Source organism: Balaenoptera ricei, chromosome 11 (assembly GCF_028023285.1).
Source record: "Balaenoptera ricei isolate mBalRic1 chromosome 11, mBalRic1.hap2, whole genome shotgun sequence".
NCBI lineage: Eukaryota > Metazoa > Chordata > Mammalia > Artiodactyla > Balaenopteridae > Balaenoptera > Balaenoptera ricei.
The window spans coordinates 25512986-25634881 of NC_082649.1; the positions used below are offsets into that span (position 1 = coordinate 25512986).

Consider the following 121896-nt stretch of genomic DNA (forward strand, 5'->3'; position numbering starts at 1 on the left):
TATATTACAAAATACATTTATTTTTTGTTTGTTTGTTTGGCTGTACTGCATGGCTTGCAGGATCTTAGTCCCCCAACCAGGGATCAAACCCTTGCCCCCTGCAGTGGAAGCATGGAGTCCTAACCATTGAACTACCAGGGAATTCCCTATTACAGAATACGTTTTGATGTTATTACATTCTTTTCCAAATAATTATCCATTTGTCCATACTCCTATATGTGTACATAAGCTGAAAGTGTATTTGCTAAAATGTTATTATCTTTAGTTGGTGGTGCTGTGTGTGTTTTTTCTCTTTGTACTTTATGATTTCCAGATTGGTGGACTATTTTAATAAATATCACATATTTCCCTAACATATTATTATAAAAAGTTTTAAACGTGCAGAAAAGTTTAAAGATGTATAAAATGAACTCATATGAACCCACCACGTGGATACCAAAAAGCTTTGTTTTCCATTATCATATGTCACTATCTCTCCATTCTTGTTCTGTCAATCAAACGTATTATTTTGGATATATTACAAAGTGACTTTAAGTCATCAGGGAAGTTCATTTCCAGACATTACAGCATGTGGATCATACCATGCTGCAAGTTAGGAGTGCAAGCATGGAGTGCAAGTTAGGAGTCAGGGAGATGGGAGTTCAAGTTGATCCAGGTTTATTTCAGGTCCCAGAGAGAGAAACCAGGAAATCAGGAAGCAGAAAAGAGGAGAAATGTAGACTCTGAAATAGTTTTCTCAGGGTTCAAGAAGACTGTCAAGAAGTTGGAGTCACCGCCCAAGGGAGAAAGATGAGAGAGATATGAAGGGCCATGTCATGAAGCCCAGGGCTGCACACTTTAGGGTGTGGGGCATCAGAAACACGGTGCAGACGGTGCTAAGCCCTTGGCCCAGGGGAAGAAGCAAGTAAGGCAGCCAGAGTGAGGTGGGCCCAGACAAGGAAATGGTGGTCGGGCTTCCAGTGAGGATGAGGAGGGAACACCAGGGACCCACTTGGCCCGTCTTACTGATTCAGGGGGAGCAGAAGATTTCTTTATTGAGAAGCCTCCTCAATGAAAAGCCCAAGTAGCCCCCACTCGCCACAACTAGAGAAAGCCCACCCACAGCAACGAAGACCCAACACAGCAAAAAAAAAAAAAAGTACATGTCTCGTTTATGGCAACACTATTTAAAATAGCAAAGACATGGTAGCAACCTAAATGTCCATCAACAGATGAATGGATAAAGAAGATGTGGTACATATACACGACAGAATATTACTCAGCCATAAAAATGAACAAGATGGGGCCATTTGTAGAGACATGGATGGACCTATAGACCATCATACAGAGTGAAGTAGGTCAGAAAGAGAAAAACAAATATCATATATTAACGCATATATGTGGAATCTAGAAAAATGGTACAGATGAACCTGTTTGCAAGGCAGAAATAGAGACACAGATGTAGAGAACAAACGTATGGACACCAAGGGGGAAAAGGGAGGGTGGGATGAATTGGGAGATTGGGATTGACATATATACACTAATATGTATAAAATAGGTAACTAATGAGAACCTGCTGCAGAGCACAGTGAACTCCACTTCGCTGTACAGTAGAAACTAACACAACATTGTAAAACAACTATACCCCAATAAAAAAATAATAATAAAATAAAATAAAATTTATTATGTAAAAAAAAAATGAAATAATGCCATTTGCAGCAACATGGATGGACCCAGAGAATATCATATTAAGTGAAGTAAGTCAGAGAAAGACAAATGTCATATGATAATATATTGCTTATATGTGGAATCTAAAAAAAAAAAAAATGATACAAATGAACATATTTACAAAACAGAAATAGACCCACAGACCTAGAAAAAAAAAAAAAACTTATGGTTACCAAAGGGGAAATGTTGGGGAGGAATAAATTAGGAGTTTGGGAGTAACATATACACACTACTATATATAAAATAGATAACCAACAAGGATGTACTGTATAGCACAGGGAACTCTTCTCAATATTTTGTAGTAACTTATAAGGGAAAAGAATCTGAGAAAGAATATATGTATATATATGTAAATATGTATAACTGAATCACTTTGCTGTACACCTGAAACCAATACAACATTGTAAATTAACTTCAATTTTTAAAAAAAAAGGTTTAAAAAAAAACTGAAGGAAAAAAAAGCCATACTTCAATACTTCACTCACTGGCAGAAAGGGTCCAATCAACCTGAAATTTTGTATTTAATTTTTAATTGCCGACCTTGAAAGATATTAACCAGTTGTATCATGATAAGGGAATGACTCATCATTTTTCTTTTTTTAAATCTAGCACGGAACCAGTGGCCCTGAATGCTGTGGGAGGGGCTTTTCCCTAACCCGACTCTCCCTGCTTCAGAGAGGAGTTCAGTCAACTGTAACAACAGCTTATAAACACATGTGGACTTGGCATTGAGGTGCTGAGCCAAGTGGGAGACAGACTTTCATAAGGTACGTACTGATTTTATACGTCTGTATAGTGTGCTCACAGCACAAGAAAAACTGTTTTATACTCACATTGTGCTTTCTTGATGTGCTTAGGGGACAATTTTAGTTCATTGCTGTCGGATACATCGTTACAGAAATGTAAAAATGAAGAATTTAGAAACCTAGGCATGAGAATTTAGATCTGAGAAAAATTAATGATATGAGGAGAAAAAAGAATGATAGCATTTTAGACAATCGGCGAATATGACCAGTGTGTGAGAGAGTGTAGGTGTTTATGCTGGAGTAACTTTCTCTGTAGAAGTAGTCAGTTCACAACAAGTGCAAATTGTGATGCTGTAATACTGTGTGGGCTGTGAAAAATCAAAATTAAGATTCACTAAAATGGGAATAAGTCTGAATGTCAACAGAAAATCAGAGTGGGCTGTGGCAATTCCCCTTCTCTCTCTGGGATTCAAGCAACTCATGGCAAACCTCCAAAGGAAGTCTTGATGGGAAAACTAGATAATACGGGAGCAGAGAATTAGCTTTTAAAAAGTACAGAAATCCACCTGGCTAGAAGGTACAAGTCATTCAAATTGGAATGTAGGCGTGAACAATGCACTGTTATAAGTATTAATGTTGGGGGGAAAAAACAAAGGCCTTAGACAGGAGAGGTTCAGTGAGATCCCGTGAAAGTCCTAGAGCTGTCCAGGGCAGGATGAATTCACGGGAGAATTATAGTACCTGAGACTGAACAGAGAAGATATGGATGCAGCAACGAGGAGAAGCACTTTGCAAGATGCTACGGACAGCAGCATTTGGATCCCATGACACGTGGGGTAGAGTCATTAACTTGGAGGCTGAGACGCAGTGGAGCTGGGGCCACCTGGGCAGGTGGGCAGCAACCTCTGCTTTCTCAGCCTGCAGCCGTTCCCCTTGCTCTGCGCTGCTTGGCTAAGAGAATCATGGCTCTTGGGTAGAGCCAATTAAAGTGAAGTCACTGACGGGCCCTTTATGCGCTGTCAGTTGTCTACAAACCTGTTTTTCTGACTAGATTTAAACCCCTTTAGGGCATCCACCACATCAGGCTCCAATCGTGTTCCCCAGCAACCATCATTTCTTAGCACAGGAACTGCCCAACGAGTCTTAGCTGAGGAAGTTGAAGGAAACTTGTTAAGAGAAGGAAATACAGTTACACGTCAAGCAGAAACGAGGTGTTCAAGAAGGATCAGTGAAACGTCTGCACTTCCAGGGAAGAAACAGGAGGTAGGAGACAAGGGATCTTTTCCATCAAGTGTTGACAGTGAGACCCTGAGCTCCTGCTATAAAAAGCAGTGGGTGGAACCCACTGCCATGGCTGGAACCCATGCAAAGGGGCTGGGGGACCAGAAGATTCCGGAGTTGTCCAGATCAGGGAGTAAGTGGGGCTGGGGCCAGGCCTGAGGGGAAAGGCAGGTAAGGTGCATGGTTCAGGGGCAGAACCAGGGGTTAGCTGCGGTCCTGGGGTTTCGAAAGGTTGTGTTCACTGCTGTGCCAGACTGCACTGAATCTTTGCCAAAAACTTCCTGCATTCCAGGTTAACTAATCAGTGAACAGCACTCATCTTTCACACAAGCCAAATAAAAAGGGAGCCATTATAAGACTTGGCTGAAAAAGAGTCTGGATATGTACAAAATCTCATTCCTACTGGAGCTATGGGTCAAGAGGTAGGTAGGTAGATAGATAGATGTAGATAGACAGACAGACAGATACAGACAGAAGAAAGAAGACGCGTGGGCTATCCTGTGTGCTCAGAGACTTGCCTGTCTCCCAGGAACTGGGAGCAGAAGGGAAATTGGATTTCCTGGTCCCTATTATGAATTTTTTATACCTTATCTAGTTTTCTCAACCATCCTCACTAATAGATATAACTATATTTTAAAAGAGAACATTGAGGTACAGAGATAAGACACCCCCCCCCCCCGGGTTTATGTACCTTATAAAGGAAAGGAGTTGGGCTTTGTCTCTAAGCCTCCCTTCTCTTTGCTAAGAAACGCTGTCCTTAGGAGCCCCCCCAGAGACACAGATCCTTTAGTTCACACTGGAATTATCCCAGGATACATTCCTTTTAGGGAAGATGAGCCTACTTCCTTATGAAGGTCAAGTATAGTTATACTAGTGCTCAATTTACTCACAGTAAATTTTTAGGATGTCAGAGTAAAACAAGGCACAATTTGGCCATTTTTCCTCATATCAAGCCCTTAAGAATCAGCTAACAAAAAGGAACTCGTGAATTTCATGTTTCCTTCTCTTCTTCCCATTTAACTGTTAGTTGGCTAACGGATTCCGAATGGGGAAAAAATTAATAAACGACAGTCTCAGAGAGCAGCAGAGAGACTGCTTAAGTGTTACTTGGTTGGGCGGTGGCAGCCCGGGACCAGAAGTCAGAAGATGCTTTCCAAACGACCCAATGCTCACAAAACGTGTGAGCGAGGAAAGTAGCTTTATCTCTTTGAATGTCAGTTTCCTTCTCTTGACAATAGGGTATTAGAAGCTGTTTCCTGGGGTTGTCCTGAGGGTGGACACAGTTGCTAGATATTGAGTGTGAATCAGGAACACACGTGTGTGACTGATGGCAAATCATTGAATCTCTCTAGTTCCTCATTTTCTGGGGACCAGGAAGTTTACGTCACCTTTGCCCCAGCCTTGAACAGGCCTTCGGAGACCTCTTATTTGAAAGGTGAAGAAAGTTGCTTACAAGGAACATACAATAAAATATTACATAAGTGAAAAATTCATTTCCTTTTGTAAGGTGATCCTCAGTCACTGGATAAGGGAGCTTAGTGTGAGGGGGACCTGTGACCTCTGGTTCACAACAGCACCCTTCACAGAATTCTGCTGAATCACAGCACCTCCATTTCCCATGACAAGAAAGTACACAATCTCCAATTACAAGACAGATGAGTTAAGTATGTTTCCAGAGAATTCTTTACTTTCTAAAGGTTAGGCCATTGAGTCCTTACATTAAAAATGTGGACGTTGGGACTTCCCTGGTGACGCAGTGGTTAAGAATCTGCCTGCCAACTCAGAGGGCACGGGTTCGAGCCCTGGTCCAGGAAGATCCCACATGCCGCGGAGAAACTAAGCCCGTGCGCCACAAGTGCTGAGCCTGCGCTCTAGAGCCCGAGAGCCACAACTGCTGAGCCCATGTGCCACAACTACTGAAGCCTGAGAGCCACAACTGCTGAGCCCACGTGCCACAACTACTGAAGCCCGAGAGCCACAACTGCTGAGCCCACGTGCCACAACTACTGAAGCCCGAGAACCACAACTGCTGAGCCCACGTGCCACAACTACTGAAGCCCAGGCGACTTGTGTATATGTTTGTTTAATTTAGAAATAAGGCATCTGCGAGATGCCATTATTTTCTGTGTTTTAATTGTTGTGCCTTTGAGTTAAACTACATTTTTGTCTTTTGGTTGAAATATGAAATGTACTCTCCCAATATTAAATAGTAATTATTTGAAATAAAAAACACAGCCTGGGATTTGGATAGAAAATGCAACTGTTTCTCCCTAAGTCCTGGCTTTGGGACTCCTGCTTTTAATGAGTCCTGTGTGTTTCCCATTCACACCCATGATGCAACTAGTTCTGTCCATTGTCGAAGCCTTTGAGTTTAATTCTCTGGTTCCCTGCTATGTCCACTCCTCATGCAGGCTGCTGTAGACCAAGGGCTTTCAAACTGCACTCACCCGACAAGACCCAAGTATCTCTTACCATTACAGTGAACAAATGAGTGTGCACACGTGCTTTCTTTCGCCCATACACGCAACAAAACTAAAAACTCATAGAACGATGCTTACCTCTTCAACATGAAAGGCACTCTGATATTTTCTATTTTCTTCTACTTTATTTAAAAAATTGGTCTATTTCACAATCCACTGAAGGATTGTCATGCATATTTTGAAAAACATGAATATGGAAAAATGAGGCCTAGACTTGGGTTCATATAGAAGTGGATTTGAATCCCAGGTCTGCCACCTACTTTGAGCAAGTTACCCTAGAAACCTCAGTACCCCCAACTGTAAAATGAGAGCAATGACAAACTTCACTGCAGTTGATTTTTGTAGGGGTAAATGAAAATAAATTTGTGAGAATGCCCAGTGTATGACAGACATTGAACAAATCTTAGTTCCATCCCATGCTGTAAAATTAATGCAGCAACATCCCTTGTCCTAGGTATGAGATGTACCAAGAGACGTAATGTAGAATTCCAAAAAAAATAGGAAGGAATTAGCATCCTGTGTTTGTAGAAAGAACTAGGAACTTTTGAGCGACAGTTAAGCAAATCTGAGCCCCGTCTCAGCTTTTGAACAGAGGCAGCATAACAGCCAAGGAGCTGAAGGCAGACTCTGCAGCCTCCTCCTCACTGTCGGCGAAGTCCTCTGGCTCCAAGGCCCCTCCCTCCCAGCCTCCCAGGGCCTGCATCTGTGTGGGTTCCAGCCCTGCCCTCTTTTTAATCCTGGGTGTGGATTTCCATGAATGTCATTTAAGCTCTGAGCGTCTGTTTCATTAATGGAAAAATGGAGATAATAACTATTTCATGAGACTGTTGTGATGATTAAAGATATAATGCATCCAAAGGGGGGCTTCCCTGATGGCACAGTGGTTAAGAATCCGCCTGCCAATGCAGGGGACACGGGTTCGAACCCTGATCTGGGAAATCCCACATGCCGCGGAGCAACGAAGCCCATGCACCACAACTACCGAGCCTGCGCTCTAGAGCCCGCGAGCCACAACTACTGAGCCCACGTGCCACAACTACTGAAGCCCGCGTGCCTAGATCCCATGTTCCACAACAAGAGAAGCCACCGCAATGAGAAGCCCGTGCACCACAACGAAGAGTAGACCCCGCCCAGCGCAACTAGAGAAAGCCCGCGCGCAGCAACAAAGACCCAGTGCAGCCAAAAATAAATAAATAAAATAAATAAATTTATTTAAAAAAAAATGCATCCAAAGGGGTTAGTGTTGGGTCAGGACCATTAGGAGGTTTTTAATAAATACTAGTTCTCTAGTCGTTCTGCCCCCTAACCACCCCCCATGCATCCTCACCACAGGCTCACCTCTTAGCCTGCCAAGACAATCAGATTTTACCCAATGGAGACTGGACAATGGTTTGGTGCAATTTCCCGCGGTTGGCTATCGGGGGTGGGAATTTGCGCCAAGGCAGACATTCCAGGGACTCTTCCGACTCTGCGACAAAGGGAGCCAATACTTCTTCAGCACTGTTGGTGCTGTTCAGCCATACATCATAAAGTACATTTTGCGTCTGTGGTTTTATTCTTTGTTCATTCATTTACTCATTCATTCATTCATCCACTAAGGTTTAGAGAAACCAGGAGACTGCCATCATGGCGGGGAAACCCAAGCTTCACTACTTCAATGGACGGGGCAGAATGGAGGCCATCCGGTGGCTCCTGGCTGCAGCTGGAGTAGAGGTGGGCCCTGAGTTCGTTCATCTGAAGTTGAATCTAAATGAACTGTATCAAAGTACTTTTCTCACATAAGCTAGGGGACTTTTCTTACTAACTGACCTGTTAAGAGTTTTGCATTAAAACAGATTTGTCAGTTATTAAGAGATAAACAGATTTGTCCTAATATGTTATTAAAATGTCTTCTTATTAGAGAGAATAAACAGTAAATTTAAGAAACTAATCACATCGTGTGGGCCTAATTTGGATTTTGATTTTTAAAATTGTAAAATATTATTTATGGCATTTATACAGCTATTAAAAACATGAACATTAAATATCAGTTGATATTTAGTAAACTTTGCTAATGTGTTAGGTGTTATAATGTATTGTGGTTATTTTTAATAGTTTTAATGTTTTAGAAATATACACTGAACTATTTAAGGATGAAATACAATGTATCAGGGATTTCTTTCAAATTATTACGAAGGGGAGAGGGGGTAGGCATATAGATAACTCACAACTGGGTTGAGCTGATAATTATTGAAGCTGGTTGATGGGTACAAGGAGGATTATCATAATTTGCTGTTCATTTTTCTGTATGCTACAAATGTCCATAATAAAAAGACAAAACTATACACATTAGAAAATAAATGTAATTAAAGTTAAAACATAAACCAGAAATACAGAGAGGGGTGGATTGTAACAAACTGCCTGTTAGATTTAATGCATTCACTCAGCAATGAATTTGTTGGGCACCTTGAAGTGCTAGGTTCCCTGCCAGGTCCTGGAGATACAGGGGTGAACTAGACAGACACAGTCCCTTCCCTCAGGCAGCTTACACTCTAGTGAGGATGCAGACAAGTAAATATGTGATTAAAAGAGGAGTGGGAGCACCTAGGAGGACACCCAAGCACTTTAAAGTGTTAAAATGACATATTCTCAGGAGCAAGTGTGGGACTCTGTTGAGTGCTTCCCTCTAGAGGTGTCTCTGAGAAAAGCACTTCTCAGCCCAGGTCAGAGGGACACAGCAACTCTGTGCAGGTTTCCTGGGGAGGGAGTCATGGACAGACTCTGGAGATCTGGTCCCTCAGGGGGGAGCAAGCAGTAAAGGAGGGTTTCAGGTGAGGTGGCGTCCTGCAAAGGGAACCTCTAGTGTGCTCGCTTAGCTTCCTAACAGCATGTTTACCTAGCCCCTGTGTTCAGAGCCCCTGGGCAGGATGAGTTCACCACCAGAAGGTGAAGTAGGGGGAGATGCTGAGAGGATCCCAGGCCTCCTCTTGTCCAGCCCAGCCTGACTGAGGAGGGTGTGGGGCAAGGCTTACCAGAGGCTCTTGGTCAGGACTTCTGAGTTCTCTGGGTGATCCTCACAACCCCACCTCCGTCAGCCTCACAAGCAACAGCCCACCAGCAAGTCCCATCCTACCTCGGCCACCCTCCCACACTAACCACCCACCACCCCCTATGTTGTCTAGGACTGGGTGCTTTATAAATTGTTGCCCACACACCTCACTCTCTGTATAGTCTGACCCTATGGGATCATGTAGAGCCACAATAAACTGTTTAGCAAGTTAGAAACTCCCAATTCCCAAACTTTTCACCATCAAGACCCCTTTTTAAACTATAAAGTTGAATGGAGGGAGGTAATATACAGCAGAGGCCCCTGGTGGCAGCATCTTGGGGGTCACTGGCCCCATGGGTACTGCATGCTGGGGGACACCCAATACCTTGTCCTGATCTCACAAGGAGAGAAGGGCTTTCCAGAGATATTAAAACTCCATAACTAGAAGAACTTCCCAGTCCCTTCCTCCAGTGATTTCCCCCTCCCAAATCACAACCTAATGATTGACAGAGGTAGAGACGGTGTGGAGGTGAATTGAAGCTGCAAAATAAGCAGTTATGTGCTGCAACCCATGCTTTTATCTTGGTGGCTCTAATCTAAATTTCCAGGTGGCCATGACACTGTCCTCTGTGTACCCTGCCAAACTCCATAGTATGCACCAGACATTGGTCATTCAAGTTCAATAATGTTATGGAATGAAATAACAAAAACTCATTGACTGTTTCTGCTTTCCAGTTTGAAGAGATATTTATAAAAACTCCAGAAGACTTGGATAAGTTAAGAAATGGTAAGACCAAGAAACTGAATTCCTCTGATGGGAGGATCTAGTAGAAATCTTAAGTTGAGACTTCAACCCCAGCAATGCCATGTGTGTGCATGGTGGGAGTGGGGTCAGTGGAGAGGGAGAAGCATGGTTAAAGGTAAGGGGTGGGGCTCCTTGAGACGGTCTTGCAGCTCACTCAGGACTAGGAAGGGCTGGAACTCTGAGTATTTGCTAAAGGAAGCGGCCCCGGTGCCCTGTGAGTGCCCTCTCTGTACACTCCCTGCCTTTCTGCACCGTGAGTGACTGTAGCAGTTCAGGATGCCACACAGCCCTCCCACCCAAGGAAAACAAATGCATTAGAAAGAAGAGGGGAGAAACACGCCCAGCAGTTGCCTTGAATTCTTTTCTCTGACAGGTTTGACAAGGTAATATCATAGCAATATTGCAGACTCAAATAACCAAGTGGTGTTGAATGAGTTCGAAGTCCAGGTGAGCGTGTGAGGAGGGAGATAAAGAGCAAGGGCCAGCAGCAGTGGAGTTGGGAAAACAGGCCTGCCCTGCGCACTATCCAGTGGTGGGATTTGAAGAGCATACAAAACACTCTATGTAGGAGTCTCTCTTAGAACTGGCCTTAATGCCATGAACCCCATGAGACTTACTTTGAGAATTTCCCTTTTGACTTGGCAACTGGCTGGTGGAACTTCTCCTATATTCTTCTTAAAAATCCATGAAGACAAACACATAAAATAAAGGGACATACCATGCTCTGAAAGAGAAATAAAAAGTTAACTGAAATAATAGATTGAAAAGTAAAAGGCAAATTGATAAGAAAAAGGATTACAGGAAGCTAAAAGCAAAATGCTATTTCCACTGAAATTTTACCAGGTAAAATTTTTGTTTCCTTTTATGTCTTCAGTCATTTCAACAAAAATTTTGATACATAAAATGTTTCAGTTTACCTTAACAGTATGATTCATCCAACATTTCACTCTATTTCTTTTCTTCTTTCAAAAGAAGGGAGTTTGATGTTCCAGCAAGTGCCCATGGTTGAAATTGATGGGATGAAGCTGGTGCAGACCAGAGCCATTCTCAACTACATTGCCACCAAATACAACCTCTATGGGAAAGACATGAAAGAGAGAGCCCTGTACGGTATTTTTTCTGTTCTTTCATTAATGATTAATAAGAGCGATCTAGGTCCTTCCCTGAGTGAGCAGGATGTGCTCACAGGGATTGAGACAAGGGGCAAAGTGTCTGAGTGTCTAGAGGATAAAACCTCAGAAGGTAAGTATCTAGACGAGTTGATTCTTCCGTTTCAGAAATTATAAGAAGGATAACCAGGAACCTAGTTTATCAGCCCTTTATATGGACTGGCCACTTGACAAGGGTTTGCAGAGACTGAGCCCACAATGCTAGGGTTATCTGGAACATTTTAATATCAGTTTGTAGCAGGCAGATTTATTCAATACAGCCATAGTTGGGGGGTCTCCTCTGTGTTGTGATGGGACCACATGATTGAATCATGGAATGTGGCAGTTACTCAAAAAGTTAAACATAGAGTTACCATACAACTCAGCAATCCACTACTAGGAATATACTCAAGAGAATTAAAAATACAACCACACTAAAACTTGTACACAAAAGTTCATAGCACTATTGTTCATAATATTCAAAAAGTGGAAACAACACAAATGTCCATGAATGGATGAACAAAGGCAGGCACATCCATATGGTGGAATGCTATTTGGCCATGAAAAGGAATGAAGTCCTGATCCGTGTTACAACATGGATGAACCTTGAAAACATTCTCTTACAGAAAGAAACCAGACACAAATGATGCATATTGTATGATTCCATTTGTTTGGCATGTGCAGAACATTGCTACCCATAAAACCAAAAGTAGTTTAGTGTTTGCCAGAAGCTGGAGGGAGGGAAGAATACTGAATGCCTGAAAACACACTCAGCATCTCTTTTGCAAGTGATGAAAATATTTTGGAATTAGAGTATGATGATGGTACAGGATTCTGTGACTTTACAAAGAAAAATCACACAATTTTACACTTGAAGAGGGTGACATTCTGGTATGTGAATTATACTTCAATAAAGCTTTTATTTGAAAAGACTATTGTAGGAAACCATGTTTCGAAGAAAAACAGCAAAATTACCTGGAATATGCACTGCAGGAATGAAATGAAGAAACGCATTATTTCAGGGGATATTTTGGGTGGAGTCTTGAGAAATGCAAACAAGGCCAGAGTTGGGCAACAATATGTGGAGAGGGTTGTGGAACCATATTCTATGGGAAATAACTGGAGGAAGTACTGGTTGGGCATCTAAATGGTCCTGGTAGTGTGACAGGATGGGACAGGGAGAGGGACATGACTAAGTCCGTGGTGCCAGGGCTCTCTCTGGACATGACTGAGGTGGTACTAATTCATCACACTAACTGTGCACAGAACACACCACAGCAGAGATGGCAAACCCTAGGCGTGGTCTCAGTGGTTACCTGCAGTGATTCCACCCGTTTCTCTCATGCCTGTGACTCTGGACAGGTCACTGATATGCTCTGTCCCTACATTTGGTCATGTATATAACAAAAATATTAGACATATATCTTCCTCAATGGCTTGCTCTAGAATGAAATGTTAAAATTAAGAAAAGTCATAACTAAATGACTGACATAGAAAAGTGCACCCAATGGGGGTGATTTACTCTGCCACCTCTTGATGCCCCATTCTTACCCATTCTAAGCTGTAAAATCTAACGCAGGAGACATTTGACAATTTGGTCATTTTGTCTTTCAGGATTGATATGTATGCAGAGGGTGTGGTAGATCTGGGTGAAATGATCATGCATTTGCCACTGTGCCCACCTGATCAAAAAGATGCCAAGATGACCCAGATCAAAGAGAGTGTAACAAACCGTTATCTTCCTGCATTTGAAAAAGTGAGTGGACTGTTCAGCATTTTTGGCACTGAGATCAAAGAACAAAGAAAAATAGTGCTTGGCATTGCAGGGGCATTGACCTTCACCTCTGTGAGCCTTTCTGAATACTAATGTAGCACCCTGACTCTAGGGCATTTTATAAAAATTGACCATGAGGAAGAATTGTACCCAAGTTTTACCCAAGTTATAATTTTTCAGCAAAATTTTGATTTACTCAGACCCAATCTGGAATTCTTATACTTAGAGCTTGGGCTATGGAAACTCTGAGAGCCACACTAGAGCCTGGAGTAGATGGATCCTGCAGAACACAGAGCAGGGGCTTTGATCCAAGAGGAGCACAATGACAGCAATGCATCAGAAAATATTCTGGTACCATGTGTAGGGAGACATGAGACCCTACCCATCAGGAGAATGTGGTACTGTTTTGGGGATGGATGAGATGTATCTAAATAGAGATGGGGGCAGAGTGGTGGAGAGGAAGAGACAGAAGAAAAGTTGTTCAGGAAAAAATAATCTACAAATTTTGGGGACATGGCTCTCAGACTTTCGAAGAAAATCATACAAAACCAAGAAAATAATGTTCCATCATTATATGTAGTATATATCTTAGTTAATGTTTCTCTTTGAAGGTAAGAGGAGAACACCTCAAGATCCAAACTACCTGAAATCATGCTAAACAAGAATCATGAACTGAAAAAAAAAATGATCGTAAGAGATGCAGAAGGCTAACATAAAAATAAAAAGCTTAACCAACACCCTCATCTTTATAAAGTTTAAATCATTCTTTCATTTCACAAGTATTAATTCATTGCTTATGTGTCAGGTCCTAGTCAAGGAGTGAATAATAGCAATCAGAAACTACATTCTTCTGGCTTTAAGGTGCTCATAGTTTAGGCACATTCACATGGTGGAAACCTCTATAGTCACTGCAGTTTAAGTACATCTGTATTTAGAAATCAAAGACCCCCATGATAACATCAATGAAAAATGTGTATTACAAAATAGCATTTGATGTCTTCCTATATTCTTTAATTTTTAGCCATACTTCTATGTTCATACATAGTCTGGTAGGATATTTGCCAAAATGTTATTATCTTTACTTGGTGGTGATATGTGTGTTTTTGCCTCTATGATTTTCATATTGTTGCAATATTTTAAGTAAGCATCATATATTTTTTCCAATATTTTATTATGAAAAATTCAACACATAGAAAAGTTGAAAGAGATGTACAATCAACTCATACATACCCACCACCTAGAATCAAAAATTAGTATTTTATTATTATGTTTGCTTCATCATGTATCTCCCCATCCTTTTCTCCTCTGATCAAACATATTATTTTGGGGGGTATTTCAAAGTAAGTTGAAAACATTAAGTGCAATCACCCCTAGACAGTTCAGCATGCAAATTATAACATATTCCACAGTGTTATTGACAGACACAGGTGGAATAGGAGTCAGAGTCAATGTTGTCAGGGAGATGGAAATTCAGGTTGACCCAGGTTTATTTCAGATCCCAGAGGGAGAGACCAGGAAATGAGGAGAGCAGACAAGAGGAGAGAAGAAATACAGACTCTGCAATAATTTGCTTAGGGTGGTAGAAGGCTGTCATGAAGATGGAATCACCGCCCAAGGTGGGGGAGGGGAGAGAGAGAGATGGATGAAGGGCCTCATCATGAAGTTCAGAGCTGCACGCTTTAGGGTGTGAGGTCAACAGAAACACGGTGCATATGTTGGAAACAAGTAAGGCAGCCACAGCGAGGTGGGACCCACCTGGCCCGTCTCACTGATCCGGGGGCAGCAGAAGGTCTGAAGGTCCACACCCGCCCAGTGAGGCACAGAGGGGGAAATGGGGCAGGGGAGACAGAGGAAGAGCCTTGGGCCCAGCCTGCCAGGGCCTGTGTTCCTGATCTGACCCCTCCATTCGCCAGGTGTTGAAGGGCCATGGACAAGACTATCTTGTGGGCAGCAAGCTGAGCAGGGCTGACATCCACCTGGTTGAACTTCTCTACTATGTGGAAGAGCTGGACCCCAGCCTTTTGGCCAACTTCCCTCTGCTGAAGGTGAGCTCTCTCACAGCCTTTGGGGGCTGCCCACATCTCCCACCTCGGCATCTGCTCTCTGGACCCTGGGACTGTGATGCTAGGGTCCCCGACACTGTCCAGGCCTCACTGCCCCCAGGTCTCCACAGTTCACTCCAAGGCCTTGGTCTGGGGCATGGAAAGAATCTGGTCACGCCAAAGACATTGGAGATGGCCGCTGCCCCAAGGAGAATGACTTGCCTTTTTCCGGGAGAGAGACCCAGGACTTAGCGCCTCTCTCTGCCCCTCTTCCATTTCAGTCTCTTTCCTCATTTCCTCTTTGCTTCCCTCTCTCCCAGGTGTGTCCTCCTCTTTCTTTACGTGAGTCTGTCCGCGCAGGTCTGCCACCATCTCATTTCTTCCCCTCAGCTCCTGTTCCTTCCCTTACAAGTTCATTTCTCTCTCCCCATCTCTCCCTCTCTCTGAGGGCAGATTGGTTCTGACTGGCCTCATTGTCTACCTTTCATGTTTTCTGTCTTCAGTTCCAGCCCAATTCCCCTATACCTTCCTGTCTTGATATCTTGGAGCCTTTACCTGTGTTGTCGTGTGAGACACATTACTCTTCCTCGTATTGCACGACAGGGTGAATCTGCAGAATTTACGTGTAGGAAGAACATGAGGAAGACTCGAGCTGAGTGAAGGCTTAAACTAAGACATCTCTGGGGAAAACGTTATGATGCTGTTATCTTCCTGCCTCACTAGGTGTCTGTGTCCGGCCTCATCCTGGTGCTGATGGAGGGGCCTCGGCTGGCCCTTTTCTGCGAGGGTCTCAGAGTCTCTGGTTTGTGCTCATGACGGGGCTGGTCTTCGGCTGCACTCTGAGCTGTGCTCTTGTGCATTGCAGGCCCTGAAAACCAGAGTCAGCAATCTCCCTGCCGTGAAGAAGTTTTTGCAGCCTGGCAGCCCGAGGAAGCCTCCCATGGATGAGAAAAATTTGGAAGAAGCGAAGAAGATTTTCAGGATGTAATAATGCGGGCATGGCTGCCCAGAGCTTCCGGAGATTGAAGTTTTCCCACAGTGAAGTGCTTTACCTGCATGCAGATCCTGGCTGCTGGGAAGCTAATAAATTTTCCGAAGTGTAAGGGCTAATTTAATTAGAATGCAGATTTAGTTGCAGAACAATCCATTTTGTTTTGAACACATACGAAATCATGATCTCCTCCTAGAATGTGCCTGGGACTTAAACATAAATAAAGGGAGAGAAAGTGTCATGGACTCTGGTCTGTTCAAAAAATGGTCACATACCAACTGTCATAGTCAAAAAGAGTTAAGTGGAAATCGTCATCTGATATTCTTGGTGACACAAAGATAGTCTTTTTTGCATTTTGCTGCCTTTCTGACCCACAACCTAAAAACTTCTCTTTTTTTTTTCAGAGGACCTTTTTCTTTCAGGTAATCAAACTTTTTTCCTATTCTGTTATGGAACTAATATTTATTTTATATCTAATATGGAACATTCTGTGTTCCAGGAGCTCAGTAACTAAGGATAAACAAGCCAGATATAGTCCCTGTCCTCAAGGAGGTTACACTAGTGAGAAAAACAACAAAAGGGCTAATTCTAATCCAGAATCATGCTGGCCTTGTGTATCATGCTCCTACAGATGCTGTAACGAATGACAACAAGTATAGTGGTTAACACAATGGAAATGTATTCCCTCACAGTTCTGTAGGCTCTTCGTGTGAAATCAAGGTGTGACAGGGTCATACTCTCTCTGAAGGCTTTAGAGACAATCCTTCCTTGCCTCTTCCTAGCTTCTTTTTAAAAAATTTATTTATTCATTTATTTAATTTTTGGCTGCACTGGGTCTTTGCTGCTGCACGTGGGCCTCCTCTAGCTGCTGAGAGCGGGGGCCACTCCTTGTTGCGGTCCACGGGCCTCTCATTGGGGTGGCTTCTCCCGCTGCAGAGCATGGGTTCCAGGCGCACAGGCTTCAGTAGTTGTGGCTCGCGGGCTCAGTAGTTGTGGCTCACGGGCTCCAGAGCACAGGCTCAGTAGTTGTGGCGCATGGGCTTAGTTGCTCCGCGGCATGTGGGATCTTCCCAGACCAGGGCTCGAACCCATGTCCCCTGCATTCGCAGGCGGATTCTTAACCACTGCGCCACCACGGAAGCCCTCTCCCTTTTTCTTGGTTTCGTGATTCAAACACCTTTCTTGCCAACATGCTGTCACACTAATCCCATCCAATACTGATTCATTTCAAAAGGTCAGAATTTTCATGAAGTAAATAATGTATTATCAGTGACAGCCCTCCCCACTCTGGAGCTCAGGCTTGTGAAGAAGGCTCTGAAAAGGCTCCAGAGTCTGACGTTGGGCAGAAATGCAGCGTGTGGCAGGGCAACCTGGATGATTCCCAGGAGCGGCATGGTAGGGATACGAAGAAAATTAAACAGGGTCTGTAACAGAGACTAACTGTGGGGGGGAGGCGAGGGGGGAGCTCTGCTCTATTTTTTCCTGCTTTAATGCAGTATAACTGACAAATCGAATTGTACAATATTTAAAGGGTATCATATGCTGTTTGATATACACCGTGAAAGGATTGCCCCAATCGAGTTAATTAACACATCCATCATCGCCTTACATATTTACTTTTTTTAAATACAATATAGCGTTATCAACTAGAGTCACCATGTTATACATTAGATCCTCAGACCTTTTTATCCTATAACTGAAAGTTTGTACCCTTTTCGCAATGAGAGCTGTACTTTATTTTTTTTTTTAATTTTTATTAGAGTATAGTTGCTTTACAATGTTGTGTTAGTTTCTGCTGTACAGCAAAGTGAATCAGCTATACATATTCATGTATCCCCTGAGAGCTCTACTTTAGATGGATGGTACGGGAAGGTCACTCTGGGGAGGTGACGTATAGGGTGAGACACAAAAGTGAGAAAGAACCAGACATACAAGAAGATGGGCAAGAGGGCTCCAGACGGAGGAACCAGAATTTTCAAAGCCTTGCCTTGGAAAGCAGTGTCTTTGGTACACCAAGCCAAAGGAGACATGGCTGGAGAATGGGTGTGCCATGTGGCATGAGAAGGGGCAACAGATGGCAGACGACACATGCCTTCAGTCCTGTCAAGGAATTTGGATTTTATTCTAGATGAAATGGGAATCCAATGTCTGGCTTTCTTCCATAAGGTTTTGCCCAGATGATACAGTATTTTGGAAGGTATAGTTTCACACTATAGCTATTTGAAAGCATAGCTTGAACTGAAGAAGTAAAATTCATCTGCTTCTGCACCAAAAAAGGATGGAGAGAAAACTGAAAAGCAGTCACAGAGTGTGGATTTGCCAAACTAAACTAAATTAGCTTTCTGGAGTTTCATGGATAAGTATGCTGGTATAATTTGTAAAACTTGTAAAATAAATGAATTGTAAATGACATTAAAAGGACAGGGGTTGGGGCTTCCCTGGTGGCGCAGTGGTTGAGAATCTGCCTGCCAATGCAGGGGACACGGGTTCGAGCCCTGGTCTGGGAGGATCCCACATGCCGCGGAGCGATTGGGCCCGTGAGCCACAACTACTGAGGCTGCGCGTCTGGAGCCTGTGCTCCGCAAACAAGAGAGGCCGTGATAGTGAGAGGCCCGCGCACCGCGATGAAGAGTGGCCCCCGCTTGCCACAACTAGAGAAAGCCCTCGCACAGAAACGAGGACCCAACACAGCCATAAATAAATAAATAAATAAATAAAAATTTTAAAAAAATTATAAAAAAAAAAAAAAAAAAGGACAGGGGTTGAGAAATCCCTGGCGGTTCAGTGGTTAAGACTCTGCACTTTCACTGCCAAGGGCCTGGGTTCAGTCCCTCGTCGGGGAACTAAGATCCCACAAGCCGTGCGGCCAAAACATAAGACAAAATTCTTAAAAAAAAAAAAAAAAAAAGGACAGGGGCCAAATAATAACCTTAACTAAGACTACTATATACTATTTGCTGGTATAACTCACTGAGAAGGTAAGTGTGGATCAAAACATTTTAATAGAATCATTTAAATATACTCAGGGAGCTACCTGCTTAACCTCACCAAATCATTTCAAAACCTAAAGCAGCCCTGTAATAGTGGGAATAATTGCCTCTAATATTGTGTTTTATAAATGGATATTTTTTTAGGCCCGTTTGTGTCTACATTACTAAATTTCTGTAAATGTGTGTTTTGGAGCTGTAGTTTTCTGTTTGACCTGTAATATCTTAGCACGTGGAACAAGAATTATTAACCTGCTTTGTGCTATGGACCCTTTGGCAGTATGAGATAGACTCCTAAATCAGGAAAATATTAAAAACAGAGAATAAGATACATAGGATTACCAAGGAAACCAATTATATTAAAATATTTAAAAACACATTTGTAGTAGGTAATATATGTACATTTTTAAATCAATATTTTAAATAACAAGATCTTGTGACAGGTCTAATAACTTCTGTGATTTTGAGGTAGAAAAGAGTACAAACAGTAACAAATAGATATTTTTATGCTAAGCTTTCTTGAAACAAAGCTTCCAGTACAAGAATGTATTTGTGGACTTCCCTGGTGGCGCAGTGGTTAAGAACCCGCCTGCCAATGCAGGGAACACGGGTTTGAGCCCTGGTCTGGGAAGATCCCACATGTGGCGGAGCAACTAAGCCCGTGCGCCACACCTACTGAGCCTGCACTATGGAGCCCGCGAGCCACAACTACTGAGCCCGTGAGCCACAACTACTGAGCCCGTGTGCCATAAATGCTGAAGCCCGTGCACCTAGAGCCCGTGCTCCACAGCAAGAGAAGCCACTGCAATGAGAAGCCTGCGCACCACAATGAAGAGTAGCCCTCACTCGCTGCAGATAGAGAAAGCCTGTGCACAGCAACAAAGACCCAATGCAACTAAAAATAACTAATAAATAAATTAATTTTTTAAAAAAGAATGTACTCGCGCATTCACACAGATGCTCCACGCACACATACATCTGTGAAGACAGCATGTACTAAATGCTGATGGGCTGCATCGCACTGAATTGCGAAGTTCCATATTTTAAAATTCTTTGAGAATTTAAAAACATTAGATTAGGAATAGTTAGGGAGTTTGGGATTGACATCTACACACTGCTATATTTAAAATGGATAACCAACAAGGACCTACTGTATAGCTCAGGGAACTCTGCTCAATGTTATGCGGCAGCCTCGATGGGAGGGGAGTTTGGGGGAGAACGGATACATGTATATGTAGGGCTGAGTCGCTTTGCTGTGCACCTGAAACGATCACAACATTGTTAATCAGCTATACTCCAATATAAAATAAAAAGTTTTAAAAAGTAAATAAAAAAACATTAGATTGATACATAATATGTCATTGGGATTTCTTAAAGAATTGATTTTGCCTAATTTTTTTCCAACATATTTTAAATAAATTAACTGATTTGCTTATCTAGCTATTATCTGATCGATTGGTGGATTTTATATTTTTTTTACAAAGCCTCATTTTCCACTGTCAGAAACAATTTAGTTCCTGGTACCAGTGATCCTTCTGCAAGGAGACTGAAGCACAGACCTTTCCAAATCAAAGCAGCGTGTTCTAGGACAGCATCTTTATGGGAACAAAGCAAACCTCACTTTATGTCATAAGTGGGACATAAAGACTTTCCATAAACCAGAAAATACATATTCAATATCCCTTAAGTGGACACAGGAAAATGTACTGCGTACCAGGTTACTAGAATGACTTTCATAGAAAGGAATATCCTTAGTCTTTCTCTTAAATTACCCAAGAATTCACATTACTAAAACCCAATTTCCATGGACAACGCAGAATGGAGGCATGATGCCAGGACAATTGGAGACAAAGTTCTAGAATGTAGGCTGAGGATAAAAAAAATAAAGGCATGCAGTTACTGGTCTACTTAATTCCTTTTATTCTTACACACTTTAAACAATGGATTATGCCCTTTAATTTTTTGACTTCAAAGTCACATTTGAAAGCTGTGAAATTACCTACTGAGCAGGTTTGCCTACCTGCATAAATTCTTCTGGCTAGAATGAGATAAAGGCACAATAATTGCTTTTAATCCCTCCTTAATCCCAAATAGGTGAAGAGAATTGTGATCAGAGTTCTTAGAGTCTATTGAGCCTTCTTCCTATGATTTCCCTTGACTTCAGTAAAAAACAGATTCAGAAGTAAGTAGTTACAAAAGGAAAGAGAGAGCTGGAAAAAGCTGGTGGAGGACGATATCTATTCATATTTGTTGCTCAAAGCTCTGTTTGGTGTCATTGGTCTGAAGAGGTCAGTACTTTCTCTTAAGCAAACAAGTTCAGTTGTTAAAATCCAGCAATTATTCTAGAATATTTTTACTGTATGCGTAACACTTAAGTCACAGATACTAAAAATATTTCTAATTTTTTCTGTTTATAATAAAGTTATGTTTAATGAAAGCCACAATTATGATTTGAATGGTTTAAAATGAATTAGCCATATTAATTCAGTCATATTTGCCAAATACTATTGTTACTCTCTTGCCTCATATTAATAATATGTAAAATTTGAACGAGTAGACTGGAGATTTACCATTATATGTTACATATATGGATATTTTATTTTAAATATAGGCATGTGAGCATGCAATATCAAGAATATATTTCTAGTGGCACAGTGGTTGAGAATCTGTCTGCTAATGCAGGGGACACGGGTTCGAGCCCTGGTCTGGGAAGATCCCACATGCCGCGGAGCAACTAGGCCTGTGAGCCACAATTACTGAGCTTGCGCGTCTGGAGCCTGTGCTCTGCAACAAGAGAGGCCGCGATAGTGAGAGGCCCGTGCACCGCGATGAAGAGTGGCCCCCGCTTGCCACAACTAGAGAAAGCCCTCGCACAGAAACGAAGACCCAACACAGCCATAAATAAATAAATAAATTCAAAAAAAAAAAAGAATGTATTTCTAAATAAATCATCAACCTGTTTTCCATGTTTGAAATTTTCATTTTGAGTTTATTTAAATTCTTTACATATCTTTTTTGGTTAGTCGTTTAATTGAAATCAAGTTTTATATAAATCATGGTACCTTAGTTTTGATTTGTACTTTCATATCATTGCAAGTTTTTCAAATTATTATAGAATGATGGTACATCTTTTCAGAGGTAACCCACCTTAATCTAATTTCGTTCTCTTTTAGGAGATAAACACCCCAGTAAAATATAAGGTCAAGACATTTTGTCTTGAAATATTTAACCCAGCCAACTAATTTAGACCCTGGCATTCAGAATATGCTTTTGCTTTTAGGAAATATTAAAGCATTTCCAGTCTTGCTATTCAGAATAAATTCTACCCAGGTCATCTATCCGGGATTCTAAAACTTCGAGATGTATTAGAGCCTCAGAAATTATTATGAAGAACTGACCTTGGAGCACAAAACAAAGGTGTCAACAAAGGAAACATGTTGAATGTTCCCTCTATTCGGTGTAATGTAAATGTGTGTGTTTTAGGGTTTATTTTTTTAAATAATTAATATTTTACTGATTGTTAAAATTGATTCTAAGCAGTGTCCACTCTGAAAAGGGAACTTTATGTTATATGTGGAGATAGGGGTGAATCAGTTCAGAAATTCAAGAGTGAATTTCTTTCTATTTTTATAACTGAGTTTAATTTCTATTTTGAGCCCCATTCCACCAAGGGAACAAACTAGCTACATCTCAGACAGTCTCCTCCCCAGCATACACCCCCATGTTTTTCCCAGGGTTGTATCTAAGTCTCCAGGCACAGGGAGAGAACATCCTGTCCTCAATAGACATCCGTCCACCCAGGAGGCTGCCAAGACATCCTCATTCCCACCTAGTCTCAGGGAGACAGTCTTGCAGAAAACTGCTGCACCCTTCATTTGAATTTCATGTGTCTTTTGACTTTGGAACTGTGCATTGGAGACACCCGCTCATCTCGTGCCTTGCTGGAATGCGGAGAACTCTGAGGCGATCGCAAGCCCGTCTGCCTAGACACAGCACCTAGACATTTCTACTCAATGCTTTTGAGTCATTCCGAGTTTGCAAGACGCAAGCAAACATTTCCCGGGTTCTCAGGTACCCTAAGCCACACTGGGATTCTGGCGTTTCTTAGCTTGCTTCCTCCAGCATCTGACCAGGATGAAGTGAGGAAAGAGCAGGGTTTCCTCTCTTGTATACTTCCATGTCTCACTTCCCTTCCGTCCCCTCCAACTCTCTCCCTCAACCTCAGTTCCAGAGGGTAACTGGGCTGCTTCCCAATTCTTCTAAGTCATTTGTTTGTGGCACACGTTAGATCAAAAAAAGAGGCAGGTTCTTTGGCGTTTCTCCCCAGGAGAGGTGAGGTATAATTCCCCTCCCCTTGGGTCTGAGCTGGCCTCAGTGACTCACTTGGAACCTATAGAATATGGTGACAATAATACTGTGCTTAGATTAATCACCAGAAAATGCTCTATATGCCAAGGAACACCTCAAAGACATTCACTGGGCAAAAATTTAAGAACTTCTTTCCTCCATGCCCCAGATTGACCACACGATCTTACACTGACCTGGGGTCTTTACTGAGAACATCACCAAAGCTGATTCATCTTCTGTAATGTTCAAAAACCACAATCAGCTGAGTCAGCATAATCATAAACAAAGAGAGGTAATCACTCTCTTTGTTTGGTACATAAATATCCCTGCAGAGGGAAGCCTTTGTCCCAAATCATAACAATAGCTGCCAGTTATTGGATGCTTACTGTGACTTGATAAGCCCGTTGAGAGCATTACCTCATTTAACGTTCACCTTCATACTACGGGATTAGTGTAATCATTCCTATTTCCCAGATGGAGAAGTGAAGTTCAAAGGTTAAGTAACTTCTTAGCAAATAAAGAGCAAGACTGGGATTCAAACCAGTTCTGTCTGTTGATTCTTTGTGGTGGTTGTTGTTCGTTGGTTTGTTTTATTTTTTTATACAATTTTTAAAGGTTACACTCCATTTTACACTTATTACAAAATATTGGTGTCTGTTGATTCTTGACACACTTGCCTGGAAGCATGCGCCCTTGCCTCTCAGCCCTTCGTCCCCAGCTGACCCAGTGTGCACTTCAACCCACCCCACCCGTCCCCCACACCTCCCTGAAAAAGAAACAGCGGGGAACTTCCCTCTCCATCCTAGTAGCTCCCGCAGGAATTTCAATGTTCCTCCATAGCCCCATTCCTCCCCCTCTTCACAGGTGATGGGGCCCTAAGAAGTAGGCTCTAGACCCCAGCTGAGCTGATCAGATCCTTGTCCTGTATCTTTGGATTGGGAGTCAAGAATTTTCACCAGGTCTCTCTCCAGCTGCTGTAGCTCTAATACATAAAACGTAGGAGCTACCAGTGGTTATGTTTGCCACTGTGTGAAGGGAGTAGAGATGAGAACCAGAGACCGGTAGAGCTCTAGCCTCTGGTCCCCGCTTTTATGATACAATGATGTGACCTCAGACTGACGCACAGTAGGGCCATTAGACTGTCGCCTTCATGAGAGCCAGGGTGTGCCTGGTCTTGCTCACTATTGCACCTTCAGCACCCAGCATGGTGCCTGGCACACAGCAGCACACAATGAACAGCTGTTGGATGATGAATGACACATTCTGATGACATTCTATTCTTTCCTTCCCTCCTTTACTACATATGAAGGGTCTTGACTCAGGAAGGTTAGTAAACTCTATTATTCAAACAGTCTGGTTATTGATGATGTTTTTCATTCTTCCACCCACCCACCATTCCTCTGCCCCATCATCCAACCCATGAACCAGGCGCTTCTAGGAACTGAGGATAAAAGACAGAAAGACCATGGTCATCGAGGGCTTTCTGGTCTTGGTGAGGGGACAGGCTTCTAAGATGTAACCAGTGTTTTCCAGGCCATCCAGCATGGAGGCATGATTGGTTGGCAACAACAATAACCCACAGTATTTCTCTGGCTCTAGCCCCATCTCAGAGATTTCCCACAGATTTGCCCTTCCCTCTGAGAAGCTCCCCAGAGCTCATATTCTGGTCCTGTCATAGCTGCCCACAGCTCCATGCACCCTTTCCGCAGAGGGGAAGGGCAGCTCCCAGCTCTGTGTACCGTCACATGGTTTGGCTGCTCTGCCTGGCCCTACCCAGAGACAGACGCCAACCCCAGGTGGTGTCTAGACCCTCTGTCAAGGCCATCTTCAACCATATCATCCTTGTTGCTTTGAACCTGGCAGTCTCTCCCCAGCCTGTTCCTTGGATCCCAGGAGAACCCCGAGAACTCACACTTCTTTGCTATGAACTCTCTCCCGATCTCCCTCCTGCCCCCCCCACCACCTCTCTGACGACCCCACTGCTAAGATGATTGTTCTTGCTCTTTCTAGTCTTCTCGCTCTTCCAGGGTCTGCTTCCTTCCCCATACATATGGATCACTCATCGTTCACTGAGGGCTAAACACATTTCATGCTTTATCTCTTTTAAAACTCTCAGTAACCCATGAGATTGGTGTTAATATCCCCATTTTACAGATGAAGAAACTGAGGCTCAGAGAGGTTATTTGTGCTAGGTCAAACCCAGACAAAAAAGCTTAATTTTTTCATTGCATTTCTTCTGTAAGTTCTGCAGAAGCAATGAAGTTTTATAGATTCAGTTGAGACGACGTCACTGTTTAGATAGTGCCCGCAGGGCTTGGAATCATTAAACCTGAATTCAGAAGGCTCATCTGGGTGGAGCATTGATCACACCCATTCATCCCTAAAGCTGGAGTGAACACCGTTCCAAATCTCATGATTCAGAAGTCACACCAGGGCCTTTAAAGCTTTAATCCATTATGAATAACATCAGTTTTTGCCGAGCAATTAAAAATATTTTTTATGATGGGAAATTTCATACATTTACAAAAATAGAAAGAAGAGTATAAAAAACCCCATGTATCCATCACCCAGCCACAGCAATTAGCAACAAAATGTCACTCATGTTGCATCTGTATTTCTACCCACCCCCCCTCACAGCTGGGTTAATTTGAAGCAAATCCCAGTATCATATTATTTCATCCATAAGTACTTTGACATGCGTCTCTAAAAGATAAAGATCCTTTAGGAAAAACATTCCATAATATTATTATACTTAAAAAATTAACAGTAATTCCCTTATATAAATGTTCAGTCATGGTTCAAATACTCCCGATTGTATCACATTTAAAAAGAATAACCGCTCTGTTAGAACCAGAAGCTAAAAAAGGTCTGCACATTGCATTCATCTGAAGAATGAATTCATCCTCTTAAATCTCTTTAACCTATAGGCTCCCCTTGCGTCTTTGATTTTCATGCAGTTTACACAATTTCTTACAGAAATATAACAGTAGAGAGTCATTTTAAATGTATTAATCACTCAAGCTAGAGAACAGTGCTTCTCAAACTTGAATGTGCATACAAATTCCCCGGGGGTCTTAAAATACAGATTCTGGGGTGGCGCTTGAGTTGCTACATTCCTAACAACCTCCCAGGTGATCTGTATGTTGCTGGTCTGGGGACCACTCTATGAAGAGCAAGCCTGTTGAGTTCCACATTATAAATGTTGCTGATTTTGTTGATTACATTCCTGAGGTGCTTCTGTTTCCTGTGTTTCCTGTAAATTGATATCTACAGGGTTGACTGAACTCCAGGTCAATTATTTTGGCAAGAATTCTTCATAGGTACCGCTGCATGCTTTCTATTGCTTCACACCAGGAGGACCATCATGTCTGGTTGTCCCACATTTAGTGATGTTAAATATTTAGGGCAGTCAGCCCGATATTTCCACGACAGAGATCCCTATTAGTAATTTTAGCAGCTATTGACATCATCATCATCCTGATGAATGGTTCTCAATACTGGCTACACATTAGAATCAAGAGTCCTATTCCAGATCAATTATATCAGAATCTCTGGGGTGAGGCCCAGGCAGTGTGTGTGTGTGTGTGTGTGTGCATGCTTGCACACTCATGTACCTGAATGTGCTTTAAGCCCCTCACATGATTCTAACAGGTATCATGTAGGGTTGAAAAACCATTGGCCGAGATCACTTTTTTCATTCTGGTTTCCAAATGGTGATACTCTCAATCTATCCTTTTTTCTTCATTTATTTTGCTGAGCTCTTAATGTGTGGAAGTGCTGGCTTAGAAAATAAGCCAGGTAACAGGCTACAAAATAAATCAGCTCCCATTCATACCATGAAGACACTCACTCCTCCTCCTACCAAAGCCACTCCCTCCCCTCCCCACAGCCCTCCTTGCTTTCAGGGACCCCCTCCCCAGGTACCTCAAGCTGTCCAGAGCCTATCACTCCACCAGGTCTCCCCCATCGTGCCCCATCAACCTCTCAAGGCTATCTTGGGGAGGTGGGGATGGGCTTCTAATTTCTATACTATTTTATTTTACCTTCTTTAAAATGAGCATGGGTTATGTTTCTAAAAAACATTTTCATTTTCAGAAGAAAAGGAAAATGTGAAAAGACCCACTTTTTCTAACTCTACACTTTTGCTTTAAATCCCCATGAGTCATTGAAAATCCTCTTGATTGACGTCTTTGGGCTACAGAGGATGCCAGCATTAAAATACAGAGATGACTGTAATTTGGAAAATGAAAAACCTCAGCATCCCCTAATCTCACCCCATTTCACCAGTCAAGGCTTGTCCTGGAAGGAGGATGATCTGCAAGTAGATAAAAAGAAAAAAATCTGGAAAGCTAAAATCTTGCCACCTGTCACGGGAGGAAAGCTGGTCAGAATCTTATTCTTCTATCTTCCTGGCTTCATCACTCTCACCCTCTTTCTCTATTTTAAAAATATATCAGTTATTTAATTAGAACCCCAATTTGTGAGCATAAACTCCATTTGTGAGAAACAACACAGAACACAGGTACCTTGCAGCTGAGGAACAGCTTTGATTTTTAGCATAAGTTTTGAGTCTACAGACTTCTGGTCAACCTTGTGCTGCTCTGTAAGCTTGTATTTCTCTGTGTGTGTGTGTGCAGAAGAGTCTTAGGCTCACTCTTGATTTTCGGGAATCCTTAAGCATGGCAGGGAAGCCCAAGGTTTACTACTTCAATGGAAGGGGAAGAATGGAAACCATTTGGTGGCCCTTGGCCACAGCAGGAGTAGAGGTGAGATGCTGGAGTTATTTAATTTACTTTCATGTCATGGATAGGAAGATGTGTTATATATATACAATGGAATACTACTCAGCCATAAGAAAGAATGAAATTTTGCCATTTGCAGCAATGTGGATGGACTTGGAAGGCATTATGCTTAGTGAAATAAGTCAGACAGAGAAAAACAAATACTGTGTGATATCACTTATATGTAGAATCTAAAAAATACAAGAAACTAGTGAGTATAACAAAAAAGGAGCAGACTCACAGATATAGAGAAAAACTAGTGGTTACCAGCGGGGAGGGGGACAATATAGCGGTGGGAGAAAAGGAGGCACAAACTATTGGGTGTAAGATAGGCTCTAGGATGTATTGTACAAAATGGGGAATATAGCCAATATTTTGTAAAAACTGTAAATGGAAAGTAACCTTTAAAATTTGTATAAAAAACTAAATGCAAATAATTTTAATAAAAATAAAAGCTCAACATAAAAAAAAATGACTTTCATCTCGGGGGTTCATTGAGTACTTACTTAGGGAGCAGTTGTGGAAAACTCTTTATGTGATACCCAAAAGAAAAGCAGTTTTTACCACTTGTTCTTTAAATGTTGATTTGTGAATGAATGAGTTAGTTGTTTTAAATGAGTTAGCTCTTTTAATTACTTGAGTTAGTTAACTCAGATAAAGTGGTAACTGGTTGTTGATACTGAGCTCATCCAAGGTCATGAAAACAATGATAAACAAAGGAAGGAAGGAAGAGAGGGAAGGAAGAAGGGAGGAGGGAGGGGAGGAAGGACGAAGGAAGGGAAGAAGCGACTCATTCCAACACACAATTCTTTTCATTTCATTCATATCAGCCAAGTATTGTGTTTGTTTAAGTACATTTGTCTCAAGAATATTAAGAAACAGGTAACAGGGCACTAAATACTGTTTAGTATAGAAAATTTTTAACTTGAACTTGTCATTTCTTTTTCTGATGACCTAATTTTTTCAAAACAGAAAAAGGCCAGTTCTGAGCCACATGAAGCTCTTCTTGGGTCTTCTGATTCCTCCCAGTTTTGATATTCAGCATGGATACTGTCAGAGATGGCCAGAGTTAGCAGAAAGTTTGATAGTTAATACCTACCTTCTGTGCCCGAATTTTCCTTTTGATGTGAGTCACAGCAAATTTTCAAAAGCTGAATCATCATGCTCTAGTATATACAACTTTGCCAAAATGGCTGTGCTTTGTTTATCTTTGGGGCCCCAGCAGTCATACAGTAAGCCTTCAAGCATATGATAGAACTGAGGAAAACACATCATTTTTGTAAAAATGTTCCCTGGGAAAACTTTTCTGTGTGATCTGGCAAAACTCAATCTAAATCTACCAGAAAATTCCTCAGATGGTATCTACTCAGGAATTTTGAGGCATACCATGCTGTTTCATGGCCCCATCCAGACTGTGCACCCCTGGGCCTGGCGGGGCTCACAGCTGTCCTCTCTCCCCTTCCCCAGTGGCCCGTAGGGCCTAACAAGGTAACAAGAATGCCCTTGTTGCAATTTGAGACTGGGCCCCCTGCTCTCCGAGCTTCTGGAGCCTGGCCATACCAGACAGTAAAAAATTAGCCTGGAGTTCCTGACATGAAAAATTTTAGGAGAAATTGAATTCATGAACATAAGCTTTTTTTTTTTTTCAAGTCACACTTCATAAAAGTCACAAGTAATCTTTAAATTTAGGGGAAAATGCTTTTGGGGGAAGCTTTGTTTTATATTTTGGTTACCCCTATCTGTATTCTCATGTTTGTTATTAACTTTAGAATATGCTTCTTCCTATAAAAAGTAGTTAAATACAAATTAGACATCTGCAAAGATGAGAATATCTATAATGTAGTGGGCTTGGAGAGAAGGGATTCCAGCCCTGGTTCTTCCACCCTTTAGCTGAGGGACTTTAAGCAAGTCACTTAACCTCTCCGGGCTTCCCAAATATCAGATGAAGACTTAGAGAAGAAGAGCATGAAGGTGATCATGTCAGCTCTTGCCTTTTTTTTTTTTTTTTTTTTTGCTGGTGAAAATATGTGAGAGAGAAAGAGAGGGATCCCCACCACCGACTCCCTGAACCAAGAAAGTTTTTGGGCATAGAATAAGAGGAGGTGGAGAAGTATACTTAATATTGGGCATCATTGAGCAGACTCAGAGATAACTTTTTCTGGGTTTTTTTGGTTTGTTTTTTCTTTTTTTAAAAAAATTTTCATTGAAATATAGTTGATTTACAATGTTGTGTTAGTTTCAGGTTTACAGCAAAGTGATTCAGTTTATCTATCTATCCTTTTTTAGACTCTTTTCCATTATAGGTTATTACAAGATATTGAATATAGTTCCCTGTGCTGTACAGTAGGTCCTTGTTGGTCATCTATTTTATATACAGTAGGGTGAGAGATAACTTATTTTGCAAAAACAAAGAGCAGAGGGAAAAAAGAAGAGACGCCCACACAGACACTCCACCCTCACGCAAGGATTCTTTTTAAATATAGTTTAGTGCCCAATTTCTACCTTCTGAATGCTGTGTTTCTACTCATTAAGACATAATCGCAAGGAAAAGTGCACATCTACTAAACACCTGCTCAATCTGAGAGAAAAGGCCAATAAGGAGGACGAATGTTTTTAGCTTAAGCATATTTTCTAATTTTTCTAGAATGAGTTCCTATAACTTGTGCAATAATATTGAAAATATTTTGTAAGTGAATAAGGGGAAGACAGATTTTTTTTTTCCATCTTTGCTGCTGTCTTCTTTGTCTTCTGAAAATGGCAGGATTCCCTGGAAACTGAGATGTTTCTTGCTCTTGAGAATTGTAGTTAATGTTGGTCTTCAAGGTTTAGGGATGAGGGTAATCTGACACCTCCGTGGTTTAACATTATTTAACATAAAGTATTCAAAAATGACAACCAAGGAACCATGCATCAGTATACTTTCTTAATATTTTTTTATTATTCCAAATTGTAAACATTTAAACTTCTAATTATTTTTTGTTGTTATAAAGGGGGTAGAGTAGAATCTTTGGGAAAAATACTATTTTTCAGTTATGTGTTGGTTTTTCCATCTCCAATCATGATAGGAAATAATACAGAAAAACTCATTGTGTTTAAATTTTATATTAAAATTGTACTATGCCAAATGCACACATTCAATTTGTGTTATTTATCTTAATGAGAAAGCATCCAGAAGTTGGTTGGTAACGGTCTAACAATAAAACTGAAAACCAAGTAAAAAAAATCTTGAAAGCAGCAAGAAATAGACTACACCTTGATTCATGTTTCCTTGGGTAATGCAACAGAGGGTCTTTTGAGTTCACTCAGTTCTATTGTTAGATTGTTACCAAGTTATTTCTGAGATTTACTGCCATTTAATTCCTCTGTGTCTAAGCCTCTTGTGTTTAAAAAGAGAATTTATAATGGAATGATCAAACAAACACTTGCGTGTTCTTGAACAATGGAAAGAAGGGACAAAAAATACCATCCACATGAAAATGATGTGGAAAAAGTACAACAATGGTCAATTGCTGAACCAGGCAGGAGAGTTAGTCTTACTTGGTATGATCTCATTTAACCATCATGAGGGCACCATTAATAGATGTTAGTTTCATTTTCACACATTAGGGAACTGACATTAGAAGGGAGTCAGTAACATGTCCATGCTAATTAAGGGGAGAACCCGAATTCAAACCGTGGCCCCAAAAGTGTACCACCGGGCATGTTACATCTGCAAACAGTAGGGATACATATTCCTGGATCGACTAAATTCAGTAAACCCTTTGCTTTGGTTTTATAAAAAAAAAAATTCCTTAGCTGCATGGGACCCAGAAAAAAACAGCATGGGTTTAATAACTACTTGAAACAGTGGTTGAGCTGGTGCTTAGCCCCCTTCTATTTAATTCTTTTTCCATGATATCACCAGTAATAATAATAATAAAAATATAATAGCAACACATTCTTTTTTTAATTAATTTTTATTGGAGTATAGTTGCTTTACAATGTTGTGTTAGTTTCTACTGTACAGCAAAATGAATCAGCTATACATATACATGTATCCCCTCTTTTTTGGATTTCCTTTAACAATGTGTTCTTATATTCTTTCTTTCATTTTTTTAAAAATTAATTAATTTATTTATTTTTGGCTGTGTTGGGTCTTCGTTTCTGTGCGAGGGCTTTCTCTAGTTGTGGCAAGCGGGGGCCACTCTTCATCGCGGTGCGCGGGCCTCTCACCATCGCGCCTCTCCCGTTGCAGAGCACGGGCTCCAGACGCGCAGGGTCAGTAATTGTGGCTCACAGGCCTAGTTGCTCCGCGGCATGTGGGATCCTCCCAGACCAGGGCTCGAACCCCTGTCCCCTGCATTGGCAGGCAGATTCTCAACCACTGCACCACCAGGGAAGCCCCTTTCTTTCATTCTTTAGTGTGAAGAAGAACTTTTTGAAACACGTGAAGAATTTGAGAAATTAATCCAAGGTGAGATAAAAGCCTTGTTACTCATGTCGCATTAGACCAAGGATGAGATGGTCGCTCCGTTACTGTGAAAGACACACACACACACAAATATTCTAAATAAGAGCAGTGAAAATGATGTAGACAGTATCTTTCAATGTCTCTACGTAAGGAAGGCAGCACGGGGAACTTGCAACTTGCTTGTGAGAGATCCGACTCGGAGGAGCCCACCTCCAAGCTCTCAGTTGGAAGGATTCCAGCCCCATCCCTTTGTTAGGGATGATATCTACTCCGCAGTTGTCACCTTCTGAAAACCACACTGTTCCTGTGCTGCCTTTCAGTTCTCCAGGACCTAGTCACTTCTTTATAGCAAAGAAGAATATACAAATATTTATATAAATATAGAAAATATATTCTTTATATTAAATTCTTCTGCTAGAGTAACTAGTATGGTTCTGTCTCCCAGCTGGATCCTGACTGATGTAATTAGGGTGCAGAGAAACCTGGTAGCAAGAGCAGGAAAGCCACGATGCTCTTGCATGAATCTAGTCCTGAGAAATGCAGTGGTCAGGAAAACTGGGTCAGCTGATGGTGTTAAGTGGGAAAAGGGCAGGGCCAGCCTTACTGTGGCCCTCCTGAGGCAAAGAGGGAGACAGAGAAGGAGAGAGAGAAAAGAAGAAGGAAAAGGAGGAGGAGAAAGAGAGGAAGGAGGAAGAAGAGGGGATAGAAGAAAAAAGAGGGGGAGGGGGAGGGGAAGGGGAGGGGAAAGGGGAAAGTGCCAAGTCCTAACCGCTGGACTGCCAGGGAACTCCCTGTCTCTGCATTTTTAACAGCAGGAAAATAATGTTTGAAAAAGCTTGAACTTTAAGCAAATACTCCGTGCCATCCCTAACACACGGGTTGGATGACTGCTTAGTTATCAATGCTCTTGTCCTCCAGGTGCATTCATTATAACATGAGTTAATGTAGGAAAGGATCATGAAAAATGTTAAGAGTTTTCTAAACCCACCTGCAATGCTGGTTTACTCCATCCTTTCTGGGTTGAGTAACATTGGTTCTCATTGGATGATTTAGTATATACATTTAAATATACTTATCATGAGCAACCATTTTAGAGACCACTCATGTGATGTAGATTATTTAATCGATACTTGTGTATTTGACATAGATTACAGGTACTCTAACTTCCTAGATTGTACTTTTCCCTTAATTACAGTTGGTGCGTTTTCAGTCCCCGTGGTCTCAGATGGAAGATGGACCAACTGTGATTATCTTATAACTCAGGCTTTCTCCATAGCATTCTTTCAAAAGTATTTAAAGATAATATATTCTTTTGTAATTAGCATGTAATTTAAGAGATTTTTATCTTATAATTTTACCAACATTGACAACAGAATGGATGTTTAACACCACTATTCCCGATGACTGAAGTTGGATACTATGTGGTACAGAGACTACGTTCATGGCTAAAAACAGTAACATCACCACTACCACCAGTGCTAATCATATAGGTGACTCACCTCCACTCAGTGCTCACTATGTGCCAAGCACTGTGCCATGCATTACATGCACGATCCCATCTAATCTTCACAATAATTCCATGAAAGATGTGCTATTGTTATCCCCATTTTACAGATGAGGCAACCAGACCCTAAAGACGCAATGTCATGCAACTAAAAACACAGGAGCCTGCACTCATGTCTCTAACTCCTGATCCCCCGCCCGAGTATCATAACCTCACAGAGCTTTAGGGATAGAATATTCCTTAGTTTCCTCCTATTCCAATCATTTATTTTGTGTTCAATTGATTTTGACTCAAAATGCCCCATAATCCAGAGCCCTATCATAGGAAATTTTTCTCGTGAAAATGAGGTGTGGGTCCTAGTGAGGATGAGTTGCACCCCTGAAAATCCCACCCTGCTATGGTGCAGGGAGAGTGTATGGTCCCAGACCTAGAGGAGCCACAATCCAGGCTTCGGTGCTCAAATCGTTCTATAAAGGCTCGCAGAGCAGATACAGGGAGATGAGATGAAGACAAAGGCACATGAGATGCAGCTGTTTCCAGGGTTCAGCATCCTCAGGAAGATTTAAGCTCTTTTGCCTCTTTCAGATGAACACACCGAAGCCCTCAGAGAGGTGGGACTTACTCGAACTCACACAGAGAGCTGGTGGCAGAGATCAGGAACTAGGTCTCTGAACTTCTAGGGGACTTTCTGCCAAATCACACTGACTTTAACTCGTATGTCCCTAAATCCTCTACCTTCTCGTTTTCAACTATCACACAGGCGCTAAGAGACCACAGGCAAGATTTTCTGGTGGGCAATCGGCTGAGCTGGGCCGATGTCCAGCTCCTGGAAGTCATCTTCATGGCTGAAGAGTGCAGACCCAGTGTCCTCTAGGGCTTCCGTCTGCTCCAGGTACTGCTCCCCAAACACCTCCCAAGAAAGCAGGGAGGAGGGATTTGTATCACTCATTTAACCTTCCCTTCAGTCGTTCATTATCCTTTAAGAACTTCCTAACTTCTTTATGCCAAGACCTTTGCTAAGGGTGCAAAGGTGCCCTCCAGGAATACTCCCTCTTGGGGGAGACACGCACACAGACAGATAACGCCAACATAATGGAGCAAGTGAAAAATAAAACGATATATGGGAATGCAGATGAGGGTCACCGGGGCCAGGCTTCTTGCAGGAGTTAAGTCTCAAAGGCTTTGCCTGGAATATAGCAGACCCTCAATACCAGTGGCTTCTTCTGTGGATAAGGTGAGGGGATAACACTCAAGATAATCCCATCCTAACAGAGCCACAGTATAACAATAACCATAACCATGGACTATGCACTTACTACACGCCAAGCTTTGTGCCAGCACTGAATGCACTTTATTCCATCCTCTATGTAGACAGGAAACGAGACTCAGGGGGGTTAACTAACTTTTCTTAGGTCACACTGTTAGTAGGTGGCAGGACTGGGACTCACACCTATCTGTCTGATTCCACAGCCTGAGTTCAAAACCACTTTGCTATGTTGGTGGATTCCTTTATATCCTTTTTAAAATACACTGATTTAAAATAGTTGTCATCCAAGTTTGATAATTCTGCAGCCTCAATTTTCCACTTCACATTACATTATAAGCATGTGTTAGTATTGTTATATTTAGTCTGGCTCATTTTTATACAATGTAGTCTGTTATATATATATACATATATTTGACATTTTTCATGATTATATAATATTCTATTTATTGCACTCAGAATAATTTTAAATAGTGAAAATCGTGAACAACCTAAATATTCAATACCTGAGAAATGTCTACACAAATAAGGATACATCCATGAATAGAATTTTACACAACCACTGAAAGCTATGTTTTCAGAGATAACATAACATGAAAAATGCTTATGACATAAGAAAAATGAGAACTTCTAATATAGTTATGCATCAGGATGCTCCAGAATATTTGCTTTTTTTAAAATTATTTATTTATTATGTTTATTTTTGGCTGTGTTGGGTCTTCGTTTCTGTGTGAGGGCTTTCTCCAGTTGCGGCGAGTGGGGGCCACTCTTCATCGCGGTGCGCGGGCCTCTCACCATCGCGGCCTCTCTTGTTGCGGAGCAGAGGCTCCAGACGCTCAGGCTCAGTAGTTGTGGCTCACGGGCCCAGTTGCTCCGCAGCATGTGGGATCTTCCCAGACCAGGGCTCGAACCCGTGTCCCCTGCATTGGCAGGCAGACTCTCAACCACTGCGCCACCAGGGAAGCCCCGGAATATTTGCTTTTATAATTAATGTTGCAACCGCATCTTCACAGATACGAATTTTTCCACATTTAGGATTACATCATTAGGATACAATCTTAAAAATGTGATCTTAAAAATGGGATCACCTGGTTAGAGCCTATAAACATTTTTGGGTTCCTTGAGAAATTTTGCTATCTTGCTTTCTACAAGGCTGACATCACTTTGCAGGACCACACAACGTATGGTATAAAATTCCATTTTATACCTCTCCTCCACCAGCAATGAGAAAGATATAAACACTTTTTCTCATATATAAAAATGTGCCTCGTTTATATTTTGTGCATTTTGCCATATTCTCTTCTCATGGATAGTATACATTTGCGTTTTAGGAATTCAAGGCCAGAAGCAGCTACATTCCCACAATTAACAAGTTTCTCCAGCCTGGAAGCCAGAGGAAATCTCCACTAGATGAAGACTCCATTGAGACTGTGAAGAATATATTCAAATCTGAACGTGGCATGTTTCTTAAAAACGTGGGCACTGTAATAGCTGAGTAGTAACAAATGAAAAAGTCTAAAGAACTCAGAAAATATTTCACTTTACATTTGTAGCACCACCCAGAAAGAAATCATAAGGCCATCTTAATAAAGTAATAAAAAGCATAAAGAAATAAACTAATACCTATCTGTAAGTCAGACGACCCCTTTTCTGTTTCTCATAAAAAGGTAAAACACCAAGTAATCAGAATCATACAAATTAGAATTCTTCTGCATTCTACTGCAAAAGAGTAAAATTGTAAGTAATCTAATGGATACCAAGGATTTCTTTAAAAACAAACAAAAAAACCAACCAACCGTACATCAACCCTCACCCACTTCCACCTCCTTTTGAGAAGTCCAGGACATAGCTTCAAACTAGCTTCTTACACTTCCAATCACTGGAGTACTTTACAGATAGGGTATATATTTCTATGATCAATCTCCCATTTAGTTTCTACCTCAGTACCAGAATCACAATCTGAGTACAAGCTGTTGTCCATTCAGGTCTGGAGGTCTTTCTCCATCATCTTTGACAGTCAGCACGTGCGTGGAGCATCCCAATAACCACCGCCTTCCCAGCCTTGCTTATGGGACCACCTCTTTGGCACCATCAGGACTAGTGGGTTTTGTTTTGTTTTGTTTTTAAAGTATATCAAAGGGTTCTGTCTGGGTTTCCTATTTGGTTAAACTACTAGGCTTTTTTTTTTTTCCTTTTCTTTTCTTTCTACCCTTAATTGAATGGTTTCTGAAAGTTTAACAACCTCCTTGTAGGTCAGTTGGGAAAGGTAACCAAACACAACCGTATCAGCTCTGATGCCATCAGTTGGGACTCTACCCACCATCTCATGTAAAGAAAGGTCTGAGATCTGACACCATTGCACACAGCCAACAGGACCAAAATTGCAGATTTTTAGAGCTTTAAGGAGTCTGGTCTATCACTTAGTCCAAATTCCTCCTCAAGGATGAGAAACTGAGTCCCAGAAAGGGGACATGACCTTCCAAAGGGCACACAGCAGTCATTGGGAGAATTGGGCTGACTCAGGTCTACTGGTAAGCATCTTGGACACGAACAATCATAACCATGCCTAAAAGTGAAGGGGTGATTTGGGACAAATCGCTTTTGTTTCAGAATTATTACTGTTTCAGAGACAGCGAGAGAGAGAGAATGAGAATATCTGCTCCTGAGGAAATCTCTGGCTTAAATAATCCTCCTTCCCAATCTCTTGCATTAATAATTGAACACTTACATGTTAAAGATGATTTGAGTATACAGAGAGGATACTAAAATGAGAGAAACAGGTTTAAAACAGAAGTTCTTTTATTTGAATACTGAATACATTCCGTTGGTACAGAGTGTGCTGAGGATGAAGTATTTTAAAGAAAGAAAAAACACTGGTAGCCATACAATTAAAATGGAAAAAAATAATTTTAAATATAACACAAATGACAAATAGATACACTAGCATTCTGTGAAGCCCACTTAGGGCGTTCCATCGTCTGTAAGTTGTAGTTTAATTTAAGCTTATTTCAGACATGAGTATTTGGAACTGTCAAAAAAAAACCCCAAAAAACAAACAAAAACCACATGACACAGCAAATGAAACAGTGTCTCACGATTTATTAAATATCTTTAATGAAACCAGTACCTGACAATTAGAAAACAGTTGAACCATTTGTTTAAAAAAAAAAAAAAATCCCTCAAACTAGTGTCTGTATTAGAGGTGACAGTGTTTCCTTTGCAGTTTCTACTATATAATAAGACCACGGTGAACATTCCATATTGGAATTTATCTTTTCAATACAAAGAGTAGGCTCTGCCCATTACAGCAGAATGACTCAAATTTAGTTTTCAGTTCCTGCGGATTCTCAGAGCAGCAGTAAGACAAGTCTCAGGATCATCATGAGGCTAGATTAAAATAAAAGACAGGCAAGGGGAGGGTGACTCAGGAGGTGTGAGACGGAAGGGTTGTGCATTCACCTAACCCATGTGGTACTGCTTCTACTCCCTGGGCAGGAGTGATCTCACCATCCCTGGATCCCTGTACTTGAACTTCCAGACATGACTGAATTAGTCACTTAAAAATGTTCACTGAATGAAGGAGAAAAATCAGAACTCACTGTTCTGAAAATCTGGGATGAACCTTTGTAAGAGAAAGGTCTGGAAAGAAACACAAAACTTTCAAACACTAGTAAAGGCCAGCAACTTGAAAAACTAATCAAGGGGTGATTTGGGGATGTCATAATTACTATCTCAGCTTCTTTCCACGTTTGGGGTCTTGTCTTCTTGACCTATAAACCCTACTTCTGACCCCTTCCACCACCAAGTATCATTATTAGAACAGGGCTACCATTAGAAAGTAGTCCTTTATAATCACACTTTCATTCCCAAATCATAAACACTATATCTAGCCACGCTAGAAAATTCTATTGAAAAGTAGAAAGGAGAAAATTACCCATTGCGGTACCACCTAGAGATTACTAACAATTTGAAATATTCCTTCCTATCTTGTTTTTCTATACCCAGACTTTTTAAAAATTGAGATGACACTATATTTGCTTGTTTATTCTGTTTTCATTTCCTATTATGTCAATATTTTTTAACGCCACTAAACAGTTTTTGAAAACATAACATGTAATGCTTGCTCAATATTCCATTAAGTGGACAAAACACCTATTGAACCATTTCCTTACTGGTGAATTTTCAAGTTGTTTCTAATTTTTCAGTTCATCATGTTTTCCACTAGAAATAAACTTGCAATAAACATCAGTCTTTGTATACATCTCATTATTTCTTTGGAATAAATTCCAAAAAGTGAAAACGTACATCAAAGAAAATGAACATGTCGATAGCCGTCAACATATAAAGGCAGCTTCCAAAGAATTTAAAATGTTATGTATAAATTTTTACTTGGTAATGTGCTTAATCTCATGGATTGAATTACTGAGATTAAGAGAAACTTGAAGCTCCCTATTTATCTTTTTAAAAAATATTAAGATTTCTCCCTTAAAATTTCAAAGTAACTGCGACAGACTTTCACTTTGTCCAACTCTCTAAGAGAGATTATCAGATTTAAATGAATACATTTACTGTCTCAGACAGGTAAATCCTGAGAAAAAATGAGGCTGAATTTCTTTCTTTGTCCTGAAAGAGGTAACTGTGTACATGTGATCAGATAGCACAGCAACGCTAAGTGTATTTGATAAAAATGTTCACTCGCACATAAATGTCAACAATTGATTGACAACTGATTGAATGGATGATATTTTAAGGTTTTATAATCATGCTGATTGTAATACAAATTACTTTGACCTTTTAAGTTAAAACTGACTTTTGCCAAAAATTCAGCACTTCAAAATGACGACAGAGGAAAGAATAGATCAAAATAAGTTCTTCTTACCTTAAACCTGCAACCAGCCCAGCTGGCATGATTTTCTTGGATCTCTTAAACCTCACCCCCATTATGGTGGCCAGGAAGAAAGCTGTAACTAAAAACCAAACCAGTGCGTGAACCAGAGTTTCAAACATGTTATCAGTGCTTGCTTGTGGAAAAAATGGATTTCATTTTAGCTTTCTAATATAACAACTATTATGTATTGGTACTGAGCTGCTATTTTCTTGAAAAGATAAAGTGCTCTATTAAAACACTTTATAAAATAGCTTATCAAAATGGTTTCTGAGGAAACAAGCATGTTAAAATCCATTCCTGAAATATCTTCAAAAGAAAAAGTCTTTTTCTAACTTAATTTCTATTTATAGAACACTCCTGGGAAGGTCAGGACTGTGTCTTATTCAAGCTTCCTTAGGAACACTAGGCAGTATACCTGGACCCACAAGAGATAGCCAATAAATGTTTAGTTAGCTGAATGGCAGGAAAAGAATCAGTTTCTAAAGTAAATCTTTAAAGTAAGACCTGATTAATAAAATAATCCTAAGAAAAGGCTGACTGTTTTTATTTTATAGCATTCTATTTTGGAAATTTGATGCCTGAAGAGTAAATAAAAACAGCCTAATAATATTAAATTCAGAAGCATCATACCAGCCTTTTAGAAGCTAAACCAATATGATGAGGGAAGCAGTTTTATGTAAGAGATTAGGGCACTGATGTCACAATTTAAGAACTTAAGGAAAAATCACTTGCTGATATAAAAAACATGACTGACAATAAACATACATTAACTATTTAAGTGCATATGAATAAAAAGCCCTATATATATACACATACATATATACGTGTGTGTGTGTGTGTGTGTGTATATATATATATATATTTTTTTTTTTTTTGCTGATATATTTTTATCTTCTGACATAATTTCATTATTAAAAATATCCCTTGCTCTTACTTAAAATAAGGGGAAAAAATCCCACTTAATCTCTTCCTCTCCCTCAAACAAAGAACTGGTACAATTTGCCTTCCTTTGTATTTTCTTCCACACCCACCAGGGCACTTTGAATAATCATCAAATTAAACAGAGACCATTTCCTTGGTGTAGTTTTCCAAACCTTCCCTGTATTTGTCTTTCAACCCAGACAGAAGAACGCCAAGCATCCTGGGGCTTTAAACACACACAAGTTTTTTCCATTTTCCCTGTGGACATTCTCCTACTATAAGCCCAACAAGGGAAGAAGCTAAAAGAGTCAGCCTTGCTTTTCTAAATCTTAAGGCAAAGTGGGATCTAAAAGCTGTTTGTGAATTAAATAAAATAATGCAAGGCTGTCTCTTTTTAGATATTTTCACAGTAACACAAACTATGCTAATATGCATTTAGGAGCATTAGCAGAAAATCCAGACGTAATTGCTTGCTTTTTCTAATTTTATTTTATTTTTCTAGTAACAAGTTTTATAGAAATATTCTTCTGAGTTGGAAGGCCTGGCAGCAACATCATTATTTTTGATCAGGTCTGTGTAGAAAGGAACAAGAACAGTGTTCTGTCTCCGCACATGCATATGCCCACCTGCCATGTGACCAGTATCTTCTAGTACACCGAGGCTAGGCTATCAAAACATTATCCCCAAGCTTTGATTCTCCGTAACTGGGAAAAACGCCTTACTCACACAGGGACAGTTTTACATCTCGCTTGTCATTGGAGACACGGTAAGCTCCACAGCCAGCCAAAAATCCAACAGAAAGACCAGCAATCAAAGTCAGAACACCACCTGGTGAAAAAAGCACAGGCTCAGAGAGAGAATCCCAAATGAAAGGTATGCCTTCATCACTTCACATGTGGAAAAATGCATTTCTTCTTGGACACTGTAACTATCGGCTATCCATGGACAGCTTCTAAGACATGACTGTTTCATGCTGAACCCCAAATGCGAGGCAGAGGAACCCCAGGTACATAGCCATGGGAGGGGTAGGTATGGTGATAAAGCCTGCCTTGTAGTAGTGCTTCTGACAGCGACTGCGTGGTCCTGGACAATTACCTGACTTCTTTACGCCCCTCTTTTATTCCCCCTATTCTCCTTGCCTCCATTTTTTTTTTCATTGAGGTTGTGATGATAAAAATAAGATGAAATGATATTTTCAGCTCACGGAGGTAGAGAGGGGGGCCTATTCAAACCAAGCGATGGTTCTGTCCTGAATAATTAACCAACCTTCCAGCCTCAACACATCAGGACTCAGGGATGGCCCGTGACCACACTGAGTAACAGGGAGAACCTGGTCACTGACGCAGCCAGCCAGCCGCCCATCCATCCCCTCCCCCACCCAGCGCCCGCCCTGCTCAGCACTGCCTGGGGCACTGTAACAGACACGGAGCACTGCAGGGGGCACGTGCCAGGGACAACGTCACCGACACACACAGTCCCCACTTCAGGGCACTCAATCTATTTGGAATCTTATCGGATTGGAATCCCCAGGGTCAAGGCATCTCTGGTTTTTTTTTGTTTTTCTTTTTAGATTTAAATTTATTTTTTATTTTTATTTTTTTATTGAAGTATAGTTGATTTACAGGGTTGTGTTAAGTTTCTGGTGTACAGCAAAGTGATTCAGTTGTAACGTATCTCTGTTTTTTAAACATCTACAGGAAAGTCAGATTGCAGCAGGGTTAAGAACCATCCTTAAATTCAGATTGCAGCACCTCCCACACCAAAACACACAACCCATCCAGAACAAGAAGTCACATGCACTAGGTTGTAGTCTAATTCTACAGGCAACAAGCGAAGGAAGACACCTTATAACGGAAGTAATCCTCTCCTCCCACACCCTCCAGCAGCCCCAACACACACACACACACACACACACACACACACACACACACACACTCACACTCTCACACTCTCTCTCCCTTTTTCCTACCCTTCGAAAAACCGCTAACGAAGGAAGTAACCCTGATAACCATATAGACCTGAAACTCAAGTCCCCCAAGGTCACCAATATAACACTCTTCGAAATATAACTTCATTTAGTGAATTTCTTAAAAATATAAGAAACAAATATGAGACACCATGACTGCAAATGCTTTTACCTTAAAACAAAGCAAAACAGAAAACTTGATCTTTCATTTTTCTCCATGAAAATCCTTCAATTTATCAACTGGGTGTTTTTTTCCATCTTTGGACAGAGATGCAGAAACCACTTCAGATATGATATCTAAGTAATTTTCCTTTGCAACACACAGTATCAACATAATTCAGTTTTTTGACACTATGAGTATATAAACAAACCAGAAACCTCATTTGATAATAAGTGAGTAGCCCTGAAGAGGGTAAGTCAATTAATTATGCAATTGATATTAACAGGTAAAGGGAGACCCAGATGCCCAGGCTCTGGAATGACAGGCTCTGTCCACCCAGCCCCACGGAACCCCCATCCTTCCGAGAATCCCATCCACCACGTGCTGGTCCTCATTAGCTTCTTGTCTTATTTACAGACCCTCAGACAATCCTAGCACAACCACCAACCTCCCACCAGGTCGCTTATCAGCTTCTTGTCCTGCTTACAGCCCCTCAGATGATCCTAGCACAACAACCAACCTCTCTTTGATGAAAAATCTGGTTTGGGCTCACCTCTCCGCTTATATCCCAAAATGCTTCCAAATGTCACCAGGGCTGCATAACCAAAACCAATCAGGTCCATTGGCAAGGTTCAAGTCTAAAGCAAGGCGGAAGAGACATATTTTACAAGATAAAAGACTCTGGGGGAGCAAATGTGTATAAAAATGATATGCATTCCACAGAGTTACAGAAATTAATTTCTCTAACCTACTAAGAAAAGGGTAGCTAGATCTTCACTTCTCCCAACACTCAGCTGCTGTCCCGCCACCCGCATCACTCTCAAGGACGCTCAGGGCGACACCTGAGGCTGATTCTCCTTCCCTATCTTCAAGACTTGCTGTTCCCTCAGCTGTGTACTCCCTTCCACTTCCCCAGGAGGACTTCTGCTCTGGTTAGCCGGGTCTCGTCACAGGGCCTTGACGCTGCCATCTCCGCTTTGCACTCCCGTGCCTGGAATGTTCCCCCGCTCCCCACCTCCATCCCCAGCTGCCCTCTAGGCCCCATCTCCCTCTGAACCTGCTCCCCTTCTCAGCCACCCCCAAGCTCCTTAACCACTCCTACCTGCACCGTCCACCCGGTCTGGAGCATCTGCTCTTCTTCCTCTAAATTCCCTGATCTCAGCAACTCCACCTTATAATTCTTTCTTTCGTATTTGTACAGATATTTGTCCCCCCTCCTCCTCACGTCGAAAAACAGGAAAGGGGTAATGTGGACGTTCGCTTGTTGACTGAAACAAAGATTTCCTTTCTGTTTTTTTTTTTTTTTTTTTTGGCTGAGCCATGTGGCACGCAGAACCTTAGTTCCCTGACCAGGGATCAAACCCATGCCCCCTGAACTGGGAGCGCAGATGGAGTCTTAACCACTGGACCGCCAGGGAGTCCCCAAAGATTCCCTTTCAACATGTGCTTTGCACTAGCTTGGTTATGAGACAGCTCTCCTGTGGTGGCAGAGATGCCCACGCTTGGTCCATGGTAAACCATTAAAGGGTACAATGCAGCCCTGGCACGAAGTTAACTGAGTGACCGTGACATTCTGCGGGCATCACAGCAGCAGCTGAAACATCCAGGCGTGGGAAGTTCTAAGAAGCTCCACTGAAATCCTGCCTGGGATTCTCTAAGACGTAGGAGAAAGTGCGCTAGCTACAGGCTGGAGACACGGGTTCTGGTCACTAGTGGCTGCTGGGCCCTGGACCACCCCCCATCCCTAATAACAACTCTCCCAAAGTGAGGGAAATAGACAGATAAGCTCTAAGGTTCTTGCAGCTTTTTAAATTCTAAGAATCCTGGTGATGATTGCACATCTTAAATTTTTTACATCTCTATTTCCTCCCTGGAGAAAGTAGTTATCTTTGTATCCACGAGGAATGGTATATGAGAATTCTTTGTATTTTCACAATTTTCTCACTGCTTGCCATTCAGGTTAACCTGGTCTTTAATTCTCTGTAGCAACTGGTAACAAACTGACCCAGAAAAATGGAAAAGGGGTCTTGAGTTGATCTCAGAGAGTAAGCTAGCACTTACCTATGAGGAAAGGTCTGGGGAGGGAGCCCAAGGCACAGGAGGAGGTGATGGCACTGAAAAGGAGGCAACGATGGAAAATCCTCAATGTCTGTGGGACAAAGAATTAAAACAGGATAGTTGTCGATGCCCAAGAAGTTGTCCAGTGGGATTGAACATATAGGAAGGAAGGACCTGTGTTCAAAGACCATTTGTTGACTGAATGATGGATAAACAAATAATGAGGATGATGTTTCTGAGCAATTACCATGTGCCAGGCACCACTCTAACTAAGGCCTTATATGTAACAACTCATTTAATTATCACCACAACCCTACGAGGTAAGTACTATCCCCATTATTATCCCCATTTTCCAGATGAGGTGACTGAAGCACAGAGAAGGCAAGCAGCAGCCCCGAGGTCACACAGCAGAACCAAGATTTCAGACTCAGAGAAGTCTCATTCCTAACCAGTACTACCTCTGAAAACTGAGTTAGCTGCTGAAAGAATGAATGTGAAAGTGAGCCTGAGGTTCCTCAGTTTTGAATTCTGGATTAAGTAATTCTGCTGGGCTTCGTAGCTTAGCCCACGCTGCACCGTCTTCCACCTGGTGACCTACCATCTTCAGCCCTACGAGAGCCTCACGTCCAGTCCTACTTCCTGTCTTTCTCAAAGAGCTCATCACATTCCACAATGCATGCTTGGCTTCACCAGCATGTGATGTTAGGCAAGTTCCTTAATCTCTGTACCTCAGTTTCTCCATCTGTAAAATAGGGATAATAAAAATATCTACCACGCAGAGCTGTTGTGGTGATGAAATGAGTTAATGCTATAAGGCACTCAGAACCGTGCCTGGCACACAATGAACACCCAACAAATACCAGCTGCTCAAATAATGATTCCTCTCTTTCACACTTATACACATTTTTAAGCTTGACATAAACAAGGGCAATACTATTTCAGCACAGCGAGAAATCCACTGAGGTAGGGTGGATTTATGATGCTGGCATTCATAGCCTCAAACCATAACACTACAACCTGCACTTATACCAAATTCCATCAACGACTTTTTCTTGGGTGTCTTCTGTGTGCAGGCAGCAGGAAGGGACGGAAAGCCCCACTGATGGACACGGCCCTGGTCTGCCAGGACTTCCAGCGCAGCACCATGGAGGCGGCAGCTGCATGAGGGAGCCCTCAGGATGGGAGGCACCGCAGCTCAACCAGGAGCTGCACCTACTGAGGCTTGGAGCCTAAAGGAAAATTCCTCCAGGAAGCAGGGACCCAGCTGAGGTCACGGGGAGGGCAGGAGTAAACCAAGGGAGGAGGGTGGCAAGGAAGCACATGTCCTAGGCAGAAGGGAGACATGTGCAAAGGCCTGGTGGCATGAGAAAGCATGGCATGGTTTCAACATGGAGACAAGTGCAAGGGGTGTGAAAGAGGGGGGGCTGGTGAGCAAGGGCCAGACCGCCCCTGGAAGCCCTGTAAAGGGAGTCTGGTAAAGACAAGCTGGGAGGCAGTAAGCCAAGCAAGGGATGATGGTGGCCTGGCCTGGAGAAATGAGGGTGCAGCGAGGTGGACAGATTTGAGAGAGGTCAGGAGGTTGACTCAACAAGCCCAGGTGTGGGGAGGGAGCAGGGGGGATAAGCCTCTGGCTTGGACCACTGGGGGAGAGGAGAGCCTTGATGCTGTTCCCTGAGACAGGGAACAATGAAACAGCAGCAGGTGTGTGGTGGGGGCAGGAGGGGGGTGCCCTGGAATGATGGAGCCCAACTTAAACACAATCAGTCTAAGATGCCCAACACACAGTCAGGAAACACCCTTCCACAGAGATGTGAAGCTTATGAGAGCGATCACTCGTCATCAGGTAGTAATTTAGGGACCTAATTCTCTCCTTAAGTTAATCACCTGGTGTGGAAGGCTGGTTCTTCTCCCTCCTCTGAGTCCCCCAGTTCTTCCTCTGACCCTCTCTTGGGGCCCCATCCCTTCTACCTGGTGTAGACTTACTTCCCTTGAGCTTCTCTCTCCTCTAGGCCAGTCAAGCTCCTTGAGGAATAAGCTCAGGTTCAATTCATCTTGTCTTCCTCACAGCACCAAGCTCACTACCGAGCACTTAGGCAGGTGCTTAGTAAATGCCTGCTGAGTGAATGAGTAAGTGAACCAAAGGAATAACTTTTGCCTTAAGACATTCTGTAACTGACCTACCTTCGGTATAGCTCTAGTGCCAGGAAAAAGCCCTTCATCACCTTAGTGAACTGAGTGTTGTTCTAAGGAGGCAAAATAAATCTATTCTCAATCCTTGTAAGAAGTTTCGTGCTTACAGCGAAAATTCAAACAAAAGGCAATCAGCTCTGGTGCTCCTTTTCCGTGGCAGGACCGTATGTCCTGCTCAGAATCACACAGGAAAGCCAGAGGCTGCGTTAAGGGAGGGATGGGCGTGGGTACGAAGCATCTGACGCATCACGTGTTCCCATCGCAAACGCTATGCCCAGCCCTTGGAAAGGCCAGAAAGCATCTTGGGTGCAATGCAGCAAAATGATTTACTGCACAACGCACAAAACCAGATGAAGGGGCCCTGCCTTGCCCTTAGCCCTCCAAAATTTGGGGAAACCACTAAGAGATTTCCCGTAAGCTATTATATAAAAAGCATTTTCACATGCTGAGTAGCAATAATTACCTACCTTTGAACTCCTTAGGGCTCGAAAGACACATTTTCGAGTGAAGTCTGGGTGGTGCTGGGAAGGTTTAAAACCCTGCCAAGCATTTCTAGATGGTCCAAGAGCCCCACCCTCTTCCCCATCTCTCCCTAGCTCTAGGAAGGTAGGAGGGAAGACAGGTGGGAGATTCAGGACCGCGGAAGGAAGACATTCCGGGAATTCCCAGGAGGAGGAGAGAAGCGATTCCCCGGGAGAACAGACTCCACCCCCTGCAAAATCCTCCCAAGGTTCTCTGCGTCTTTATCTGCCTATTTCTGCACCGCTGCATGAAAATTACGGCCAGGAAAGTCTCGATTGCGAGATGTACAGCTCACCTGCAGCCCCGAGCTGTCTCCGCGGCTGAAAAGAGAAAAGTCGGGAGCTAGGTGCGGGAAAACTTCGTACCTCGAGAAGGGAAGCTGACCCCGCCGCCTGCGCCTTCTACTCTGCGCATTACCTCCCAGCACTGGGCGGGGCCGCTGATTCCGGGAGGCTCCGCCCCCCGCCCCTCGCGCGCGCATGCGCAGCACTCCTTCCACTGCAGGTCAGCGCTGTCCCGCCCACACCCGCCAGGCGCTGTGGAGGTTAGTCGGCTCTACCACCTGCAGCGCCTGTGCTGTAGCATCCCAGGCGGCGGCCACACCTGGTCACTCGCTCCGGACCCGGCCACTCGCTCCGGCGACCCGGCTTTTGGTCCTGGCCCTGATCCCGGGATTCGGGTCTGCTGCCTCCTGCCGGACAGACATGGAGTGACACGCATTCGCAAGGAGTGGGCCTGGGTGTACCAGGGATTCCAGATGGCAAAAGATTTTTAACCGTTGAAGAAGTTCCTTCAATATTTAAGGGACGTTTGTGGGACCTCTCCAGCAACGCAGGCCTTTTACATACTCTCCACCAGATTGTCCCCATTTTCAGCGGAGGGAGGTAAGGTTCAGAGAGGCGAAGGGATTTCGTTGTCCACAAACTCAACTCCACAGGGTGCAAAGGTTAGAGCCCGAGTTTGTCTGATTTCAAAGCCCGAGCACCCTTTATTACACCGCATCATCTACGAAGTCATCTAGATGTGGTGGGGAGACCAGGATCCCGGTTTCATACTTCAAGCCCAGGATTTGCTGGACTTAAGTACCTGAAGGGGAAAGGTACACAGTGCCAGAATTGAAAGGCACTTTAAATCATCTTTCGTTCCAGAATAATACGTTCCCAGGGATGAACCTTAAATTGATCTGGAATCCTGCATCCTGGCTACAACTTCTCATCTCACTCCAGTTTTGCCTTCCAGGCCACTGACAGTAACTCCAACCCTCTTCCTTATATAATAGCTCTTCAGAGATTTGAAGAAGGCTGCCATCTAGGGCTTATCAAGCAGCTCTAGGGGTGCCGTGGGGCTGGGAATAATAGAATTTCTTTAAATTAAACAAAAAGAAATCTTAAGAATATATCTTATATCTTGTGAAATTTGCTGAATCTATTCCTTGTGTTTAAAAGTGCTTCAAGGAAGCAATGAGACTGTATCTAAGATGAGAAGTCTAAGGTAGGCATAAGGAAATAGGGTTCTGGGAGATTAACAGGAGAGTTGATGGCAGGCGCTGGAATGTGGATGGAGGAAGTGGTATCCTGAACTTTGGCTCCAAGTTCTCCCAGCTCTCCTTCTCATCCCCTTCTTTGCCCATCCTTACCTCGGCATGCTGGCACCTTTGCGGGTGCACGCTCTCACTCTGTCTCTCTCTCTCTCTCTCCCCCCCACAGACTCCCAGGACACTTTCCCTAACCTGAATAAAACCAAAAACCTTCTTGGGATGCCTCAGTGTCTTTAACTAATATGAACCCCCCCTCCCAAGTAAATAACTTCCCCCTGGACCCCAGTGCCTGGATTTATAAGATGCTGAGATCCCTTCCACCCCTGTCACTGAGGTCTTAGAGACTGAAAACAGCCTCATGGTATTCCTACTCAAGGCGTTTTCACCTAAATCGAAAAGAGCAAGGTGAACAACATGTGGGAACAGGAAGGTTCTTAGGCAAAAGGGCCACTGTCCTCTCAACTCACACGCCTCCAGCTTAGATAGAGAACGAGACGAGGGTGCAGTAAAGCCTATTCACCTCCACCTCTTTGTAAAGCTGTCTGCTCATGATCCACAGCATATTCTTAACTTCCAATGTGACATCAACCCTTTGGCAGTCTGGACAAATGTACAAGATAAAATATGTAGGATTGACAAGGAAGCCAATTTTATTGAAATAAAGTTATCAAAGTATTAAACATTTAAATCTGTGATATAAGATGTGCTTCATTATTAAATTATGAGATCTAGAAGTGGGTTTTAATAATTACCATAATTTCCAAGTAGTTGTGCACATAAACAATACTCTGAGGTGTCTGTAACGTGAATATCTGTGATTCCTGGGGATGACAGTCACAGGTTCTAGTACCGCTGTGGTTTGCTGCCAATTTTCCTAATGGAAAGAAATGCTAAATTTTACTTAGACATTGGTGAATACAGAAACTTCTTTTTCCCATCCAAGTTCTCAGATCTTCTGATTTCTATCCTCAGGCTTCCTTGGATTTGCAGAACTCCCAGTCTCTAGTGATGCAGGGTTTCCTAAGTTGTATTTGGTGGACTTGGATAAAGGGATGGCAAGGCTAAGAGCCCAGGCAGGACCTCCAAGGACGTTTGCGCCTCACTGAGTGCTCTGTGGTCCTGAGCCTGGTCCTCATTTTCAAATGTTCAGAAACTCAGTTTGTATCCATTCTTCCAGGGGCACCCTGGCTTTGGAAGATTGATTCATAAAAACCAAAGTCACAAGGGACTTACTGATTTTTAAGCAAACAAACAAACAAACAAAGCCTGTTTCAGGTCCTCGATTCTTCTCTTCAGATCCCACATGATTACTTACCATTTAGGCCTCTCTCTGCTCATCAGTAAAAGAAATTTTGAACAAATATCTTAATACATGTACTCATATGCTATGGATATTTTAAATACAAATATGTAAATCAAAATAATATACATAATGTAAGACTTTAAAAGGAAAATACGAATAAGATTAAACAGATATTTCCTATCTTTACTTTAAAAAATGACGTATTTCTTTCTGCCCCATGATACAGTAGGATATTTTCCTTCTTTCTGTCTTCTTTTGCAATAACACTTTTCTGAACTGCTTGCAGCCTTTAGGACATCCTTCTTCTCTTTGATGTAGTGGTAAAACTGGATACGGTCAAAGGTCAAATTCACTGTGACTTGCAGCTCTGCTCTCACGCCCACATTACACTGATTCCTTGGATCAGTCCAATGTGATGATATTAAGGTAAATCTCCTCTCAGTAGAAGCGTTTGAGCATGGAATACTTAGGATTTTACTTACTAGCAACAGCAAGCTTTCAGATTTGCAGGAATTCGTTTCTATTTCTCCAGAAATGTCCACCTACTTTGTATCCACAGGCTTGTGACAGTCCAGCTGCTTGTCAATCAGGTCCTTTGCATCTATAAATTCATCATACAGGCTATTCGTGGTTGCAACATCCGTCATTTTTAAACACCCTGAAGCACGCTGGATGTCATGGTAAGTTAAACATCTTCTCCTCAGGGAAAATGGCTTTAAAGCACAGAGATAATTTGAACTGGTGAAATCGAAGTTAGAGTCCAAATAAATTACAGTTTTAGTGAAGAAATTAAGAAAGTCCTGTTTAACTTGGTTGCCCTGTTCTAGTGACATTTTTTTTCAGTTCGGAAGCAGTCTTATTTCCCAAAAATGAATCACCTTTCTGCTGTGTGAGTGTTTGTCTCAAACTATACATGACATCGAACAGCTCAGGTGCAGTCAGTTCACCCTTTTCAGGACTCCTTATGGTCCCTTCAAAGATCATCAAACAGTTCTGGAGAAACAGCATATAAATTTCTGTTCTACTGTAATCCTCTTCTCCATTCTCATCCTCAATATATTTCCAAATCAAAGAAGGACATCCTTCTTGCCCCACACTTTGAAAATACGATTTTACGGCAGGCCAACATTTTAGCATCTTTACTATGGCTGCCAGCCGTGTTGGCCATCTGGTAGGCATGTGTCTAAAGAGGTTATCTCCTTCCATCTCTATAAAGGCACAAATCTCACTAAGTGCTTCTGCACATTTTGAGGAAACTGAAAAGTGACCCAAAACTTTCATTATGAAAGTCTCAATATCACATTTAAGCAAATCACAACTCTTTTTAGCAGTGCTGTATACAAGATGTGCAGAGCATCGAATATGTAAGATCTTTTTATTTTCTTTGGAAAGAAGTTTACAGACTGAGTGGAATTTGCCAAAATTTACATTTGCGCTATCTGACGAATATGCAGATAGATGAGCTAAGTCTAGTTTGTATTTGGGCAAAATACCAACAGCCTTTTGTTTTATGATTTCGGCAGTTTCATTAAAATCCTCATAGAAATCCAGAAGACGATTTGAAATTCCATTTTTCAAGTCAAAGTACCTGAGAGCTAGAAAGAACATTTTTTTGTTGCCATGATTTGGTGCATGGCTTGCAGCTGATATACTATAGAAAGCATGATGGTTGGTGAGAGATGACAAAATCAGCTCTACACTATAAGCGACCAACACATCTGTTATCAAAATTTCTCCTTTTGTTTGCCCACAGAATATTTTGGTCACAACCTCTGAATCAGGAAAAGTGACTTTACTCAGTTTCATAGAGCAATCAAGGCATCCATAGGACAAGGCATGTCTGTCTGTGTAGGACGCCCACGCTAATTCACCAGCTGCTACTTTTGGGTGAATGCTGATTTCATTTCCCAAAAAGACAACACCTTTGGTTGGTTTGGAGGCACTTGCCTGTCTCATTCTGGACTTGTGAGATTGTCTCGAAATGCCCTTTCACATCCCGTTCTCCACCATGCCCAATCCCAAATTCTTTCCCGCACAGTGTGCAGGATGCTCTGGGTGGGTTATTTACGTCCCTGATCCAATTATATGTGTCCTTCCATTTGTCGTTAAAATAACACAGTCGTTTAGCCTTCTTTTTCGGTGATGGGATCATGCTTGCGTGAGTAGTATAAACGTTCTCACTTTCATTATCTGACCTCTTAGAAAACATGGTCACAGTTCTCACAATGTTTAAAAAAAAAAAAAAATTAAACTAGCACTCTTCTGATACAAAGCACAACAGTTAATCCCCAGGCTGGTATCACAGCTCATGCCACCAACGAACAATTTCCTGAAATGGTCGGGTGAGACACATGGCCACAAGAAGTCTTACAAGGAAGCCATGAGCTTTGAATGTCTTACTAGAAATCCATGAGCTAAGGTAGGGCGAGATCGCCCAAAGCTTTCACTGGAAGGATTACAAATAAAGCCACCATCCAGCAGCAAAAGTCCACTCCCACGCACCCTAAGTATGAAAGATTGTACCTTGGAAAGACGTTAACAAATTTATACCACCTCCTTACTGAGATCTCAACTCCACAGCCCCTCCAGGCTGGCAGGGGAAAGAAAGGGCAACCTGGCCACGGCGGAGGCCACAACTGGAAGACACCCTCCTATCAAAGTGCTATCATCCATCCCTATCTTCCTGTGTGCCCGAATGTTGTTGTCAAGGAACTTGGCCCTCCTGGGGCAGAGACTGCGGTCACACAGCGAGTCTGTTCCCAGCGGGAGGGGAGGATGGAGGCCCTGGGTGGGGCGCGGCCGGACCTGGCTCAGACCCAGTCCGAGATCACAGCTTGCTCCCGGCCACCTACCCTCTCGGCCAGGCGGTTTGGGGACTGCGCCCAAAGCCACCCAGCGACTCCCGCCAGCTCCCCAGCCCCTACCCGCTCCCTCCTCGCTCTTGCCGGGTTCTCGGGGCGGGTTCTCGAGGCGGCCCCGTGCCTGTTCTCGGCCAGGCGCGTCGTCTCCACGGGCTACTCGCCCTCACCTGCTTCTGACGCGCGGGGCAGAGCCGGCTGTCCCCTCCCCGCCGAGGACGCCGCGGAGACCACTGGCGGGCGCTGGACCCGCGCTCAACAACTGACCGAACATCTTTCCGCGAACGCTTCGGAGCGACAGTTTATAAGGCCCAAGCCCGCTGGGGCGGGCCCACTTCTCCTAAAGCTCATGCTCATTGGCTGAACCCGCCTGACACTCAGCCCTGGGCCGGCGTCCCGTTGACCCTGACGTCGAGCTCTCAGAATCCTGGGAAGTTTGGCGTCTTCGAAGGCGGCGGAGCCCGGCTGCCTCAGAGGGTTCCCGAGGCCCGTCGAGCCCGCGGAGGTTAAGTCCGCCGGCTGACGCCTCAGCCTTCGCCCCGCGCGCCGGTCTCGGGCTTCACGGAAATGAAAACAAGCCAAGAGTAAAACAAAACCAGTACAAATCCCCAAGCCAAAACAGCTACAATCAAATTCAAGGAAAGCAAAGGTAAATGAGTTTTCTCAGTATAATTAAGCAAGAGTCATTTTTTGGCAGAGGCAGAGTAAACAACTGAATTTCAAGGGGATGAATTCAAGAAAAGGTGAAACGGGAATCTAACTTCAGTTATAGGATATTTATACCGATTTCTTTTTAGACCTTGATAAGCAGAAGTTCGCTGTCAAAGAATCCAGCTTTTCTTATTTGGTTGCCTTTCCTACAAACGGCAGCAGGGGGCACTAGATGCTCTAGTTTCATTCAGGTAGGCGAGGCGTTTTAAACCTTGTTAGAGTTATTATCAAACTCCAAATGGTTTCCTCTTAGAAAACAGGGCGGTGGTCTGAGTAAAAGGATGTAGGAGGACTTCCCTGGTGGCTCAGTAGTTTAAGAAACCACCTGCAGTGCAGGGGACACTGGTTCGAGCCCTGGTCTGGGAAGATCCCATGTGCCGCGGAGGTGCTAAGTCTGTGAGCCACAACTACTGAGCCTGCGAGCCACAACTACTGAACCCCACGCGCCTAGAGCCCGTGCTCCACAAGAGAAGCCATCGGAATGAGAAGCCACCGGAATGAGAAGCCCCCGCACCACAACAAAAAGTAGCCCCCGCTCGCAGCAACTAGAGAAAGCCTGTGGGCAGCAACAAAGACCCAATGTGGCCAAAAATAAATAAATAAATAAATTAATTTTAAAAAAAGAATGTACCAAAAAGGTAACAGTTTCTGCACTACAACCTGTTGACTAAGGAGTACAGTTTCCTGAAATGTTGTGATGGGGAGAAAAGGTCAATTACAGGACATAAGGGGGGATTTTAAGGTGGGCTCTGAAAGAGACAGGCAGTGGAGAGTGAACAGGGTACCGCTGACTCCCTGTCCTAGCCCTGCCATCTGGACTCATTTTGAACTTTTGCCAAGAACACGGGACTTTCCGTGCTACTGGGACTGAGAGGTTTCCTGGAATTTGGCACTTTACTATAAACAATAATGATAGTAACTAACATTTAATGAGTATTGTGGGCCAGCCACCTTCTAAGCATTTAATCTACCCAATAACCCTCCGAGGTAGATACTGTGTCATCCCCATTTTACAGAGGAGGAAACTGAGGCAACTTGCCAAAGGTCATGCACACAGCTGAGAAGTGTCAGATCCAGGTTATAGAAAAGAGTGTGCATGCAGGCTCTGCAGTCATTCTGCCTGGGCTCCTATCATGGCTCCAGTGCATATTTTATTAAGAGAGGAAAGCACAAAACATTATGACTGGCACAGAGGAAATACTCAGTAGTGTTTGCTATTATCATTAAAAGTGGTTCTTGCTCTCCAAGAGTTTAAAATCTACTTTAAGAGGTTGGTAAGATTCATAAGGCAGTAGAGATGCCTATTGAATGGGTGAATGGGACAGAGAATAGATGCGTGGAAGTATTTGGAGAAGGGAACAGCTGTGAAGAGTGGTCAGGTCTGGGTCACAGGTCACTCAGCATGGCACCTGCTTAAATGGGTAACCTGCATGTCATCATTAGAAGGTGGTCTCAGATCCTGAATGGCTTGAGCTAATCACTATAGTCTTTGTGTTTGGTTATCATATGGGTGGGTGTGTTTAACTAAAAATGTAGTCGATTTTTATTAGTCACTAAAATTGTCTTGAGGAATGGTATGGTATCTACTCTTTTAGCTGGAGGAAGCATTTATTAATTTTTTAATTTTTCAGAGAAAGCATTTATTAATTTCACAAATCTGTTAGATGTTATATGGTCAGGCCATTCAAGATGGCTGTTCTCCTGCTCTCTGTGCATCCCCTGCTTGACCAGGCCCTGCTTCCCTCACATAACTATTCAATCCTCTTAATTATAGGGCTTAATTAGTCCCTGGTAACTGAGCCCACCTGATGTCAATCCCCCCTGTAAATGGTAGCCTCCTTTTCCCCTGAGTAGCAAAGACTGTTGCCATGTCCTGTCCTTTGGATGCGGTAGGATGTTGCTCCAGGACCCTTTGTAGGATTCCCCATGTCCACTAAACCATTGATGTCTCTGTCACTGTCTCTGGGCTCTTCCGTCCCGAGGCTGGACAACTACAAGGCTTGCAGGCCTGTGGGATACAGCCCAACAGATGTCAAGCCATGGAAAAGGAGTCTGAGTTAGAATAGGACTCTGAGAGTTAGCGACTGACTCTCAAGGGGGATGGCAAGAGGTATTATAATTGAAACCTGAAGTCTGAGAGGCAGGGAATCAGGGGAACCGCATTGTGGGTAGCAGGAATGGCCTGAGCAAAAAGGCCCTTCGGTGGGGAAAGGGCTCCATGCCTTCTGAGAACCAAAGGAGGGGGTTTGGTTGGGGCTAGAGAATTGTGAATTAGAAGCAGAATAAATTGGTTCAGCAACAAGCTGTGTTCATAAAGAGCTGGGCTGAGTATGGTTTCCTGCTTCTGAGTCTTCTATTTAAATCTGGACTGTGCAGTCGCCAGATGTTGCTGCGGGGAAACCTTCCATCATGGTGAGGGGTAATGTTTGTGTGCATCTTGCTTTCCATTGGTTGTCCTTAACTGAGTTTAACGCTCTGTGTCTGTGTATGCTTAAACCCAGAAGAGCCTCTGTTTTGGATGAGATGACTCCTGACTCCTCTTTTGCTTAGCAGTAAAAGAATGGTAAAATGGATTTGCATTCATTCACTAGCATACTTGTCTAACTTCATCTTCCCCCAAATATTTCTTAGAATAAAAAATAAAAACAAATATTAAAGATAGCTCAATCTTGGGACTTCCCTAGTGACGTAGTGGTTAAGAATCCACCTTCCATAGAGGCAAAGAATATACAAATCAATTTTCACTGCAAAGTAAAGGAGCTGTTACAGTGGAGGATTACTGGACTGAATGTCAATATTATGACATAGTATGAGTGTGTTTCATGTTTGGTAATTGCAATAATTGTTGCTTTTGTTGTGGTCATCCATGTACAATGCTTGGTGTCAGTCTATTTATCTCTTGTAAAAATAAAATACAGTGTGTGTGTGTGAAAAAAACAAAAAACAAAAAAAACCACAAAGAATCCACCTTCCAATGCAGGGGACCCAGGTTCGATCCCTGATCAGGGAACTAGATCCCACATGCATGTCACAACTAAGAGTTCACATGCCACAACTAAGGAACCTGCCTGCTGCAATTAAGACCTGGCGCAGCCAAAGGGAAAAAAAAAAAAATCCTGTTCCTCTACATCCTCATCAGCATTTGGTGTTGTCAGTGTTAAAAAAAAAAAACAAAAAACAAAAACTCAATCTTTCCTATTCTAACGGCCTCCATGGAGCCACTACTGTACTTGTAGTGTAAAAATCAAACATGTGAGAAAGAGGACTTGATGTACAGAGTTAATCCATGTGTCTTCTTCAGATCTCTTTGAGCAAACGACCCTTAATGCAATAAAACTGGCATCTTTGAGGAAAAGCAGATTATCTTGTGTGATAAGGCTGCCTTTTCTCATTACGTTAATGTTGCTCTGATCATGCATTTTAAACAATGTTTTTAATTTAAAAGAAAAGGTCCCAAGAGAAGGCTTAGGCCGAAAAACAGGGCATGATAATACTTGGAAACATGCAATGGAGAAACATTCTGAAAATCCACTCAACAGTGCAGTGGGACTCACTGTAAAGGTGAAATTGGGACCACATTTAATGAAAAGAGAGATTCAGCCCCTTTCTCTCTCCTTTCTTCTTATAGTTCATTCTAAGGGGCTAATTGTTAGAGCAAGTTTAAGTGGTATATCCAACAAATTTCATAGAAAGAAGGGCAATGAATATTAAAAGTTTCTGAAATTCAAACCAGATGTGGACGGAGAGTTAGTTTAAAAACAACCACACACCTGTAACACCTTGGGCAGGCTCTGGAACATCTAGCAGCATTTGTATAACTCATCTTTTCAGGCTGGATTTAATAAAGATTTGGGGGATGAAGACGGTTAGGAAGAAATTGAACTATTTATGAAGTACATTTTTTTAAATTGGTAAATTATTCCAATTAGCAAAGTGGTTAATAATGCTGGCTTTTAGGCTGGATTTTTCAATTTGTGAAGCTTCAAGACTAGGAGCCTGCCAGGTGAATAAGAAACGGTCAGGGCTTCTCCCTGAAATTGACTGGGGCTGTGGTCAAAATGTAATAGGCTGCTTCTGTGTCATTCCCTTTTGCAAAGATGTCACTACAGACAGAACTTTAGGAAAACTTTTTTTCATTCTTCTTAAATTGTCTCCTTGGAGGCTTCTGAAATGCTTAATTCAGTGGTCCCCAAATTTGCTGCCCGTTGGAATCACCTGGGCATCTTTGAAAACTACCGATGCCTGGCTCCCATCTCCCGATATTGTAATTTACCAGGTATGGGCTGCACCCCAGGCATGGGGAGTGGTTTTGTTAATCTTTTTATATATACATGGGTTGTAAGAAATAATACAGAGAGATTCCTTATACTCTTTATCCAGTTTCCCCTGCATGGTAACATCTTCCAAAACGGTAATACAATATCACAACCACCTTATTGACATTGATACATGCAAGATCTGGAACATTTCCATCACCACCAGGATCCTTCCCTCTTGTTGGCCTTTTATAACCACACCCACCTCCCCACCCACCTCCCCACCCACTCCAACCCCCTCCTTAACCTCTTGGCAACCACTAATCTAGTCTCTACTTCAATAATTTTGTCACTTCAAGGATATGATATACATGTAATCATACAACATGTAACCTTTGGGGATTTGCTTTTTTCACTCAGCATAATTCTCTGGAGATTCATCCAGACTGTTGCAGGTATCAATATTTTGTTCCTTTTTATTGCTGAGTAGTGCTTCAGGGTATGGATGTACCACGGTTTGTTTAACCATCTGGATTGTTTTCAGGTTTTGACTATTAGGAATAAACTGCTATAAACATTAATGTACATACTTTTGTGTAAACATGCATTGTCATTTCTCTGGGATAAATGTCCAGGAGTGGAATTGTTGGGTTATATGGTTAGCGCATGTTTAGTTTTTAAAGAAAATGCTGAACTATTTTTCCAGAGGGGCTGAACCATTTTTACATTCCTAACAGCAATGTATGAGTGATTCCATTTCTCTGCATCTTCGCCAGCATTTGGTGTTGTCGGTCTTTTATATTTTAGTGTAGTGATAGCACGTTGTGGTTTTAACTTACATTTCCCTAAGGGCTAATGAAACACCTTTTCATGTGCTTATTTGCCACCATTTGGTGAAATGTCTATTCATGTCTTTTGCCCATTTTCTAGTTGGAGTATTTATTTTTTACTCTTGAGTTTGCGAGTTCTCTATATATTCTAGATGCTAGTCCTTGATCACATTTGTGGTTTGCAGATGTTTTCTCCCATCTGTAACTTGTCTTTTCATGCTTCTGGTAGAGTCTTTCCATAGAGCAAAAGTTTTAACTTTTGATGCAGTCCAATTTATCATTTTTTTATGGGTTGCGCTTGACATTATTCAAGGACTATCTAGCATTATGCACTAAACAGACATTTCGTCAAATCATCAGAGTCCCTCACTACAAAAAGCTTTCATGTTAAAACTTTCCATCCAGATGAAGATGTTCCCTTCTGTTGTCTTGTTTAGGTGTGTTGACTTTTAAAAGATGTTTGTGGTTTCAGAGAAACCCCATGAACATACAGATAGACTTAAAACTTCCAAAGATGTGAACTTCAAGACTACTATTGCTTATCAGATCTTGTCCTTGACATTCTAGACAGGCTTCTTTCAAAGAAAGCTCTTTACTCATGGGGATAAGGGAGTTGATGGATGAAAGAGAAATTTCTGGACTGTCACACAGAGGCAATACAACTCTCACCAAATAAATAGTTCATTGTATAAAGAAAAAAAGAACTGTTGTCATGATGGGAAGAGGTCAGGAAAAGGCTCAGATGTCCCAAACGGAATTAAAACTCATTCATTTGAATGGAATTACTACTCATTCATTTGAAAAATAAAATAGGGGGATTTAAGCACAGTCCATGGGGATTATGAATTATGGTCAGTGTGTCCCCTTATTTAGAATGTTTGGGGAGGAAGAACTTTTGTATAGTCGGAGCAGTGTTTCCAGTTACTAGAGATTTTCAAGAAGACCCTGGACCACCACGTAGCAGGGGTGTTGGAGAGGTCAGACACTAGAAAGTAAGGTATACAAGGTGAGCTTTGAGAACCTATCCAATCCTAGTGTCTCTGGCATCATGACCTTTCTCCAACACAAGATTCAGAATATCCTGGAAAGGAAGAGTATAGGCAGGACTGATCCCAAGAAATATAGGCAAAGCACCAGGAAGAAGCCAGATAACTGGAGGAGAGCCTTATCTAAAAGTTGGATTTATGGAGCTGGAAAAAACTTTGAGGGGCAGCTATCTTGCTCTTGATAAAGAGACGGAGGAAGAAACTGTATTAGTCAGATAGGCTAGACTATGATGCACTGATAAACAAACCATGAAATCTCAGTGGCTTAACATAAGAAAACTTTATTGCTCCCTCGTGCAAACTCCTTCGCAGATGTTTCTGGTCAGGCATCTTCTCCAAGTGATGACTCAGTGATCCAGATTCCTTCCATCTTCTTTCTTTCTTTTTTTTTTTTTTAAAGAGATTTGATGGAGAAGAGGCAGGGTCAAGGGCTTTTTTTTTTTTTAATTAATTTATTTATTTATGGCTGTGTTGGGTCTTCGTTTCTGTGCGAGGGCTTTCCCTAGTTGTGGCAAGTGGGGGCCACTCTTCATCGCGGTGCGCGGGCCTCTCACTATCGCGGCCTCTCCTGTTGCGGAGCACAGGCTCCAGATGCGCAGGCTCAGCAATTGTGGCTCACGGGCCCAGCCGCTCCGCAGCAAGTGGGATCTTCCCAGACCAGGGCTCAAGCCCGTGTCCCCTGCATTAGCAGGCAGATTCTCAACCACTGCGCCACCAGGGAAGCCCTCCTTCCATCTTCTTGCATGTCCTTTCAACACATGGCCTCTAAGGTCCATGGGAAAAGGGAAGAGGGTTGAGGAAAGGCACCTGGCTACTTTAGACATCCAAGCCCTGAGTATTCCATTCATCACCACCACTCGCATCCATTAGGCAGAATGCATCCCACAGCCAACCCAACTGCAAAGGAGGCTGGGAAACAGAGGTCCACACAGGTATCAGTGGCACACCTATAGTTTCTGCCACAGGAAGCCAAAACCCAGAGGGGTGCCATGATTTCATTATGACCATTTTGTTAATGTTGACAGAACTAAGATCAGATTCTAGATAGGATGACCTAGAGGGTTAAATGTAGTATATGATGAAGCCTTCTATGGCTGGATCCTGGTCATTCCAAGATTCTTTTCTGCCCCTTCCCACTTGGCAGCTAGAACCTCAACAAAACAGAACTGTTTATAGTTCCCAGTGCCTGCTTTGCTCCTGCAGCCCCTTACTTAGGTGTGAATACCTTCTACTTCTTCACCTACCTCCTCTTTGCCTCCTTATTCTTTAAGACTTAAGCATCTGCGCTTCCAAGAAGCTGACCTCAGTCTTCTGATGCCCTGCTCTCCAGACTGGGTTAGGTATCCTTCTGTGCATCCACAGTGTCCTGTCCACCTCTAACATCACAGTTACGAAAGGTTATGTCATTATCCATTTTTATTCTATTTCCTGCCCTAGGTTGTGTGCTTCTTGTAAGCGAAGGACATTATTAAAATTGTAATAATTAAAAAAATTTTTGGCATACAGCAAATCTGACTTTTTGTGTACAGTTTATGAAGTTTAACAATTGTATATATTTATTAGAGTTGAGAGTTTCCTGGTTCTTGGTATGCTGAATAATTTTGGATTGTATCCTGGCCACTTTGAAATTATGTATGAGACTCTGAGTCTTGTTTGAATCCTATAAAATGTTGACATTTCTGTTTTAGCAGGCAATCAGCCTAGTTGGTTTCAGGCTTCAAGGTCTGACCAACTTGCTGTGGGAGGTGCTTTCAATATCAGTTCTGTTTTCAAAGCCTTCCCAGGGCTCTTCTGATCTATCTGGTGTGTACACCCCCTAGTGGCCAGTCTGACGATGGGCGGTGATTCCTCCCGTGGTTCATTTCTCAGTCTCCCGTAGACTCTTCATGGTCAGATTCACACATACACAGCTTGGGAATAAGCCCAAATTCTTAAACAACTTGAGCAGCACCCCAAGCTGCCTCCTCTCTGAGATCTTCTGAGATCTCCCTGGTGCTCTCTGGTCCCTGAAGTGTCCCTTTTTGACCCTCATCTGCTGTGCATTTCCCTTAACTGTGCCCATGTCTGGAGCTGTTGGGGTCACTCAGTGAGAGTGAGATAGACCCCCATCCCCAGTTTTTTTTTTTTTTTTTTTTTTAATTTATTTATTTATGGCTGCGTTGGGTCTTCATTTCTGTGCAAGGGCTCTCTAGTTGTGGCAAGTGGGGGCCACTCTTCATCGCGGTGCGCAGGCCTTTCACTGTCGTGGCCTCTCTTGTTGTGGAGCACAGGCTCCAGATGCGCAGGCTCAGTAGTTGTGGCTCACGGGCCCAGTTGCTCCGCGGCATGTGGGATCCTCCCAGACCAGGGCTCGAACCCATGTCTCCTGCATTGGCAGGCAGACTCTCAACCACTGCACCACCAGGGAAGCCCCCCAGTTTTTTTTTTTTTGGTTTGGATATTAAGATCAATAATGCCACACATACAACAAGAGGGTATGAAAAGTTTTATTATTCACATTCTGGAGAGAGCAGGGAGAGCTCCCAAGCTGGTCTGAAAATGGCTTGAGAGAGCCAGGAGAGGAGGCCGGCTTGGTGTTTCTGATGCTGGGGGGTGAGGCTGGGTTGAATTCCTAGAGCTGGAGCTCCGTGGTTTGAACCACCTGCTAGTTACAAAGGAGTATCTGAGCTTTCTATCAGTTTTGCCCAGATGTGTGGCAGAAAGGGAAGGGGTAGTGGTAAGGCTTGAAAGCTATGCGCAATCGAACTTCAAGAAAAGAATCAGATCCATCGTTACAAGGGCCAAATGGCAGGAAGACAGAAAAAAAGCAACAGGCGTTTGTGCTATTCTCTTGGGCCAGTTCTTCTGATTGGAGAGGAAGATTCCTCTCCCTCAGAGTTTTTAGGTACCTGTGGGCCATCACAGTCTAGGTCGTGTGAGAGATTAAGGAAAAGAAAAAGAAGGAAAAAGAAAGATGGGGAATTTTCCCCATTCTCTCTGAATGTCAGGAGACCTCTTTCTCACTTCTCGTGTCAGAACTAAACAGCGTCTCCTGGAGCCTTCGTTCTCCATCCTTGCCAAGGCTCACCTCTAGGTCTGGGGCTGCCCTGAGGCGAGGCCAGGCCAGGGGATACCAGAGGGAAAAAAAGTGTCAGGCTCACCACCAGTACAGTGGTACTTCAAATTCTGGTCTTGTCTCCAATCCACCTGCTACTATTTACTTTTCATGGTAAATACCTGCTTCGTGTATTCCGTCCAGGTTTTATAGCTGCATTCAGTGGAAGACACAAGGCTGCCTACCCCATCTGGCATAGAACCAGAATCTATCTAATTTCATTTTACTCACCTGGACCTAGCACAGGGCCTGGCATATGGAAGAGACTTAACAGATTTTCACTGAATGAACAAAGTGAACGGATGTATGAACAAAGTGAACGGATAAATGAACGAGTGAACAAATCAGTCATATGATTTATTTACAAATAACACAGAAATACTCATGTTTCCAAAGAACAAATTTCTGATGACCATTCCATGGTCAATTCTTCTCTCTTCTCTTACTGGGAGAATGAGGCATACAGAACAGATCTAGCCTGAGTTTATTAAGAAAATAATTTTTCTTGTTGAATCTTTAAATCAGATAAGTATTTCAAAAACCAAAGTTGCTACCTCTTTGGAAAGGGTTTGCGTTGCATAGGTGTCAATGAACTTTCTTAAACTCTTTTACCTGTTCTAGGATTAAAAGAAAATAAAATGAAATTGATGAGGTACTTCCTTTAGTTGCAGGTGTTTACAACCTAATTACCACCTAAACAGGCTGAAGGGTAAGTTTAAAAAAACTCTGCAGAGCTCTATTGCCCATTCATCCATCTGCATATAAATTATTGGAATCCATTTACAATCACAATGCGAGAAACTCCCAGGTTCTTGAATAGCAGGCTCTTTTATTTCTGCCTCTTTAATCCTAGGGTGCTCTGACCCTTGCCGGCAGCAGAATTTAGCTGGTGAGTTCAACATGAAATCGACTAGGGTTCATCTTTTCCATTCTTGATGTTGGCTTTGACAGGGACCACAGGAGTCAATGGGACCTCTGTGCGTGGATGGGATTCCCAGGAGAGTCAGGAAGGGACGGATGATTCATGAGATAAAACATCCCAAAGGGACTCCGCTTCCCTTTTAATTTTGTGCCCGTGTGAGGAATTTTGAAAACTGATGCTGCTGAAGACAAAATTCCCATCATGAGCTAAACAGGATCCCTGACAGAGAGGAAACACAAGCTTCTGAGAACCAGGGTCCAGTTCTCTTTACATAGAGGCCACACTGGTGGAGAAGGGCACCCAGCCAAGTAGGGTGCACACTCTTTCAAATGAGTTGGGGACTTGACCCCCTTCTGAAGTCCCTTTTTTCACTCCGTCTGATTCCATAAGAACAAATCAGTAATCTGCTCTGAGTGATCAAATGCCATTTCTCTCTGAGTCTGCTTTTCTCTGCTTCCTTTTTGTTCTGTGTGGCTGCTTTGGGTTCTTGAATGGCTTTTTCTGTCCTGATTTATCACAGGTATGAATTGCATCCATATCAGGAGTTCTCTCTTATGGCAGGTTTGGCACCAAACGGAGAAGTTAAAACCCTTCCTAAGTCAAATCCACTTCCAGGGAGCTCCAGGGAACTATCCGTGCACTTTGGATGCAGTGGTTTTGGTTTTATCTGAGTTTTGTATAATTTGCTGCAACCTGGAGCATACTTGATTATATAAGAATTTTTACGGACATGGGGCTGGTCTGGCCACAGAATCCACTCCCTGCCCCCACCCTGTAGTCTCAAAAGCCCAGCAACCTGCTGGGGTGCATCCTCCAGATGGGCTGCCATTTAGTCTAAGCTGACTCCTTGAGGAGGGCTCCTGCAGGTGGACTTTCTTCCTCTGAAGACCCGACCCCCTTAGGGGGACCTCCCTGCCGCCACAACTTTCTGGTTGCTCCCTGGGAATGTTTGTTCTTTCATTTATATATGGATCCGGCTAATGGAAAGAGAATGTGACAGATAGTCTATGTTTAGGATTTTTCTTCCTTTATTTCTCCTCTCCTCCCGAATGCAGAGAAAGGCAGATTACAATCATAAATACATCTTCACCGCAGGTATTGTGTGTCCCTCCAATTTTCTTTTGTTTTAGAGATTTTCCCCTCTTGTAAAAACTGCACAAGTAAAGCATGTTTGTTGCAGAAAAATTAGAGATAAAAAGAAAAAAGAAACATCCCATTTTTTTTTCACTAAAATATCAGGCTGAGGTCACTTCCCTCCTTCCCGTCTTTCTGACTAACTCCTGCTTGCTTTCATCAAGTATTGATCTTGCCTTGCATGGGGATGGTGCCCCTAGCAACCAACATTTTTTATTCCTAAACCACTGTAGCGAAGGTGCTTTAAGGAAAGTGTTCTCCCAAATTAAGTACAAAAGGAACATATATCCATGATAGAACAAAATATTTTAATGAACAGTTTAAACAACTCTCTTATAAGGAAGCTTCTAAGTGTGCCACGACACTGCTTCTTAGGTTGGCTTCCTCTGACCAGCCTTGGTCCTGATATTTCTTGACCCTGGGTGATTTGTCTCTTGAGGGTAGTGTCCAGAGTTCCCTTCTTAGACCGTCTGAATGGTGGTTCCTTGCCAGGCTGACCGGGCTCTCAGCTCCCAGTCTGTAAGAGGATGCCTTTTCTTGCACGTTCTTCTTCTTTTTTTTAATGGGCTTAAATAAATTTATTTATATTCAAGATAAATTATTTTTTTTAAATTTTTATTGGAGTGTAGTTGATTTACAATGTTGTGTTAATTTCAGAGGTACAGCAAAGTGAATCAGTTATGCATATACATATGTCCACTCGTTTTTTAGATTCTTTTCCATATAGGCCATTACAGAGTATTGAGTAGAGTTCCCTGTGCTATACAGAAGGTTCTTATTAGTTATCTATTTTATATATAGTAGTGTGTATATGTCAATCCCAATCTCCCAGTTTATCCCTCCGCTTCTTGCACATTCTTAACCCCATGTCTCTATAAACTCCTTTTCCCATTTTTGGGGGCAAGTGTATCAGGTATGAACCTCAATTTATAAATTCAGGAAAGTAGACATTTAATATTCTTTTTTCTGTAAACCAGCTTATTTTCTACTTCAAACCTCCATTTCATCTGATGGTAGGAGTTTAGTCTGTCAAAGTGGGCTTTATACGCACGTACATATCCACCTAGTCTGGGTCACCATCTATCCATGCTGGCCTCCCCCCTATTATGCCTGCTCCTACCTGGCCTTCGGACTGTTCTGGTCACTGCTAAGTGATCCCTGACCCAAGGCTCCCCCCCCAGTTCCAGCTTTCTTTCAGCTCAACTTCTTACTACTTTGAGTGCAAAGGATGGGTCTTCTTTTCCCACGCGGTGCTGGGAAAAGCAAAAACCTCCGTGGGGCTAGCTATGCACTTCCTTTCATCTCTGCTATTCTGGGGTGCAGAGGTCTCTGTGGGCTATTTCAAGCCCGTGTTCGGGGCAGCTACATCGTTTGCCAGACTCCATGCAAAATGAAAACACCGAGCTGGGTAGGGATTGGGGAAGCCAACATCCCCTTTCCAAGGGCCCACAGTGCCAGCCCACAGCGGACAGCCAATCCTCAAGGGATGGCCACCTTCACGCCGGTACACATGTACATACTTGGTCCCTGGATGGGTGGGCAAGAGACCTCACCAAGTTGCACACCCCACGATGCCTGTGGTACCCTCAGCCTGAGGCCAAAAGGCAGATTCCTTGAATCCCACCCCCAGATGCCGTGGGGTGGGCGCACCAGGCCCTGACACCCCCAGTGCCTGCAACCACACCCAGGCCCGCGCCAGTTGTGGAGAGAGCTAGTGGAGCATGGCCCAGGCAAAGGGAGGCTGGCAGGGCCTGTGGCACCAGGGTACGGGGGTGGCGAACATCAGGGATCCCAAGCCAGACACGGTTGAGGCAGGATGCACAAGAGCTGAGGCTCCAAGCCTCCGCTGCAAGCTCCAGTGTCCTGTGGTCTGCTTTACAAGTCACAGATTCAGAGCTAAAACTATTAAGAATTTCAAGGCAGCCACCGCAGAGCATCAGACCCAAGTGCGAGGGCCTTCTGGGAGCGGTGCCCTGTGCGCGGTACTGGCCACACAGCCAAACAGGCTGGCCTGTGTGATTAGACACACAAAAGCTGGAAATAGACTTCTTGTTTCTTGTACTACTTCAGCCCTTCCTTGGTGCAGTGAGAATAAAAGGGTTCTAGCAATGGGGTGGGGGGAGAGGTGTAGGTAGGGGACGTTCCTAGAGTAATAGGAATTATCAGAAAGAAAAAAAACCCTGAATTCATATTTTAAGAATGTTTTCCCACCACACAAGCATCAACAGATCCTAGCCCTCCTGGACCCCTGGTGTAGTCCTGCATCTGATTCACAAGTGGGCTCACCTGTGGGGCACCAGGGGCCCTTCCACCACTGCCCAAGCTGCACCTCCAGCTCTGGCCGGCATCTCTGCTGGGGGATGAGGTAGGAGGTGGAAGGAAGTAGTCTACTCCTAGTCTACTAGTATCTAGGACTAGGGCAGCGCAGTGTGGAGGTTTCATGTCAGCCGGCCGAGCTCTCTCAGAGGTGTATTTTTAAATCTAAACCTGATCTTCAAAGTGGGGTGCCACCCAGACAGAACTGCAGCATCGGCATCACTTGGGAACTTTTTAGAAATGCAAATTCTCAGGCCCTGCCCCAGTCCCACTGTAGCTGAGGCTCTGGGGATGGGGCCAGCAGTCTGTTTTAACAAGCTCTCCAGTGAGTCTAATGCGCAGTGAAGCTTGAGTACCACTGCTCTAAATGTGTTACATGGGGGACATTTTTCAGGATTCTTCAGTGAGGTTTCATTTACAATCTTATAAAATGACTATTGGACCTAGTGCTCACTGACAGTTCAGAGAATTCTAAGACGGTTCAGCAACTCCAAGTATGTCCTCTAACCATATGCTACAATATTTGGGATCCCTGCATTAGAAGTTTATTCCTTCAGGGTCTCTTTTAAAGGTAAAAGGTTCTACTGGGTAAGTTCATATAAAAGTATCTGTGATACCTGTCATATTCTGCTTACCATGGCTAGGAAGGGAGAAGAGTACATCACAGAATAAGGAAATAGCTGAGCCAAGATAAGCATTGCCTGGGGATGGCAATTTTGCCTAAAGTCGGCATTTCCAGAGCTTGTGCAGTCGCTAAAACCATTTGTTTGAAATGGGCCTGATATCTTAACTGTAAAATCAAGTGAGGGGGAGAGAAGGAAAGAGTGAGTTCAAGGGCGTAGAGGTAGGTGAAACCTCAGTTCATGTGCTGGCACCAACTAGCTAAAATCTTAGATAAGTTACTTAAACTCCATGTCTATAGAATGTGGTGATATAACCCAAAACATTATATCAATTAGGATTTGGTTGCAAGTAACAGAAACTCCAACTCGAACTGGTTTATGCTGTCAGAGAAGAAGGTTATCTACTGGCTTTTGTAAATAATAACTCTAGAGATAGTTCTGACTTCAGAAACAGCTTGGACAGTATTCAGAAGAGGCCACAAGAATGCAGTGGTTCTTCATTTTACTCTCTGCTGCTCTGTGTGTTGGTTTCATCTTCAGACTATGCAAGTTGGCAGGATGGCAGCCCCAGCTGCAGCCAACATGTCTGGAGGGTTCAATTCTGGATCTGAGGGCAAACCCTGGAGCCCAAACAAACCCCCAAAGGAGACTGGTTGGCTCTGATATGCCTCCCTTGAGTTATGTGCCTACCCCTGAGTTAGTCACTGACCACAGGAGAAACTGATACTCTGGATCAGACGCCAAGCCTGAGTTGTACACTATCCCTGGAATGGGGGTGGTGGGAGGTACTGCCAATGCCACAAAACCACAGGGGATGGAGGTGGGGAGGGGTGGTTCCCCACGAACATGGGAGGTTGTTTCTGAAAACGGAGTGAATGGAGAAGGGCTGGCCAGGAAGCCACACACGTCCACCACGAGGATCTCGGTTCCCACATCTGTAATTCTGTGGGGTCCTCCCATGGCCCAGGGTGCTGGTGTTGGAAGCCACATTCATCAGACCGCCCTCCAGATGGAGCCTGGGTTGGGCTTGGGGAGGAAGGAATCCTTCTATTTAGGATGACTAAACTCATCCCCTCCAGCAGCCCCGATGGAAAGGCTGTTCCTCCTGGCACAGCAGCCCGGCTTCTCGTTTCTCTGTGAGAGCGCCATCCACACCACACATCTGCCGGCCCCACCCCTCTGTTCACTGCCTTCTCCCGTCAGCCTGCCTCTGTCCCCTAGGCTCCTCTCTCGGCACATCTGTCTCTCTTTCTTTCTCCCTTCACCCCTGACCCCCTCTGTCTCCTGTCTGGTCTTCTCTGCTGCCTGTCTCTGTTTCTCTCTCTCCATTGCTGACTGGCTGCCTCTGTCTGTCTGTCTGTCTGTCTGTCTCCCTCTCTCTCTATATATATGTCTAGCTCTCTCTGAGCTCCTGTCTCTGTTTCTCTCCATCCTCTCTTGCTGGGATTCTGACTGTCTCTGTCTCATTCATTCTTTCTTATACTGTCTGTTCTTCTCTATCTCCGTCTATTTAAGTACCTTCCTGTTACATTCTCTACCTGCCCCTTTCATTCTTTGTGTCTACTTCCCTTTCTCATCTGCCTTTGTCTCAGATTTTTCTTTCTTTCTGAAATAGTTCCCACTGCTCTAGACATGACTCTAAAATGTTCACAATCCATGCTTACTCCAAATGTTTCTTAGCCAACAGACAAAGAGTTTATAAGGATGGAGCAAAGACCGTGAAGGGAGGGAAATTTAGAAAGAAAAAGGAAGCATTAATGGGGCACCTGAGGCATAGCACTGTGAATAAGAGGTTATTCAAGCCAAAAAATACACAGCACACACACACATTAAAGTCACAAGCCACCTTCAGGCAGGCATTGAGCTTCTCCACCACAGTTACAGTTGAGTGGTTGAAGTCTTGTTTTTCTTAGTTTACTTTTTCTTAACGGAATAGCTGCTCCCGGGGTCTCTAAGCAGTCTGGATGTGCATAACTGATACACAGTCTCAGCCCACAGCCGGCTAGTTTACAACAGGGGCAATGAATGTGACCTGACTCTGCTGTAGGGCACCTTTGTGAGTCTCATCCTGTGGACAGCTCAGCCCTGATTTTCTTTGTGGTGGCCACCCAGGTCCTGCTCCTCAATGGCTAAATACATCTCCGATGCCCAACTCAGCAATGACTGACATCGGGCCCTTCTAACAATCTGCAATTTCCAATTCAATAGGAGACATTGCTGGGTTTTGAAAAATAGAATGTTTTTCAAACATTAGAAGGAAATATCTATCCAATAGGCTTGACACCCAGATTTTATTTCCATATATGTTTAAAAACTGGCTTCTCATAGCATCCTGAGGACTGTCCTTCTGATCTTCAATGAGTTAGTCTTCATTTACTCATGTCTACATTTTCAAAGGTCAGACATTGGCTTCTGCAGTCACTAGCATATTTTTTAACTACTATGATGTAAATGGCAAAAAGAGTGTAAGGTCATAGGATCTTTTTTTCTTTTCTTTCCAACTTTAACACTTAGCTGCTCTATCATGGTAAGCAAATCAACCTCTGTGAGTCCCAATTTCCATGTTAGTAAAAATAAAAGATAACAAGTGCCCAGCACAGTGCCTGGTACTTAATAGGTACTGATTAAAAATGTGTTCATTCATGTAAGAGAATGATGCTCAGCTTTGGCTGCCCATTAGAATCTCCTGGGAAGCTTTTTAAAGCCTGAAGCCCAGGCTGTAGATTAGACCCATTATACAGTGTATAAGACTGGGTCTGAGACCTGGCAGCAGTATTTTTTAAAAAATCCTACCACTCGTTCTACCCCAGGTAATTATAATATACAGCCAAGCCTGATAACCACAAATTTAAGAGGAGGTTTACATTAGCTGTGTGATTGTTTTGTGCTTAATAAAGGGTCAAAGGCCCCTTTTTAAAAAGTGTGCTCTTGGACCATAGTCCTCACGAATCAATTTCCCCAATTTCCAAAGATCGCCTGTTCCTATAAGCTTGTCTACAATAAAAAAATGACCCCTAAAAGTTTCTATTTGGTCAAGGGGAAGTACATGTTAAACACTCAGTTCAACAACTCACACTGAATATTTTCCAGGTACTGAGAATTGTGCTAAACCAAAAGCCTCTATCTTCAGAAAATAAGATCCATAACTTCAAAAGGCCCACCACAAGTAAAAAGCAATGCTTTGTAAAACAAAACAAAACAAAACAAAAACTTCCTTTCCTTAGAACTTGATGCCTTTAAGCACACACGCTGCCAAGTTAATTTTCTGCTGAATATCAGCTCTCCTGCTGCGTGTAATGAGGGGCCTAAGAAGAGGAACAGGAAGTTTACACCGATGTGGGAGGTTTACTGGAAAATTCTGTGCTAAGAAAATAATTTCAGTGGTCAACATTGCTAACAAAAATACATTGGGCTGACAAAAAAAAAAAAATCAAACAAGCTTTTACTTGGTGTGACACTGTTTTTAATCGAAAAAAAATTATGTATGTACATTTATGAATTTCTTCCTCATTTTGATGATACTTTTGACACTCTCTGGAAATGATATGTGTTTCTATTTTCTTTGTTCTTCACTCTGCGTTGGTTGTTCTCAGCCCAGAAAGAGGTATAATCTCAGAAAGGAAATAAATATATGAAAGGGGATCCAATTCAAGAGAGTCCATCAGAAGCTCCTCTCAAATCTTAGCCCTGAAGCCCTTGCTGTGGTGTTTGTGTGCGGCATCTCACATCTGCTTCCTACGTCTCCAACTTTCCCCTCACTCTCTGGATCCCCAGATTCATAGTCTGGGCTAGTTTTCCGCTGGCCAGTCACTAATACTACTCTCAAAAGAATTCAAACTGTCATCTAGCATTCATGGACCATCTAGTGGGAAAAGATTTGGAGCCAGGAGGCCAGGGTTCTAGGCCTCGTTTTCTTCCTTACCACGTATATGACACCAAGCAAACACACAACTTCTTTGAGCCTGTGTTTCCTCGTTTAGAAAATGAGTGATACATTACCAACCTCGCAGAATTGTTGTAAAGGTTTAGTCAACTATAGGCTTATTTGTACATGCAGTACAAATGTCCAGTGCTGTTTTGTAACACTATTTTCCCAGGTTTGAAAACATTTCACCCTTAATATGAAAACTGTATAAATGACGACTTAAATGAACCAACTGAACTTTTTCTACGAACGTTAGCCTGCAAACTCCCCAGCACACACCTTAGTGCAACCCTGCCCTTTTGGAACAGGTAACCCTGAATGCTCCAGGAAGAAAGTCAGATTTCTAAACACGTTACTTTGTCCTTTTCTCTTTTCTCAGGTAATTTATTACAGAGATCTGGTTCGGCTTCAGAGATCTGTTGGCTCTGCAGGGGGTGACAAAGGTAGAAATGGATCTTGTCTTTAAACAAAAAGGAAGGAAGGGTAGAGAGACCTCTACATGCCTGCCCTCCCTGACACACACTGGGGAGCATGGTTCAGGGTCTGAGACTCATCTCGGCAGCCTGTGCTGACGTGTCCCCACCACCAGTTCATGGGAAAGCTGGCCTCCCACACACCAGCTGGGTCCCAGATCAATGCTTTCCAGGGAGAACAACAACAAGAAATGGCTTTCCAAGTACACTTTCATCGAGAAGAATAGAAACTGCAGACAATATTTTCATCATTAGTTATTGTAAAATGTTTATTATGTTCTAGGGAGATAAAAGGCAAGGATCGCACAGCCCTCCCACTCGCACCTGCCTCGATCCACCCATAGCCACCTCACCTGTAAAACAGTTCAAACTGGGCTTGTATAAATTCCCCAAAGAAGGTCCAGATTTCAGAGTGTACCTACCTCTGAAATATGGAGGAAGGAACATTCTTCACTCTTGTCCTCTGCTAAGGAGTTAAGGGAAGGCAGTAATATTTACTGAGCTCCTGGCAGATGTCCACGCATTTTTCTCAGATGATATTTAATCTTCATTATGACAATTTGAGGTACATATTCTTATGCCTATTGATGAGGAGACTGAGGGTCAGAAAGATGAAGAAATTTATTCAAGATCACATAACAAATATTGATAATTGGTAAAAACAGCATTCTAACCCCAGTCTACCTCATTCCTTTCATTAATTCATCTTCTAAAATATGAATGGAGAGAAGTACGGCATAAATTACCATTGTAGTCCTTCAGTTGGTGAAACAGAAAAAATATTGACCTTATTTTAAAATCAATCAATCAATCAATCCTGGTTGTTTCCTCCTAAAGGCAATCTTGACCAGTTAAAAAAAATAAACCTAAAATATGAAACCTCTCTGGTATTTGAAAATGACCACATTTTTTCAATAGATGTCCATGGGTCAAATTTTGACATTCCATTGAAATCCCTGAGAAGGCTAGAAAATTCTACCTTTCTAAAATTCTAGAAATTTCTCAAACCGTGAGACCTGACAAGGGAGGAAAAAGCCTTTTATTAGAAAGTCAACACACAGTCATTCTTGGCTCATGAACAAGTGGGGAATTAGTTGTGACGTGTGTCTAAGCAATTTATTGCCAGTAACAGAAGTTAGCAAATCATTAATTATAATGGAGTACTCATAAAAGTATAATTTCTACTGTTTTTATGTTTGAAATTTACATTAACAAAAAGATTTGTTTGTTTTTAATTTTCCCCATTTTTATTGAAGTATTAACTCATGTACAGTGAAAGGACCGCTCTTTGTTTTTTATAAATTTATTTATTTTATTTATTTATTTTTGGCTGTGTTGGGTCTTCATTGCTGCACGCGGGCTTTCTCTAGCTGCAGCGAGCGGGGGCTACTCTTCCTTGCAGTGCGCGGGCTTCTCATTGTGGTGGCTTCTCTTGTTGCGGAGCACGGGCTCTAGGCGCGCAGGCTTCAGTGGTTGTGGCGCACAGGCTCAGTAGTTGTGGCTCACGGGCTCTAGAACTCAGGCTCAGTAGTTGTGGCGCATGGGCTTAGCTGCTCCATGGCATGTGGGATCTTCCCGGACCAGGGCTCAAACCCGTGTCCCCTGAATTGGCAGGCGGATTCTTAATCACTGCGCCACCAGGGAAGCCGGAAATGACAGGTCTTAAGTGTACAGTTCTGAGCTTCAGCAGTCACATCTGTCTGTGTAACCCATACCCATCACGATACAGAATACTGCCATAACCCCCAGATATCCCTCAGGCCCCATCCCTGTCAACCCCTCCCAGCCCACCCCACTCCACAGGCAACCACTCCCCTGATTTCTTTTGCCACAGGTTGGTTTTGCCTATTTCAGAACTTCATATAAATGGAATCAGTATGTATCTTTTTGTACCTGGCTTCTTTCACTCGGCATAACGATATTGAGGCCCATCCATATGTTGTGTGTATCAGAAATGATTTTCTTTCGTTATTTTTTTTTTATTGCTGAATAATATTTGTTTGTATGGAAGGACCCGTTTTGTTTATTCATTCTCCTACTGATGGACATTTGAGTTGTTTCTAGTTTGTGCTATTCTAGTTTTGAAGCCAGGGCTAGGAAAAGAAAAGAGAGAAAGGTAAAATTTTTTGAAATCTAATTTTCTTACTGGAACATTCTGTGTTAGGAATAAAACTGCTATGAATGTTCATGCACAAGTCTTTTCTGTGTCCAATGTTTTCATTTCTCCTGGGTAAATACCTAGAGGTGTATTTTCTGGGTCATAGGGTAGGTGCATGTTTAACTTCACAAGAAACTGCCAGACCAGTATTCAAAGTGGTTGTACAGTTTTACTTTCCTGCTAGTAACATATGAGGTTCTGTTGCTCTATATCTTGGCCCACACTTGGTGCTGTCAGTCGTGGCATCACATGGTGGCTGTAATTTGCATTTCCTTGATGACTAAGGATCAGTTTTCATGTACTAATTGGCCGATCCTCCTTTGTGAAGTGTCTGTTACAGTCTTTTGCCCACTTTATTGGTTTTTAACTTAAAAATCATGTAATCTCAACACCCAGAGATAACCATCATTAACATTTGAGACTTTTTTCTATGCATTTACTTATTTACACAAATATATTCTTTACAAAATTGGGTCCATATTATATAAACTGTTCTGTAACCTATTTTTTTCATTTAGCAATTGGTCATGAACATTTTTCCCTATCAATAAATATACTTCTGTGTCATCATTTCTTTTTCCATGAATGATCATTGCAGTTTTATTCACACTAATGGCCCAAATAGGATACAACCCAAATGTCTTTCACCTGGTGAGTGGATAAACAAAATGTGGTATATATCTGTACAGTAGAATACTACTCAACAATAAAAAGGAACAAACTACAGGTAAATGTGACACACATGCAAAACCATATGCTGAGTGAAAAAAGCCAGACCCAAAAGTATAAATACAAACTATAGTGAAAATGCAAATTTAGTGACCAAAAAAACACTTGGGGCTGAGAGATGGACTGCCAGGAAGGAAGATGAAACTTTTGAGGGTGATGAAAATGTTCTATATATTGACTGCAGTTATAGTTTCTTTGGTATATGCATGCATCACAACTTATCAGATTATGCATTTTAAATGGGTACATATTGAAGAAAATTATGGCTCAAAAAAACTGATGTTGAGGAGATGCAATATAGGATACAGGCTAAACACTGAAGAAAGTGGGGCAAGCATGGCTGACACAGTTAAAGAAAGGAGCAGAATTAACTTGAGATAAGAAAGTAGAGTTTTGATCTCAGAAAAAAAGAATAGTTTTAAGTTGAATTAGGGCTCTTCGTTAAACCCCATTAAAGTTTAGGCTAGAAGGGTGATTTATTCCTCACAGCGTACAAAAAAAGATTGAACAGCTGGAACCAGACCCAAGGCTGTCCCTTTTGGTCCTTTGGCTAGAGCCAGCAGGCTTTTCTAGAGCACGTGTGTGTGTGTGTGTGTGTGTATGTGTGTGTATCTGTGTGTGTGCATGTGCGCAGCCATTGGCATTTCCAGATTGCTGGCTTCTCCAGCATCCAGTCTGGGATATATGAGGCAAAAAGAAAACCCAGGGAACTTACCACCTTGTTCCTCAGTTCCTGAGGTCTATAGCTGGTCTGCCTTTTCCCCACCTTTCAGAGTATTCTTATCTTTGCTTTATATACAATGTCCAGAGTTTTTAGCTGTACTTAGCAGGAGGAGTATGGGAAAAGTATGTCTACTCCATCTTTCTGAAAGTAGAAATCTTCTTGACTACTTTTTAAAAATTGGTTTGTTCATCTTTTAATTATTGAGTCATAAGAGTTGCTCATATATTCTGGATACAAGTCCTTTGTCAGATTGTATGTTGTGAATATTTTCTCCCACATATAGTTTGCTTATTCAATGTCTTTTTTTTTTTTGGCCTCGCTGCACGGCTTGCGGGATTTCAGTTTCCTGACCAGGGACTGAACCCGGGCCATGGCAGTGAAAGCCCAGAATCCTAACCACTAGGCCACCAAGGAACTCTCTTCAGTGTCTTAACAGGGTCTTTTGATGAACAGAAGTTTTAAATTTCAATTAAGTCAATTTTCTCAATTTGTTTCTTTTATGATTAGTGCTTTGTGGGTCCTGACAAAGAAATATTTGCAAAGATAACCCCCTGTGTTTTTTTTCTAGAAGCTTTATGGTTTCTGCTTTTACATTAAAAGCTATGATCCATCTCAAACTATTTTTTGTGTTTGGTATGAGTTGCAATTGATTTTTTTTTTCCCTAGATAGCCAGTTGTTTCAGCACCATTTGATAGAAGTATTTTTTTCCCTTATTGAGCTTCTTTAGTACCTTGGTCAAAAATTAATACATATGGTTCTACTCTTATACAGTGTTCTGATCCAGTGATCTGTTTGTCTGCCTTTATGCTAATACCACACTGTCTTGATTACCATAGGATTTTAGCAATCTTGAAATAGTGTATATCCTCCAACTTTTTTTTTTTCAGAATTGCTTCATCTCTTTAAGACCCTTCAAATTTCCATAAAAATTTTATAGTCTATTTGTTAATTTCTACAAAAAAAAAGTCTTCTGGGATTCTGATTACGGTTGTGTCAAATCTTTAGGTCACTTTTGGGGAATTGACATCTTAACAAGAGACAGTAAATATTTCTTTCCATTTTTTTTTGTCTTCTTTGATTCTCTTAGCAATATTTTGTAGTTTTCATGGTATATATCTTACATATGTTTTATTAAGTGCATACCTGACTTTGGGTTTTTTATGTTATTCTAAATGGCATTATTTTAAGCTTAATTTTTCAAATGTTCATTAGCTAATATATAGAAATACAACTGAGTTTTGTATATTGATCTTGTATTCTGAAACTTTCCTAAATTCACTTAATAGTTCTAGTAGCTTTTGTTAAGTTGTCTAAGGTTTTCTATGTATAGGATGATGTCATCTGCAAAGATAGTTTTACTCCTTCCTTTATAGTTTTATGCCTTTTTTTTCTTGTCTTATTACACTGTTGAAGACCTCTACTAGGAGTGGTGAGAGTGGAATACTTGTCCTGATCTTAATCTTAGGGGAAAAAAGTTTCAATCTTTCACTAGTAAGTATGTTGCTAATTGTAGATGTCCTCTATTGGGTTAAGAGAGTTTCCTATTATTCTGTGTTTGCTGAGAGGTTTTATCATGAATGAGTGTTATATTTTGTCAAATGCTTTTCCTGCGTCCATGGAGATGATCACATGATTTTTCTTCTTTATTCTGTTATTGCATCAATTTGTATTCAAATGTTAAACTAGCATTGCATTCCCAGAATAAACCCCATTTGATCATGATAATTATTCTTTTTCCATGTTGCTGGGCTCAATTTGCTAAAATTTTGTTAAGGACTTTTTAATCTATGTTCTTGATAATATTGGTCAGCAGTTTTGGGGGGGTTTTTTGTAATGTCTTTTTTTGGTTTTGATATAAGAGTAACTCTGATCTCATAAAACAAATTTGTAAGTGTTCCCCCCTCCTCTATTTTCTAAAAAGGATTGTGTAGGATTAGTATTATTTTCTCTTTATATGTTTGAGATAATTCATCAGTCAAGTTTTTTGTATGTATATGTAACTTACCTTGTTTGTTTCCCTTCTTTCAGGAATTACAGTCCTCCCAGACTGTTGTCCAGTGTCTATTTTATATACTTTACCTAGTTTTGTGGTTGTTTATAGTAACAGGGCTGTGTGGTACCAGTTTCTTCATCATGGCTAGGTCAGAAATATCTAGGAAGAAGCTTGTCTAAATTGATGTTATTATTAGGGTAATTCTAAATTCAGTAGATTCAGTATATTGCCCTAGTATTGAACCTCCCACAATAGCTTGTCGTAATTGCATTTCTATTGAATCTATCCCCAAATTAAATATTAATGTAATTAGTATAATTCAATATTAGCAAAGACTAGTACAATGAACAGAAGTCTAGATTCAATATTAATAACATTGCTTTTACTTACTTCAATATTGATATGCTTTCTTGTAAGGAGTACAAAGTAGCAAAGTTATAGGTAGAGTTATTTTGTATAACTCTGATATGCTTCAGGAGAGTGTTTTGCATTCCATCTATTATGCTTATTAATAGGAGATTAAAAGTTTGAAAGCCATTATTTAGAGACTTACATGTTTCAGAAAGGTTATTGCTTAAATGTGCTAAACTTTTCTAGTAAAAAAAGTGTGTATAATTCTGGTATCTTAGCAGAAACAAGGTGTTTCCCAGTAGAGAACTTCGCCATTACATCTTCTGCATGGCTTTGTCCCTGCTGCTTCTCATCACGGGATTAGACCATGTAGAAAACATTTTCCAAAATGATACATAATATTCAGGTTAAGTGGATTTTTTAGGCTCATATCTCTCTGCATAAGGAACCATGCTGGAAAATGAATACTTTGCTTATGAGGCCTACTTTGGGCCTAAATCTACCTTCTTAGACAATCAAATTACTTCAACTTCCTTTTTGGAATTAAGTGGGAATATTAAACAAATGATAAAGTAAAATTAAAAACTACTTGGCAGTTGTGGTTCTTGCCTTCAGTTAGGATAGGTGAAATAGTTTAGCCTGTGCTTGCTTAAAGCACCCCACCCTTTGGACAGCCCCAGGATCTGAAGTCTGCATCCCACTTCTGGGTCCAAAGGGAAATCCTCAGAGCTAGGGGTCACCATAGCTATCCCAGTGGGAACTTTGAAGCAGGAGTAGATTAAAAAAATAAAACCCTGACATTACAGATTGTACACATTGTTACAGTGACACTGTAATTAAGGGTAATGTTACCTCCTTTGAAAAATCTTCAATGATATTGCAACACGGAGAACATGTAAGAACACACCAACTGATTAGCACTGGGGAAAACTGTTTTTAAAAAACACATTATAATGAATTGAAGCAATATATCCCTTTGTTGATAGCACTGGTGAATTCTGACACTGGTAAATTTTAGCTACCATTACTCTAGACCTTTTCCTACCATCTGTCCCCATCAAAATTACCATTAGAGCCATGGAAGGTCAAAGAATCTTGTTAATCTCTGCCAACAAATTCACAATAAAAAAAAAAAGATTGATGGTTTATTTAATGCAGTGGATTACAAGCCACTGGTGCTTCAGAATCACCAGGGTGCCTTTAAAAATTTAAATGCCCCGGTCTCATGCCCAGATATTTGGATTTGATTGATCTGACTAGAGACTAGTCATCAGTATTTTTTCATAGAATTTTTTGAGATATAATTTACATACCATAAAATTCACACTCTCAAAGTATGCAACTGAGTGGTTCTTGGTGTCTTCACAAAGTTGTGCAACCATCACTACTCCTTAATTCCAGAACATTTTCATCTCCCCCAGAAGAAACTTGTACCTATTGACTCCCCATTCCTTCCTCCTTCTAAATCCTGGCAACCACTAATCTACTTTCTGTCTCTATGGATTTGCCTATTCTGGACATTTCATTAAAATGGAGTCATACAGTATGTGGCCTTTGGTGACTGACTTTTTTCACCTAGCATCATATTTTCAAGGTCATACTTACTGTAGCATGAATCCCTACATCATTCCTTTTTATGACTGAATAATATTCTATTGTATAGCTATACCACCTTTTGTTTATCCATTCATCAGTTGATGGACATTTGGATTGTTTCCATTTTGGCTATTATGAATACTGCTGCTATGAACATTCGTGTACAAGGTTTTGTGTGGATATATGTTTTCAGTTCTCTTGGGTATACATTTAGGAGTCAAATTACTGGGTCAGATAGTTACACTATGTTTAGCTTTTTGAAGAACTGCCAAACTGTTTTCTAAAGTGGCTGCATTATTTTACATTCCCACTAGCAGTGTATGAGGGTAATAGTTTCCCCACTTTCTCCTCAGTAACACTTGATATTATCTGTGTTTTCAAGTATAGTTTCCTAGTGGGTATGAAGAAGTAGTATCTCATTGTGGTTTTGATTTGCATTTCCCTTGTGACTAATAACGTTGAACTTCTTTTCATGTGTTTATTGTGCATTTGTATATCTTCTTCTGGGAAATGTCTATCCAGATTTCTCATTCACTTTTCTATTGAGTTGTATGTCTTTTTATTGTTGAGTTGTAAGAGTCTTTATATATTCTGGATACCACAGTATAGATTTATTGATATCTAATATATGATTTGCAGATATATGATTTACAAATATTTTCTCCCAGTTTTTGGTAGGTTGGCTTTTCATTTTATACTGCTCTTTGAGGCACAAAATTTTTATTTTTCTTTATTTATTTTCTGGCCATGCTGCACGGCATGTGAGCTCTTAGTTCCCTGACCAAGAATCAAACCCGTGCCTCCTACGTTGGAAGCACAGGGTCTTAACCACTGGACCGCCAGGGAAGTCCCAAAAGTTTTAATTTTGATGAAGTCCAATTTATCTATTTTTTCGTTATTGGTTGTGCTTTTGGTATCAAATCTAAGAAACCATTACCCAGTTCAAAATCATGAAGATTTACACCTATGTTTTCTTTTATAGTTTTACCTCTTACATTTATGTCTCTGATGTATTGGGGGTTAATTTTTTTTAATTAATTTATTTAATTTATTTATTTTTGGCTGCATTGGGTCTTTGTTGCTGCGCACGGGCTTTCTCTAGTTGCGGCGAGTGGAAGCTACTCTTTGTTGTGGTGCGCGGGCTTCTCATTGCGGTGGCTTCTCTTGTTGTGGAGCACAGGCTCTAGGCACGGGCTTCAGTAGTTGTGGCACGTGGGCTCAGTAGTTGTGGTTCGTGGGCTCTAGAGCACAGGCTCAGTAGTTGTGGTGCAGGGGCTTAGTTGCTCCGCAGCATGTGGGATCTTCCCAGACCAGGGCTTGAACCCATGTTCCCTGCACTGGCAGGCAGATTCTTAACCACTGAGCCACCAGGGAAGTCCTGGGGTTAATTTTTGTATATGGAATGAGGTAGGAGTCCAACTTCATTCTTCTGTATGTGGATATCCAATCATCTTAAAATTCTGATTCTGGTCTTGCTTTTGATCACCAACTACAATTCTGCACCTAATTCCAGTGTGTGAGTTTTCCCCCTGTGTCACCAAGCAATTCTCTGACACCAACTGGGTGTCCTACAATTCAACTCAATATCAGACCCACAAGTTAAGGGCTCAGTCCCCTAAGACTGCCCCGTCCCTAATTTCAGGTTCAATAGCATGTCCAGATTATCACCTGGGCTCTGGCTATAGATCAGAGATTCCCACAACCCCCTGCTTGAGTTCTAGTAATTGCTGGAGAAGGTCACAGAACTCAGGAAGACATTTGCTTACTAGGTTACTGGTTTATTATAAAAGAATATGATAATGAAAAAAAAAAGTCCTCTCCATCTGGTTCTACAAGAGTTAAATCACTAGCCACTGTAGTCACTGACCTTTAACACACCCTGAAAGGAGTTCAGGATGGAGATCAGAAATGAGGCACTCTTTGCTCTGGAAAAACTGGCAGAACGGGCCTTTAGATAGTTAGATATTTTCAGAAGAAAGTTTTATGAACCCAATTTTTGCATCTTCTCATACCAAGAAAAGCACTAAAATCACTAACAGAGACATCTGCTCCTCGTTACTAGCAGCAACCTTCCACCGAGATCTGTGCTTGATGGCATGTACCCCCTTCACCAAATCATGAATATACTGACCTCCCTCCCTACCTCTTTGGAGCAGTTCCTCAGAGTTATCTGAGAGGCTGTCTCCACAGCTGTAGTCCTCATTTTGCCCCAAATAAAACTGAACTCACAGCTCTTGAGTTGTGTACTCTTTTTTCAGTCAACAGATATAATTCAGGAATAGCCAGATGGAAGAGATGCCTAGGGCAGGATACAAGTGGAAAAGGGCATGGAAATTCTGTGCCCTCCGGACATGCCACCCTCCCTGCTCTCTGGATTGATCCCTTGATCAACATGTAGTGTCCTTCTTTGTCTCTTGTAACAGTCTTTATTTTTAATTCCATTTTGTCTGATATAAGTATTGCTACTCTGGCTTTCTTTTGATTTCTATTTGCATGGAATACCTTTTTCCATCCCCTTACGTTCAGTCTGTGTGTCTTTAGATCTGAAGTGAGTACCCTGTAGGCAGCATATATACGGGTCTTGTTTTTATATCCATTCAGCCACTCTGTGTCTTTCGATTGGAGCATTTAGTCCACTTACATTTAGGTGATTATTGGTATCTATGTTCTTATTGCCATTTTGTTAATTGTTTGGGGGTGTTTTTGTAGACCTTTATTTTTTCCTTTCTTCTTCTTTTGTTCTCTTGTAATTTGATGACTATCTTTAGTGTTATGTTTGGATTCCTTTTTTTCTTTTTTGTGTATATCTATTAATAGATTTTTGGTTTGTGGTTACCATGAAGTTTTTATAGAGTAGTCTATATATATATATATATATATATATATATATATATATATATATATATAGGTGATTGTTTCAATTTCAAATGCATTTTTAAAACCCTGCATTTGATTTGTACTCTCCTCCCCTCACAATTACTGTTTGATAATCATATTTTTCATCTAATTGTTTTATCCCTTAACTGCTTATTGTGGATATAGATGATTTTACTACTTTTGTCCTTTAACCTTCCTACTAGCTTTGTGCATGGATTATTTCCTACCCCATCTGCATGTTTGCCTTTACCAGTGAGCTCTTCCATTTCGTAATTTCCTTGTATTTAGTTGTGGCCTTCTTTTTTGCCTAGAGAAGTTCCTTAACATTTGTTGTAAAGCTGGTTTAGTGAATTCTTTTAGTTTTTGCTTGTCTGTAAGGCTTTTGATCTCTCCATCAAATCTGAACAAGTGCCTTGCTGAGTAGAGATTCTTGATTGTAGGTTTTTCCCTTTCATCACTTTAAATATATTGTGCCACTCCCTTCTGGCCTGCAGAGTGCCTGCTGAAAAATCAGCTGATAGTCCTATTGGATTTCTCTTGTATGTTATTTGTTGCTTTTCCCTTGCTGCTTTTGATAGTCTCTCTTTATCTTTAATTTTTGTCATTTTGATAACAGTGTGTTGTGGTGTATTCCTCTTTGGGTTAATCCTGTATGGGACTCTCTGTGCTTCCTGGACTTGGGTGACTGTTTCCTTTCCCAGATTAGGGGAGTTTTCAGCTATTATGTCTTCAAATATGTTCTCAGCCCCTTCCTCTCTCTCTTCTCCTTCTGGGACCCCTATAATGCAAATATTACTGCCCTTGATGTTGTCCCAGAGGTCTCTTAAACTGTCCTCATTTCTTTTCATTCTCTTTTCTTTTTTCTGTTCAGTGGCAGTGATTTCCTCTGCTCTGTCTTCCAACTCACTTATCTGTTCCTCTGTGTCATTTAGTCTACTACTTATTCCTTCTAGCATGTTTTTTCATTTCAGTTACTGTATTCTTCATCTCTGGCTTTTCTTATATTTTCTAACTCTTTGTTAAAAACTTCTAAATTCTTGCTCTGTGCATCCATTCTCCTCCCAAGTTCTTTGATCATCTTTATTATCATTACCCCGAACGGTTTCTCAGGTAGATTGCCTATCTCCAGTTCACTTAGTTCTTCTGAGGCTTTATCTTGTTCCTTTGTCTGGAACATGTTCCTCTGCCACCTCATTTTGCCTAAGTTGCTGTTTGCACTTTTATGTATCTGGTAGGTTAGTTACGTTTCCCAACCTTGGAGAAGTGGCCCTCTGTAGGAGACATCCTATGTGTCCTAGCAGTGTACTCCTCTCTCATCACCCAAGCTATATGCTCTCAGCGTTCCCCCTAGGAGGGCTGCATGGGTCCTTCTCTTGTGGCAGGCTGACTATGTGGGCAGTCTGGTAGGCTTGGTTGGCTCCTAGTCTGGTTGGTTGCTAGGCCCTGCCTTGTGCAGAGGCTGCTGGCTGCTGGGTGGCGGGACCAGGTCATGAGGTGGCTGACTGCAGAACCCCAGGGGGCTCTGGGGCTAGTGCTGGCTCACTGGTGGGTGGATTCAGGGTCTAGAAGACTTCAGGATAGTTGCCCACCCACTGGTGGGTGAAACCAGGTCCTGGGATTAGTGCCAGACTACTAGCAGGCAGAGCCAGGTCCTGGAGTCTGGCTGCAGGGCCCAGGGATCCCAGAGCTGGTGTCAGATCTCTGGTGTGGGGGGCTGATTCCTGACACAGTTGGGTGTGGAGTCCAGGGTGTCCCAAAGCTCGAGGCTGTGGCCCAGCTGGTGGCAGGGCAGGGTCTGGCCTGCTATGGGCAGGCTGGGTCAGCAGGCTGTGGGACTGTGGTTTTCTTGTGGCTTGTGTCTACCTCCTGGTGGGCGAAGCTGGTCCAGGGGCTAGGGCAGGCTTCCTGGTGGGTAGGGCCATGTCTAGAGGCATGTCTAGTGGTTGCTGTGGGCTCAGGAAGCCTTTGGCAGCCTGGCTGCTGATGTGGGGTGGGCTGTGTCCCCTCCCAGTTAGTTGTTTGGCCGAGGCATCTCAGCACTGATGCCTGCAGGCAGTTGGGTGGGGCCACGTCTTGGTGCTAATGAGTATTTCACAGTGGCGCCTGCCAGCACCAGTGTCCATGCTGTAAAAGAAGCTCCCAAGATGGCTGCTGCCAGTGTCCGTGTCCCCAGGGTGAGCCACAGCCGCCTACTGCCTCTCCGAAGACTCTCCAATATCAGCAGGTATGTCTGGCCCAGGCTCCTATCACATTACTGCTTTTGCCCTGGGTCCTGGAGAGTGTGAAATTTTGTGTGTGGCCTTTAAGAATGAAGTCTCTGTTTCCCCCAGTCCTTTGGGACTCCCAAAATTAAGCCTCACTGGCCTTTAAAGCCAAATACTCGGGGGCTCATCTTCCAATTACAGGACCCTCAGGCTGGGGAACCCGATGTGGGGCTCAGAACTCTCACTCCTGTGGGAGAACCTCTGTAATATAATTATTCTCCAGTTTGTGGGTCACCCACCTGGGAGTATGAGACTTGATTATATCATGAGTATGCCCCTCCTACCCATCTCGTTGTGGCTCCTTCTTTATGTCTTTAGCTGTAGAAGATCTTTTCTGGTAGGTTCTGGTCTTTTTCATTGATGATTGTTCTGCAAATAGTTGTGATTGTGGTGTGCTCGTGAGAAGAGGTGAGCTCATGGTCTGTCTACTCCTCCATCTAGGCCCCATCTTTTCTCTACTCTATGAATCCTGTCCTTTTGGGTTTTTATGGAGGCTTCATTGCTTAGACATTATGGATTAAATCACTGGCTATGGGCAATCGATTCAACCTCCCTGGAGTTCAGGGGAGTGGGACTGAAAGTTCCAACATTCAAATCACAGGGTTGATTCTCCTGGCAACCAGCCACCAACCTTAGGTGCTTTCCAAAAGTCTCCTCATTAACATAACAAAAAACCTTTATGGCTCTCATCACTTAGGAAATTCCAAGTGTTTTGGGAGTTCTGTTTTGTCCAGCAAATTATGCTCAGAGACTGAGATTGTCTTTGCCAATAATTTGTTTAACACAGGTTCAAGGCAGTAATGTAATTTATAATAGTAATATTTCACAAGCCAATAGCATACAGGATAATGTCTCTTAATAAGCCAATAAAGAGATTTCATACTTCAAACCAATGACAGATGAATTATACTACTGCCCCAGGCAGAGGGGAGGTGAAAGAAGTAAGTCCAAATTTAGTTGAGGTGTACCTTTCTACAAGCTGGTTCTCAGTAGAGTCAGCTTAGTCACCCAAGAGCAGATATCCAGCTGCCAGTGCCAACAGAAAGTCCCTTTTGTTGCTAGAGCTCAATGCTAGTGGAGTGAAGGTGCCAGTGTTGGCCAGTAAGGTGGGCTGCTCCGGGGACCCTTACACGCTTGCACCACCCCTCTGAGGAGTAGCCTCGCCAAGGCAGGAACAGATGTCCCTTCTTTTCCTGAGACTGCTGCATGGTTTAACACCACTGCTGACCAGGAGTGGCCATGGCAGGAGCCAGTGTCTTAAGCTCTTCGGAGAGCTATTTTGATCAGCAAAGAATAGCCTTGCACAGACTGAATGCTCTCGGTAAACCTTCACAAATACTCGGTATTTAAAGTGTAAATGTCCATCACGTGTTAGCCACTCTTCCATATGTTCTGATCCATCAGCCCCCCAGCGACACCTCTCAATAGCTGAACTACTGTGTGCTGATCCACAGTAGATGTCAATGACATCATCTTGGCACAGCTTCCTCAAGATAAACAAAGTCACCCTTAGATCAAACGACTGCACTTAAGTCATAAACAAGTGGATTTGAAATCATAACCAATCCACAACAAGTTTTGTGCCAGAAATGGGGATGAAGACCAAACATATCTTAGTGTGAATCACAGTATCGCACGTCCTATCACCATTTGTTGAAAAGACTATTCTTTCCCCACTGAATGTCTTGGCAGTCTTGTCAACTGACCATAGACACTTGGGTTTATTTCTGGACTCTCAATTCTATCCCATTGATTTATATGTCTAACCTTATGCCAGTACCCAACAGTCTTGATTTCTGTAGCTTTGTAGTAAGTTTGAAATTAAGAAGCGTGAGTCCTACAACTTTGTTGTTCCTTTTCAAGATTGTTTTGACTATTTTGGGTCCCCTGAATTTCCATATGAATTTTAGGATCAGCTTACCACTTTCTGTAAAATAGCCAGACTGGATTTTGATAGGAATTGCATTGACTCTGTATATAAATTTGAAGAGTATTACCATCTTAACAGTGTTAAGCCATCCAAACCATTAACATGAAATGTTTCCATTTATTTATGTCTTCTGTAATTTCTTTCAATGGTGTTTTACAGTTTTCAGTGTACTGAAAGTCTTGCAGCATCAATTTTTTTAAAGCTCCTCAGATAGTTATAATATGCAGCCAGTGTTAAGGATCATTGTTTAATGTCCTGAAGATTATCCCCCCCAAATCACAAATCTTAGGTTATGTGTCCATGTGTGGCTGTGTTAGGCATAAGGAAGTGGGGTTTACTTTGACCAGGATGATCCACTTCTGAGAGATGTCCATTTCATGACATTCCATAGGAAAAATGTGGTAGTAAAATTTTATTGCACCCTATGGAGAATCATAGTGTTGCAAAATCTTAAGAGGCCTGAGAATTAATTTGTGCTGGCCAAGCGGAGTGAGATTCTATCCTGTTTTAATGTCTGCCGAGAACAAATGTCCTTTGAACAATCTTCATCAATATAACCCATTCCAATGTTAACTAAGTCTCTCCTCTGAAAATCTTACCCACTTCCCTATTTATCACCAGATTTTTAATCCCCTGGGCTCTCTATCGCATCTGTACCAAAATTATGATATGTCTAAATTCTGATTATTACAACTTAAGGCCATTTCTCACTTATCTGAGGAACAATCTGTTCACCATCTCTAGTACAAAGACTAGAAGGACTTTGTTGCTTGTTTTTGTGTTGTTTGTTTGGTTTAGTTTGGTTTTTTCCTTTTGGCTCTTGATTGTCACCCTTCTGACACACACTGCATCTAGGCTTGACAAAATCACCATGAGATCTAAAGGGAATGAAGTGACCTCTCACTTTAATCCTACGTCTTATGATCCCATCAATGGCTAAGTTAAGCTGTGTATAGGTGGAGGTGTTGACTTAAAATGCTTTCCTGACAAATGGTCAGTCTATCTCTGGGGAAACTGGAACAAGTCAACACATCGACTTACTTGTGACTGTCATCTGTTCCTGACTCCACACCTCTCTCCTTCCCATCACTCTGCCTCAGGGTCCCTCCAGGTTCTGACACCATCTGCACTTCTGAAAGTCCAGTCCACGTGAACTGCCTGGAGACTGAGGATCACTCTGGATTTCTGGAATACCAATGTAGAGATGATCTCTTCAGATGGGACTGAAATATAGGCCCAAGGTTCTCGTCTTTTTCCTACTGCAACGTGAATGATGGGTGATGTTCACAACCATGCCGCTCTTTCATGATCTATCCAGATATTGAAAAATATCTGAAAATATTTTACAGAAGAAAAATAAGAAAGTAGTACTACTGACTTTTTCTTCTTGATTTGACATTAATACAATTTTATCCATCTGATAAATCAGTCATTTGGATTTTTAAAAATTATAATACAACATGGAAAACCACAGGGTTTGTCTAATTTTTAAACTTTATTTACAATGCAAGATGAGTTGTTTTTCAGCTCATTTCTTTACACGTATATTAACATGGCAAGGAAATATTACAACTGAAGAATAGGCTTAGATAAAACTTATCTTAATATGCCATATGTTGATTTTTTTAAAAATTAGCATTAATATAAATAACATGAGGGACTTCCCTTGTGGCACAGTGGTTGAGAATCTGCCTGCCAATGCAGGGGACACGGGTTCGAGCCCTGGTCCAGGAAAATCCCACATGCCGTGGAGCAACTAAGCCCTTAGTAGAGCAACTAAGCCCTTAGTAGAGCAACTAAGCTCTACTGGGCCTGCGCTCTAGAGCCCATGAGCCACAACTACTGAAGCCTGTGCTCCTAGATCCCATGCTCCACAACAAGAGAAGCCACCGCAGTGAGAAGCCTGCGCACCACAAAGAAGAGTAGCCCCCGCTCGCTGCAACTAGAGAAAGCCCGCACACAGCAATGAAGACCCAACACAGCCAAAAATAAAAATAAATAAATTTATTTAAAAAAGTTTTTAAATAAAAAAATGGACCAAAGACCTTAACAGACACCTCACCAAAGGACATACACAAATGGCAAGTAAGCAAATAAAAAGATATTCCACATCATATGTCATCAGGGAAGTGCAAATTAAAATAACAGTGAGATACCACTTCACATCTATCGGAATGGCCAGATTCAAAACACTGACACCGGGCTTCCCTGGTGGCGCAGTGGTTGAGAATCTGCCTGCCAATGCAGAGGACACGGGTTCGAGCCCTGGTCTGGGAGGATCCCACATGCCGCGGAGCAACTAGGCCCGTGAGCCACAATTGCTGAGCCTGCGCATCTGGAGCCTGTGCTCCGCAACAAGAGAGGCCGCGATAGTGAGAGGCCCGCGCGCCGCGATGAAGAGTGGCCCCCACTTGCCGCAACTAGAGAAAGCCCTCTCACAGAAACGAAGACCCAACACAGCCATAAATAAATAAAATAAATTAATTAATTAACAAAAAACAAAAAAAAAAACAACAAAAAAAAACACTGACACCACCAAATCCTGGTGAGGATGTGGAGCATCAGGAACTCTCATTCATTGCTAGTGGGAATGTAAAATGATACAGCCACTTGGGAAGGCAATTGGCAGTTTCTGAGAAAACTAAACATACTCGTACCATATGAGCCAGCAATCATGCTCTTTGGTATTTACCCAAAGGAGTTGAAAACTTCTGTTCAACAAAATTCTGCACACAGATGTTTTTGGCAGCTTTATTCATAATTGCCAAAACTTGGAAGCAACCAAGATGTCCTTCAGTAGATGAATGGATTTGTAAACTGTGGTACATACAGATAATGAAATATTATTCATCATTAAAAAGAAATAAACTATCAAGCTATGAAAAAACATGGAGGAAGCTTAAATGCATGTTGCTAAGTGAAAGAAGAAAATCTGCAAAGGCTACATACTGTATGATTCCAACTGTAAGACATTCTGGAAAAGGCAAAATGATGGAGACAGTAAAAAGATAAGTGGTTGCCAGGGTTGGAGGGTGAAGGGAGGGATGAATAGGCAGAGCATAGAAGATTTTTAGGGTAGTGAAAATTCTCTGTATGATACTATAATGATGGATACATGTCGTTATACATTTGTCCAAACTCATAGAATGTGCAACACCAAGAATGAACCCTAATGTAATCTATGGACTTTGGGTGATAATGATGCGTCAGTGGAGGTTCATCAGTCATAACAAATGTGCCATTCTGGTGGGGGATGCTGATAATGGGGAGGCTGTGCATGTGTGGGAACAGAGGTATGTGAGAAATCTCTGTACTTTTCTCTTAATTTTGCTGCGAACTTAAACCTGCTTTAAAAAATAAAGTCTTTAAAAAAAAAAAAAAAAAAAAAGGTAAAGCACACTACCTGTATAAGAACTGAGAGTGATAAACTGAATCTGCTCTGATTTTTAAAAATCCCAATCTGATATAATATTTCATTATTAACAGTAAAACATTCACTGCAACATATTTCACAGTTAATTGAGGCTGAGATCCTCCAGTCTAGACTGATAGTCTGTGATTTTTTTTTTTGCATATACCCCTACCATTAAAAAATGTGAGCATGAACATCCCATATGTGTATGTATATTTATTTTAAAAGTACATTCATGTACCACTGTGCTGATATAGCCTGTACACAGGGGGAATAGAAATTTTTAAAAGGTGACATGAAAGTAAATACAAATCAAAACTCTAATATGTTCTTGCTCCATCTATATGGATTGTGTTGCACAAACCTTGGCAAGTTTATTTTCCCTCCAACTTTCAGTAAAAATAAAGCAGAGAGAGAGTTATTTACAGATCCACCAGGGAATACAGGCCTTAAATTTTGCTCTTTGGTAAAGAACTTCAAAACTACTAAAGAGCAGGTCAGATGTTTGTTTCTTCTGTGTCATCTGTGTTCTGTGGGTGTCAGGAGGACTTTGGGTCCCATCCAGAAGCTTCCAGATTGGATTGGTTTTGACATCTCTTGTGAACTCTGGAAAGAAGATGAAAATGAGTCATTATAGAGACTTGGGATTTTTCTTTTATTTCCGCCTTTCTTTCCATTGTGGGAATAGCACAGAATTTTATGCAGCTTTCACAGTCTTTTCCTTGTGACAAAACATTGAAATGATAAGCCTTTGTCAATTGTCTATAACACAAGGTGTGTCATGGGATTCTTCATAGATGTCTGCATTTGACTTTGATCTATCTGTACTTTGTTGTTTTTGTTATTTATGTCTCCAGTGTAAATTATATGGGAATTGCAGTTATTTCATCCTCAAAGGAACCAAACCAATAATAATTTGTTTACTTTCCTAACTTACTTTTTCTGATAAGGTTTTTTCTGATTATAGATATCATATGATATATCTATATATCTACATATATCTTTTTATATATATTCTCTACATATATAATCATATATTATAAAAAATTTGGAAAATATAAGAAGTAAAAGAACAGAATAAAAATTTCCTATATGTTTATTAGCTAGAGATAATACCAAGCTAGTGTTTTTTCATTAATGTTTTTCAAAATTAGTATCATGTTGAATTTCCCATTTTATTTCATCCTTATTAATTAATACCTAATGATTATGAGTATTTTTTCATGTAATAAATTTGTTAAAAACCTAATTTTTAATGATTGCAAACTATTTCATCAAGTGTATATATTAATATCTAACCATTCCCTTGTGATGATTACTTAGGCTATTTCTAGTTTTTTGTGTGTGCTTTATTTTTTGTCAGGCTTTATTGAGAAATAATTGACGAATGTAATTGTATATATTTAAATTATGCAACATGATGATTTGATATACATTTACATCTTGGAATGATTACCAAGATCAAAATAATTAACACATCCATCACCTCACATAGTTAACTTTAAAAATTTTTTTTTGTAGGGAGAATGTTTAAGATCCACTCTCAACAATCTTAAGTATACAGTACTGTATGAATAACTGTAGTCACTATGCTGTACATTAGATCCTCAGAACTTATTCTTCTTTAACTGAAAATTTGTATTCTTTGACTTATATCTTTGCAATTTCTAATTTATTGAAAACATTTTTGCAGTGATGAGCATCCTTATATGTATATGTTTTATTAAATCTCATATTATTTGCTTAGGATAGACTCCAGGAAATTCAATTCCTTCCTTAGTAAAGAAATTTAAGAATTATGAATACTTTGGATAATATTATAAAATTGCCTCATAGAAAACATCCACTAATTACACTCATATTAATGATGTACGGAAGTGCATGTCACACAACATAATTACAAGTACCGAGTATCAGCTCCAAAACATTCTCAAGAGGGATTGACTGGGGAGGGAGCATGAGAGAGTCTGCCACAGTTTTGGAAGTGGTCTGTATATTGATTTGTGTGGTTTCACTGTGTGTGTGTGTGTGTGTGTGTGTGTGTGTGTGTGTGTGTGTTGCACATAGGGGTCAAAATTCATTGACTATTACATTTAAGATTTTGCCCTTTCCTGTATGTATATTATTTCTCAATATGGTTTTTTTACATTGTATTTATGTTTTAAATTTGACAACTTGATGGGAATAGTATGTTTGTTTGTTTGTTTGTTTGATCTTACTAAGTGGGTCATTATGCCTGAAAGAGGAATCACCAAATTTCTTTGATTATCAATATATTTTTTTTAACAATTAGAATTTCCCACTCTGGCCAATTAGCGAAAGTCTTATTTGTATTGAATCTGCAAATCAACATTAAATCTCCTTGGTGGATGCTACTTTTGAACCTTGTAATTCATTGTCTCTTTCCATCTTATTCATTGCTTTGTTCAAATGTTGTTTTGTTATATTCTCCAGACCACATCTATAAAATAATTTTTAAGGGTATCAAAGCTTTGAAACTCTAGGTACAATTTCAGGGTTTTTAGGATGTAGAAGAATGCAACTCAAACTTGAATGCATGTACAAATCCACCTGGGTTTTTGTTTTCTGTTTTCGTTTTTCATAAAAGACATACAAAATTTACCATCTTAACCATTTTTTTTAAAAGTTAATTAATTAATTAATTAATTTATTATTTTTGGCTGTGTTGGGTCTTCGTTTCTATGCGAGGGCTTTCTCTAGTTGCGGCCAGCGGGTGGCCACTCTTCATCGCGGTGCGCGGGCCTCTCACTGTCGCGGCCTCTCTTGCTACGGAGCACAGGCTCCAGACGCGCAGGCTCAGTAATCATGGCTCACGGGCCCAGTTGCTCCACGGCATGTGGGATCCTCCCAGGCCAGGGCTCGAACCCGTCTCCCCTGCATTGGCAGGCAGAGTCCCAACCACTGCGCCACCAGGGAAGCCCCCATCTTAACCATTTTTAAGTGTACAGTTAAGTAGTGTTAAGTATATTCATATTGGACAGCAAATCTCTATAACTTTTTAATCTTGTGAAACTGAAACTCTAAACCCATTGAACAATAACTTCCCATTTCCCCCTCCCCCTAGCTCCTGGCAACCACCATTCTACTTTCTGATTCTGTGAGTTTGACTATTTAAGATACCTCATATAAATAGAATAATATAGTATTTGTCTTTTTTGTGGCTGGCTTATTTCATTTAGCATAATGTCCTCAAGGTTCACCCATGTTTTATCATGTGACAGGATTTCCTTTTTTTTTTGTCTGACTAATATTCTATTGTATGTATATACCACATTTTGTTTATCCATTCACCTGTTGATGAACACTTTGGTTGCTTCCACCTCTTGGCTATTGTGAATACTGTAATGAACATTGGTGTGCAAGTAATTCTTTTGGATATATTATCAGTAATGGGATTGCTGGATCATAAAGTAATTCTATTTTTAATTTTTTGAGGTACCTCCATACTATTTTCCATAGTAGCTACACCATTTCACATTCCCACCAACAGTGCACAAATGTTCCAATTTCTCCACATTCTCACTAACACTTGTTATTTTCTGGTTTTTTGATAGTGTCCATGCTAATGGGTGTGAGGTATGGTTTTGATTTGCATTTCTCTAATGATTAGTGATGCTGAGCATCTTTTCACATGCTTGTTGGTTGTTTGTATATCTTTGAAGAAATGTATATTCAAGTCCTTTGGCTATTTATTAATTGGGTTATTTGTTTTTTTGTTGTCGAGTTGTAGAAGTTCTTTATATATACTGGGTATCAACTCCTTATCAGATACATAATTTGCAAATATCTTCTCCCATTTTGTATGTTGCTTTTTCGTTATGAGAATTGTTTCCTTTGATGTGCGGAAGTTTTTAAGTTTGATGTAATCCCATTTGTCTATTTTTGCTCTTATTGCCTGTGCTTTCAGTGTCATATCCAAGAAATCATTGCTATATCTAAAGTCATGAAGGTTTTCCTCTGTTTTCTTCTAGGAGTTTTATAGTTTTAGGTCTTACCCTTAGGTTTTTTATCCATTTGGGTTGATTTTTGTATATGGGGTAAAGTAAGCGTCCAACTTTATTATTTTGCCTGTGGATCCCCAATTTTCCCAAAGCCATGTTGAAAGGACAGTCCTTTCCTCTTTGAATGGTCTTGGCATCCTTGTGAAAAATTCCTTGACCATTTATATGAGGGTTTATTTCTGGGCTCTCTGTTCTATTACATTGGTCTTCATATCTGTCTTTATGTCATTCCCATATTGTTTTGATTACTGTAACTTTGTAATAAGTTTTAAATTCATGAAATATGAGACCTCCAACTTTGTTGTTTTTTTCAAGATTTTTTTTGGCTATTAGGGGTCCCTTGAGATTCCCTATGAATTTTAGGATGGATTTTTCTATTTCTGTAAAACACACCATTGAAACTTTAATAGAATTTCATTAAATTTTTATATCGCTTTTGGATAGTACTAACACATTAACACTATTAAGTCTTCCAGTCCATGAATGTGGGTATCTTTCCAGGCTTCCTCCCTTTTAAGAATACTTTTTTCATATCCCCTGCCTTTTCCAGGCAGTGTTAATATCTTTCATTTTTCAATGTTTTTGAACTCTTTATATATTCAGAACATTAACCTTTTGTCATACTGTGACAAATATTTTGCCCAGCAGTATACTAATTTAGACTAAATTTGGACTATAAATGAGGTCAAATCCTTTTTAAAATGTATTGGACAGTAATATTTCCTTTTTTGCAAATTATATTTGTATAGTTTTCATTTTTAAATTAGGGGTTGGCATTTTAAATAATTGATCTGAAAGAGTTAATTTTATGTTGTAGCAGACACCTGTTAGCTTATCTGCATAACACATCTCATTAGGAATTGCCCTCTCCTCTGCCCATATGGTTGCAGCAGGGAAGCCATGATTTCATGTGAACTTCTGACCCACCTCAGTCAGTTGGTCACTTGGCCACAGTCAGTTGGTCCTGGGATAGACTTCAATCCAACCAAGTTAATCACAGCCTTCCCCAGGGAGTTGGAATAGAACCAACAGAGTCAGATCATCTTCTCTCCAAGTAGCTGGACAAGTTATGGTAAAACTTGGGTGCTTCTGGGGGCTCTTTGACCACCATGTGCTCTGGGAAACAGAGATGGAGACCTGCAGGGAAATGTAAGTATGAAGCAGAAGAGAGAGAAAGAGAGCAGTCTCAGATTCTGATAATGTTCTCATGCTGGTTCTAGTAACTGAGGTCTAGCTGCCTTCCCACCCTTAGTCAATTTTAACTTAAGGTAGCTCAAATGGTTCTCTGTTAATTGTAATAAAAGAACTAATTAATAAGTATATTTATTCTGAGTACTATATGCAGATACTGTTTAAGATGCTGGAAATAGAGACGTAATCATAGTAGACACAACACCTGCCCTCATGCAGCATATGTTCAAGAGGCATGTAGACGGAAAAGAGAAGAACAAGTAAATATGTGGAATGTCAGTGGGGACTGGTGCCATGGAAGAAAATAAAGCAAGCCCTCAAGGAGGGGTAACCATTTTTAAAGTGACATAGAGATCTGAAGAAAATGAGGGAGAGAGGCTTAGACCAAGGGAACAGCAAGAGCAAAGGCCAGGGAGTGGGACTGTGCTTGGTGGGTTCAGGGTACAAGATGGCCAGTATGGTTGGAGTGAGAAATAGAGGGAAAGAGTGGGAGGAGATGAGGACAGAGGTGGCACAGCCTTGAGGCCGCTGGAAGACTTTGGTCTCTGCTTAGAATGAGATGGAGTTCTTGGAAGGATTGAAAAGAGGGAGGTGGTGTCCTATGTTGTAAAAAGATCACTCCATCTGAATCTCTTTGTCACATATGTTGAAGAAGTGCTTTTCAGTTCTGCCTTCATTTCATTTGGATGGTGGTGGTTTTGGTATGCAGAAGCAAGGCTGTGGGGCTGGGCAAGCTCCCGCAGTCACCATTCCTCTGTAATCATGTAACTCAGAAGCCCTGTAAAAGAGTTTTACTTTTTTCCATGCTCAAAACATAATCTTTCCTCTTATGACCTCTTTTTTGTTTATGTTTAGAATGTCCTTCTCACTGAATATCAATTGTATCTTAATCTACATTTTCAAATAAAAATTGTATGTCTTATTGTTATATGGAAATTTTGAGGCCAAAATTTCTGGAATTAGGCTTGGCTTTGTCGTTCTTTTCATATAGCCAATTAAAAATATATATCATCTGTTGAATAATCTTTCCTTTTATCATTGGATTGTGATATTTATCTCACATGCATATATTGATAGAACTGTTTCAGGACAGAAGTTCTATTCTGTTGTATTAATTCTTCTTTTGATTCTCACAACAATATCACAACATTTAAAAACTGACATTCTGTGTTATACTTTAATATGTAGTGGAACAAGAAAAATCTTAATTTTTCTCATCATTCTGTTCTTTCAAGTGAATTTTAGAATCATGTCCTCAAATTCCAACAACAAAACAAAATTCCATTGGGATTTTTCGATGGGATTGGCTTATTAATCTTGTAAGTTAATTTGAGAAGGATTTGTTCATCCTTTCCAACAGTCATTTTTTTTTTCCCCCAGCAACGTAATCTACCTCTCCATTTATTTCAACCTACTTGCATATTTCTTAATAAAGTTTTGGTCATATCATGCCTGTGTATTCTAGGATGCTTTATGCTCTGCTGCTGCTATTATGAACATAATTTTTTTCATTAGTGTCCTCCAATCAATAATTGATCATATATTGGAAAACTAAGCATAACTCTGGATAATTTACTCAATTTCACTTTATTCTAGGGGGGTGGGGTGCTTCTTACTTACTCCTAAGTTTACTCATTAAGTATGTCCCAGTAATAAAGGTTTTCAGAAAGAAAGTCTTAACAGTTTCATTTGGTTATCTGTTTTGTAGTCTCAAAACACCAACTAATGGAAAACATGGTTTCTTAGTCTCAATAATACCAGTGGAAATTCTTCCTTGAGAAGTCTAAATTTCCTTAAGAATTTTTTGTTTTCTTTTTCCTACATGAATTTGGCAGATAGCTAAGTGAGATCCTCATATTAGTAACCCTAAAGCCTGTTCTTTTTCAAGTGAACTGATGATATATTTTATAATTAATACTAATTTATAATTATACAACAAATGCATGAATATACCTGCTTATAAAAACATTATAAATAAAACTGAAGACCCCACTTTGCCCTCACCCCCATCCTGTTCTCCTCTCCAGAAGTGACCACTCATCCATTTGCTATGTATCTTTCCAGAACTTTTTCCAATACATTTACTCTCAGAAAAGATATAGCATTACTCAAAGTTAGTTTTACTTTCTCTTTTTTAATACTTAAAGGTTGTCAAACTGTCCATATTATCCTGCAGTTTACTTTTTCCACTCAACTGACAAAGAGAATTAGCCCCCTGAGTACTTATTAGTACCCATTAGTACCTCCTTTTCCTTGTTGTATGATATTCCACAACATGACTACACATGGGTCATTAATCATGACCCATGAGTAAAGGGTCTTCTCCCATTAATGGATATTTAGGTTGTTTTCTGGGTTTTTTCCAATCACAAGCAATGCTGTGATAAGCATCTGTGCACTTGCTTCCTAGGGTAGATAGTAAGTAGTGGGATATCAACTGAAATATTGACTTCTCATTGAGTTCCTAACCTATTTTCAAGGTCTTGGATCATTTTCATTGTTTTTTCCATTGTTAAATAGTTAAACAATATTGAGGCCCAGAGTTATCTTCTCAGACTAGAATTGGTTAACAAGCAGATTTGGCCGTTGTTTTCTTTATTGGGCAGGGTGATTCCTGGAAACCTCTGGAAGCAAGCTGCTGCTGTTTGTTTTATACCCTGGGCCGTTTGACTTGGAACATTTCTGAAGTTGTTCAGTTCCTGCACATCTAAATGAACGGCTGTTTCTGGGTACAGGTTGGTTGGTGGTTTTTAAAACCTGGACATGGGCCTCTGTGTTTGGAGGACTCCATTCTGTGTACTTGTGTTCCTCCATACAAGGGAGCCTTATGTAAGGAGCCATTCATCACGCCTCCCAAATGGGCCATAGGAGAGAAGCAATTTCCCTCCAACCCCAACTGGTTATTACTATAAGGTGTGGGCCTGAGTTGAAGTCAGTGGGGGAAGCATTAGTCCTCCTCATTTTGCATGGTTTAAATTCCGCTCACCCATATCTCATCAGTACAAATCAACCTGAAACACCCCTCACCGTCTTCCCTGTACATCCTTCCTTTACTCGTTTCTTCATCCAACGCCATGTGTATCTGTTATATACCTACTAATCTAGGCAAAGCATAGAGCAGCCTATATACCTGGACATATGAGGAAGGGTGACAGAAAGGAAATATCCTGAAACATCTTTGATTAATACAGAATAAATTTCAACTAAACTGACCTTAAAATTACCTGTTCTAGTTCTGGGTTCAAATTCCAGCTTTCTTTGTTCATAATAAACAAATATTTACAATCAACCCTAAGACCTCGAGCCAGTTGCTTAAAATGAGTCACTTTTCTCATCACTAAAATGGGTGTGGTAGTAGGTATCTCACTCAATGTCATGTGAGTGTTTGAGTTTGTAGTGAGCACTCAACCAGCGACAGCTATTATCTTTATGGCAAGAGTTTGATAGGAAATACGACCAGGTGATAGACTAGTCTCTGTATTCATTTAGGCAAATCTCCTACATTATTCTCTTAAGGCCCTATAAGAGCTTGGATTCTCAAAGACTGACTCAGTTGGATTTCTCATACTTTTAGGACTAATGCAGGGAAATTGATCAAACATCTTAACAAGATCATTAACAATAATCCTAGAAAGAAAGACCTTACTTAACACTCCCAGGCACTCCACTTCGGATTTGTGGGACTCGGGTACAGCATTCTCTAGATGACAGCCCAATCTGGTCATGAGAATCTGCTGCTTCAAACCCATCCAGCCTAAACCTGTTAGCCTCATTGATGAGATCTCCAGTGATCTGGGCTTGCTTCCCTCTTCAGCCTCTCTAGCAATTTCCCTACACACACCACACACACCACACACTTGTTTCATATTCCATTCTGATTCACATTCTCTAAGTTACTCAAACCCAACCTGTTCTCATCACCAGGCCATTGAATACACTGCGTTTTCTGTCTGATGCACACTTTCTTCAACTTCTAGCCTAACTGCTCACTTTAGATGTCATTTTCTCTGAGTGATGTTCCTTGACTTCTGCAATGCTGGATTAGCCGTGGTTCTGTGTGCTCCCGTCACATCCAGTGCTTAATTCCATCCAGTGTTCCTTCTGTCATTGTCATGGTCAATTCATTTGTCTGTATCCTTGTCTAAAGAATAAGCTCTTTGAGTGCAGAAACTGTACACCATCCTTTATCATAGCACTGCCACACAGAAGATATCCAATTCATTCTTGACTAGATGAATAAATAGACTGGACATACACTTTTAGCATAATAATCTGACCAATTTGTCTGAGCAGAAAATTTATAATGAGATGTTGTGGGAAGTAAGATCAGAAAATAAGTTAATTCCAAATTTAGAAGCTCTTGAACTTGAGTTAAATTAAGAGTTTGATCTTTATCCTGTAAGCAGTGAAGAGCTATGGGAAAGTTTTAACTCCATGAAATGACATGATTAAAATGTTTATTTAGGAATCTTATTTTGGCTGTGGAATGCTTGATAGAGAAAATAGATGAGATTTCAGGCAGGAGATTCAAATTGGACCTTTAGTTTCTCCATGTGAGGAAAATACCTGAGAAATAGTTGATAACTGTGACGCTTAAGAAGCTTTGTAAACTTCTTAGTGGCGAGAACCAATTCTTCTTATTTCTATCCACTTCTTAGTCTTATTTTTATCCACTGCAACCAATACAATGGTTTGCATTTCACTGATGCTTAGTAATTGTCACTAAGTAAATGAATGAGGTGTATAAAAAAGGACAAATGCACAGGCTTTGGAAAGGAAGACTTGATAAGACTTGACCTATTGCCTCTGGAAAGGTGTCAAGTGGAAAATGGTCCCTTTGCTAGAAACAGAGGAGACGGGAAGAGGATCCAGTTTATGGAAAAGGTGACTCCAGAAATGCACAATTTTTGTGGATCATTTTCCTAGACGGGATGGACATGAAGCAGTACATTCTCATAATATCCTTAGGCCTGAGAAGCCATTCGTAATATCCTCACTCTCCTTCTTACCTTTAATGGCAGGAAGAAAGTTGCCAGATGGTTGAGTGAGTCACCCACAGTCATAAAGCCAGGAGAGGCTGTCCTCAGAACAGAAGCCTAGCCCCCTCCCGACATGTTATCCAGGGCGGAGACCACGCCGTCTCCTTGCTTGCACTAAAAAGCAAATTCCGTCTTTAAATAAGCACATCATGATACTCTGGTTGTGTTACCTGCTCTTCAATTTTTCACCAAGGTTCAAGGAGATGAAACTCTAACTGCCTGCCATCTCAGTAAATGGCAAAAGTTGGAAGGAAAAGGAAATAAAACCACTCGCTGCTCTTAGCAGAATCCTCCGGTGGGCTGTTTTCAGGAAATGCTTTCTAGGGTAAAGAAGTGAAATGTGGTAAAAATGGCTAACTTACAACTAAAGGAAAGGGTGCAAGTGAAGCCTGGTGATGTGTAGTCCAAACTGGGATTAAGTAAATGGCAATCACCCTCGATATAGGTTCAATTAGGGGCGTTTCTTTCTTTTTCTTTCTTTCTTTTTTTTTTTTGAGGCATAAGGATGTTAATTTTCACATGTATTTGACCTGGGCTCTGTGGACGTTGCCTGCCAGCTGTGAACCACCTGCAGCTCTCCCAGACTGCCTCCTTTCCTCACAAATGCCCCGGCTGGGTCCCCTCATGTCAGGGAGACTGGCTGCGTAATACACAGGACGGGCCATAGTTATTCATTCACACACAAATATTTATAGAGTGCCTACTTGCCTGACACTGTGCTAAGTCTAGTGGAGATGACAAAGAGCCATAACTTCCAATATGGAGAAAGCATTCCCTGAGCCTGAAAGGAGCTTACCATCTACTCTGGTAGTCAAAGGCATCCCCTGAGAAGAAAAACAGTATAAAATTGTAATCAACATAGAAACAAGATAAGAGGTGTAGGTGTCCCAAGAGAATATGCTAGGACCTTACAACGTGTGGAAAAATCCAAAGGTGGTTTGAGTTTGTAGGACAAAGACAGAGGAGGAGGAGAGAGTTGAGCTGGACTCTTTTGCTGTTATTATCCAAACCTGGCCTGAGGCTAAGCTAAAGATGTATGAGTCACCAGAGATAAAACAATTAAACAACAGACTGCCTGGCTTGCGCAACCCAGCATCCGGTCCTGAAGGCTTTTCCTCTGAATGGCCAGTTGTTCTGATATCACATAGCCTCAGCATACTGAGGCTATGCAATATGCAGTGCATATTGCATCCTTTACTATTTTAAGACTTTACATTTACTGAATTTACTGTTTTAGGACTGGTACGAGCTTTTAGTTGTTGTTAGGAATGATTAGTCAAATCTCTGCATAATTACTTAGCAAATGGAAGCCAGCTCTCCCTAGAATTCTGGACTCTCGAGGCCCATCAGGGAGAACCCCAGAAGCCAACAGAACATGCTCGACCTGATGAGTGACCCCAATCTAAGACTCTGACAGCAGACAGGAGGTCCACTGCCCCTTCTGAAAAGAGCCTTGGTTGGGAAGACATGCTCTAAGGTGGGATACCCAGTGTTCCCTGCTCAGTCCCTCTATTGAGAAGTTTGGAAAAACAATATGGGGTCTTCAACTGTGTAAAGTTGCTCAACTTCTATCTCAATCCAGGAACTGTGAGAAATTAAAACCCAATATGAGCTTACACCATGGTTGTTATGGAACCTGGGAGCTCACTCAAGGCCTTTCTAGTGAAAGCCTAGGGCTCTTCTTTTAGCCTAGAGAGAGGGGTACCCCATCTAGATGGTGAGATCTGAGAGGTACAGGGGGAAGGGAGTGATTTCAAGGGCAAATCCTCAGAGACAGGTATCGCCAGGCCTCTTGTTCACCTGCAAACTCCTCTTCACTCAAGCTTCATCTACTCCTGAAGTCTTTTCTGCGTGTGTCCCCTTTGAGCCACCATGGTTCCCTGCCTTACCCTCTGTAATTGCACATCACATCGTAATGCGATGAGTCATTCACCCACGTGAATCCCTCCTTAGTGAGTTCATGGAAGGAGGAGACTGTCTTAATCACCTTCGTATGCTCAGTGCCTCCCTCCTGCCTGATGCATTGTAAGGGTTCAGTAAGGATTTATTGAAAGAATGAGTCCTTGGGAATAATATTTGGCAAAGTTGTGGCTGAGGGACATGTTTCTCCAACTAGGATTGTCAGAGTCCTAGAGCCCCAGAGAGGTGTCTTGGGAACCCTCGTGGGAATGCAGGGAAAGGTGTTCCCAAGGGCACCTTCTCCTCCTGTAACTGTCTGTGATCTGAGAGGTTCTGCTTTTGTCTGTTTTACATATTAGGGGTCTACATCTGATTTTGCTTGAAAACCTCTAGAAAAATCCTATAGGTGGGGGGAGGAAGAGCTTTTGGGTCTATATGGTACATTATCAGCAGGATATCATCACAAGATAAAGAAGAATGAGGCACTCCAGTGCATCTGAGCATGGTCACAGCCTCAAGACTGATTGCAGGCCAGTAGAGAGAAGACCTCAGGAAGAGAAAAGTGGCCAAAGGGGTCTCCAAGTCACTTCTCAAGGGCCTCCTTGAGAAGGTCACTGGCCATGGGCCAGAGTCCTTAAGACAGCAGACAAGGCCTCACTTCCTTCTCTTGCTGTTCCTGCTCTCTCACTCGACACTCCAGCCACTCTTCCCTCAAATACAACACAGTCTTTCCTGCCTCAGTATCTTTGCACAGGCTGTTTCCTCTGCCTGGAAAACTTCCTTCCTCCTTCTCTATCCTGGGCCAGTCCTTCTTTAAGTCTCCATTGAAATGTCCCTGCCTGACATCCTACCTCCCTCAACCTAGATTGGATTGGAGCTTTTATTCCCTGTATTTCTAACTTAGTGTGTTTATCACCAACTGCAATAATCTATTGAATGTCTGTTCCCTTTCCCCCAGATAGGTTGTGAGTTATGATGAGAGAAGGGTGGTCGTCACTATATCCCCGGCACCTGGCACAGGGTCATGCAGCTAAGAGGGGCTCAACAAATTCTTAACACATGTGATTGGCAACCTCTGAGATGGCCCCCAAATATCCCTACCTGCTAGTACTCACAGCCTTGTGTATTCTCCTTACCTTGAGAAACTTGCTTCTAAACCATGGGATATGGCAATGTTGAGGGTATCTCACTTCCATTATTAGGTTACGAAAGAGTGTATCTTCCATCTTGCTAGTTACCTTCTCAACTTACATGCTTCGATGAAGCAAGCTGCCCTGTTGGAAACGGTCATGTCACAAGGAACTGAGGGAGGCCTCAGGAGGAGCTGAGGTCCAGTCCAACATCCTGCAAGGAACTGAATCTTCCCCACAACCACACGAGCTTTGAAGTGGATGCTTCCTGACTGGAGACTCCCAGCCCTGGCCGACGCCTTGATTACAGCCTTGTGGGGAGACCCTGAAGCAGAGGACCCAGCTAAGCCACACCAGACTCTTGACCCTCAGAAATCAAGAGGTAATAAATGCGTGTAGTTTTAAGCTACTAAGTCTTGGGGCGTAATTTGTTACACAGCAGTAGATAACTAATAAGACAAATAAATGAATAAATCAGTACATGAATGTATGAAACTGAAGACCTCACCAAAAAAGGGGGAACTTCAGACTTGGGGGAATGAACTGAGGTGCTAAGTCAATGACAATTGCTAATGCTTCCTGTTTGTTTGCTAATGCTTCCTATTTGTTTCTCCCGGCTACAGAATCTGAAGGTGGGATTTGGGGGAAAACTCTTCCAGAGTTTTCAGAATCAGAAATTCACCAGGTCAATGGACATCTTATATGCCCAGATCCTATCTGACATCACTCACGAGAATTTGTGTTTGTAGATGAATACCAGAAATACATCCTCAGTGATGCCAATTTGGATCCAATTTATGTCAAAATGAACAGTCTGGCTTGGAAGGCCTTTATTGTAAATGGTTGTATTTTAAATCTTGATCCAAGTGACCCTCTCAAAGCACCTCTGTCTCATGTGTATTTGGCTGCAAGAAGAGTCTTGTGTGACTTTGAAAATGGAAACAGCACTAATTACCTGGAATGGATTAGTGGGCGTTGATTGTGTATATAGTCTAGATGTAAATAATATAAAATCCTTGATGGAGCTATAAATACCAGCTTTATCAATAGCTCTCATAGTTTATAATTTCCCAATGCATTTCAAGATGCCAACTCTCACCTTTTCCCTAGATTGATTTCCTTGCTTCAAAGTAATAAAAGGATGCAAAAATAAATAATAATAATAAAATAATTATATACTTTAAAGTGCATTTGGGTTCCAACATCTGATTTTAATAGAGATGTACAAAGAAGTTCCTTTTCCACCTTCTTAAATCTCATATTTTTTCCTGCCCAGTTACACATGGAAAATATAATTGCCTATTGAATTTCCCTGGGTTAAGCTTATTTCAATAGGAACTACTAATTACTTGATCACCGTGGCACTGTAACATGCAACATTTAAAGTTTGTTTGCTCTTGGGCTTCCATGGTGGCGCAGTGGTTAAGAATCCGCCTGCCAATGCAGGGGACACGGGTTCGAGCCCTGGTCTGGGAAGATCCCACATGCTGCGGAGCAACTAAGCCCATGCACCACAACTACTGAAGCCCGTGTGCCTAGAGCCCATGCTCCGTAACAAGAGAAACCACAGCAATAAGCCCGTGCACTGCAACGAAGAGTAGCCCCTGCTCACTGCAACTAGAGAAAGCCTGCGTGAGGTGACAAAGATCCAGTGCAGCCAAAAATAAATACAAATAAATAAATAAATTTTAAAAAATGAAGTTTATTTGCTCTCAAGTAAAGGACATTTGTTTTTCCAGTTATTTATAATCATTTTCTTAATCTCCTAGCAGCCAAATCCCATTTCAATTGCTCATTATGAAAAACTCATATTGCTTTGTGGAAATGCAGAAATGCATCTAAAGGCATGATGTACCTTTGTGTGTATCCAAAGAGAAAGGGAGAGGGCTCATTGAAGAAATCTGGATGGTGAAATCCTGAACTTAAAGACAGGTTACAGACTGCCTATTTGAGTAACAAACTTTTTATTTATTTATTTATTTATTTTTGGCTGCATTGGGTGTTTGTTGCTGCGTGCCGGCTTTCTCTAGTTGCGGCGAGCAGGGGCTACTCTTCGTTGCGGTGTGTGGGCTTCTCATTGCGGTGGCTTCTCTTGTAGAGCACAGGCTCTAAGCCCGCGGGTTTCAGTAGTTGTGGCTCGCGGGCTCTAGAGCGCAGGCTCAGTAGTTGTGTCTCGCGGGCTGTAGAGCGCGGGCTCAGTAGCTGTGGCGCACGGGCTTAGTTGCTGCACTGCATGTGGGATCTTCCCGGACCAGGGCTCGAACCCATGGCCCCTGCATTGGCAGGTGGATTCTTAACCACTGCGCCACCAGGGGAGCCCTGAGTAACAAACTTTTAAAAATCATTATTTGCAGAGGAATGAGTTGCACTATTGGACTATGGTTGCGAGACCATGATTCTTAAAGCTGCAGTTTTAGAGGCCACTGTCAAGAGGTAATAGATCAGAAATTAAGATAAAGTGGCTGTGAAGTTGTAATGGGAGTGCACCGGGGCTGGAGATTTATACACATTATGCTCAAGTTAGCTGAGAAAACAACTTTTGACTTCCTCACAAGCTCTTGCCTACTGACTCACCTTAAGTCTGCTGCAATAATTCAAACAATAATTGAGGGAAAATGCTTAGGCTTTCTGATTTTGTTGCTCTCACCTTTGTGTCCCCGAGATGGGATTGCGGGGAGGGATGTGCTGACTGAGTCATCATGGGACTAGGGTAGAGGGGTTCTAGAATCCAGAAGTGTCCCTGGTGCTCCGATCCCCACCATTGCCCATCGCCCCTCCCTGCTGACCTTTGCATACAGCCAAGTGGACTGGAGATGCACTCAACATATGGCCTCTTGGCCAGGGTTTGGGGCTGATTCCTGGCTGCCTGGCTTCTGCAGCCTCTTGTTGGTTAAACCCTCCAGGCCATGTCCTCTGTCGAGCCCCTGATCTGGGGATTAGCCCGTGATCCCTGCTCTAGGCTCACCTCCCCTGGTCACAGTGGGCCACTCTTAAGTCAGCTCCTTCTTCTCCTTCGCCTCCGCGAGGGGACTTCTGGGGCCCCTCCACGCCACATGGGACTGCAATAGTTGTGCTGCTACCAGGCTTACTGAGAAATGGCTACCTCCAAGGTTTGGGGCAGGGAGGTTGCAAGGCAACCTCATCCCAGTGTCCAAGCCATGAACTGAAACAAAGAAACGAAATGCCCCTGCCCTTGGCATTCCTCTCCACAGCTCCCCAGACTTCCCCTAAAATGGAGAGATGGAGAGCCATGTGACTCACTTCCTGCCTCACATGACTCTCTCCTCCTCCCTTTATCCATTCAGGTAAGAAGGGGAACTTGTATTTCCCCTTTCTGAATACTTGAGATCTCCTTGCCAACCCCAGACTCAAGGCTGAGACTTAATGACTGATAGACAGTGTATGAGGAAGACCCACTTACCCATAAAGGAACTATTCGGGAGGCATTTGAGAAAATCATACCTCTTCTATAAGTCAATGGGAAACATATCATCTGATTTGGAATGAAAATTGTATCTTGGTTCTTTAAATCTACTTAGAAATGTATTGGATGGCAAGTATATGTCAGCCTTTAAAAATGATGAGCTTTCTTCTACATACTGTATGGTTCCATTTATATGACATTCAGGAAAAGGCAAAACTATAGGGACAGAAAACAGATCAGTGGTTGCCTGGGGTTAGGGGTGGGGAGAGGAGGTGATGACAGAGGGGCACAGAGGAACTTTTGGGGGTGATGCATCTTGATTGTGGTGGTGGTTACATGATTGTATGTGCTTGTTAAAACTCATAGAAATGTACACCAAATGGGGCAAATTTTATTGTACATAAATTAGGCTTAAATAAACTTGACTTTTACCAAAAATGATGAGCTTTCACATTCCCAAGATTATAGCTGACATGTACTGAACATTTATTAAATAGTGTACTGTTCTACCACTTTGACTGCATTAGCTCATTCAATCCTCAGAATAACTCTGTTTGGAGGGTACTATTGTTATCATCATCTCCAGCTTACTGATAAGGGAACTGAGACCTAGAAAAGTTAAGTAACTTGCCCAAGACCACACAGTGAGCATAGCTGGAATTCACATTCAGATCTGTCTGATGCCAAAGCCTGTCAGTTTCACTGCTATGTTATATATGGCCTCTCCAGATAAGCAAGTTTTGGGACTTCTCTGGTGGTCCAGTGGTTGAGACTCCGAGCTCCTGATGCAGGGGGCCCAGGTGTGATCCCTGGTCAGGGAACTAGATCCCACATGCTGCAACTAAGAGCCCACACACCGCAACTAAAAGATCCCGTATGAGGCAACTAAGACCCAGCACAGCCAAATAAATAAATATTTTTTAAAAAAAGTTTAGGCTGATAAATATTTAAGAAGTAAACTGGTAATGTCTATGTTTGCCTGTAACTTGCCCTATCTAGAGCCTTTTTCAGTTCAATCACATTTGCTCTCAGATCAGAAAGTAAGTGGTAAGCCCCATCCCCAAAACACACACACACACACACACACACACACACACACACACACACATACCAGGAATGTATTGATATTTCTCCAGTTGCCCCAATCCAACATCCTCAGTTAGACTGAGAGACCCATGACTGTCAGTGAGCTAAGAATGTGTCAGGGGCTTCCCTGGTGGTGCAGTGGTTAAGAATCCGCCTGCCAATGCAGGGGACACGGGTTCGAGCCCTGGTCCGGGAAGATCCCACATGCCGCGGAGCAACTAAGCCCGTGCGCCACAACTACTAAGCCTGCACTCTAGAGTGTGAGCCACAACTACTGAGCCCACGTACCACAACTACTGAAGCCTGCGTGCCTAGAGCCTGTGCTCTGCAACAAGAGAAGCCACCGCAGTGAGAAGCCTGTGCACCACAACAAAGAGTAGCCCCCGTTCGTCGCAACTAGAGAAAGCCCGCATGCAGCAACAAAGACCCAATGCAGCCATAAATTAATTAATTAATTAATTAAAAAATGAAAAAAAAAATAATGTGTCACATCTGGGTGACTGTTGGTGAGGAGGATCCCCTGGAAAGTTCCAGGGTCTGTGTGGCCCACCATAGCTCAGACTCCTGACCAGGCCTCCAACCTATACTCTCAACTGGGGGTCTTGCAGTTCCAACCCAGATACCACCGCAGCCTGGTGTAACAACAGTGGCAGACTTCTCCTCTTCTTACAGGAGTTTCCTTCTTAAGTTCGTATTTGCTTGACTTGGGTCTGAGAACTCCAGCCCATGCTGCCTCTGACAGCAAATGAAGCACTGTTCTCATTAGCTGCCGGTGCTAGCACAGCGGGATTTCTGAGTCTTCCCAGCTGCTTTTCTCTACTGCAGAGTGCTTTCCATAATAAATTATGGAGCTCAATGTAGGACAGTGGTAAGATATGGCAAACTGTGGGAACTCGGGGCTGGTTCTTGCCAGGGGAAAGGGGCACCTAGGCCCACCTCTGGTCTTCTGGTTCTCCCAGCCTGGTACGTATGGTGCAGAGCCCAGTTACCATTAGCAAGGCGGTCAGGGAGTGCACATCATTATGACAGAGGCTTTGGGCATGTGCTGAATCCACTGCAGGGAGAATCTAACTGGTCATATATCAATTTGCTCATCCAGGGACCTTGGATCAGAAGTAGACAGTTCAAACATGCTGAAAGGGCAATGATTCACCCCAGCAAATACCACCTTGTGTTTCTTCTTATCTGCTTTACTTAGGGAGCAATTTGGTCCTCTGACGCTCCTGGTGAGTCACCGATGTCCATAGGGCCAGAGGAAGGTGCTGTGCAACTGAGGGAAGATCACGTAGGCCACAGCTTCACTTATCTGTCATCAATCTTTATGGGGCCCGTGGACCCAATGGCAGGGTTGCTTACATTGGGTGATTTGAAGGTCTATCATCTCAAAAATGCACTTGTCTTTAATTCTCACTATTAAGGGGCCTGTTGGTACATTTGGTCAATTTATGACAAAGATGCTGAAGGCTGGGGCAAGGTTGGGTAAGTTCAGATAGGATGGTGAGAGGGGGAGAGGTATGGGGGTCAGGGTGAGTCTGGAGGTCGGGAGCCTTCCCTGAGGTAATAGAGAGTCTCAGAGATGTGCTCTGGAGGCCAGAGACACCCTGACACTAAAAACAGAGGATCAAAAATAGTCAAGGAGAGCCTTAGGAGGCAAATTGGTCTGCTCACAGTTTGGCCTGGAATGCAACCTCTGTGGGCTACTCTAAACTTATCAGTTGTTCGTACCTGCCTATAAAGGAGTTTTTCCTTTTTTCTAGAGGAAGCCATGAAAATAAGGGACAACTGATTGGCAGGGTCATGGGTCTAGGTCAACAAAGGACCCAGAGGAACGAAGACTGGAGACAAAAGAGCAAATGTCACTTACATTGACCTTTGCAGCCCAAGCATGAAGGATGAAGGGTATTCAAATCTGAGTAGGCCTGGCAAAAAAGCAGCAGAGAGATCGGCCAAGTTGGTAACAGAAGGCCAGTCTTCATTCCTGAACAGAGGGTGGAGGGACCTGAGAAGGCAGCCCTCCTATAATTTTATTTTCTCAAACATTAGAAATTACATGCGTGAAACCTATAAAGCCATCTTATATGTGTAAACATAAAAGAATATTGCTACATTTTAGAGCCAGCTCTTTTCCCGTTTCTTAGCAATCCATTTTGTTTTTTCAGACCTCCTAAATCTTGTCTCTTCAATATTCTTTTATTCTATTTAACAAATAGGTATTGGTGACTGCGTATGCAAACCTCTTTGCAAAGCTTGTTGCTACCAGTGGGAAAAGATGGCAATTTCCTAAAATTGCTCTGTGCTTTATGCTCAGACCATTATGAAAGAAGCATTAGGGTATTTAAAAAGAATGAGTACCTACTGTATACAAAGCACCCTGCTGATAAGGAGAGGACTGTGTTTACCCAGAGTTATGCTGCACTATCTCTTCCAAAGATTGGGAATCCCTGATGGAAAGGAAGTGCCTTGGAAGGGAAACTGAGTTATGAAGGTTCCATTTCCGTGATTAATTCTACCCTCTCCAACCTCCCTACCCAACCTGCCTTTTCTCATCTATAAAATGCACACAATCACAGTTCATTGATTTTGGTAGTCTGCTCATTGATTTGTAAACATGGATCAAAATGCCAGACCATCATTTATGCAAACTGACCTTGCTCACAGACGTAGAAACTAAAATAAATCAGACCTTGGGCCACAAGCAGTCAGCATGACCTCAGGAGGCAGAGGCCGGGTGCTCCCCACGCGCCGTCTCCCTCCCTCCTTCAATGCCAAATGGTGACTCAATGCCAACCTGCCTTGCCAGCTTGGTCTCCTCAACACCAGAAGATCCTAGCCCTCCCTCCATCCCCAAAGGTTCAGTTATCTGCAGAGTGTACCTGTCTAGACAGTATCAGCTCTTGGATGTTAAAGATTCCATCCTAGTTCCCAGCACCAGGGAAAAGGCCTATGCACTTCCATAGTCCAAAATGTTTCAAGCTTAGCCTTTAAAAAAAAAAAAAGACAGCAACATACGTTTGTTTGTAGAAAATTTGGGAAATACGGAAAAGCACAAAGAATAAAATTTGCCTTTAACCATGCTTTCTAGTCATTGTTATGCTTATGTATCAGTCCAAGCCACCTTTAAGAATGTATTTTAGAGCAAAATCTGGTAGTTTTAATACTGTTGTTTCTGCTTTTTCTTTAAGATTGCCGGAGACTGTCCATGAAATCGTCTTCATCCTTTGCGCTACCCTCTGACCTGCTCTAGTGTAAGGCCATTCTTGGTGGGCGGGAGCGGAGGGGACAGTTAAAACCCTAAATACCATATGGCAGTCCTTTCCCAGTTATTTGGGGTCATGTAAGACACTTCCAGGAAATGCGATTCCCCGGTTTTATTTTAGGTTTTTGGCGGGGGTGGTGTGTGTGGAGGAGAATGCCAGGACGGTACAGGAGTATTTCTTAGTCCAGAGGACAAGCCTCGGGGACACGTCGGAAACACAGACTCCCGGGCCCCACCCCAGACCTACTGGTTGAGAATCTGCATTCTCATGAGATTCCCAGCTGCTTCCAAACTGTGCCTCTGAACTTTGAGAAGCAGTGACCCGTGCAGCCCTTTTCTGGCCTTCCTCAGGTGGTATTGATTGTCAGGATTTGTGCCTAACGTTCACACCTCCTTGATGTTGAAACTAGCAATAAAAATCCCACCTCCAAGGGAGTAAACACCTTTTGCTCAGGCCACAGCCCACATTCTTCTGGGAAAACTCCAAGCGTGTTGCCTTCTCAATGCCCTGGAGGGTTGCGGGGTGCTCCAAATGGAAATCGAAGGAGGCGGCCAACCTTTTATTTTGCCATCCCCTCAAAGTCCATTCCAGGGTCAGAGCTGTCATGGTAAATCATTCACCCAGGGGGGCAAGAGAGATTCAGGACAGCGCTCTTTAAATTCTGTTGGAAAAAAATCCACCATACCCCGCCTTCCCCTCTGCACCACCACAGCTGCCCTATTTTCGGCCTCCACTGGTTCCTTTAACCTTGGTGCATCCACCAGGGGGCCCCAGGAGGCACAGGCAGGGCCCAGGGATTGTGACGACCCTAATCAGGCAAGCTGGGATCAAGGACTTTGAGTGCAATGCTGCTGATAGAGGGAGAAGAAGAAACGACAGAAGCCCAAACAGTCGTGTCTGTCTGGGTCACCAGACACAACCATGTGTGTGCGTCGGGATGTGTGTCAGCCCAGCCTGGGCAAAGCCCCCATGGGGCTGCTTCCATTAGGTCTCTGCCTGACTTCCCCAACCAGAAAGGTGTTCCCAGGTGGCCACCTGAGCAGCGTCCCCCCTCCCCCAGGACTAGCTGCACCCAAGTGAAGTGTCATCCTTCTTTCTCCTCACAGACTTGAAAGGTGTCACGAAGCCTTTGTGCCCGGGCACTGCAGTTCCCTCTGGGTTCTGGCATTGGGTTCTCCTCTATCTGTTCAGCAGCATCAGACAATCTCGCTGGCACCCGGCCCTGGCCTTGGCTATAAAGCTCTCATCTGGCGTCTCTCCTCTCCCAGGGTTGGCCTCCTAAGCTCTGGTGTCAGATCTGCAAATCCTTCCGTGGGAGCACGTGGGACACTTAGGATGAAGGATGGTTAGGAATGGCTTCTTCCTGACCTTTGGGGAGCTTACAGATATCACCTAATCCATCCTGGCAACATCTGGTTTATAAAGCAAGCAACTACGGTGGTCATCTTCTTTCCAGAGGTTATGGTACATAAAGGGTCGAAAACTCAGGCCCTGATGTTGCAGAGGCCAGCACTCAAATCCTGGCTCCCCATCACTAGCTGAGTGATTCAGCTCTAAAATGGGGATCACAAGACCTCACACGAGGATTAAATGAGATGCTGTATGTAAAGCACTTAGCACAGTGCCTGGCAATTAGTGAGTGCTCAGTGAAAGGTAGCTGTCGTTGTTGTTGTTATTATTACCTAAAAGGGACAGCAAGTCAGGCCAGATAACCCAATGAGTCTGTGCTGTAACCCACAAGGCCTGGGTTTCCATTCTGGATCTGCCTAGAATTACTCTTGTGTGCCTCAGTTTCCTCATCTGTAAGATGGGGATGACGCTGTCTGGTATTCTGATCTTGCTGTAGCTAAGGCTTATCCATGCTAATTGTGTACCAGGCACTGTTGTAAGCCCTTCTCGTGTTAATTCTTTTGATTCTCAGCACATCCCTGTTTGACAGAGGAGGAGACCGCGGCAAAGAGGTCCCGTGCCCAGGGTCAAGCAGCTGGTAACAAATGGAACTGAGATTCCAACCCAGGCGGTCTGGCCCCAGAGCCTGCATTTCTACCTTTCTTACTGTGGGGAATCAAATGATATATTGATTATGGAAGTGCTTTGGGCGTGGGAAGTATGATACAAACACAAGAGATTAGTTCAAGTCTCTCAGTGTTTGGTCTTCATCTGGAATCCTTACTCTTTCCTGGCAGGGCACAGAGTTGGGGGCTACTTGAGGTTTTCCTGAAGCCTTTTAATCACTGGATGTTATGAGTTGAATTATGTCCTTCTCAAGAAATATATGTATTGAAGTTCTAGCCCCTGGTACCTCAGAATATGACCATATTTGCAAATAGAGTCTTGACAGAGGTCATCAAGTTAAAATGAGGTGATTAGGATGAGCCCTAATCAATATGCCTGGTGTCCTTATAAGAAGGGAAAATTTGAGCACAGACATGCACAGAGGGACGACCATGTGAGGTCACGGGAGAACGCCACGTGGAGGTGGAGGATTGGCGTGATCATCCCCAAGTCAAGGATCACTGAGGCCACCAGAAGCTAGGAGAGAGGCATAGAAAAGATCCTTCGGTGGCTGCAGAGGGAGCGTGGCCCTGCCAGCACCTTGATCTTAAACTTCTAGCCTCCAGAATTGTGAGGTGAAAATTTTCTGTTGTCCTAAACCATCCAGTCTGTGGTACTTTGCATGGCAGCCCTAGGAGACAAATACACTGACTAAGATCAAGGGGGAGGAGATGAGGTGAGAATGGAGATGAATGGGAAAGTCAAGGCTGACGATGGGTGATGAGAGGATGCTGAGAGGGGCTCGGTACTCCCACGTGCGCCTGTGTGTGTGTGAGCACAGGCGTGTGTACGCTTTGACTGTGAAATCTGATCTGTGGGCTCACCAAGCCTGCAGAACTTTCCTCTATAAGATCACAGGAGAGGCAAAGCAAACATTAAATCTATTCCATCTCCACTGAAGCAGGTAGGAAGAGGAGTCTTCTCTGGGAGAGCATTTCATCGAATCCCACCCCTTTGTTCTGCAGCGGAGGATGTGAGAAGTGGGGAGCTGGGTTCCCAAGACCCTTTCACCAGTGAACAGCAGCAGTGGGGTCAGAGCCAATGTCGCTCTGCGCATTGTGCTGCACTGACCCTCAGGGCTTATTTTTGGTTGGCACAGAGGAATTCACTGTTTTGCTGTTACAGGTTACTTCACAAGATTACATTCTGGTTTGTGTGTGTGTGTGTGTGTGTGTGTGTGTGTGTGTTTAAAGCAAAAGAAGGTTTATTTAGGGAGATACACACTCTATAGACAGAGTGTGGGCCATCTTGGAAGGCCTGGTTTTTGTGTTTTTTTTAATGAAACTTTTGAATGAAATATTACAGACATACAGACATGTCATAGATCCTAAGTGGACATCTCAGTGTGTCTACATCTGTGTAAGCAGAACCCAGACAAAGAATGAGTATATCACTCGCACCCCGAAGCCCTCCTGCCCCTCCCAGTCACTAATGCCAACAAAGGAACCACTATCCCGAGTTCTAACAACACAGATGGATTTGCCTGTTTTCGAGCTGGTATGAATGGGATTCACAGTCCTCCTTTGTGTCTGCTTTCTTTCTCTCTACCTTATGTTTGTGAGGTTTCTCTGCATCTCGCATATGGAGCAGTTCATTCTCACTGCCAGAGAGTAATCCATGCTTCTTGTCTTTTGAATCAAATCAAGAGGTGCACAGAGAGAGAAGTGTCCTGAAATAATTCAAACTGGTCCTTTAAAAACAAAAGCTAAAGCCATCCAATTGCTGAAACAACAGCAAAACACATTAATTAATCTTTACAAATTGGATCCAATTTATTGGCCATTTATTAAAAGCCACTTTCCCAGATCACTTCCAACCCACCCTTTCCTTTCCCCTTTCCCTGGATTCCCAAGGCCCAGTTGTATCACCCTGGGCTGACCCAGTCTGGACCTAGGGGATGAGGTTGTGGGTTCACTAGCTGGGGTTTACCTGGGTGAACCCATCTTGACTCCAGAGTAACTGGGAGCCTGGACTGTTACTGAGTGCACTGTGGCTGAGAGTCACTCCCGCAGCTTGCTCAGGCTCCGGCCTTTGTTCCCAAGAGCAGCTTGGCTGGAAAGGGGCGGCACCCCCTTCCCTCCTCGGTCCACGCCAGACCACAATTGGCCCGATTTCTTTATGCTGACCAGCCTTAAGTGGAAGGACTATTCAGAGAATGGCCAGCAGTCTAGGATGTTTGGATATTACGATACACCAGAAGCATCAAGGTGGGAAGAGCACAGGTAAGATGTGACCCTGGAAATGCAGGATTAACAGGGAGGAAAGAGCTGAGACTCCTTGGGGCAGGGCTGGGGAGACTGAGCCACTGGGAGGGCGGCCAGCAGTCCAGCCACCAAGTCTTCCCTTTTGCTGGTAGCAATGACCTAATCCCAAAATGCAATTTTCAGGGAGCCCCAATGCAAATCAGCGGGACTGCCGTCCTGAGCCTGAGTCCATATATGGTACAATCCCTGAACCGGGACAGGGATAGTTCTGAGTGCAATGCAGCGCAGCTGATTCTCCAGCTGGCCCTCTCCCTCCCCAAGCTGCGCCTGCCCACTCCAGTTTCCAGTGATGTCAGCGCTGAACCCATAATGAAACAACGTTAAGACAGTCCCAGCGCAGCACTTCTTTGTGCCTTTGGGAGGAGCAATCTAGTTGTTACTTCTTTTTAGGCTCCCCACTTCCTGGGGGGCTGTCCTTTCTGGAATGTGATAGAATAACAAGATGACTGGTGCTTTTTCTTCAGTACCGCTCTGGCTGTGGGTGTAGTCGGAGAGAGGACAGTTGCTCAAACCCAGTTGCCAGGACTGTTTTGACCTGGAAGCAGTCACAAGGCCCCACCCTGGCACTGGGCAGAGATCAGTTTTCACAGACCTTAGTTGGAGCCTTGGCTGTTCTTTGGTCTCCACCCTCAGCTAATTTTTATTTGTGTGGCCTTCTGTGTGAGTGGTGGAACTAAGGCATTCTCAGACACGGGAAAGGATGTTGAAGTCTGGCTACCAGCTCTATTCGGAGCTCATTAGTGGATGAGCATATTCTTTTTATCAGCATACCCACCACCATTCTAGAACCAACTGAAAGCAAAGCCTCGGACTAGACTCCAGCAGTGGCACGCTGCAGCCAGCTCTAACCACTTAGGAACCTAATTGTTAAGTTTCCAGGAAATTTGCAAGCCAATTGTTAAACACAACAGTTTTAAAGATTAAGTTACATAAAATTAAAATAGAAGCAACTGGATTTAAAACAAAGGTAATAAATGATCAAAACTCATTCACTTCCTAACGATTTTTACTACATTTTGCTGTTATCTGTGCTCTCTTTTTTAAAGCTATTAATTTTTTAAAATTTATTTATTTATTTATTTATTTTTTGGCCGCGTTGGGTCTTTGTTGCTGCGCGCGGGCTTTCTCTAGTTGCAGCGAGCGGGGGCTACTCTTCCTTGCAGTGCGCGGGCTTCTCATTGCAGTGGCTTCTCTTGTTGTGGAGCACGGGCTCTAGGTGTGCGGGGTTCAGTAGTTGTGGCACACAGGCTCAGTAGTTGTGGCGCACGGGCTTAGTTGCTCCACGGCATGTGGGATCTTCCCGGACCAGGGTTCGAACCATGTTCCCTGCATTGGCAGGCAGATTCTTAACCACTGCGCCTCCAGGGAAGTCCCTATCTGTGCTCTTGAGGTTACTCACATCTGTTGTATATCTGTACGGTGGAAACATCCTATAACGCTGTGCACTGTTCACTCTTCCCAGCTCCTGGTTCAGTAAGGTCATATTGGGACATTGAAATCAGCCACTATGGGGTATTTACCCCATGGAAAACACTACAAATCAGGGCTCCCACCTTCGACCCCCAAGCCAGTTTTTGACCTTGACCTGCACACCGCTGACTCTGGGGGTCAGTAAGGAATGACTCACTCCTTGCCCTCAGGGTGCTTATAATACATGGAAGGGGACAAGTCCTTCATGACTTGAGATGGGCAGTGTCTTCTCTAAAATGTCAAACGGGGGAGTCAGAGGACATGGACACTGAAGTCAGGGAGACCTACATCAGCGTCCCAGTTCTGCCACTTGCTGGCCACATCCCCTTAAATAACTTACCTAATGTTTTTGAATCATTTGCCAGATGGGAATAATAGCATCACAAGATGGTCGCGAGGATTTAATGGTGAAGATATGAGAGTGTTGAAAGAGCATTTCCAATTGAGGGACCAGCATGAAGGAACAGCGTAGAAGCAGGAAAGCGGAAGGACTATTCAGAGAATGGCCAGCGGTCTAGGATGTTTGCATATTACGATACACCAGAAGCATCAAGGTGGGAAGAGCACAGGTAGGATGTGACCCTGGAAATGCAGGATTAACAGGGAGGAAAGAGCTGAGACTCCTTGGGGCAGGGCTGGGGAGACTGAGCCACTGGGAGGGCGGCCAGCAGTCCGGCCACCAAGTTTGAAGGATACAGCAAGTTCAGGCATAATTCAGACAATCCTCTCGACCAGGAGGTGCGGTCTAGCAGGCAGCATCAGGGACTATGGGCAATCTGTTCCTGTAAGACTAATCCCCGGCCGTAACTGGAAATACAGGGTCCTCCTCCGGCCCTAAAGCGGGGGCCAGTAGGAGCTAGTTAAGTATGCTAGGTTGGTTCAGTGGCTCAACACTGTCATCAAAAGGCCAAGCACTCTCTTCTCACTCTGATATTCCCACTACTCTTCTCTGTGTGTCAGCTTTTATTCTTGGTGTTGATGCCTAGTGTGGCACGATGGTTGCCGTAGCTCATAGCCCCTCAATCAAAGCAGGTAAGAGTGCGGCAAGCCTCAGAATCGTTATATCAGGGAGCGAAATCTTTTCCCAAGCCCCAGCAGATTTCCCCTTGTATCTCATCGGCCAGAGTGGGTCACATGCAGTAGCAGGCAGACAATGGCCTATAAAGACCCTCACACTCTTGTCCCCTGGAGCCCGTGAATTTCTTACCTTACATGACCACAGGGACTTTGTAGATTAAAGGTAGACTCTCTCTCTTTCTCTTTTTCGTTTTATTTATTTATTTATTTATTTATTGGCTGCTTTGGGTCTTCGTTGCTGCATGCGGGCTTTCTCTAGTTGCAGTGCGTGGGCTTCTCATTGCGGTGGCTTCCCTTGTTGTGGAGCACGGGCTCTAGGCGCGGGCTTTGGTAGTTGCAGCACACAGACTCAGTAGTTGTGGTTTGCGGGCTCTAGAGCGCAGGCTCAGTAGTTGTGCCGCACGGGCTTAGTTGCTCCGCGGCATGTGGGATCTTCCCGGACCAGGGATCAAACCCGTGTCCCCTGCATTGGCAGGCAGATTCTTAACCACTGTGCCACTAGGGAAGTCCCCCCTTTTTAAAAAATATTTATGTATTTATTTGGCTGTACAGGGTCTTAGTTGCGGCACATGGGATCTTCGTTGCAGCAGGCGGGATCTTTAGTTGCGGCATGCGGGCTCTTAGTTGCAGCATACGGGATCTAGTTCCCTGACCAGGGATTGAACCCGGGCCCCCTGCATTGGGAGTGCTGAGTCTTAACCACTGGACCACTGGGGAAGTCCCAAAGGTAGACTCTTGAGATGGGGAGTTCAACATAATCACATATGGGACTTCCCCGGTGGTCCAGTGGTTAGGACTGAAAGCTTCCACTCAGGGGGCACAGGTTCAATCCCTGGTCGGGAAACTAAGATCCCGCAAGCTACGTGTAGTGGCCAAAAAAAACCCCCAACAAAACAAAAAAACAAACCATAATCACATAAACCCAGCTGAGTGACGGAGATGGCAGCATGAGGGGATTTGTCGCTGGTTCTGAGAGTGAGGGGGCTATGTGTAAGACCTGGAGAGAGGCCACTAGACACTAATAGAGGCCCCCTGCTGACAGCCAGCAACCTCACCCTTAACAGCTGCAAGAAACTAAATTCTACCAATACCTAAAGAGCAAGGAAACCAATTCTTCCCTGGAGGCTCCAGAAGGGAACTCAGCCCTGCAGACACCTTGATTTTAGCTCAGTGAGATATGTACCCGACTTCTGTCTCACACAACCATAAGATAATAAATTTGTGTTGTTTTATGCTCATTTGTTACAGCAGCAATACTAAACTAATATACATGCCCATCCCTTAAGCCAGTAAAGGCAAAGGAGACTGAGATAACTATGCCTGGCTTAATCCAGTTGGGGATTTTCCCCTGGGACTGGGTGACAGGCCACGTTCCCTGAGGGTGCAGGCAACAGGTCCATAAAATCAGGAAGGAGTACCACAGCCAGGGTGGGGATCAAGTAAGCTCCAGGACAGACATGCCAGTGCTTTTCAGCCTCTGTTTTGATTGGTCTAGTCATTAAACATTTTAAGTATCACCAGTGGTTGCAACCAGAGGTCCATAAAGGCCCCCAGAAGTCACCCCCATTACACCAGGACCCAGGCCTGATTGGGGGAAAAAGATGCAGAGAATGGGCAAGCAGCTTCCCAGTCTCTGGCCAAGCTTCCAGAGCTCAACTCTGGAAAATGCTACTTACCATACTTCATCAAACCCGAGATGCCTTCATTTGTAAGCTACATCGTTATTCCATGAACCAACAAAAGAAAACAGTGCTGCCAGATAAACAACAACATGCCATCGATTGCATGATCAGTGTTAAATGAGTAAGATGTTAAAATGAGAAAAAGGGTGCATCTTAGAATCAACCAAATAGGATGCTACAAATCTGCCACCAACAGTAAGAGTTAATTCTTTTTTTTTTAAATGAGACCTCCCTATTTTTATTTATTTATTTTTAAAAATTTATTTATTTGTTTATTTTGGCTGCACTGGGTCTTTGTTGAGGCGTGCAGGCTTTCTCTAGTTGTGGGGCACAGGCTCTAGAGCTCGCGGGCTCAATAGTTGGGGCGCATGGGCTTAGTTGTGCTATGTGAGATCTTAGTTCCTTGACCAGGGATCAAACCCAGGCCCCCTGCATTGGGAGCATGGAGTCTTATCCGCTGGACCACCAGGGTAGTCCCAAGAGTTAACTCTTATGATGCTGCCAGCTCAGTCAAAATTGGCAGGGGTGGTACTTATGAGTTTCTAGGGAAGATGGAGGCCAAGGTGGGAGGGTGAGAGTGTGCTTATGGTGCTCCTTGAAGCCAAGACAAAGGATGCGGGCTTCCCCCTGTAGGCAATGGGCAGTCGCTGAGGGGCTCCTGGCAGGAAGGAGGGGAGTAGGACATCTCTGGTCACACGGCCCCTAGTTTCCGAAACGGTATTTACAACTCCATCTCATAGCAGAGCATGAGAGACCATTCCCCTTTTGCCCAAGAGACTTGGCCTAGAGCAACCTCTAAGCTCACCTTTGACTAGCACTGGTCACCCCTGGTACAAGTGAGGATGCATTCGAAGGATAGCTCTTTTTTAATAAGGAGCTTGGGTTTACCCATCCTGATGTGCATGGTCTGTGTGTCCTCTGAGTTATTAGGTGATGGACAAACCCTCTTTTCACCCACCCCAGGACGCTGGGGCCTGGAGGGGTAGGAGGGATTGCACCAGGGGCCTGGTCTGGACAGAGGGAAACATTGCAGATGGAGCCCTGAGGGGTCACCGAGCATCACTTTTGCCACATACTCCATCCCTTTATCTGGGGTTGGCCCCGAATCCAGGAAGTTTGGAGATCTTTCTGACTACCGTTATTTTAACTTTTTATTTTATATTGGAGTATAGTTGATTAACAATGTTGTGATAGTTT

At 42.5% G+C, this 121896-nt stretch overlaps 2 protein-coding genes and 1 long non-coding RNA gene across 6 annotated transcripts; 2 read left to right on the forward strand and 1 right to left on the reverse strand.

Moving 5' to 3' along the window:
* Positions 1 to 2367: 2367 nt before the first annotated feature.
* Positions 2368 to 16241, forward strand: LOC132374611 (glutathione S-transferase A2). Its single transcript, XM_059938492.1, has 7 exons — positions 2368 to 2474; positions 7814 to 7927; positions 9978 to 10029; positions 11020 to 11152; positions 12810 to 12951; positions 14883 to 15014; positions 15877 to 16241. The coding sequence occupies exons 2-7, from the start codon at positions 7841 to 7843 to the stop codon at positions 15997 to 15999; spliced, it is 669 nt and encodes a 222-aa protein (XP_059794475.1). The 5' UTR covers positions 2368 to 2474; positions 7814 to 7840; the 3' UTR covers positions 16000 to 16241.
* A 22173-nt stretch (positions 16242 to 38414) lies between these two features.
* TMEM14A (transmembrane protein 14A) lies at positions 38415 to 48507 on the reverse strand. Of its 3 annotated transcripts, none has more exons than XM_059938494.1 (6): positions 48406 to 48507; positions 45332 to 45419; positions 43824 to 43908; positions 41871 to 41972; positions 40215 to 40302; positions 38415 to 38722 (listed from the first exon to the last, which is right to left on the reverse strand). In XM_059938494.1, exons 3-6 carry the CDS (start codon positions 43891 to 43893, stop codon positions 38683 to 38685), a joined length of 300 nt encoding a protein of 99 aa, XP_059794477.1. In that variant the 5' UTR covers positions 43894 to 43908; positions 45332 to 45419; positions 48406 to 48507; the 3' UTR covers positions 38415 to 38682. The 3 variants fall into 3 exon arrangements, with proteins under 3 accessions (XP_059794477.1, XP_059794476.1, XP_059794478.1); XM_059938493.1 differs by having other exon boundaries at positions 48336 to 48478; XM_059938495.1 differs by lacking the exon at positions 48406 to 48507 and adding an exon at positions 47986 to 48197.
* Positions 48508 to 54177: 5670 nt separating this feature from the next.
* Positions 54178 to 112194, forward strand: LOC132374614 (uncharacterized). Of its 2 annotated transcripts, XR_009505693.1 has the most exons (4): positions 54178 to 54387; positions 98923 to 99051; positions 104489 to 104766; positions 112077 to 112194. It is a non-coding gene; the product is annotated as an uncharacterized LOC132374614 (long non-coding RNA). The 2 variants fall into 2 exon arrangements; XR_009505694.1 differs by lacking the exons at positions 98923 to 99051; positions 104489 to 104766; positions 112077 to 112194 and adding exons at positions 85595 to 85721; positions 88792 to 89075.
* The last annotated feature ends 9702 nt before the right edge of the window (positions 112195 to 121896 follow it).

Excerpts from the sequence above, each read along its gene's own strand:
- LOC132374611 (XM_059938492.1), top strand. The coding sequence starts at position 7,841 with ATGGCGGGGAAACCCAAGCTTCACTACTTCAATGGACGGGGCAGAATG. Across the intron at positions 11,153-12,809 it reads GACATGAAAGAGAGAGCCCT|GATTGATATGTATGCAGAGG; the intron begins GTACGGTATTTT and ends TTTGTCTTTCAG. Across the intron at positions 12,952-14,882 it reads ATCTTCCTGCATTTGAAAAA|GTGTTGAAGGGCCATGGACA; the intron begins GTGAGTGGACTG and ends TCCATTCGCCAG.
- TMEM14A (XM_059938494.1), bottom strand. The coding sequence starts at position 43,893 with ATGGACCTGATTGGTTTTGGTTATGCAGCCCTGGTGACATTTGGAAGC. Across the intron at positions 40,303-41,870 it reads AGATGTAAAACTGTCCCTGT|TTACAGCTTTCTTCCTGGCC; the intron begins GTGAGTAAGGCG and ends TTTGGTTTTTAG. Across the intron at positions 38,723-40,214 it reads GGGCTGGTTGCAGGTTTAAG|CCTCATGATGATCCTGAGAC; the intron begins GTAAGAAGAACT and ends ATTTTAATCTAG.